The sequence below is a fragment of the Lampetra planeri genome, chromosome 81 (genome assembly GCF_965212315.1).
Source record: "Lampetra planeri chromosome 81, kcLamPlan1.2.h2, whole genome shotgun sequence".
In the NCBI taxonomy this organism is placed as follows: Eukaryota; Metazoa; Chordata; class Hyperoartia; order Petromyzontiformes; family Petromyzontidae; genus Lampetra; species Lampetra planeri.
This window is the reverse complement of record NC_136185.1, coordinates 1,818,330-1,942,844: the sequence shown is the minus strand read 5'-3', so window position 1 is coordinate 1,942,844 and position 124,515 is coordinate 1,818,330. Positions and strand designations below refer to the sequence as shown.

General features: G+C 48.8%; 4 protein-coding genes and 1 long non-coding RNA gene across 9 annotated transcripts; 1 reads left to right on the top strand and 4 right to left on the bottom strand.

The window, feature by feature from the left end:
• Positions 1 to 14,867: 14,867 nt before the first annotated feature.
• LOC144738340 (uncharacterized) lies at positions 14,868 to 42,198 on the bottom strand. Its single transcript, XM_078621386.1, has 3 exons — positions 41,395 to 42,198; positions 38,402 to 39,285; positions 14,868 to 17,349 (listed from the first exon to the last, which is right to left on the bottom strand). Exons 2-3 carry the CDS (start codon positions 39,209 to 39,211, stop codon positions 16,054 to 16,056), a joined length of 2,106 nt encoding a protein of 701 aa, XP_078477512.1. The 5' UTR covers positions 39,212 to 39,285; positions 41,395 to 42,198; the 3' UTR covers positions 14,868 to 16,053.
• On the bottom strand, positions 19,333 to 21,766 carry LOC144738341 (uncharacterized). Its single transcript, XR_013589219.1, has 2 exons — positions 20,429 to 21,766; positions 19,333 to 19,449 (listed from the first exon to the last, which is right to left on the bottom strand). It is a non-coding gene; the product is annotated as an uncharacterized LOC144738341 (long non-coding RNA).
• Positions 42,199 to 42,636: 438 nt separating the features above from the next.
• Positions 42,637 to 48,981, top strand: LOC144738325 (uncharacterized). Of its 5 annotated transcripts, none has more exons than XM_078621349.1 (4): positions 42,647 to 42,727; positions 44,563 to 44,677; positions 44,727 to 44,835; positions 46,510 to 48,981. In XM_078621349.1, exons 3-4 carry the CDS (start codon positions 44,789 to 44,791, stop codon positions 47,723 to 47,725), a joined length of 1,263 nt encoding a protein of 420 aa, XP_078477475.1. In that variant the 5' UTR covers positions 42,647 to 42,727; positions 44,563 to 44,677; positions 44,727 to 44,788; the 3' UTR covers positions 47,726 to 48,981. The 5 variants fall into 5 exon arrangements, with proteins under 5 accessions (XP_078477477.1, XP_078477475.1, XP_078477478.1 ...); XM_078621350.1 differs by having other exon boundaries at positions 42,657 to 42,727; positions 44,563 to 44,627; positions 44,770 to 44,835; XM_078621352.1 differs by lacking the exon at positions 44,727 to 44,835 and having other exon boundaries at positions 42,656 to 42,727; positions 44,563 to 44,627.
• A 6,140-nt stretch (positions 48,982 to 55,121) lies between these two features.
• Positions 55,122 to 94,838, bottom strand: LOC144738298 (uncharacterized). The gene is made up of 4 exons (XM_078621304.1): positions 93,992 to 94,838; positions 82,751 to 82,839; positions 78,954 to 80,556; positions 55,122 to 57,779 (listed from the first exon to the last, which is right to left on the bottom strand). The coding sequence occupies exons 1-4, from the start codon at positions 94,829 to 94,831 to the stop codon at positions 56,340 to 56,342; spliced, it is 3,972 nt and encodes a 1,323-aa protein (XP_078477430.1). The 5' UTR covers positions 94,832 to 94,838; the 3' UTR covers positions 55,122 to 56,339.
• Positions 94,839 to 109,952: 15,114 nt separating this feature from the next.
• On the bottom strand, positions 109,953 to 112,825 carry LOC144738335 (uncharacterized). The gene is made up of 2 exons (XM_078621379.1): positions 112,740 to 112,825; positions 109,953 to 111,751 (listed from the first exon to the last, which is right to left on the bottom strand). Exon 2 carries the CDS (start codon positions 111,721 to 111,723, stop codon positions 110,728 to 110,730), a length of 996 nt encoding a protein of 331 aa, XP_078477505.1. The 5' UTR covers positions 111,724 to 111,751; positions 112,740 to 112,825; the 3' UTR covers positions 109,953 to 110,727.
• Between the last annotated feature and the right edge of the window lie 11,690 nt (positions 112,826 to 124,515).

The following is a 124,515-nucleotide window of genomic DNA, read 5'->3' as shown; positions in this document are numbered from 1 at the left end:
CGTTTGTGATGGTTTTGAATGCGGGGTCGCGGCCAGCTGTCATTCCGCAGGGCACCGTGCTGGCTCACGCGGCGCGGGTCCCTGTGGATGATGGGTTGGTTGCGCAGGTGGGCTCGAGCCCCGCGCGGAACGTTGAGCCAAGGGAAGACCTTGAGTGGGTCCATTCGCTATGCGCCGCCTCGGACGATTTGTCGGCGGCGCAGTTGGGTGCGCTGCGCGAGTTGCTCATAGAATTCTCTGATGTGTTCAGTAAACATAAGTATGACATTGGGTGCACGGATTTGTTGCACCACCACATTGAAACGGGCGATGCGGCGCCGGTCAAGCTAAATCCCTTCCGACTGAGTCCCGTGGAGAAGGAACACGTTCAGTCGGCTGTTAACGAAATGCTAGAAGCCGATATTATTTCGCCCTCCTCTAGCCCGTGGGGAGCGCCTATTGTGCTGGTTAAGAAGCAGGACGGGTCCCTGCGATTCTGCGTTGATTTCCGTCGCCTGAATAAGATCTCTGTGGCTGACGCGTATCCGCTCCCCAGGGTGGATGAGTCCCTCGATGCATTGTCTGGTGCGCGATATTTTTCGACTCTTGATTTGTTATCGGGGTTTTGGCAGTTGCCGCTCGACGAAGAGTCGAAACCTAAGACAGCATTTCGGACTCCAGGGGGGCTGTTCCAGTTTAACCGGTTACCCATGGGACTTCACTCCTCTCCAGCGACGTTTCAGCGACTTATGGAGTTGGTTTTGTCGGGCTTACAGTGGGATACATGCTTGATTTATATGGACGATGTCATTGTTTTCAGTAAAACGTTTGAAGAACACCTCCAGCGATTGAGAGGGGTGTTCTTGCGAATGCGATCGGCTAAGCTGAAATTTAAACCGGCCAAATGTCACCTCCTTCGGAAGTCGGTTAGATACTTGGGTCACATTGTCGATTCTTCGGGGATCTCCACCGATCCCGCGAAGACGGATTGTGTCGGTTCGTGGCCGACACCTACGTCCGTTTCCGACGTGCGTAGTTTCATCGGGTTTGCTTCTTATTATCGGCGGTTCGTTGAGCACTTCGCCACTATTGCAAAACCCTTGCACGCTCTAACGGCGAAGGGAGTGAAGTTCAAATGGGGACCGGAGGAGGAGGCCGCGTTTCGCTCCCTCCGGGACGCCTTGGTGGGTGCCCCACCCTTGTGTTATCCCGATTTTGCGAGGCCCTTTTTGCTGGACACGGATGCTAGCAACACGGGCATTGGGGGGGTGCTATCCCAAGTCGTTGGGGGTGTCGAAAGAGTTGTCGCCTACGGTAGTAGGGTGTTGTCTCCGGCGGAGCAGCGCTACTGCGTCACCCGTCGCGAGCTGCTTGCCATTGTCTTTTTTGTGCAGCAGTTTAGGCCATATCTCTATGGTCGTCACTTTACGGTCCGAACGGACCACGCGGCGCTACAGTATTCATTGAGGGTCGCCCAACCCTCGGGCCAGTTGTCGCGTTGGTTGGAAGTCCTCCAGGACTATCAGTTTACGACTACGTACTGTAAGGGGTTGCGACACACAAATGCCGATTGCTTGTCGCGGTTGTTGCCTTGTGATGAATGCGCGTGTTTGTCGGGATCGGCGCGCTGTAAACCGACGCTTGCGGGGGAGATGGGGGCACTGGCTGCGACAGCGGGCGCACCGATCGTGGATGATTCCACTGCCTCTCAGGGTCGGGACTCGCTGCTCTCGTTGTCGCTCAGCGAATGGGGCCGTCTCCAGATGGCGGACAGCTCGCTGCTAGCATTGCGCCGCAAGGTTGGGGGTCCCGAGGGGGACCAGGAGCGTACCGGCTCCTATGTACTTGAGCAGGGCATGTTATTGAGATGGGACAGTTTGTCCCGGCGGAACGCACTCGTGGTGCCTTCCGCTGTGAGGGGGAGGGTTGTCTTGGCGGCACACGAACGCCTCTTGCACTTGGGAGTTAACAAGACGCTTGCCCTGCTTCAGCGTGACTATTACTGGCCGGGAATGGGAAGTGATGTGGTAAATATTCTGAAGGGGTGCGTTGAGTGCGCCAGGCGTAAACCACCGCCCGTGGCAGCTAATCCACCGCTGCAATCTATTCAGGTCTCGCGTACCAACGAGCTCGTTGCACTCGATATTTTGGGGCCCTTCCCAGTCACGCCAAGAGGGGATAAATATTTGTTAGTGGGGGTCGAATACTTTACCCGATGGCCTATGGCGTGGCCTCTCGCTAACCAGTCGGCAGCGGCTGTGACGGACGCCTTCGTCCAGGGCTATGTCCTGGACAAGGGGGCTCCCGAACGCCTGCTGACCGACCAAGGTAAAAAATTTTCGAGTAAATTGTTGCAAGAGGTGTGCGATCTGTTGGGTACCAAGAAGGTGCGTACCTCCCCGTACCACCCGCAGACAGATGGGATGGTGGAGAGACTCCACAAAACTTTGACTTCCATGCTGTGCCAGCAGGTGTGCGAGGCACATGTAGATTGGGACCTGCAGGTCCCGGGAGTCCTTGCCGCGTATAGAATGGCCCCCCATGCAGCTACGGGGTTTTCCCCATTCTATTTGATGTACGGTCGGGAAGCTGACCCGCCAATGGAAACGCAACTTGGCCTGTCCGCTCCACGAACTAATTCTAAATTGGCAGAACATATTAAGTTTAATATTCACAAGCTGACAGAGGCGAGGGAGGCCGCACGGCTTAATTCGCGGGCTCGCCAAATTGCTAATGAACGGTTGCGGGCACGGAAGGTGTCCATGCACGAATGGAAACCAGGTGACAGGGCCTGGCTGCATTGCCCTCAGGCACCCTTGGCTACGTCGCCTAAATTGTTGAGACCGTGGAGGGGACCCGTGGAGGTCGTGCGCGTTGCACGGCCCCAGTGCGTTCAGATAAAGTGGGGAAAGCGCCGTTGGTACGTTCACCCCTCCCGACTGAAACCGTTCTCGCCTCCATATGCCCTCCCCTTGTGTCGTGATGGCCGGGCGTGTGACGTGACCGGCGACCCAGAGGGGGAAATGTCTCTGCCTGATCCACACGTATTTTCGCCTGATCTGCTCCCAGGTGTCTCGGAACTGACAGCTGCCGATCACCGGCGGCCGGATCTCCGCGGCGGGGCCGGCCCTTTCAGGCCCGTTCCTCGCCGTCTGGAGCAGCCGGAACCGCCGGACGGTCGTCAGTGTCCCGTCCCATACGACGGACCAGCCAGACGGACTCGCGCCAGGTCGTGCTACTTTGCGTGACCTGCCTCGTGAGGAGTCGGGGCAGTTGGAGCGCCTCGTCACTGCGTGTAGTCGCAGGGACGTGGGGCGCGTTCGTTTTTTGGAATTTGTTTGTATTGTGTTATTGTTGGCTTTTCGTGTTCATTGTCAATCTGTACATAGTTGTTGTTGTTGTTGTTGTTGTTATGTTACGGGGCACACTGGGGGGTTACAGGGTTTTTTTTGTTTGGTTGTCGTCTTATCGTTGCGGTTGGTTGTTGTTAGCAGCCGGGCCGGCTGCGAGCTATGTGGGAGGGGGTGATGTAGTGGTGATACGCGCTGGGTGTATACGTTGTGTGCCAGCGCGTATGTACGGGTGTGTGTGTGGTGACGCGCGCTGACGGGGAGGAGCAGGCGTCAGTGCGCGGGTGGGGGTAGTGCTGCTGATTGGCTGTGTGCCGGTGATGCGCTGAGAGGGAGTGATCGGGGGGCAGCGCGGTGTGATTGGTCGGGGAGTGGAAACACGTGCTGGGGGGAAAACGGATCGTAGAGATAGCGCGTGGTGATTGGGTAACTGAGGAGCGGTGCCGACGTTGAGGTCCGCATCCGCTCCGTCTCCCGGGAGGAAGAGATATATAAGGTGATGCACAGAGGAGTAGAGGGCAGAAGTGGAACCATCTAAGAATGAAGACGAAGGTGCAGAGATAGAGCCCGGAGAGGAGAGTAATGGAGAGTAGAGGAGAGTAAGGTATAAGTGTGTAGCCAGAGAGAGAGAAAGGTCTACACGAGCTGAGTAATGTATAGTGTGTAGCCAGAGAGAGAGAGAAAGGTCTACACGAGCTGAGCGATGTATAGTGTGTGGCCAGAGAGAGAGAAAGGTCTACACGAGCCGAGTATGCATACGGTGTAGCCAGAGAGAGAGAAAGGTCTACACGAGCCGAGTATGCATACGGTGTAGCCAGAGAGAGATGTAAAGTCTACACGAGACGAGTAAAGAGTGTAGCAGAGGCGTAAGGTCTACACGCGACGAGTGAAGAGTGTAGCAGAGGCGCAGAGTCTACACGAGACGAGAGAAGAGTGTAGCCGAGGCGCGGAGTCTACACGAGGCACAGAGAGTCAGCAGCACAGAATCTACGAGAGTCAAGAGAAGCGTAGGGCGGAGAGAAGAGGTCACGAGTTGTACCGTTGTATGGTGACCGCATTGTGAAGAAGAGAGGCCACGCGTTGTATCGTTACAAGTCAAGATTTAATAAAAGAAGTGTGTTCCCGTCAAGGAGTTTCCTGCCGTCATTTTCCAATACTTCATCTGCATACGCCCCCATCAAGAAAACGGCTCCTACCATCACAAAAACTGTCGCCATCTGGCCTGAGGGTGCCACCCAGCAGCTGCAGGACTGCTTTGATAGGACCAACTGGGGGGTCTTCGAACATCAGGACCTGGAGGTGTTCACATATAGTGTATTGTGCTACATTAAAAACTGCATAGACACTGTCACTGTGGACAAACGCGTTCGGGTCTACCCCAACCAGAAGCCCTGGATGACCCGGGAGGTCCAGCAACTGCTGAAGGAGAGGAACATCGCCTTCAACTCCGGAGACAAAGCTCTCTACAGCCCAGCCCGAGCTAACCTGAAGAGAGGCATCCGCGAGGCCAAAGCAGACTACAGGAGGAGGATTGAGGAATGCCTGGACAGTAACGACAGCAGGCAGGTGTGGCAGGGAGTCCAGCACCTCACCAACTACAGGGCCAACCTCGGAGCTGCTGATGGTGACACCGCTCTGGCAGAGGAGTTGAACCTCTTCTTTGCCCGCTTTGAGGTGACACCACAAGGGACAGCATCACCAAACCTCACGGTCTACAGCAGCTTAAACCTCACAGTAGAGGAGCATGAGGTGAGGCGCACGCTGCGGGCCGTCAACCCGAGGAAGGCTGCGGGACCTGATGGCGCCCCGGGACGTGTGCTGAGGGACTGTGCTGACGAGCTGGCTGTAGTCTTCACAAGGATTTTCAACCTGTCTCTGGAACAGTCCACTGTACCACCCTGCCTAAAGTCCTCCACCATAGTCCCCCTGCCCAAAAAAACCCACATTTCCAGCTACAACGACTACCGGCCAGTAGCACTCACGCCAGTGGTGATGAAGAGCTTTGAAAAACTGGTCCGGAGTCACATCATAGGAAGTTTTCCCAGAAACCTTGACCCCCACCAGTTTGCCTACAGAGCGAACCGATCCACGGAGGACACCGTGGCCACAGCACTACATGCTGCACTGTCACACCTGGAGCAGCAGGGGAGCTATGTGCGGATGCTCTTCGTGGATTACAGTTCTGCGTTCAACACCATCCTCCCACACAAACTGGTGGAAAAACTGGGCGACCTGGGGATTCCACATTCCACCTGCATGTGGATACATAGTTTCCTCTCGGGCCGCAGACAGAGGGTCAGAGTGGGCCGTCATACATCCACAGCCCTGAGCCTCAGTACCGGCTCCCCCCAGGGCTGTGTACTGAGCCCCCTGCTCTACTCCCTCTACACACATGACTGTGCCGCCGTCCACCATAGCAACACCATTGTGAAGTTTGCTGATGACACCACAGTGGTGGGGCTCATCTCTGGGGGGGATGAGTCTGCCTACAGGGACGAGGTGGAGCGGCTGACAGCATACTGCAGGGGCAACAACCTGCTCCTTAACACCGCAAAGACCAAGGAGCTCATAATAGACTACAGGAGAAAGAAAACGGACACTCCACCACTAATCATCAGCGGGGACTGTGTGGAGAGGGTGGCAGACTTCTGCTTCCTGGGAGTCCACATTAGGGAGGGCCTGACCTGGAGCGCCAACAGCACTGAGTTTCTGAAAAAGGCTCAGCAGAGACTTTACTTCCTGAGAATCCTCAGGAATAATAACATCACACAGAAACTGCTGGTGTCCTTCTACCGAGCCTCCATCGAGAGCATTCTTACATACTGCATCTGTGTATGGTACACCAGCTGCACAGTGGCTCAGAGGAAAGCGCTCCAGAGGGTCATCAACACAGCCCAAAAGATCGCCGGCTGCCATCTCCCCACACTGGAAGAACTACACAGTTCACGTTGCATCAAAAAAGCACAGATCATTCTAAAGGACTCTTCACACCCTGGACACTCACTGTTTGAGCTGTTGCCATCAGGCAGACGATTCAGATCAGTCAAAACAAGGACAAACAGATTCAAACAGAGCTTTTATCCTACAGCGATCACCACACTCAAGAATGCTAATTAATTATTAAGTAATAGTGTTTACAATTGAATGTGAAATAGAGATGTGCAATGACAAAATGTAACCTTATGTGGGTATGTGGGTATACTTGGGCTGTTTTTATATATAGTATAAATTGATTATCTTTCATTTAATTTTATTTTTATTTTCTTGTTTTATTTAATTTAAATTTATGAATGATGCGCTGACTGGTGAGCATTTTAAATTTCGTTGTACTGGTGACAATGACAATAAACGATCTATCTATCTATACACGGGCCATCCACTGGTTCCAAACCATGGGACGAGGTTGGTAATAATCGGAAGGTTTGCAAGAAAATAAGTTTCGCTGAAGCCCCCGTATCGACAATGACTCGAACTTGAACCCCTTGAACAAGCGCCATCACATCCAACGAACCCGGCGTGGCTCCCAAAACACGATGAGCCAACGCACCCCATACAGCATTTACTTGTGTATCATACGAAGGGGAATAAACCGTGTTGTGGAGTCGCGGATGGGTGAGGTGTAGGATACGGCCGTGTATTGCATGTGTCGCGACTCGCCTGATAATCCTGCGCTGGGTAGAATCCGCGATTGTAGGCTCCAGATGAACGCGGGAAGACGCCTCAATGTCTCCAGCAGTCCCGCGTGAAGTGTCCTTGACGCCCGCACTCGTAGCACCGCAGCGGACCGCCACGTCCGCCAGTATCCAAGCGGCGGTGTGTGTGACGTGAGAGGACGACTCGTAGCTCCTTCGCCATCTGCAACAGTTTCTCCTGGGCCAAGGAATCAAGGGCAGCCTCGTCCATTGCCGGGTAAGCTGCTTGGCCAAGGGTCAATAGCGCACTGCGATATACGAGGGGAGATTCCCCCACTGCCCGTCGCCTCAACTGAAACTTGCGCTTGGCGACCGATCGCGGTTCGTAAATGTCCTGCATTACCGCGAATATCCCAGACAAGGACAAGCGAACCCTCCGAGGGAGGCCGTAGAACGTCGCCAGCGCATCGTCGTCCAGGGCCGTTGGCAGGGCCCCTAGCGCTTGAGCTTCCGTCCACCCGAGCGACTCATACGCTGCCCGAAATCGTCGTTTAAACGCCGTCCAGTCGCCGACTGTAACCTCGAAGCGTTCCACGTGCAGTCGGCGTGGCGTGCTCGAAGGCAGCGATTCTGGCTCCTCCACAGCGTCCAGCTGTGCACCTGGCGCATCGGGAGATCCAGCCGCGCCGCCGACCCCCGCAGATGTAACGAGGTCATGCGGCCGCTGATCCAATCCCGTCGGCGCCTCCCGTATCGACTGCATGAACCGTTCAAAGTCTTGCGTGAGCGCCGCCATCCGGACCTCCCACGCTGCCATCGTAGCTCTCCATACGTGCGGCGGGCTCGGTTCCTCTTCGTCGTTCGGGTCGCCCTCGTCACGCGGCGGCGCCTCATCTATTGCGTCCCCCGGAGAAGCGGGAGCCTCCACTCCCGATGGAGGTATCACGTCCGTATCGCTGCTGTCGGCCGACGAGGCTGCTGGCAAGTTCTTCTTCGTAACTTTCTTTGACATGTCGGCGTAGTTCTTTAATCACTTCTGACGCCAGTTGTAGAACTCGTACTCCGGTTGTCTTTCTCGTTCCGTTTATTCGCACTTTAGAGTTCACACCTTCTCCTCATCACCGCTCCATGTCTCCTCGTTCGCTCAGTTACACTATCCGCCATCAACGACACTCTATGTCTCTCCGTTCGCTCTCCTGCTCTCCCAAGGTCCGTTACTCCGCTGCTACCCTGTTCTGTATTCCTCCGATGCACTGCTACCACTGCTACCGCACTCTGCGTTCTCTCTCTCCACTGCTACCGTACTCTGTCCTATCTCTATCCACTGTTACCGTACTCTATCCTATCTCTATCCACTGTTACCGTACTCTATCCTATCTCTATCCACTGTTATCGTACTCTATCCTATCTCTATCCACTGTTACCGTACTCTATCCTATCTCTATCCACTGTTACCGTACTCTATCCTATCTCTATCCACTACTACCGTTATCGTATCTTCTCTACTCACTGCTGCTCCGTCTCTCTCCCTGGCACCAACCGCTCCAGCTCCAATCCCAATCAAGACTCCCGTCTCTCCGTTACGCTATCCTCTTATCCCCACACCAATCAGTCCCAATCAATTATCTCACCCCCCCCCCCCCGCTTCGTCACTCGCCCCCAGGCCCCCAGCCTCACGTGGCCTTGTTATTCCCGCCAGAGCGGCGCCGGTCATAAACTACTCACCCTCCTAACCAATCAACGGCCTGCATCCTCGGTTACCCCTAACACCTGTCGCCCATCTTAACGACGTCTCCCTCACGCCCGACAACAACAACCCCGTCCTCAAATACCCCCCACTGTACACTGCTCGCTTGCATAGCAACAGAACAACAGAACGCGTGGCGCGTCATATTTCAAGTCCTACATATGTATTGTGCTGAATCGGACTTGGACCTTGTGTTTGTTCAGGATTTTGGAGGTCTTTTTTGTGACCCCCGCAATGTAGGGTAAGTTTATGGTTTTGAAAGGCTCCACAAGAGGATCCTTCTTCATGGTTGGAGTGATGGCTTTGCGGATTGTGTAGTCGGAGTAACTATTAGCCTTGAGAGCTATGTGTACGTGCTTGAGTTCACAGGCAATGTATTCCTGGTCGGAGATGCATTGGGCTTCATGGTGTAGAGTCTTGATGAGGGAATTCTTCTGGGATGGATGGTGGTGGGAATCCAGTTTTAGGTAAGCATCCGTATGGGTAGCTTTCCTGTAGACAGAGTGGCTCATTGAACCATCAGGTCTCCTTTTAATTAGGACATCCAAAAAGGGTAGCTTGTCATCTTTTCCGACTTCCATGGTGAATCTGATGGCTGAGTGTATGGAATTGATGTGGTCGAGGAATTGGTCTAGAGCAAGCCGGCCATGTGGCCAGATGACAAAAGTGTCATCCACGTACCTCTTCCATAAGGTCGGGCGTAGAGAGGCAGAGAGCCCATTGGGGTGCTCTCTGTTTGTTTGTAAAAAGTTTAATTCCAGGTGAAGTATGTATTGCTTAAGCAGTGTCTCACCAGGGGGGGTACCTCAGTATTCAGTCCTTGATAAACCAAGTCTTCAATGATTGAGATGGTGTCAGGTACAGGAACTTTGGTGAATAAGGAAACCACATCAAAACTGACAAGCAGGTCGTCTGGGGACAGGGAAATACCCTTGATTGTCGATACCAGGTGGGTAGAGTTTAGTACCACAGAGGTGTTTTTTCCAGTGAAAGGCCGCAGGATTTCAGACAAAAAACGAACCAGTTTGTAGGTGGGGGAGTTGATAGTAACACAATTGGACGAAAGGGTGTATCTTCTTTATGAATTTTTGGTAAGCCATATAATCTTGGTGGCCTGACCACAAGTTTCAACGAGAACTGTTTGGTTTGATCAATTAATGTGGTTGAATCATAAATAATTTTGTTGGTTTTGATGACGAATAGTTCTTGAATTTTGTTGTGTAGCGTATACCCAGTTACTTAATGTTAATAGCTCAGCTTATTGGAGAGTATATTGAGCACATTGATTATATTGATGTAGTTTATATTTAGTTTTTTCACACAGGTGTATATGGTAGTAGGGTATTTGCAGTTGTTTAGAAACTCCTCCTTCTTTGTTGCCCACACAATGCACGATCTTGATACGCGGTGGTTTGGCTGCTGCAGCTTCTTACGATTAAAATTTCCCTCCCTTTATAACTGCTAATCCTACTTCCTCCCTTTATCACTGCTAATCCAACATAATACACTAGCATAATATGAATTTGAGACCCCCCCCACCACCTACACAATCCACAAGGAGTGACTAATCCCATATCTGCATTTTCCATCAATATGCTTAATTCCGGTGTTGATATGTTAACTCCTTTGTCAAGGTGCTCTCCTCCCCCCGACCCAGCTAAGATATACGCTGCCAAGCTTGGCGGTGTTCATTGGGACACTGTCTTTCCGACAACTCTGTTTCTTCACCTGATGACGGCTGCTTGTTTTGTGGCTGAAACGTCGTGAGAATTTTTATTTTATTATGTTTTATTATTTTATCATTTCCCTTCTACGTGACTTTACCGAAAGGACCAAGAAGATGAATCCCTGCAGTCACGAAAGCTTTAAATCGAAATAATAAGTTGCCAAACATTACAATAATAATTTTGCGTGCAGATAACAACTCCGCTTCATTGTTTACTATTACGAAACAAATACGTTGGCAAATATTACATTCATAATGTTTGTGTGCAGATAACTCAGGTTCATTGTTTACTATTGAAGAGGAGTCGATAATGGTTTGAAGCACTTCTTTAATTCACCAATGCACAGCTACACTCTTTCCACAACCCACCTCGAACACCCGTCCCACAGCGCCCTTTAACGCATCTCCAATACACAATCCCATCTGTCACGCCTTGGTCCGGGTGACGTCGTGTTTGCGTGGTGCGTGTGCGTGGCTCGCAGATCCCCTACACTATTATCAAATACGTTGGCAAAGATTACAATAATAATGTTTGTGTGCAGAAAACGTATTTTTCATTACTAGATTGCTAAATATTCCCTTTTTTTGCTGTTTTTTTTTACGCTGCGATGGTGTACTGCCAGTCTGTGCTGTGGACCGCTGCATGCTCATTAATTAACGTCAGTGCACTGGCACTCTATTATCTACACTACTAGTTTGCCTTTTGGCCATTATGAGTGTATGCCAGTCTATAATCTGGTGCCTGCTTCTTTACCACACTCAGTGTACTGCCAGCCTTTCATGTCGACTGTATCTTGCTTTTTCAGCTGCTGCCCGTATTTCCAGCTTTTAATGTCGACTGTAGCAATGCTTATGCCATTGAGTCGGCGACCTGCCAGTCTATAATCAAGACTGTAGCCTGCTTCTCAACTTACCTGTGCGTACTGCTGCTCTTTAATTTACACTTATTTCAGCTTATTTCTTCTATGCATTTCCATTGTTTCCATTGGTCACGTCACGCTATTTACTGATACGTACTGCTTCGAGGCTGATAGCTGTGCCATCATTGGGAATTGCTGTGCACGTCGATGTGTGTGTGTGTGTGGGTCCATGTGTGTGTGTGTAAGTCCATGTGTGTCTTACACACACAAGTCCATGTGTGTCTTAGTCGATATGTGTGTGTGTGTAAGTACATATGTGTTTGGGTCCGGCAAAACAACCCCCTACCTCCTCGTGGTGCCGGACGGGCAACTCTGTCGTGGACAGTGCTGTGGGGGGAGGGCCAATGATCATTGGCCCTCTCCCCTCATGGCGTCTGTGACCACTACAGTGGCTAAACGGGGGCTCTGGACGGGTGCGAGGGGCTGGTAACCCCTCCACCTTCAATTCATTGCCACGAAACTACGAATTAAACAAAAATATGTAACTAAAAAGCTTGTGCCGGAGGCCCTGGGGGGACAGGTGTCAATGACGTCTCCCGGCCAAACCCCAATTGGCGGAGCCAGGAGATTGAATCTTCACCCTTGAAGCTCCTCCAGAAACAACGAAAAGCCACTACGGATGGCCACGTGGAATGTTCGAACGCTCACTGAGTAGGAGAGGCTGCCACTCCTTTGTCGGGAGCTGGACCGGTACCGCCTAGATCTCTGTGGCATTCAGGAGGTCCGGTGGACCGGGTCTGGCTCCTGCCACCATGAGGGGTGGACAGTCCTCTACTCGGGGCAGGAGACTGCCAAACAACAGGGTGTGGCTCTTCTTCTGAACAAAATAATTAAGGGGGCGTGGGAGTGTGGCGGTGAGGTGTGGGAAGCTTTAAGCCCCAGCCTACTTTGGGCTTGCCTTCCCATCAACCGGAGGCGAGGAGTGGTGGTCGTGGTTACTTATGCCCCCACCGAAAACGAACATCCGTGGAGGGATGCAGGCAAAGCCGATGAGTCGGATGCCTTCTATGATCTCCTGTCACAGGTGCTGGTTAAAGTGGTCACTCGGGACAGAGTCATCTTGTTGGGTGACTTCAATGCCCGAGTTGGTCATGATGCTGGCACCTGGTCTGGAGTGATTGGAAGGCATGGGCCAGACCAGCTCAATAACAACGGTAGGAGGCTGCTAGATTTTTGTGCAGCCCATGGGTTGGTAATTACCAACACGCTGTTCCGGCATCGGCGCATCCAGACAACATCAGTGATGCATGCCGGGTCCCAGCAAGAACATCTGCTGGACTACATAGTGACGGACCAGCGGATGCGAGCCCATGTCCTTGACACCAGGACCTACCGTGGAGCTGATTTGCCCATCTGTAAGATGCGCCTGCCATTCTTCCACTCGGGTGGTGGGTGTACACCCAGGACCCCATTCCAACCTAAATTGGCCTGGTCTCAGTTAGCTAATGAAAATTGCAAGCGAGAATTTCATCATCGCTTGCAGCTGAGGGTAAATGGGCGAGGTTTAGGACTGTGACTCATGCAGCTGCAATGGCTGCTTTGGGTACGCGGTCCAGACCTCCCCAGAGACCCTGGCTGACAAAGGAGGTGTTCAGGAAAGTTGAGAAAAAGCGACAGGCCCACTCTCATCGGCTACAGCACCCGACATCAGAGAATGAGGAGGCTTACCACAGCCTTCGCTCGGAGGTTCAGAGAGTCGTAAGGCGCTGCAAGGATAGGTGGTGGTCGTGGGTTTCTGAGGAGATGGAGTCTGCCTCAGTTGCTACAGGGGCACCTCACTACTCAGTGTGCCGGGTAAGGTCCTGGCATCGATTATTCAACATCGCTTTGCTAGGCACGCTGAGGAGAGGCTTGCGGAGCCCCAATGCGGTTTCAGGAAAGGGCAGTCCTGCACAGATGCCATATTTTCTGTCCGTCTGCTACAGCAGAAGTGTAGAGAATTTCAACAAGACCTACATCTCTGTTTTATTGACCTGGTCAAGGCCTATGATACCATCAGTAGGCCTGGGCTCTCGGTTGTTCTTCATGCTTTCAGAGTCCCTAATCCTCTGCTCACGATCATTAAGGACCCTCATGATGGTGAGTGGGCCTGGGTTAAACTACGTGGCCGGGAGTCAGAGCATTTCCCTGTACACCTTGGGGTGCGACAGGGATGTCCTCTGGCTCCCACATTATTTAACATCTATTTTGACCACGTAGTTCGTGAAGCCTTCAATAGCTGTACCGGGGGAATCTCCATTTGGTACAGATATAATGGGAGGCTGATCGATGCCCGGGTGCGATCAAGGGATGGCTCCCTATTGGTCAACCACGTTATGTATGCCGATGATTTGGTAATAGCTGTTCATTCAGAGGAGGAGTTGGAGACGCTGCTGCTGAGACTGGAGCGAGCCACTAAGAGGTGGGGACTTACCATCAGCCCCACCAAACCTAAGCACCTGCCTGGGTATTTTGTACTATCGGACACTCCACCCCCACAACGTGGACCCCCATAATGGAGCATCTTCGCCGGTTGGAAACATTTAGGCTGGCCGGCCTACAATCCATCCTGGGTTTAACCAGGCTGGATTGTGTGAGCTCACACATCCTTGAAAGATCTGGGCAAAGTACCATCGGTGAGCTCCTCCGGCAGCCAAGGCTGCGTTGGCTGGGTCATGTAGCCCGCATGCCTAGCCACCGCATGCCTAAACAGCTTTTGTTCGGCCGGATCGAGGGAGTAAACGGGCGTGGCACAGGCTAAAGAAGAGATGGAGTGATGTGGTACAGGAGGACGTGGAGCTGAGTGGACTTGCCGATGACTGGTACCAGCGGTGTCAAAATTTGCCTCTGTGGAGGAGGCTCGTGAAGGACGCTAATGGGCAGTTGGAGGCAGTTGCCCTCCAGCAACAACGGAGGGCGGAGGAGAGACGCTCACAACGAGCGGAGCGCCGGATGGCTAAAACACAGCAAGTTGGCACAGTAGGGGGCACAGGTGGTGCATCAGCCAATCATCTCGGTCATCTCAGTCAGTCGACCCGTGGCACCTGGGTCTGCCCCGTGACATCTTGCCAGCGGGCGTTCGACACTTCACGTGGCCTCAAGGTGCACATGGCCTGGCACAAGCGTCGTGGTGACGTCACCGCCACTTAGTGGCGAATGGCGGTTGTTGTTGTTTGCCTCAATGTGTGTGAGGTCACGTATGTCTGTGTGTACATTGATATGTGTAACTCCATGTGTGTGTCTAAAGTCGCTGTGTGTGCGTGCCTCCATGTTAGTCAGTGTAAGTACAGTTACTTGCGTGTCTGTAGGTCCAAGTGTGCGTGTTAGTCCATGTGTGCACTTTATTCACTTGGTCAAGGCCTATGATACCATCAGTAGGCCTGGGCTCTGGGTTGTTGTTCGTGCTTTCAGAGTCCCTGACCCACTTACTTTCCATTGTGAATACAGACACATTTGCTCAAAAATAGTACGCGCGCCCGACGCTTTCATTTAGTCAGTTACAACAAGAGTACATGAAACATATATAATGCAAAGTACTTGAACAGAAAATTTATTTATTACTTTTTAGTACATTTCATAAAAGCGTGTTAAAAAAAAGTTTAAATTTTTTTATTTTATCCGTTGTTTATCCACCAGCTTTCTTTCATTTTTAATTAAACGCATCGGAGTTTTGACGTTTATCCTTGTTCTGTGTGTTATTAGATGATGTGGTGCAGAGAAATGCACAGCGAGGCCGATACAGGTCCCATTAGGTTCCTTATTTTAAAGAAAACTACGAATTGTTCTCGAGAGGAAGATGGTACCTACACTTCTAAGCTGACAGTTCGTGTCGCACAAACATCTGCAGTCACATGAATACAAGGGCATTGCTCATATTCATACTACACAATCGATCTGTCCAGACATCCCATATTCTATACGTGACCCCGATACACGCAACTTGTTACATCGAGACTCACAATCGGTTGATGGGTAATCATTCGTTCATAATGCTAAGATTTACAGAATCTGAGGAACCAGAAGTATATTTTCCGAGCAAACCACATTGAGCAGAGATTTGTTTTAAGGGCGACTCGGACCAGTAAGTAACATCAAAGCATTCCACCCAATTACAGATAAAACAAAGACATGTAATAAAAGTAATTACGTTGTAAAACAGCATTCACACCTAAACGTTGGTGATTTTAAAAGAGAGTCAGTTTGAATGAGGACAGAAGATGGCCGGATGGAGATTCCAAGAGACGAAACTTCTTAGGTGGTTCCCAAGGCTTTGAGGTAGCTACGTTAAATGAAAGGTAACCTCTGAGTGGATGACGCCAAAAGCTGCACGTATTGTTGTAATGAGAGATGAGTGTAAATAAGGTGACCTCATTGGGAATTCTTTCAGACCTTTCCAGACCCCACTTCAAATGTGCTGGGCCCTCAATCTGCTTTGTCCAAAAACTTCGAAGATAAATTTGCCCCTTGAGAGCCTGAACAGACTTTAAACACAAGTGTGGCAGCGAGCACCGATGAAGGCCGGCACGGTACACGAGGGGGTGGGTGGCCAGGACCATGCCCGTCCGCCTTTGTCTTCCCAGTGGTGTTTAGGCACCACACCAGGTACTAACTTGAGGATGAGTTGACCTAGGGGAGGCCCAGGACCAATTCAGATAATTGTCACCGATGTCGACCGTGAAAGGGAATCAAACTCGGGTTCCCGCGCTCGTAAGACAGCACACTAACGACTGCACGATCCCTCCGCCAAAAACTCCACCCACACCTCCACATCCACAACCTTCTGGGGGTCGCCTCGCCCTCCCTCAGAGTCCGAATGCTCCTCCTGCTTGACGCTGCCTCCATTCACCTGGAGGTCGGGGCCTGGAGTTGAGTCTTCATCTTCACATTCCACCTTCACTTCTTCACATTCCATCTTCACATTTTCACATTCCACCTTCACCTCTTCACATTCCACCTTCACTTCTTTACATTCCATCTTCACCTTTTCACATTCCCCCTTCACTTCTTCCCATTCAACCTTCACTGCTGGCCACGTTGCTAAACTCGGGTTGTCTTTTGGGTCTTGTTGCATGCGAGATGGGCTCGATTCCACCTCCTTCTCCACATGGATCTTCTCATGCCTATTTCGGTTGTCTAACCGTGTGAATAACTTCCCACACTCAGTGCACTTGAAGGGCTTCTCACCTGTGTGTGTCATCTGGTGCATTTGGAGATGTGATAACTGTCTAAATGTCTTCTCACACAATGTGCACTTGAAGGGCTTCTCGCCTGTGTGTTGTCTCTGGTGAATGGTAAGACATCTTGAGCGTGTAAATGCTTTACCACACACAGTGCACTTGAAGGGCTTCTCGCCTGTGTGTTGTCTCTGGTGAATGGTAAGACATCTTGAGCGTGTAAATGCTTTCCAACACACAGTGCACTTGAAGGGCTTCTCGCCTGTGTGTTGTCTCTTGTGAACGTTAAGAGATCCTGAACATGTAAACGCTTTTCCACACACAGTGCACTTGAAGGGCTTCTCGCCTGTGTGTTGTCTCTTGTGAACGTTAAGAGATCCTGAACATGTAAACGCTTTTCCACACACAGTGCACTTGAAGGGCTTCTCGCCTGTGTGTTGTCTCTGGTGAACGTTAAGAGATCCTGAACATGTAAACGCTTTTCCACACACAGTGCACTTGAAGAGCTTCTCGCCAGTGTGTGTTATCTGGTGAATTTGGAGATGTGATGACTGTCTAAATGTCTTCTCACACAAAGTGCACTTGAAGGGCTTATCACTTGAGTGTGTTTTCTGATGTTGAAACAAAATTCCTGAAGTTGCAAATGCCTTTCCACACACAGTGCATTTGAAGGGTTTTTCGGCTGCGTGTGTTTTCTGGTGAGCATTAAGAGATCCTGACCGTGGAAACGCTTTACCACAGACAGTGCACTTAAAGGGCTTCTCTCCTGTGTGTTGTCTCTGGTGAGTTCTAAGTAGTGGTAAACGTCGAAATACCTTCTCGCATATAGTACACTTGAAGGTCTTCTTGGCCATGTGTAATTTGTGGTTGAAATGAATGTGTCCAGTGTGGCTCATGTCGTATGGACACTGCTCGCATTGATTCCTTCTACCACTGGGCTGTCTTGAGTCTCTGCTTCATGTCATTCAACCTACACATTACACACAAAATATATATAACCAATATACATGACACACATTATAGAACACCTCCACATTATACACATCTACACCTTACACAATATACACACGCGTTACATACTGACACACAGTACACCCAGGGGACATGAGATGCACACATTACACACAATATACACAGATTATACACGCACACGTAGTATTATTCACGATGTACTTACAAAAAAATCAGCAGACTACCTGCTGGATCTCCTCACTGTTTCGAAGAACAAATGTGACCTAAGGTCTTTGCTCATTTACCAGCTTCACATTCCTTATTGCCGTACAAATACTGGAGGAAGGGCATTTTATATTGATGCCCCCAGGGTCTGGAATGCTATGGCCAATAAACTGCAACTTGGATCACTACCTGTGAGATCTTCACTCAAAACTGCTCTAGAGGAGATGTACACCCCTAGCTGCCACTGCTATTCAGAATGGCCTGAAATCAAATGTATCATTCCGGATGACCGCTACAAAGTATGATCTTGAGTTTTGATTATAGTGTGCTGATCTGTAAAGGTGTATTGAAATTTTTAAATTCTGCTACTGATACTCCTGCTGTTATGGAGTGACTAATGCAGCAAACTATGGCTGTAAAGTTTGGTCGTACATGTTATGTATATCGTTTATTGTTAAATTTGATTCAGTTCCTATGATCACTGTTACATTGTTTTTGTAGCTTTAGTTTGGTGATTTTAAAAACGTTTTGGTTTAGCCATGTTTGTTTGTTGTAGCACAGAGTTAGGCTGATAACTTTAATCTAAATTGTCTTATGCTATTGTTTGACTTGCATCCCACTGGGATTTTTGCACACAGCGTTGAAATAGTGTTTTTTCTTGAAGACTTTGCTGTTTTTTCCAGGATTTTTCTGTTGCATGTAGTCACTTTAAGATGTTTCTTGTTCATGTTTTTGTTTTGTTGCGGTTGCACCCATAGCTCACAGGGTTATACCTAATAAATGAAACTAAACTAAATGAAACACCCAGCCGAACAGACACTTAGGCATGCGGTGGCTGGGAATGCGGGCGACATAACCCAGCCAATGCACTCACTTGCCAGGAGAGCTCACAGATTTTTTTTAAACCATTAAATACTTTTATCAAACCAGGTAAAGCGCACTGAGCAATAGATCTCTTTTTCAGAAATGACCTGGCCACAAATGATAGATTTCGATTTAAAGCTTTCGTGACTGCAGGGATTCATCTTCTTTACCGAAAGAACCAAGAACACAAATGATAGCTCAACGAAGTGGCTTATCATCACGTGGACATTTTTAGCAGCCAAATATTCTAAAAGTATATTTCTAAATGTCAGGGTCCGGATTGAACCTATGAAGTCCTGTATACCAGGCGATGTAGTTAACATCTCACCATTGTGGCACCACTGATGGGACTTTGTCCAGATCTTGCAATGATCCCTGAACAACTTACACAAACCAGTGTGGTTAAACCCAGGATGGATCGTAGACAGGCTAGCCTGAATATTACAAACTGGTGCAGATGTTCAGTTAGAGGGGGCTCCACATTTTGCAAGGGAGGGCATGACTGTATCCGAGAAGACCTAAAGCTTCGTGTGGAGCGACAGGCGAGGTAGCTTCCACGCAGAATTATGCAGTCGCTTAAATGAAAATGCTGTCCGACTGATTCAGAGTGAGACCTCTGTCGTCAAACCGGTGCTGGACATAAGCACACTGCCCAGGTATGGGAAACTCTCCAACCTCTCATCAACTGTTACACCACCAATGGGGAGCTGAGGGGGTGGAGTCTTTGATGACACAAAATACCCAGGCAGGTGCTTAGTTTTGGTGGGGCTGATGGTAAGACCCCACCTCTTTGTGACACACTCCAGGTTCAGGAGCAGCGCCTCCAACTCCTCCTCTGAGTGAGCAGCAATCACCAGATCATCAGCAAACATAAGGGGCCGTCCATAAATGACGTCACACACCTAGGGGGGGAGGGGGGTCAGACATTTGTGATGATGTGTGACGAGAGGGGGAGGGGGGGGGTTGAGAAATCTCACGTCACATCAAAATGCGCAACTTTAAATGAATATAAACATAACATGTGTTATAACACAATTTTTTTTTTTCATTATTAACTATTTGATTATTTAAATTTACTAAGGTCACCTTTTATTTATTCCATGAAGGAGCATTTTGCTTCTCCATGGTAGAATGGAGAAGCATACATTTTGTAAATTTTTTGAATGATTGTTATTAAAACTAAATATTTTAATGATTCTACCAGGGCTTTCATTCTGCGGAATGAATGTGATTGTTATAATTGTACTCTCCATTTTGCTTCGTTCTATTATAATATAATTTCAATATATTCTGAATATTGGCAGTTTTATTTAAAGTTTAATATTTTCAAGTACATTTTATGAGAAATTTTACGCGAAATTTCAGCTTTCCAACGGCTCCTTTTTAATAAATGTTTTCTCCTACAACATCAGAGTGCAGCGCCACATTAAATACGCACTACAGTGACAATAGTTAAAAGTGATTTGAAGCATGTTTTTTTAAAAAATGGAAATATTGTTTTGGGGGACGTCATATTTGAGGGGGGTCTGACTTTTTGTGATGCCATGTGACGAGGGGGGGGGGGTCAAAAATCGGCCAAAATCGCGTGACGTCATTTATGGACAGCCCCTAATATGGTTGACCAATAAAGAGCCATCCCTCGACTGCACCCGGGCATCGATCACATGGAGTACACCCAGTAGCAATACATACATATTACACACAAAATATATATACACATACACACAACAATAAACTATTTGACACTGTTGTGACATCACCACGTGCTTGTGCCAGGCACTGTGCACTTTAAGGCCATGTGAATTGTTGAACACCTGCTGGCTGGTCACAATACAGACCCAGATACAATGGGGTGACTGAGATAATTGGCAGATGCATCACCTGTGTCCTCTACTGTGCCAGCTCGATGTGTTTTAGCCACCCGGCGCTCCTCTCATTTGTAGAGAGCGTCGCTCCTCTGCCCTCCGTTGTTGCTGGAGGGCAACTGCCTCCAACTGTCCAGTAGCGTCCTTCACGAGCCTCCTCCTCATCCAGAGGCCGATCTTGACACCGCTGGTACCAGTCGTGAGCAAATTCACTGAGCTCCACATCCTCTTGTATCACATCACTCATACATCGTCCTGTATAATATCTCATCTTTAGCCCATGACACACCCGTTTAGGCTCCTGTATATAACTTAACAAAAGCTGCTTGGGCATGCAGTGGCTGAGCATACGGGGCACATGACCCAGCTGACGCAGCCTCGCCTGTTGGAGGAGTTCACCGATGGGACTGTCCAGATCTTTCAAGGATTTGCGAGCTCCTCACATAAAGGAGCCTGCTTCAATCTAGGCGAGATCGAAGGCAGCAGCGGTAGTAACGTGGGCAGCAGTAGCAGCTGTTGAAAGTTATCACTTATGGCCTACAAGAACCTTGATCCGTCCCTGCAGCAACCACCACTACTACGAGCACTAAAACCACAACCAAAACAACAACCACAACTTCGACCACGACAACTACGACCACCACGACAACCACAACTACAACCACCAACAAAACTACGACCACCAAAATTACGACCACCACAACCACTACAACAACCACAACCACCACAACCACCACAACCACTACAACCAGCACCACCACAACCACCACCACAACAACCACCACGACCACCACAACCACCACGACCACCACAACCACCACAACCACGACAACTACGACCACCACAACTACGACCACAACAACTACGACCACAACAACTAGGACCACCACAACTACAACCACCACCACCACAACTACCACAAAAACTACGACCACGACAACCACCACAACAACCACGACCACCACAACTATGACCACCACAACTACAAACACCACAACCACCACCAAAACTACGACCACCACAACCACCACAACTACGACCACAACAACTACGACCACCACAACTACGACCACCACAACCACCACAACTACGACCACCACAACTACGACCACCACAACCACCACAACTACGACCACAGCTACGACCACAACAACTACGACCACTACAACTACGACCACCACAACTACGACCACAACAACACAACCACCACAACCACATCCACGACCACCACAACCACAACACAACCACCACAACACAACCACCACCACATCCACGACCACCACAACCACCACCACAACACAACCACCACAACAACTACGATGTCAACACCTCTGCTCAGAGACCGACGGAGTCGACTCACCAGCGTCACTTCCTGGTTCAGAGGTCGTCTCGTGACGTGATCGAGCGCGAGACGGACTCAGAGTGAGGGGCGGGGGATGAGTGGGGCGGGGGGAAGAGGAGCGGGGGGGTAGAGGGGCGGGGGGTAGAAGAGCGGGGGGGAGAGGGGCGGGGGGGAAGATGGGGAGGGGTGGAGGGTAGAGGGGCGGGGGGTATCAAGCGCGTGCATTGTGTGGGCAACAAAGAAGGAGTTTCTAAAGAACTGCAAATGCCCTACTACCATATAATACACCTGTGTGAAAAAACTAAAATATGAACTACATCAATATATCTTCTTGGTTCTTTCGGTAAAGTCACGTAGATTGGGAATAATAATAAAAAAATAATAAAAACCATAATAAAAGAATATAATAAAATAGATTATTATTTTATATTATACTAGCGGAAGTACCCGGCTTTGCCCGGGTGAAAAATATATTTCTTAAAAACCTTACATATATATACACAGATACTAAGGTATTGTCAAAGCCCGGTGGGCTGTTTGTACATTTCTCCACCAACAAATATATAAGAGGCTTTCACAAGTCCAAAAAGTTGTAGAAAGTGTGGGGTAAATAGTTGATGTCAAAAGGTTTCCGAAAATTGTGGTCTCCCCCCCCCCCCTAAAAAAATATCTTTACCCCTCGTAGGTATATATACTAACCTTACATACAACAGAGGAAGTGGTATCTATTGACTCTGTAGTAGTATCTACTGAGCCAGTAGTAGCTACTGACTGTGTAGTAGTATTTAGTGACTGTAATAACTACTGACCATAGTAGTATTTACTGGGCCTACAGTAGTATCTACCGACTATATACTCGTAACGACTAACTGTATAGTATCTGCTGACTCTATGGTTGTATCCACTGACTATAGTAGAAACTACAAAATCTATAGCAGTATCTACTCACTCTATAATAGTATCTACTGACTCTAGTAGCTACTCACCGTAGCAGTATGTACTGACTGTATAGTAGTATATACTGACTGTAGCAGTATTGACTGACTGTAGTGGTATATACTGACTGTTTTAGTATTTACTATAGCGGTATCTACCAACTCGATAGCAGTATCTACTATCACTACAGCAGTGTATACCGACTGAGGTCGTACCTGCTATCACTACAGCAGTGCATACTGCTGTGTTGGTACCTGCTATGATTACAGCAGTGCATACTGCTGTGTTGGTACCTGCTATGATTACAGCAGTGCATACTGCTGTGGTGGTATCTGCTATGATGAGAGGAGTACATATTGTGGTGGTGGTACCTGGTATGATAATAGCAGTGCATATTGACTGTACTCATCATTCACCCTCACCATTCACCACTCACAACTCACCCTTACCACTCATCCTCACCACTCACCACTCCCACTCACTATTCACCATTCACCCTCACAACTCACCACTCACCAACCTCTCTCACCAATCTCCCTCACCACTCACCCTCACCACTCACCCTCACCACTCACCCTCACCACTCACCAATCACCACTCACCCTCACCACTCACTCTCACCACTAACCCTCACCACTAACCCTCACCACTCTCACTCACCACTCTCCCTCACCACTCACCACTCACTCTCACCATTCACCCTCACCATTCAGCCTCACCACTCACCCTCACCACTCACCCTCACCACTCACCGTCACAACCACCACTCACCCTCACCACTCAACTTCACCCTCACTACTCACCATTCATCCTCACCAATCACCACTGACCAATCACCACTCACCACTCTCCACTAACCCTCACCACTCACCCTCAAAACTAACCACTCTCTCACCATTCACCCTCACCACTCAGCACTCACCCTCACCACTCACCCTCACCACTCACCCCTCACCACTCACCCATCACCACTCACAACCACCACTCACCCTCACCACTCACCCTGACCACTCACCACTCATCCTCACCAATCACACCCTCACCAATCACCACTCACCCGCACTGCTCACCCTCACCACTCACGCTCACCCTCACCACTCACCCCTCACTAATCACCACTCATAACCGCCACTCACCCTCACCACTCACCACTCACCCTCAACACTCACCCTCACCGCTCACCGTCACCACTCACCCTCACTACTCACCACTCATCCTCACCAATCACACCCTCAACAATCACCACTCACCCTCACCACTCACCCTCGCCACTCACTCTCACCACTCACCCTCACAACAACCACTCACCCTCACCGCTCAGCACTCACCCTCACTACTCACCCTCACCACTCACCACTAATCCTCACCAATCACCACTCACCCTCACCACTTGCCACTCACCCTCATCACTCACCCTCACCACTCACCCTCACAACAACCACTCACCCTCACTACTCATCCTCACCAATCGCACCCTCACCAATCACCACTCACCCTCACTGCTCACCCTCACCGCTCACCACTCAACCTCACCCTCACCACTCACGCTCACCCTCACCACTCACCTCTCACTAATCACCACTCACAACTGCCACTCACCCTCCCCACTCACCCTCACCACTCACCCTCACCAATCACTACTCACCCTCACCACTCACCCTCACCATTCACCCTCACCACTCACCCTCACCATTCACCCTCACCACTTTCCCTCACCACTCTCCCTCACCACTCACCCTCACCACTCACCAGTCACGCTCACCACTCACCCTCACTACTCACCATTCACCCTCAACACTCACCCTCACCGCTCACCACTCACCCTCAATACTCACCCTCACCACTAACCCTCACCACTCTCACTCACCACTCTCCCTCACCACTCACCACTCACTCTCACCATTCACCCTCACCATTCAGCCTCACCACTCACCCTCACCACTCACCCTCACCACTCACCGTCACAACCACCACTCACCCTCACCACTCAACTTCACCCTCACTACTCACCATTCATCCTCACCAATCACCACTGACCAATCACCACTCACCACTCTCCACTAACCCTCACCACTCACCCTCAAAACTAACCACTCTCTCACCATTCACCCTCACCACTCAGCACTCACCCTCACCACTCACCCTCACCACTCACCCCTCACCACTCACCACTCACCCATCACCACTCACAACCGCCACTCACCACTCACCCTGACCACTCACCACTCATCCTCACCAATCACACCCTCACCAATCCCCACTCACCCGCACTGCTCACCCTCACCACTCACGCTCACCCTCACCACTCCCCCCTCACTAATCACCACTCATAACCGCCACTCACCCTCACCACTCACCACTCACCCTCAACACTCACCCTCACCACTCACCGTCACCACTCACCCTCACTACTCACCACTCATCCTCACCAATCACACCCTCAACAATCACCACTCACCCTCACCACTCACCCTCACCACTCACTCTCACCACTCACCCTCACAACAACCACTCACCCTCACCGCTCAGCACTCACCCTCACTACTCACCCTCACCACTCACCACTAATCCTCACCAATCACACCCTCACCAATCACTACTCACCCTCACCACTTGCCACTCACCCTCATCACTCACCCTCACCACTCACCCTCACAACAACCACTCACCCTCACTACTCATCCTCACCAATCGCACCCTCACCAATCACCACTCACCCTCACTGCTCACCCTCACCGCTCACCACTCAACCTCACCCTCACCACTCACGCTCACCCTCACCACTCACCTCTCACTAATCACCACTCACAACTGCCACTCACCCTCCCCACTCACCCTCACCACTCACCCTCACCAATCACCACTCACCCTCACCACTCACCCTCACCATTCACCCTCACCACTCACCCTCACCATTCACCCTCACCACTTTCCCTCACCACTCTCCCTCACCACTCACCCTCACCAGTCACGCTCACCACTCACCCTCACTACTCACGATTCACCCTCAACACTCACCCTCACCGCTCACCACTCGCCCTCAACACTCACCCTCACCGCTCACCACTCACCCTGACCACTCACCACTCATCCTCACCAATCACATCCTCACCAATCACCACTCACCCTCACTGCTCACCCTCACCAATCACCACTCACCCTCACTGCTCACCCTCACCACTCACCACTCAACCTCACCCTCACCCTCACCACTCACCCTCACCAATCACCACTCACCCTCACCACTCACCCTCACCATTCACCCTCACCACTCACCCTCACCATTCACCCTCACCACTTTCCCTCACCACTCTCCCTCACCACTCACCCTCACCACTCACCAGTCACGCTCACCACTCACCCTCACTACTCACCACTCACCCTCAACACTCACCCTCACCGCTCACCACTCACCCTCAACACTCACCCTCACCGCTCACCACTCACCCTGACCACTCACCACTCATCCTCACCAATCACATCCTCACCAATCACCACTCACCCTCACTGCTCACCCTCACCAATCACCACTCACCCTCACTGCTCACCCTCACCGCTCACCACTCAACCTCACCCTCACCGCTCACCCTCACCACTCACCTCTCACTAATCACCATTCACAACTGCCACTCACCCTCCCCACTCACCCTCACCACTCACCCTCACCAATCACCACTCACCCTCACCACTCTCCCTCACCACTCACCCTCACCACTCACCAGTCACGCTCACCACTCACCCTCACTACTCACCACTCACCCTCAACACTCACCCTCACCGCTCACCACTCACCCTCAACACTCACCCTCACCGCTCACCACTCACCCTGACCACTCACCACTCATCCTCACCAATCACTTCCTCACCAATCACCACTCACCCTCACTGCTCACCCTCACCGCTCACCCTCACCACTCACCCTCACCACTCACGCTCACCCTCACCACTCACCCCTCACTAATCACGACTCACAACCGCCACTCACCCTCACCACTAACCCTCACCACTCACCCTCACCACTCACTAATCACCTCTCACAACCGTCACTCACCCTCACCACTCACTCTTACCACTCACCCTCACCACGCACCCTCACAACAACCACTCAACCTCACAACAACCACTCACCCTCACTACTCACCCTCACCACTCATCCTCACCAATCACACCCTCACCAATCACCACTCACCCTCACTGCTCACCACTCAACCTCACCACTCACGCTCACCCTCACCCCTCACTAATCACCACTAACAACCGCCACTCACCCTCCCCACTCACCCTCACCACTCACCCTCACCAATCACCACTCACCCTCACCACTCACTACTCTCCCTCACCACTCTCCCTCACCACTCTCCCTCACCACTCTCCCTCACCACTCTCCCTCACCAGTCACGCTCACCACTCACCACTCACGCTCACCACTCACCCTCACTACTCACCCTAACCACTCACCACTCACCCTCAACACTCACCCTCACCGCTCACCACTCACCCTCACCACTCACCCTGACCACTCACCACTCATCCTCACCAATCACACCCTCACCAATCACCACTCACCCTCACTGCTCACCCTCACTGCTCACCCTCACCACTCACCCTAACCACTCACGCTCACCCTCACCCCTCACTAATCACCACTCACAACCACCACTCACCACTCACCACTCACCCTCACCACTCACCCTCACTACTCACCACTCATCCTCACCAATCACACCCTCAACAATCACCACTCACCCTCACCACTCACGCTCAACACTCACCCTCACCACTCATGCTCACCACTAACCCTCACCACTCACCCCTCACTAATCACCACTAACAACCGCCACTCACCCTCCCCACTCACCCTCACCAATCACCACTCACCCTCACCACTCACCCACACCACCACCACTCTCCCCCTCACCACTCTCCCCCTCACCACTCTCCCCCTCACCACTCTCCCCCTCACCACTCTCCCCCTCACCACTCTCCCCCTCACCACTCTCCCCCTCACCACTCTCCCCCTCACCACATGTTAAGGGCGATCCTAAAGGAATCTACAACCTTCGATTATTCCTTTGCGCGATTCAAAGAATCGATTCCTGGCGCATAGGAGGTTTCCATTTTTAATTACAGAGTTTTATTTTCATTCGTATGTTATGTTTTAAAGTTTTCAGGAGTTTTTAATTATATTTTAGCCCCGGTCAACGCCGGATATTTCCCATTCGTAGCAGTTTATATCAACTCTATAACCAACTTATATTAAACGGAAATAAGGCGATTCTAAATTAATCTACAACCGTCGATTCCTTTTCGCGATTCAGAGAATCGATTCTTGGCGCGGTCGGGTTTAGAATTTTAATTACACAGTTGTATTTTCATTGATATGTTATGTTTTAAAGTTTTCAGAAGATTTTAAATGTATTTTTCCCCCGGGCAACGCTGGGTATATCGAGTTTATACCACAAAGTCGTCGCCTGACAGAGTTGCGTGTCGAGGCCTAGTACCGTGCAGAGCCTCCGGCCTCGCCTAGATTGCCCACCCGGCTGAGGCTAGGTGCTGGGGCCGTTAACCCCCCCCCCCCCCCGCGCTACAATAATACTGTCTAATCGCTATAATTTTATTATCTACCGACCCTATAATAGTAATTGCACACATTGGGGTGGAAGGGGAGTGAAGAGGTCGTGAAACTTTGATGAATTTACCTCAGAGTCGCGTGTTAATGCGTGCGCATATTTTTAACGGGAATTAAAAATGGCGTCCACCCCGCAGCGAAGTTGTTGCTACCCATTGCCAGGGGCAACCGCCGTGGTCCGCGCTGGTTGGCGATATTAAATAAATAAATAAAGCGTTAACTAAATAAATAAATAGAAATCGCACTAAATCGATAATCGGGCCGATTTAAAGTTTAGAGACGAAAAATCGGAAATGCCTAAGTTTACCGCGGGCCGGGGGCGTGCCCACCTGCAAAATTTAATCTCGGCGAACCCCACGGTCCGAGAGCTACATCCCCCGCAAGGGAGCGTACGCAGACGGACGGACAGACAGATAGACAAAAAATGAATTATATAGGTTAGATTATTTTATTATCCGTATGGGTAGCCCTATATTATTTTATTATGTTTTATTTTATTTTATTATTTCCATTCTACGTGACTTTACCGAAAGAACCAAGAAGATGAATCCCTGCAGTCACGAAAGCTTTAAATCGAAATTTACATCAATATAATCAATGTGAATCTTAATTTGGAGCTTTCGTGACTGCAGGGATTACTCTTTGGTTGTTTCGGTAAAGTCACGTATAAAGATAAAATGATAAATTAAATAATAGCATACTACGACGTTTCGATTGCAACACAAGCAATCATCATCAAGTATAAAATAAATAGCAACAAAAATCTAACTAGAAAACTGTAGACAGACATATAAGCAGACAGATATCACAAATCTACACAGAGAGAGAACACGTATCGGCACAAAGAGAGAGATCGTCTCTGTGACGAGGCCTTAAAAAGAGAGAGGGTGGGCGGGGGCGGAGAGAGGGAAATTTTTATTCTTTTATACCTGATGATGATTGCTTGTGTTGCAATCGAAACGTCGTAGTATGCTATTATTTAATTTATTATTTTATCTTTATACGTGACTTTACCGAAAGAACCAAAGAGTAATCCCTGCAGTCACGAAAGCTCCAAATTAAGATTGAACCACTTCTACGGGGAAGTTTTAAGCTTATCTTTTTTCTCTCTCTCTGGGTTTTTTTTCTCTCTCTCTCTCTGCCTGTGTCCTCTCTTTGGAATTTTCACACTTCAATTCTAACTTAGCAATCTTTGAAATACGTAATCAACCAGGCTATGCGTTAATTGTGTGTTGACCGACTCTCTGTTTTGCATTACATTACATTTAGATCATTTGCTAGGTTATTTAATTTTAGTGTGTCTCTCTCCCGTTCACCTAATTTTCAAGCTTGCGTACCGTACCACACGTCGTCGTACTCATTGACATGCTAATTTTTTCTTTGCCCCCTCCCTCTCTCAGCCCCCGCCCACCCTCTCTCTATTTAAGGCCTCGTCACAGAGACGATCTCTCTCTTTGTGCCGATACGTGTTCTCTCTCTCTCTGTGTCTTTGTGATGTCTGTCTGCTTGTATGTCTGTCTATAGTTTTCTAGTTAGGTTTTTGTTGCTATTTCTTTTATACCTGATGATGATTGCTTGTGTTGCAATCGAAACGTCATAGTATGCTATTATTTAATTTATTATGTTATCTTTATACGTGACTTTACCGAAAGAACCAAAGAATAATCAATGTGCTTAATATACTTTCCTATAAGCTGAGCTATTAACATTAAGTAACTGGGTATACACTACACTATATAATATGCCTCCAGCTAAACTTTTTTCTTACATCACACGGATATACCCCGTACTATACACTGCCAGAACATTGAATTATACACTGCGTTACTATACACCACCTTAGACTATACATTGTAATATTACACTATGTATTATTCTACACACCCTACTGTATACAACACTGCTGTATATTCACTATACAATTACGATAATATATATTACCTTATACATTATATTAGACATTACACTGTTATACTATTTATTATTCTACAATCTGCTATACACCATCTCATTGATCGTCGCGTGAAAGGTACCAAGAGGAAGCAACGAAATATGTCAATGGGAGAGTGGGAGTAGGAGACTTGCAGCAGAGCAAAGACTCCATTTCGTGAGGAGAAAACGTGAACACAATCAGTTAAGACCCGAAATGGTTTATCACGTCCTTCCAATGATTGCTGAGCCAGAGTCCATCTTCTCGGGTTGAAATGGTCTCTGTGTTTATATATGTGGATGGCCTCATGAACGAATCTCTCATGGTAGCCGGATGGCCTTCAGAGAGCCTCCGTCTTGGAGAAGTCAATGTCATGTGAGCCCACTGAATTATAACAATGGTCTGCCACGGCTGAGGTGTTCGTTCTACCGTGTTTCAAGTCTGCTTTATGTTCACGGATGCGGTCCGAGACATGTCGTTTCGTTTCTCCAATGTAACTGCTACCACAGAGGCAACTTAGTTTGTAGATGCCAGGGTACTGTATGTCTGGAACCACATCTTTTACAGAAGGGACCAGATCACGGATTTTATGTACTGTGTTGAATCGGACCTGGATCTTGTGTTTGTTCAAGATTTTGGAGGTCTTTTTGTGACCCCCGCAATGTAGGGTAAGTTGATGGTTTTGAAAGGCTCCTCAAGAGGATCCTTCTTCATGGTTGGAGTGATGGCTTTGCAGATTGTGTAGTTGGAGTAACCATTAGCCTTGAGAGCTAGGTGTACGTGCTTGAGTTCACAGGCAATGTGTTCATGGTCGGAGATGCATTGGGCTTTATGGTGTAGAGTCTTGATGAGAAAATTATTCTGGGATGGATGGTGGTGGGAATCCGGTTTTAGGTAAGCATCCGTATGGGTAGCTTTCCTGTAGACAGAGTGGCTCATTCAACCATCAGGTCTCCTCTTAACTAGGACATCCAAAAAGGGTAGCTTGCGATCTTTTTCGACTTCCATGGTGAATCTGATGGCTGGGTGTATGGAATTGATGTGGTCGAGGAATGTGTCTAGAGCAAGCCGGCCATGTGGCCAGATGACAAAAGTGTCATCCACGTACCTCTTCCATAAAGATCGAGCGTCGAGAGGCAGTCTGGATGGCGTCAGTCTCAAATTTCTCCATGAAAACGTTGGCTACAACCGGAGATAGAGGGGAGCCCATTCATTCCAGGTGAAGTATGCATTGCTTAAGCAGTATCTCACCATGGGGGGTACCTCCGTATTCAATCCTTGATGAACCAAGTCTTCAATGATTGCGATGGTGTCAGGTACAGGAACTTTGGTGAATAAGGAAACCACATCAAAACTGACAAGAAGTTCGTCTGGGGACAGGGAAATACCCTTGATTGTCGATACCAGGTGGGTAGAGTTTAGTACCACAGAGGTGGTTTTTCCAGTGAAAGGCCGCAGGATTTCAGACAAAAAACGATCTAGTTTGTAGGTGGGGGAGTTGATAGTAACACAATTGGACGAAATGGTGTATCTTCTTTATGTATTTTTGGTAGGCCATATAATCTTGGTGGCCTGACCACAAGTTTCAACGAGAACTGTTTGGTTTGATCAATTAATGTGGTTGAATCAGAAATGATTTTGTTGGTTTTGATGACGAGGCTGTTGGTGGGGTCTCTTTTTATTTTTTGTATAGCTGCCATCGATGAATAGTTCTTGAATTTTGTTGTGTAGCGTATACCCAGTTACTTAATGTTAATAGCTCAGCTTATTGGAGAGTATATTGAGCACATTTATTATATTGATGTAGTTATTATTTCGTTTTTTCACACAGGTGTATTATATGGTAGTAGGGTATTTGCAGTTCTTTAGAAACTCCTCCTTCTTTGTTGTCCACACAATGCACGATCTTGATACGCGGTGGTTTGGCTGCTGCAGCTTCTTACGATTAAAATTTCCCTCCCTTTATTACTGCTAATCCTACTTCCTCCCTTTATCACTGCTAATCCTACATAATACACTAGCATAATATGAATTTGAGACCCCCCCCCACCACCTACACAATCCACAAGGAGTGACTAATCCCATATCTGAATTTTCCATCAATATGCTTAATTCCAGTGTTGATATGTAAACTCCTTTGTCAAGGCGCTCTCCTCCCCCCGACCCAGCTTAAATATACGCTGCCAAGCTTGGCGGTGTTCATTGGGACACTGTCTTTCCGACAGCTCTGTTTCTTCACCTGATGACGGCTGCTTGTGTTGTGGCTGAAACGTCGTGAGAATTTTTATTGTATTATGTTTTATTATTTTATTATTTCACGAAAGCTTTAAATCGAAATAATAAGTTGCCAAACATTACAATAATAATTTTGCGTGCAGATAACAACTCCGCTTCATTGTTTACTATTACGAAACAAATACGTTGGCAAATATTACATTCATAATGTTTGTGTGCAGATAACTCAGGTTCATTGTTTACTATTGAGGAGGAGTCGATAATGGTTTGAAGCACTTCTTTAATTCACCAATGCACAGCTACACTCGTTCCACAACCCACCTCGAACACCCGTCCCACAGCGCCCTTTAACGCATCTTCAATACACACTCCCATCTGGCACGTCTTGGTCCGGGTGACGCCGTGTTTGCGTGGTGCGTGTGCGTGAGGGTGGCTCGCAGATCCCCTACACTATTATCAAATACGTTGGCAAAGATTACAATAATAATGTTTGTGTGCAAAAAACGTATTTTTCATTACTAGATTGCTAAATATTCCCTTTTTTTGCTGTTTTTTTTACGCTGCGATGGTGTACTGCCAGTCTGTGCTGTGGACCGCTGCATGCTCATTAATTAACGTCAGTGCACTGGCACTCTATTATCTACACTGCTAGTTTGCCTTTTGGCCATTATGAGTGTATGCCAGTCTATAATCTGGTGCCTGCTTCTTTACCACACTCAGTGTACTGCCAGCCTTTCATGTCGACTGTATCTTGCTTTTTCAGCTGCTGCCCGTATTTCCAGCTTTTAATGTCGACTGTAGCAATGCTTATGCCATTGAGTCGGCGACCTGCCAGTCTATAATCAAGACTGTAGCCTGCTTCTCAACTTACCTGTGCGTACTGCTGCTCTTTAATTTACACTTATTTCAGCTTATTTCTTCTATGCATTTCCATTGTTTTCATTGGTCACGTCACGCTATTTACTGATACGTACTGCTTCGAGGCTGATAGCTGTGCCATCATTGGGGATTGTTGTGCACGTCGATGTGTGTGTGTGGGTCCATGTGTGTGTGTGTAAGTCCATGTGTGTCTTACACACACAAGTCAATGTGTGTCTTAGTCGATATGTGTGTGTGTGTAAGTACATGTGTTTGGGTCCGGCAAAACAACCCCCTACCTCCTCGTGGTGCCGGACGGGCAACTCTGTCGTGGACAGTGCTGTGGGGGGAGGGCCAATGCCCATTGGCCTCTCCCCTCATGGCGTCTGTGACCACCACAGTGGCTAAACGGGGGCTCTGGACGGGTGCGAGGGACTGGTAACCCCTCCACCTTCAATTCATTGCCACTAAACTACGAATTAAACAAAAATATGTAACTAATAAGCTTGTGCCGGAGGCCCCGGGGGGACAGGCGTCTATGACGTCTCCCGGCCAAACCCCAATTGGCGGAGCTAGGAGATTGAATATTCACCCTTGAGGCTCCTCCAGAAACAACGAAAAGCCAATACAGATGGCCACGTGGAATGTTCGAACGCTCACTGAGGAGGAGTGGCTGCCACTCCTTTGTCGGGAGCTGGACCGGTACCGCCTGGATCTCTGTGGCATTCAGGAGGTCCGGTGGACCGGGTCTGGCTCTTGCCACCATGAGGGGTGGACAGTCCTCTACTCGGGGCAGGAGACTGCCAAACAACAGGGTGTGGCTCTTCTTCTGAACAAAATAATTAAGGGGGCGTGGGAGTGTGGCGGTGAGGTGTGGGCTCGCCTTCCTATCAACCGGAGGCGAGGAGTGGTGGTCGTGGTTACTTATGCCCCCACCGAAAACGAACATCCGTGGAGGGATGCAGGCAAAGCCGATGAGTCGGATGCCTTCTATGATCTCCTGTCACAGGTGCTGGCTAAAGTGGTCACTCGGGACAGAGTCATCTTGTTGGGTGACTTCAATGCCCGAGTTGGTCGTGATGCTGGCACCTAGTCTGGAGTGATTGGAAGGCATGGGCCAGATCAGCTCAATAACAACGGTAGGAGGCTGCTAGATTTTTGTGCAGCCCATGGGCTGGTAATTACCAACACGCTGTTCCGGCATCGGCGCATCCAGACAACATCAGTGATGCATGCCGGGTCCCAGCAAGAACATCTGCTGGACTACATAGTGACGGACCAGCGGATGCGAGCCCATGTCCTTGACACCAGGACCTACCGTGGAGCTGATTTGCCCATCTGTAAGATGCGCCTGCTATTCTTCCACTCCGGTGGTCGGTGTACACCCAGGACCCCATTCCAACCTAAAATGGCCTGGTCTCAGTTAGCTAATGAAAATTGCAAGCGATAATTTCATCATCGCTTGCAGCTGGGGTTGGCATCGTCCCCCACTCCTCCTGATGTCGAGGGTAAATGGGTGAGGTTTAGGATTGTGACTCATGCAGCTGCAATGGCTGCTTTGGGTACGCGGTCCAGACCTCCCCAGAGACCCTGGCTGACAGAGGAGGTGTTCAGGATAGTTGAGAAAAAGCGACAGGCCCACTCTCATCGGCTACAGCATCCGACGCCAGAGAATGAGGAGGCTGACCGCAGCCTTCGCTCGGAGGTTCAGAGTCATAAGGCGCTGCCAGGATAGGTGGTGGTCGCGGGTTGCTGAGGAGATGGAGTCTGCCTCAGTGGCTACAGGGGCACCTCACTAATCAGTGTGCCGGGTAAGGTCCTGGCAAGGATTATTCAACATCGCCTTACTAGGCACGCTGAGGAGAGGCTTGCGGAGCCCCAATGCGGTTTCAGGAAAGGGCAGTACTGCACAGATGCCATATTTTCTGTCCATCTGCTACAGCAGAAGTATAGAGAATTTCAACAAGACCTACATCTCTGTTTTATTGACCTGGTCAAGGCCTATGATACCATCAGTAGGCCTGGGCTCTCTGTTGTTCATGCTTTCAGTCCCTAACCCTCTGCTCACGATCATTAAGGACCCTCATGATGGTGAGCGTGACTGGGTTCAACTACGTGGCCGGGAGTCAGAGCATTTCCCTGTACACCTTGGGGTGCGACGGGGATGTCCTCTGGCTCCCACATTATTTAACATCTATTTTGACCACGTAGTTCGTGAAGCCTTCAATAGCTGTACCGAGGGAATCTCCATTTGGTACAGATATAATGGGAGGCTGATCAATGCCCGGGTGCGATCAAGGGATGGCTCCCTATTGGTCAACCACGTTATGTATGCCGATGATTTGGTAATTGCTGCTCATTCAGAGGAGGAGTTGAAGACGCTGCTGCTGAGACTGGAGCGAGCCACTAAGAGGTGGGGCCTTACCATCAGCCCCACCAAACCTAAGCACCTGCCTGAGTATTTTGTACTATCGGACACTCCACCCCCACAACGTGGACCCCCATAATGGAGCATCATCGCCGGTTGGAAACATTTAGGCTGGCCGGCCTACGATCCATCCTGGGTTTAACCAGGCTGGATTGTGCGAGGAGCTCACACATCCTTGAAAGATCTGGGAAAAGTCCCATCGGTGAGCTCCTCCGGCAGCCAAGGCTGCGTTGGCTGGGTCATGTTGCCTGCATGCCCAGCCACCACATGCCTAAACAGCTTTTGTTCGGCCGGATCGAGGGGGCTAAACGGGCGCGGCACAGGCTAGAGAAGAGATGGAGTGATGTGGTACAGGAGGACGTGGAGCTGAGTGGACTTGCCGATGACTGGTACCAGCGGTGTCAAGATCGGCCTCTGTGGAGGAGGCTCGTGAAGGACGCTAATGGGCAGTTGGAGGCAGTTGCCCTCCAGCAACAACGGAGGGCGGAGGAGAGACGCTCACGAGCTGAGCGCCGGATGGCTAAAACACAGCAAGTTGGCACAGTAGGGGGCACAGGTGGTGCATCAGCCAATCATCTCGGTCATCTCAGTCAGTCGACCCGTGGCACCTGGGTCTGCCCCGTGACCTCTTGCCAGCAGGCGTTCGACACTTCACGTGGCCTCAAGGTGCACATGGCCTCAAGGTGCACATGGCCTGGCACAAGCGTCGTGGTGACATCACCGCCACTTAGTGGTGAATGGCGGTTGTTGTTGTTTGCGTCAATGTGTGTGTGAGGTAACGTATGTCTGTGTGTACATTGATATGTGTAACTCCATGTGTGTGTGTCTAAAGTCGCTGTGTGTGCGTGCCTCCATGTTAGTCAGTGTAAGTACATTTATTTGCGTGTCTGTAGGTCCATGTGTGCGTGTTAGTCCTTGTGTGCACTTTATTCACTTGGTCAAGGCCTTTGATACCATCAGTAGGCCTGGGCTCTGGGTTGTTGTTTGTGCTTTCAGAGTCCCTGACCCACTTACTTTCCATTGTGAATACAGACACATTTGCTCAAAAATAGTACGCGCGCCCCACGCTTTCATTTAGTCAGTTACAACAAGAGTACATGAAACATATATATAATGCAATGTACTTGAACAGAAAATGTATATATTACTTTTTAGTACATTTCATAAAAGCGTGTTAAAAAAGTAACATTTTTTTTCATTTTATCCGTTGTTTATCCACCAGCTTTCTTTCATTTTTATTAAACGCATCAGAGTTTTGACGTTTATCCTTTTTTTGTGTGTTATTAGACGATGTGGTGTAGAGAAATGCACAGCGAGGCAGAGACAGGTCCCATTAGGTTCCTTATTTTAAAGAAAACTACGAATTGTTCTCGAGAGGAAGATGGTACCTACACTTCTAAGCTGACAGTTCGTGTCGCACAAACATCTGCAGTCACATGAATACAAGGGCATTGCTCATATTCATAGTACACAATCGATCTGTCCAGACATCCCATATTCTATACGTGACCCCGATACACGCAACTTGTTACATCGAGACTCACAGTCGGTTGATGGGTAATCATTCGTTCATAATGCTAAGATTTACAGAATCTGAGGAACCAGAAGTATATTTGCCGAGCAAACCCCATTGAGCAGAGATTTGTTTTAAGGGCGACTCGGGCCAGTAAGTAACATCAAAGCATTCCACCCAATTACAGATAAAACAAATAAATGTAATAATAGTAATTACGTTGTAAAATAGCATTCACACCTAAACGTTGGTAATTTTAAAAGAGAGTCAGTTTGAATGACAGAAGATGGCCGGATGGAGATTCCAAGAGACGAAACTTCTTAGGTGGTTCCCAAGGCTTTGGGGTAGCTACGTTAAATGAAAGGTAACCTCTGAGTGGATGACGCCGACAGCTGCACGTATTGTTGTAATGAGAAATGCCTGTAAATAAGGTGACCTCATTGGGAATTCTTTCAGACCTTTCCAGACCCACTTCAAACGTGCTGGGCCCTCAATCTGCTTTGTCCAAAAACTTCGATGATAAATTTGCCCCTTGAGAGCCTGAACAGACTTTTAAGACAAGTGTGGCAGCGAGCACCGATGAAGGCCGGCACGGTACACGAGGGGGTGGGTGGCCAGGACCATGCCCGTCCACCTTTGTCTTCCCAGTGGTGTTTAGGCACCACACCAGGTACTCATTTGAGGATGAGTTGACCTAGGGGAGGCCCAGGACCAATTCAGATAATTGTCACCGATGTAGACCGTGAAAGGGAATCAAACTCGGGTTCCCGCGCTCGTAAGACAGCACACTAACGACTGCACGATCCCTCCGCCAAAAACTCCACCCACACCTCCACATCCACAACCTTCTGGGGGTCACCTCGCCCTCCCTCAGAGTCCGAATGCTCCTCCTGCTTGACGCTGCCTCCATTCACCTGGAGGTCGGGGCCTGGAGTTGAGTCTTCATCTTCACATTCCACCTTCACTTCTTCACATTCCATCTTCACATTTTCACATTCCACCTTCACCTCTTCACATTCCCCCTTCACTTCTTCCCATTCAACCTTCACTGCTGGCCACGTTGCTAAACTCGGGTTGTCTTTTGGGTCTTGTTGCATGCGAGATGGGCTCGATTCCACCTCCTTCTCCACATGGATCTTCTCATGCCTATTTCGGTTGTCTAACCGTGTGAATAACTTCCCACACACAGTGCACTTGAAAGGCTTCTCACCTGTGTGTTGTCTCTGGTGAATGGTAAGACATCTTGAGCGTGTAAATGCTTTACCACACACAGTGCACTTGAAGGGCTTCTCGCCTGTGTGTTGTCTCTGGTGAATGGTAAGACATCTTGAGCGTGTAAATGCTTTCCAACACACAGTGCACTTGAAGGGCTTCTCGCCTGTGTGTTGTCTCTGGTGAACATTAAGAGATCCTGAACATGTAAACGCTTTACCGCACACAGTGCACTTGAAGGGCTTCTCGCCTGTGTGTTGTCTCTGGTGAACGTTAAGAGATCCTGAACATGTAAACGCTTTACCACAAACAGTGCACTTGAAGGGCTTCTCGCCAGTGTGTTTTATCTGGTGAATTTGGAGATGTGATGCCTGTCTAAATGTCTTCTCACACAAAGTGCACTTGAAGGGCTTATCACTTGAGTGTGTTTTCTGATGTTGAAACAAAATTCCTGAAGTTGCAAATGCCTTTCCACACACAGTGCATTTGAAGGGTTTTTCGGCTGCGTGTGTTTTCTGGTGAGCATTAAGAGATCCTGACCGTGGAAACGCTTTACCACAGACAGTGCACTTAAAGGGCTTCTCTCCTGTGTGTTGTCTCTGGTGAGTTCTAAGTAGTGGTAAACGTCGAAATACCTTCTCGCATATAGTACACTTGAAGGTCTTCTTGGCCATGTGTAATTTGTGGTTGAAATGAATGTGTCCAGTGTGGCTCATGTCGTATGGACACTGCTCGCATTGATTCCTTCTACCACTGGGCTGTCTTGAGTCTCTGCTTCATGTCATTCAACCTACACATTACACACAAAATATATATAACCAATATACATGACACACATTATAGAACACCTCCACATTATACACATCTACACCTTACACAATATACACACGCGTTACATACTGACACACAGTACACCCAGGGGACATGAGATGCACACATTACACACAATATACACAGATTATACACGCACACGTAGTATTATTCACGATGTACTTACAAAAAAATCAGCGGACTACCTGCTGGATCTCCTCACTGTTTCGAAGAACAAATGTGACCTAAGGTCTTTGCTCATTTACCAGCTTCACATTCCTTATTGCCGTACAAATACTGGAGGAAGGGCCTTTTCTATTATTTTTCTATAAATATGTCAATGGGAGAGTGGTGAAAGGAGACTTGCAGCGGAGCAAAGAATCCATTCCCTGTGGAGAATACAAGATATATAGTCAATGCCAGTGAGTGGACTGCGGTCTGAAAGTCACCGTAAACGTGAACAAAATCAGTTAAGATACGAAATGGTTTATTACGTCCTTCCAATGATTGCTGAGCCAGAATCCATCTTCTCGGTTGAAAATGTCTCTGTGTGTATGTGTGGATCGCCTCATGAAGGAATCTCTCATGGTAGCCAGATGGCTTGCAGAGAACCTCTGTCTTGGAGAAGTCAATGTCATGTGAGCCCACTGAATTGTAACAGTGATCTGCCACGGCTGAGGTGTTTGTCCTACCATGTTTCAGGTCTGCTTTATGTTCACGGATGCGGTCCGAGACATGTCGTTTGGTTTCTCCAATGTAACTGCTACCACAGAGGCAACTTAGTTTGTAGACGCCAGGGTACTGTATGTCTGGAACCACATCTTTTACAGACGGGACCAGATCACGGATTTTATGTACTGTGTTGAATCGGACCTGGATCTTGTGTATAATCAGGATTTTGGAGATGTGGTTCCAGACATTGTATTCTCCACAGGGAATGGATTCTTTGCTCCGCTGCAAGTCTCCTTTCACCACTCTCCCATTGACATATTTCGTTGCTTCCTTTTAGTATCTTTCACGCGATGGTCAATGGTATAGTGTATAGCAGATATAAATAGTATAAAATTGTAATGTTTAATGCAATATATAAGGTAATATACAGTATCGTAATTGTGTAGTGAATATACAGCAGTGTGGTATACAGTAGGGTGGGTAGAATAATACTTATGGCAATATTAAAGTCGAAGATATAGAGTGGTGTATAGTAATACAATATATAATTTAATGCTGGGTTTGTCTATGGTAGTATATAGTACGGGGTAGACCCATGTGATGTAAGAGAAAAAAGTTTAGCTGGAAGCATATTATATTTTTTGCGACATAGAATTGTAATGTCTTACTTCCTGTTAGTAGCTCCGCTTATTGGAGAGTATATTTAGTATACTGATGATACTATGTAGTTTATACTTTAGTTTTTTAAGTGGTTGTTTAGTAACTGCAGCTACATACTATTAACATTCCTTCCCTTTGTTAATGCTACCCCCATCCCCTCCCTTTGATGCTGCTAATCCTGCATAATGCACGGGCTTAATATGACTTTGAAACCCCCCGCCCACCTTCTACGCATTTCCCATAAATATGCTAAATTCCTCTTGATATGCAAATTCTTCTGTCAAGGCACTCTTCTTCCCACCTCCCCCCTCAAACCCAGCTTAAATATACGCTCCGAACTAGGTGGTGCTTCATTCTTCACCTGAGGACGGCTGCTTGCGTTGTGGCCGAAACGTCGTGAGAATTATTTTATTATGTTTTATTTTTATTATTTTATTACTTCCCTTCTACGTGACTTTACCAAAAGAACCAAGAAGATGGGCTCCTAACATGGTTGAGCAATAAGGAGCCATCCCTCGACTGCACCCGGGCATCGATCACATGCAGTACACCCAGGAGCAATACATACATATTACACAGAAAACATATATACATATACACACAACAATAAACTATTTGACACTGTTGTGACATCACCACGTGCTTGTGCCAGGCACTGTGCACTTTAAGGCCATGTGAATTGTTGAACACCTGCTGGCTGGTCACAAGACAGACCCAGATACAATGGGTTGACTGAGATAATTGGCAGATGCATCACCTGTGTCCTCTACTGTGCCAGCTCGATGTGTTTTAGCCACCCGGCGCTCCTCTCATTTGTAAAGAGCGTCGCTCCTCTGCCCTCCGTTGTTGCTGGAGGGCGACTGCCTCCAACTGTCCAGTAGCGTCCTTCACGAGCCTCTTCCTCCAGAGGCCGATCTTGACACCGCTGGTACCAGTCGTGAACAAGTTAACTCAGCTCCACATCCTCCTGTATCACATCACTCACACATCGTCCTGTATAATATCACCTCATCTTTAGCCCATGACACACCCGTTTAGGCTCCTGTATATAACTTAACAAAAGCTGCTTGGGCATGCAATGGCTGGGCATACGGGGCACATGACCCAGCCGACGCAGCCTCGCCTGTTGGAGGAGTTCACCGATGGGACTGTCCAGATCTTTCAAGGATTTGCGAGCTCCTCACATAAAGCAGCCTGCTTCAATCTAGGCGAGATCGAAGGCAGCGGCGGTAGTAACGTGGGCATCAGTAGCAGCTGTTGAAAGTTATCACTTAGGGCCTACAAGAACCTTGATCCGTCCCTGCAGCAACCACCACTACTACGAGCACTAAAACCACAACCAAAACAACAACTACGACCACAACTACGACGACCGCAACTACAACCACCACAACTACGACCACAACAACTACGACCACAACAACTATGACCAACACAACCACCACAACTATGACCACCACATAACAACCACCACCACCACAACCACCACCACAACACAACCACAACATAACCACCACAATCACCACCACCACAACTACGATGTCAGCACCTCTGCTCAGAGACTCACAGAGTCGACTCCCCGACGTCACTTCCTGGTTCAGGGGTGGTCTCGTGACGTCAACAAGCACGTGACGCTCCCCCGCCCCTTTCCCCCCCCCGCCCCTTTTCTTCCCCCCCCCCGCCCCTTTTCTTCCCCCCCCCGCCCCTTTTCTTCCCCACCCCGCCCCTTTTCTTCCCCCCCCCGCCCCTTTTCCCCCCCGCCCCTTCCCCCCCCCCCGCCCCTTTTTTCCCCCCGCCCCTTTTTTCCCCTCCGCCCCTTTCCCCCCCCCCGCCCCTTTCCCCCCCCCGCCCCCTTCCCCCCCCCGCCCCTTCCCCCCCGCCCCTTTCCCCCTCGCCCCTTTTCCCCCCCGCCCCTTTTCCCCCCCCCCCGCCCCTTTCCCCCCCCCGCCCCTTTCCCCCCCCCCGCCCCTTTCCCCCCCCCCCCGCCCCTTCCCCCCCCCCCGCGCGTTTCGCGGTCGATGACGTCACGAGACGACCCGTGAACCAGGAAGTGACGTCATGGAGTCGACTCCGTTGATCTATGAGCAGAGGTGCTGACATCGTAGTTTTGGTGGCGCTTGTGTTGTGGTGGCGCTTGTGTTGTGGTGGCGCTTGTGTTGTGGTGGCGCTTGTGTTGTGGTGGCGCTTGTGTTGTGGTGGCGCTTGTGTTGTGGTGGCGCTTGTGTTGTGGTGGCGCTTGTGTTGTGGTGGCGCTTGTGTTGTGGTGGCGCTTGTGTTGTGGTGGCGCTTGTGTTGTGGTGGCGCTTGTGTTGTGGTGGCGCTTGTGTTGTGGTGGCGCTTGTGTTGTGGTGGCGCTTGTGTTGTGGTGGCGCTTGTGTTGTGGTGGCGCTTGTGTTGTGGTGGCGCTTGTGTTGTGGTGGCGCTTGTGTTGTGGTGGCGCTTGTGTGGTGGTGGTGGTTATGTTGTGATGGTGGTAGTGGTGGTTGTGTGGTGGTGGTTGTGTTGTGGTGGTGGTTGTGTTGTGATGGTGGTTGTGTTGTGGTGGTTGTGTGGTGGTGGTTGTGTTGTGGTTATGTTGTGATGGTGGTGGTGGTAGTGGTGGTTGTGTGGTGGTGTTGTGTTGTGGTGGTTGTGTTGTGGTGGAAGTGTTGTGGTGGTAGTGGTGGTTGTTGTGGTTGTTTTGTGGTGCTGTTGTGGTCATTGTATTCTTGTGGTTGTGTTGTGGTGCTTATGGTAATGGTTGTTGTGTTGTGGTGGTGGTAGTGGTGGTTTTGTTGTGGTGGTATTGGTTGTGGTTTTTGTATTTGTAGTGGTGGTCGTGTTGTGGTGGTATTGGTTGTGGGGGTTGTGGTGTTGATATGGTTGTTGTAGTTGTGCTACACATCTCATTTGTAACAAATGATGGCTCAACGAAAGTGGCTTATCACCTGGAATTGTATAGCACCCACAAACTTTAAAATGTTAACTACCTCGCCTTGTATGCAGGAGGTCGTGGGTTCGATCCCGACCCTGATGCCTGCTGTATATTTGGAGTTTTCACGTCACTCATCATCACTACGGTGGCTAGGATATGTTAACTATTTCGCCTGGTATGCAGGAGGTCGTGGATTCGATCCCAACCCTGATGCCTTCTTAATTTTTGGAGTTTGCGGTGTCTCTCTCTCTCCGTGGTCCCGTGGATGTTTTCTCTGGGTTCTCCGGTTCTCCCCCCCTCTACATTTAGAAACAGGCATTGAGATTATTTAGATGATTTGCCCGCTGTAATTGTCCACGTGATACGCCACTTTTTATCTATAATTTGTGATAGCCAGGTCGCTTATACATCGGTGAGCTTCGCCTGGTAGGATTGGGATGGCTTAGTTTTATCTGTATGTGTGTGGGTGATTTGTTTATCTTTATTGTACTGTGCGCTAATATCGTGTTTTTTGTATTGTGTTGTAACATTCTTACCCCGTGCCCATACTGGACATCTGTGAAGAAGTGATTTACATCTCATCAGATTGCTCCTGCAGTATAAATACAACATTCTGATTCTGTTGTGATTGTTGTGGTGCTTGTGGTTGTTATTGTGGTGCTGGTTGCTGTGGTTGTCGGTAGTTGTAGTGGTTGTGGTGGTTGCGGTTGTTGTGGTGGTTGTAGTAGTTGTGTTGTGGTATTAGTGGTTGTCGTGGTGGTTGCTGTGGTTGTCGGTAGTTGTAGTGGTTGTGGTGGTTGCGGTTGTTGTGGTGGTTGTGGTAGTTGTGTTGTGGTATTAGTGGTTGTTGTGGTTGTTTTGGTGGTTGTCTACCCAGCTGAAGCCTCGCCGTCCAGGCTGTGACAGCGACTCGCTAGAGCGTGGGGCTTCTCCGCCGCTCTTCACTGATGGCGATTCTCTCTCTCTGTCTCATTTGTCCTCGGTCTGGCTCATTGCTTCACCTCACTGAAGGGACGACACTCGGCCGAGTCCTTCGCTACGTTCCTGTCCCTTCGCTGTGTCGTCGTTCTACACTGGTCCGTCTATAAATCATCCGCCCTGGTTGCCACGCGATGTTGTGCCAAACCTTCAATATGTAACTTGGATTTACGTTGTACAGTTGTTTTTCCCTTAACTTACGTCAGCGGTTCATGTCTGGCCTACTACTTCTCTGTGCAGGGCTGGCTATTTACTTTGGATGAATTATCCTCGTTCACTTTGTCTCAAGCCTGCTGTACCTCACCGGTGAGATCCTCACTTTCAGGACTATCCTTGACAAATCTTTGCAACAGTGGGGGGCAGTGTTGCCGCTGCGTTTGTTATAATTCACTTGGGTAGTTTGCAGGCAACTACATTTTCAGCATACAGATGCTATTTCAATTGCATTTGGGTTTTTTTTGCATGTATTTTTTTTAATGGACGGAAACCCGTTAAAACAGGGGCAGAATATGCAAACTCTGCGCAGAAAGGTTCGGGCAGAAAGGTTCAGGCAGAAGAGTAATTCCTGTGTGAAGCCCATTGAGCTAAAAAGTTCCTTTTCAAGGGAAACTCGGTCGACAGACAACATCAAAACATTACACATTAGCACCCACTCACTTAATCACTGACTCACCTACTCACCCACTCACCCATTCACTTACCCACCCACCCACTCATCCACCCACCCACTCATCCACCCACTCATTCACCTGCTCACTCACTCACCCACCCACTTGCCCGAACAATTTGTTAAGGCTATACGGGGGGGGCGGGGGGGGGGGCTTTGTCATTGTGTATATATTATTTCTAATGTGTATGTATATCTGCTGTGTGTACTACATGTGTAATGCGTATTGTGTGTAATGTGTATATATCTGCTGGGTGTACTGCGTGTGAGTGTAAAATGTGTGTATTGTGTTAGTATGTCTGCTTTGTGTACTGCATGTGAGTGTATAATATCTGTAGAATATGTGTAATGTGTGTTCATATGCTTGGTGTACAAGTTTCTGTACTTGGGCAGCATGATTTTGACCAGCTCCGGTTTGCAAATCGAGGTCTCAAGCCAAGTCAATTGAGTGGCATTATCTTTTCATCAGCTGCACAACGCTGTGTGGAAGCTACCTGGTCTTTCACTCCATACATAGTTTGAGGTCTTTTTGGCCACAGTTATGCCCTCCCTTATCTATGGTTGCAAAACGGGGAGCCCTCTAACTGAACATCTTGTGACAGTTTGTAATTTTCAGGCTAGCCTGCCTATGATCCATCCTGGGTTTAACCACAATGATTCATGTGAGGGGTTCAGGGATCATTGAAAGATCTGGACACAGTCGCATCAGTTTTGGTGAGATGTTAACTACATTGTCTGGTATACAGAAGGTTGTAGATTCAATACCTGCCTTGATACCTATATATTTGAAGTTGGTTTTGTTGTCCCCGTGGTCAAGTGGATTTTTATCCGGTCCTACAGTTTTTCCATCCACATTTAGAAACGTGCGTTTAAAGTTTTTGGCTGCTATACATTTCCACATGATGGTAAGCCGCTTCGTTGAGATATTATTTATGGCCAGGTCGCTTGTTAAAAAAAGCTACGTATCTCAGCGGATCTTACCTGGTAAAATATTAATAGTTTGTAGTTTTAAAAAGTAATAATTGAACTCCTCCGGAAAGCGAGTCTGCATTGGCTGCGTCATGTAGCCCGCATGCCCAGCCACCGCATGCCCCCAAGCAGCTTATGTTTGGCTGGATGTACTGCATCTAAGTGTATATTGTCTGTGTATATTGTGTTTAATGTGTGTATATATCTGCTGGGTGTACTGTGTGTGGGTGTGTAATGCATATGCATATTGTGTATATTGCGTGTAATGTGTAGGTGTTGTATAATGTGTATGTATCATGTATATTTCGTGTAATGTGTGTGTATATATTGTGTGTAATGTGTAGGTTGAATGACATGGAGCAGAGATGCAAGAGACAGCCCGGTGCTAGAAGGCACCAATGCGAGCAGTTTCCATACGGCACGGACCACACTGGACACATGAATCTGCACCAGAATTTACACATGGCCAAGAAGCCCTTCAAGTGCACTCTATGTGAGAAGACATTTAAACGGTCATCACACCTTAAAATTCACCAGAGAACACACACAGGCGAGAAGCCTTTTAAATGCACTGTGTGTGGAAAGGCATTTGCTGATTCAGGAAATATTTTGCAACATCAGAGGACACACTCAAGCGATAAGCCCTTCAAGTGCACTTTGTGTGAGAAGACATTTAGACAGTCATCACAACTTAAAATTCACCAGAGAACGCACACAGACGTGAAGCCCTTCAAGTGCACTGTGTGTCAGAAGGCATTTCGACGGTTATCCCAACTTCAAAGTCACCAGAGAACACACACAGGCGAGAAGACTTTCAAGTGCACTGTGTGTGGAAAGGCATTTGCAGATTCAGGAAATGTTTCACAACATCAGAGAACACACTCACGTGATAAGCCCTTGAAGTGCACTTCATGTGAGAAGGCATTTAAACGGTCATCACATCTTAAAATTCACCAGAGAACACACACAGGCGAGAAGCCCTTCAAGTGCACTGTGTGTGGTAAAACGTTTACACAGTCAAGATCTCTTAACGTTCACCAGAGACAACACACAAGCGAGATGCCCTTTAAGTGCACGGTGTGTGGGAAGACATTTGCAGGGTCAGACAACCGAAATAGGCATGAGAAGATCCACAAGAAGATGGAGGTGGAATCGAAAAGTGAAAGTGCTGTATTGAGCCCATTTTGCATGCAACAAGAAGCAGAAGATAACCCCAGTTTAGCAACGTGGCCAGCAGTGAAGGTGGAACATGAAGAAGTGAAGTGGGAATGTGAAGAATTGAAGGCGGAATGTGGAGAGGTGAAGTTGGAATGTGAAGATGTTAAGGTGGAATGTGAAGAAGTGAAGATGAAATGTGAAGAAGTGAACGCAAATTATGAAGATGACTCAACTCCAGGACCCGACCTCCAGATGGATGGAGGCAGCGTGAAGCAGGAGGAGAATTTGGACTCTGAGGGAGGGCGAGATGACCCCCAGGAGTTTGTGGATGTAGAGGTGTGGGAGCAGTTTTTGGGGGAGTTTTACTCCCGTCCATGGTCAACATCGGCTATGATTATCTGACTCGGTCCTGGACCTCCTCTAGGTCAACTCAGCCTTAAATAAGTACCTGTTGCGGAGTGTAAACTTTTCCACCGGGGAGACAAAGGTGGTCAGGTGTGGTGCTGGCCACCTACCTCCTTGTGTACTGTGCCGGCCTTCATAGGTGCTCGCTTACAGCATTTGCTTGAAAAGTCTGTTTAGGCTATGAAGGACATATTTTTCTTCGAAGTTTTTGGACAAAGCAGAGTAGGATGGCCCTGCACGTGTGGAGTTTGGGAAGGTCTTTAACCAGGAGCAGGACACAAATAATTCCCATAGCAGTCACCTTATTCACAGGTGTTTCCAGTGACAACTATGCATGCAGCTGTCAGCGTCATCCAACCAGTAATGAATTTTTAAATCCTTTATATTAAGTTCACTTGCTTGCACGCTTACGACCGTGCAAATCTTTCGGTCGTTTTTTAACCCACTTCCCGTGATCCAATTGAGCTGACATTTTGCACACAGACTCGTTGTGCGTGACAATTTATTTTCGTGAAAATTTTTTTCCAAAATTTTCCACTTTTTAGGAATTTTTTTTTCATATTTAATTTAAAATACCAATGTGATAAAAATGAAACTCTTACTCAAGAAAAACAGAAATGAATAATAAAATAAAACCGATGCCACGCATATAAAGGATTTATAGTGAAAAACTTTGTTTTTACGGGTTCATTTTTTATTTAATGTAGATGCCGCAAAGTCTTTGAAACCAGCTAAGAAGTTTCGTCTTTTGGCATCTCCATTCAGCCATCTTAGATCCTCATTCAAATTCTCTTAATTAAAATCACTAATGTTGAGGTGTGAATATAAGTTTACAACATAATTGCTATTATTATGTTTCTTTGTTTTAACTGCAATTGTGTGGAATGCTTTGATGTCTGCCAGGCTGAGTCGCCCTTGAAAAACATTTTCTGCTCAATGAACTTTTCTTGGGAAATACACTTCTGGTTCTTATGATTTCGTAAATTTGATGGCTTTAAAAAAATATCTAGCATCATGAACGGATGATTATGCATTAACCGATTGTGAGTCTATAACAATGTGCGTGTATAAGGGTCACGTTTAGAATATGGGATCTTTGGTACAGATCGATGGTGTGGTATGAATATGAGCAATGCCTTCTTGTATTCATGTGACTGCGGATGTTTGTGGGACGCAAAGTGTCAGCTTAGATGTATCATCTGCATCTCAAACAAATAATTGTTTCTCTGAAATAAATAACCCAATGGAACCCATCATTGATTTAAAGGTTGCATGCATCTAAACACCACTCTTAAGTAAAAGTTCAACAGAAAGGAAAGCGTACAGCAATCCCAAACACTCTCGAGTTGAGTTATATTGGTTTTGCGGTTTCGCGCAAATTCTATTGAGGTGCCAAGTTTGGCGATCGCTCACGACTATGGCTCGACCGTTCGTGGTTGACAGCGAGATTCCTGTACAGAATGCGTAACGACTGCACTGCTCGCGATGATGCTGCTGCTGCCGTGGAAAAACACGTGGCGCCATCTTGTCGCCCTGTCTCCCAAGCGTCCCATCGTTAGTTGGTCCTATGTCGCGTGTTGTTCCCAGCCACCAGTGAGGTTCGGCCGCCTGTGATATTTCTTCCTGTACGTGTCCAGTAAGTGTACACTGCAGGAAAATACGTGTCCGGTTTTGTGTATATGTGCACTCTTTTGTGTATGTACACTGCTGTGTATGGATATTAGTGTATGCCCACTCGTGTGTGCTATAACACTGTGAACTCTACCACTATTAGCTATAACCTATACACTAACACACTATCAACGAGTTACACCATGAATAGATCCACCATAAACAAAGGTGTGGGATTACAATCTCATTAGAATGATTAGAATCCCATTGCTGTCGTATTAGAATCACACTACTCGTATGTGTAGTGGTGTAAACTCACACGGATACGAGATTCTCTGTAAGGACTTGCCAGTTTATTGACTATTACACTTACGTACAGAATCACCGGATCACACCAGAGGTAGGTACTTGGTCCTTCCCGTGGACCGTCCTGGTACCCGCTTAACTCCTCGGCCTATCCTGACCCCCACTAAATCCCACTCCGACTCCGGGCAAGGGTCTTGGTGCCGAGCGGCGTGTCTTCCGTTCCCTCGAGTCTTCCGTTCTCTCGGCTCCCCACAACGACCCCGACCCTCTCCCCAGCTCTTTCCTGCTGATGCCCTCACTTCCACTACTCTACATCAATCCCCCCCCCCCCCCATAAAAACAGCCGTCTCGGCTGATAACACAACTTTAGGCCTGGCAAACAACCCGCAACGCCAGCACCCCGCAATTTGTAATTATGACCAACAAGAGAAGGAGGTCCGGAGTGCCAAGGGGGAGGTGATGTCTGAGATGGGGAACAACACTGAAGACAGGCAGGATGGCGGGGCGGGAAGGCCCCCTCCCCAGGGCGGCTGGCGAAACGATGTCAGCGATTGCTGGTGGCCGGCCGGACGGCCTCTGGCAGTCAGCGAAACCGAGCGGCCCTGGAGCGCGTGTGCGCTGCAGGTCCGCTACCATGGGCGGCATCCAGTATCGGGTGTGGCGAGGCATCTGCTGATGCAGGTCCCGTTGTCGTGGGCCCCATGCACGGGACAGCAGGACCGACTTGGAGAGGTTCTGAGGGCGTACAGGCAGGTGGATTATTCTGCATAGCGTCCTGGGCCGGGCGACCCGGCTCGTGGGACGCATCACAAACCGGCCGCTCCGTGAGTGGGGATGGACTAACTGAACGAGGTGGCACATACCTCTTTAACCTAGAGGGGTGGACTATCCATTGGCGGTGACCGTATCGAATGCGCACACACTGTGGCCTGCGGGCCTCCATGATGTCAACGGGACCTTGCCAAGGGCAGTGAAACATAGGTGATGTACCGACGGGCACTTGCGGGCAATAGAACCAAGCCTTGTCCCCTGTGACCCATGGAACCCCTGAAGCCTGATGCCTTGGTAGGCGTTCGTTAGCCGCTTGGCGACTGGCCGAATTGTTAATGGCCGCCTGTCGAGCATCGTGCAGTCTGTTGAGCGTGGCTCTCATTAACGCCGGCACGGCGGATTTCTTAAGAGGCGGCTGCAGACCCAATTGCACCTGCATAGGGGGCTTCGATTCTCTCCTGTACATCAGGTAAAAGGGTGAAACCCCGTTGAGGCATGAGGAGCCAGCCTATACGCGGCAAGGACGCCCAGAATCAGCAAGTCCCAGTCTGACTGAGACTCGTTGACATGGTGGCACAGCATGGACGTGAGAGTGCGGTTGAGACACTCAACCATCCCGTCGGTCTGAGGGTGGTAGGGCGAGGTTCAAACCTTCTTGGTGCCCAGGAGATCACAGACCTCTTTGAGCAGCCTTGAAGAAAAATTTCCACCTTGGTCGGTCAACAGCCACTCTGATAGATGTGGCCGATTGGTCTGGCAAGGGCCACGCCATGGGCCAACGTGTAAGGTATTCGACCCACACCAGAAGATACCTATGGCCCCTTCCGGAAGTTGGAAAGGGTCCCAAAATATCGAGGGCCACCAGTTCGTTAACGCGCGAAACTTGGATGGACTAGTGGGGGTCGGTCCCGCGCAACTGGGGTCTTCCGGCACGCACAGTCATGACTTCCTTTTACAAATAGGGAAACGTCCCCTTCCATGCCTGGCCAATAGTGGTCGTGCTTGAGGGTCAACATGTTTTGTGGACCCCCAGGTGCATCAACTTTTCATGAACCAACCTAGTTAATCTCCCTCATAGAACAACAGGAACCACCAGACAATATTTATCGAGCTCAGGGTCCCTGCGCATGAGTAGGCCGTCGTGTAGGGCAATTGGCGGAGTGGTCGGCTGAGAGGGGGTTTGGCCGTCAGGCCTAACCCGGTGTCGCAGCTTGAGCAGAGAGGTATCCTGCATCCGCAAGCGTGACCACTCCTCTCTTAGGATTCCTAAGCCGAAGTTGATGGGCAGGACCTCGGTCGTCCTAACCAAACTGTGCCCCGACGCTACTCGTATCCCTACAGCGACTCGATCCCGTTGAGCACACACACCCCCCTCTCCTGAGGCTGCCTAGAGAGGCCATCGGCATTTCCGTGCTGAGTACCCTTCCTGTGCATGACCTCGAATGAGTACTCTTGGAGCACTTTGAGCCACCGGGACAGCTGGCCCGAAGGCTGATAAATGTGCAATGAATATTGTAGTTCCGCATGGTCAGTACGAATGGTAAAGCGTCGACCGTATAAGTAGGGTCTATACAGTGGCACAAAAAAAACAATGGCCAACAGCTCTCTGTGGGTGACGCAATACCGCTGCTCGGTGGGTGACAATACTCGACTCCCAAATGCCACGACTCGCTCAACACCATCCACCACTTGGGCCAACACCGCCCCTATGGCCGTGTCGCTGGCGTCGGTGTCGAGCACAGACGGCCGTGAGAAGTCTGGATATCCCAAGGCGGGCACATCTGTCAGGGATGGCCGGAGCGCGACAAAGGCCTCTTCCTTCTCCGTGCCTCAGCGAAACTTGTCCCTTTGCGGTGAGCGCGTGGAGAGGCTTTGTGACTGTCGCAAAGTTGCGCACAAAGCGACGGTAGTAAGATGCGAAGCCAACAAAGCTTCGAACCTCAGCGACAGATGTAGGGGTCGGCCACGTATGGACGCACAACGTTTTCTCTGGGTCCGTGGCCACACCTGACGCGCTAACAATATGGCCTAGATACTTAACGGAGGGGTGCAGCAAATGGCATTTCTGGGGTTTGAATTTCAACCCAGCAGCACACACTTTTGTGAAGACTGATTCCAGCTGCAGCAAGTGTTCATCAAATGTATGGCTGAAAACAATGACGTCGTCTAAATAAATCAAACAAGATTCCCACTGGAGACCTGCCAAAACCATCTCCATAAGACGTTGGAACGTGGCAGGGGCCACATGGGGGCCCGTAGGAAGCCTATTAAAATGGAACAACCCCTGAGGTGTGCGGAACGCGGTTTTGGGTTTGGATGCCTCGTCCAATGGCAATTGCCAAAAGCCCGAAAGCAAATCCAGGGTCTAAAAGAACCGCACGCCTGAGAGGACATCAAGCGAATCCATCCGAGGCAGGGGATAGGCATCTGCCACGGAAAGCTTGTTTAACTTACGGAAATCAACGCAGAAACGAGACTCCCATCCCGTTTCTTGACCAGAACGATAGGGGCTCCCCACGGGCTATTGGAAGGGGAGATAATGTCCACCGCCAACATGTCATCCACGGCTGAGTGGACATGCTCCTTCTCCCTTGGGCTAAAGCAATGGGCATTTAAGCAAATGGGTGCCACATTCTCCATCTCTATGTGATGTTCTAGCAAGGACGTGCGGCCGATGTCGAATTTGCCGTGACTAAACACGTCGGTGAATTTGTTGATGAGTGTTCGAAGCTGGCGCCGCTCTGGGGACAGGAGAACGTTTTCATGACAGAGTGCATCCACCCAGGACGTGTCGTATTTTCCCTCAGGCAGCACAGCCACTGCCCACCCCCCCTCCAACGTGGCCTTGACCGGTGGGAGGGCCGGGGACGCGTTTGCCACAATGGTGCCCGCCGGGACTGTTACCTGCGAGGGCCCCGCATTGAGAATTTGTAGGAATGGCTCTTGATTTTCTGCCACAACCATAAGGGCACCCAACAAGGGAGGGTGTTTGTGAGAAATAGTTGGAGGGCGTTAAGAGGATGCCTGCCTCCAGAGTCAGAAATTGTAAGTTCCCGCGCAGCCTCAAGGGTATGAGCATCTGTGATCACGGCGGAATAGTCAAGGAATCCCTAGTGAAAGCACGGACACTAGTGACACTATACTTAATTTGGAGCTTTCGTGACTGCAGGAATTACTCTTTGGTTCTTTCGGTAAAGTCACATATAAAGAGAAAATAATAAATTAAATACTAGCATACGACGTTTCAATTGCAACACAAGCAATCATCATCAGGTATAAATGAAATAGAAACACAAATCTAGCATACTTAGAAATGTAATGTAATACAACAGAGAGTCGGATAACATAACAGTCATCACCTTACCTGGTTGATTACGTTCTTCCTGAGAAGGCTAAATTTGAGAGAGAGATAAAACACAGAACCAGAGACATATAGACAGACATATAAGTAGAGACATATCACAGAGATACATAGAGAGAGACATACATAGGCACACAGAGAAACCACGTCTCTGTGTCGAGGCCTTAAATAGAGAGAGGGAGCGGGGGCGGAGAGAGAGGGAGGGGTTAGAGAAATTAGCATGTCAATGAGTGGCACGCTGCAGAGGGAGATGGACAACAGCCGAGACACACAGAGAGAGCAAAACATAAGAACGACAAAACGAGTGGAGACAGAGAAAGTACACTAAATAAAATAAACCTAGCAAAATTTCGAAATATAATGCAATGCAACACAGAGGGTCGGTCATCACACAATTAACGCATAGCCTGGTGGAATATTAGTTTTCTACACACAAACATTTTTATTGTAATATTTGCCAACTTATTTGTTTCATAATAGTAAACAATAAACCTGAGATCTTAGCGAAAGATTAAATAAAATTGTACTTCACATTGCCGTGGTGAGGCCTAGTCCCATGCAGAGCCCGCGGCCTCGCCTAGATTGCCAAGCCGGAGGAGGTGACACATTGCCAGGCTGGGGGCTGGGCCGCTCTCCCCACCCGCGCTGCAATAATGCCATCTAAGCGCTCTAATATTAATATCTACGGACTTTATAGCAGTAACTGCACGCATTGGGGTGGGGGGAACATATGACTGTGAAGAATGAACCTCAGTGTTGTGTGTATATTTTTAAGCATTGTAAACGCGAATGAAATTTTTATCGATCGTGTGTGCGTTGCTCGGGGCGCAATTGCGTGCTTTGTCCCGCAGCGGGCGGCAAAACTACATAAATAAATAACGAAATATCGCACAAAATCGCTAATTAAACTAATTTTATGGTGACGGATGTGAAAAATGAATAGTGTCTGCCAACCGCAGGGCTTACGGCGTGGTACCGGGCAAATTTTTTTCGTAAACCCCACTGTTAGAGAGACAAATCCCTCGCAAGCGCGTGAACACACAGACAGACAAAAAATGAATTTATATATAAGCGCACTACTTTAACTGTGATGAACGCTGCACTTTGTCGTTTTCATGCAGGGGGCGCTGTAAACCTACGCGCCTCCTGCATGAACGACGGAGGCGCAGGGACAGACGTTCGATCACGTTGGAATTGATCTGCAGACGGCGGTGTTCTCGCACGGCCAGCTCTGTGTTGCCTCATCTCAATCCCGCGATCCCAACCAGGTGAAAGTCCGCATCGAACCGAATCCCCGGCAAGGCCATCTACTTAACGACGAGAGAAAATTCACACGAAATGTCGTTTTCAATGAATAAGCTTTTAATGAAGAAATACAATTATCTAATTCAAAACATAATACAATTAAAAGTTGTTTCATTTTAAAACTTCAAAACGGAGCATCGGGAGCTTGCGTGAATGCGTCGTCCGTGGACAATGTTTTTCGTGACTTTCCTGGCCCAAGGCCGTAAATGGTTGTGAGGGGCACCGCAGGCGGTCAGGCTTGCTTCAACCCCATGGTTGTGAACATCCAGACGTTAATCAGCAAGGACCATTTCCCGTCCTAATTCGACAAAATCTACGTCAACACGTAATACAAAATTTTAATTCGTGTTGTAGAGAATGTATCTCCACTACGTGTAACTTTTGAGTGGTATGCCTTGTAACTGATGAATGATCCGAGTGTGCTCCCTATTTCAAAGACAATGAGTTGCTCCAGAGGCAGATGCTTCCTGAAAAAACAAAAGTACCCTTTGACCTGTATCACAAGAACAATGAGTCTCACCTGAGTGATCTGTACAGGTTACTTGCAAAACACACACTTGGTCCTAACATCACTTATTCAATGTTTGACCCTTATAGACAAAATGTTACATGTACGCACACCATCATACAAGTATTCATTCTAAATTATTGACAGGCATATTAACAAAATTGAATTATATTCAAAATTGAATTACTGCACTGAAATATACTGCATTAGGTTACACCCTATTAACAAGTATCTATTTTAAATGATACCACCGTCTGCTTAACAGTGTATGTACAACATACTATTGTGTCATTCAATACGAGTCGGCCATTGCATGCTGGTGTCTGGGTCAAAATTGATCAAATTCTAAACATTACAAACTCCACAACTGAGATGCCACATCAACCATCGCCCCCTAATGACAGGCTCTTGTCCACATGCAGGCCGGTGCAGGGCCACCACCTTGTCCCACACAGGGGCAGCTGCTACTTGGGGATGCTCTTCGAGTGGTTGAGACGAGATACGATACAAAACTCTGAATTGCCGGGGCGATTAAGCAAACACCATATAAATACAATTGATAACATAGTGAATGCTTGGGAGCTTATTGGCTCTCGCTCCTGGTTAGAGATCTACCCAACACACAGGTCCATACAGACTTGCCGCTCTTACTCTGCAAGTTGAACCTAAGAATTGAGTGTTCAACTTCATTCTTGTCATTAAAAGCCCGTCACAAAGGTGCGTCCTATTGGAGCGACATCGTCACTGGCTTACACATCTACCGGGTCTCCATTTGACTTTGTATTGTCTCGGAGGAAGTCCACCCACACCTCCACTTCCACAAACTGCTGGGAGTTGCCTCGCTCTGCCTCACAGTCAGAATTCTCCTCCTGCTTCACGTTGCCTCCATCGATGTGAAGGTCCGATTTTGGAGTTGAATCTTCATCTTCACATTTTACCTTCACTTCTTCGCTCTTCACCATCACTTCTTCACTCTTCACCATCACTTCTTCACGTTTCACCTCGATACCTTTAAAAGCGTCCAAGCTGGAATTGTATTCCGGTTCTTGTTTCACGAGGGATGGGCTCATTGCGGCACTTTGACTTTCGCAAGCTGATTTCAGACTCCACTCCTTGTGGATCTTCTGATGCTTGTGTGTTCTCTGGTGGTTTTCATGATGAGCTGAACGTGCAAACGCTTTCCCACACACACTGCACTTGAAGGGTTTCTCTCCCGTGTGTGTTATCTGGTGTCTTTCAAGAGCAGATGACTGTGCAAACGCCTTCCCACACACACTGCACTTGAAGGGTTTCTCTCCCATGTGTGTTCTCTGGTGTTTTTTAAAAACAGATGTACATGCAAACGCCTTCCCACACACACTGCACTTGAAGGGTTTCTCTCCCGTGTGTGTTCTCTGGTGTGCTACAAGAGTAGATAAACGTGCAAACGCCTTCCCACACACACTGCACTTGAAGGGTTTCTCTCCTGTGTGTGTTCTCTGGTGTCTTTCAAGAGTAGATAACTGTGCAAACGCCTTCCCACACACAGTACACTTGAAGGGTTTTTCTCCCGTGTGTGTTCTCTGGTGTATTACAAGATTAGATGAATTTAAAAACGCCTTCCCACACACAGTGCACTTGAAGGGTTTCTCTCCCGTGTGTGTTCTCTGGTGTACTTGAAGAAATTGTTTAAGTGCAAACGCCTTCCCGCACAGAGTGCACCTGAAGGGTTTTTCTCCCGTGTGTGTTTTCTGGTGTGTTACAAGAGTAGATGAATTTGAAAACGCCTTCCCACACACACTGCACTTGAAGGGTTTCTCTCCCGTGTGTGTTCTCTGGTGTACTTTAAGAATTTGTTTAAGTGCAAACGCCTTCCCGCACAGAGTGCACCTGAAGGGTTTCTCTCCCGTGTGTGTTTTCTGGTGTGTTACAAGAGTAGATGAATTTGAAAACGCCTTCCCACACACACTGCACTTGAAGGGTTTCTCTCCCGTGTGTGTTCTCTGGTGTATTACAAGAATAGATGAATATTCAAACGCTTTCCCACACACACTGCACTTGAAGGGTTTCTCTCCTGTGTGAGTTCTCTGGTGCCTTGTCAAATGTGCAGGACGATCCGTGCTGTTGGCACGCAGGTCGCATTGTTGCCTTTTTGCACCGAGCCACGCCGAGTGCCTTTGCTCCATCAGACCAAGTCTGCAGAGGAAGCGTTAGCTGCAGACAGAAAAAAAGTTATATCCACGTCAGTATCGATGCACAGAGGAATGCATATTTACACAGTAACACATGACTTAGAAGTCAACACTTATTCATATATTCATGATATAGTGAAAAAGATTCCCAAATTCATCACACGGGCTGTTTTGGCACACAATGAGAGGGCGAATGGTCATAAACATGCCAGGAAGCCCTGGAATCTTCAAAATGAATGTTAAACCTAAAACTCCGAGCACACAATTTTGGCTGTCTAGCTACAAAAGGAATACAGTAATCCCTTGCCACTTCGCGGTTCAAGTTTCGCGGCCTCAGTGCATCGCGGATTTTTCAGACAAGGCACGTGATTGGTTCCCGGCGCGAGATCGACGAATGAGAGCACGAGTGGATGTACAGTATCCCGTGAGCTGATTGGCTGCGCATCATCGCATCCTCTCCCAGCTTATTCCCTTGTTGTATCTCGCCACTCTCGTTCATACTGTCAACTGTGTCTCGCGTATCCTAGTGTTGTGTTCGAAATTAACTGGTGAGTGTAGAACACCATAATACGTATCGTATGAGAGAGAGAGTGAATGTATAATATTAAGGTTTTATAATTAAATAGATTTAAGTAAAATATATATAAAGTATAAATATATTTCGATTTAAATCAGACTTACGCGCACCGAACTAGATCAGTTAGAAAAGACACTCTACAAATCACACTTATCTTTGAGTGCAACAATGTCCACATCGGATTGGGAACATGTAGAAAAAATGACTGCCTCTTCAGCTGCTGCTATGTCGACTAAATGTAAGGACAACTTGACTTCCAAATTCAACCGCCTCTCAAACAAGAAACCGGACCCACACATTGAAAAGCTAGATGTTAACAAAGTCGTAATTAATCACAGTAACAGTTCTATTTCTGAAGGTCTGAAATCCATTTTAGCTAAAGGACTAAACTTTGCAGTCACACCTAGACACATACCAGTTAATGATATAATTGCTCGAGTAGATGTAGCTCTCAAGGGCCTGAGTCACATCGCTGCAGACGTAGCAAGATCTGAAATCTCTGCAACCCTCAAAAACGCTAAGATGCCAGCTAGTGTGATGCCGCCGCCACGTAGCCGTTCAGCAGGCGCCTCATCTACGACCTCGCCACCACCAAGCGACGGAGCCGACCCCACGTCCCCCTCACCTCACCTCACATGAACACACCCGCACGCACTTTCCCCCACCCATAGAGCTGGAAGGGGAGGTCACCTGATCGACCGGTTTTTATCCGAGAAGCCCTTATCGGGATTGACTTTCACGGTTTCCGGCGACCAAGGAATTGGACGACCTCCCCCGACGCTACGTTGCACCGCGGCGCTGCGACCGGCCTTAAGATGGTATGGTCGCGGCAAGGGGCATTCGGCCACCGCGGTTGAAACGCATCCCCCACACACACCGCCCACGTATCGACGAGGCAAGCAGGGGAGGGACGGGACGGCATGATTAGCAGGACTGCAGGGGCTCTTGCGCGTAGTCGCTGATGGTTGGGATAATTACGCTTGAGCGCGCAGGCACCATTGTTAGGGAAGGTAAAGGATTAAGCTGAGAGTATGAATAATCAGGAGAGCGGAGGCACGCGGGGAGCCCGTGCACAAATTCCCACGGCGGGCCTTTGTGATGGACGTCGCCGCATAATCTGCAATAATAAAGGCATGCGTGAGAAAGGGATTAATTAGAATTTATGCCGAGCACGCAGCACATTGATTAGCATATGCGCCGCGCATGAGCGGAGAGTATTCGGGGAGTCCGGGAGAGAGGATAAAAGGGATCGTAGCAAGGTAGAGAGATCTCACTTCTCTTCAAGAGGCCCGCGTGCAAGTCGGCTCCCAGCTCTGCCCTCCGGACGTCCGCGTGACGTGTCCAGACGAGCATCGAGGAAAAGCCACAGGACGCCGAATACTTCGAACCGTGAGTAGCAAGGTGAAAGGGTATCGTAAGCCGATAAATAGGGAATAGGTCCAGGGGTAGGAGAATAGGCCAGCCTCGTCAATTCATACTGACTCAACCAGTTCCAGGTAGCAAACAATAAATCATTAATAGCGAATCGTGGCCTCGTGTGATCTCGGTGAGCAGTGTGAACGTGTGTGGTACTGTGCACACAGCGGCTCGCCTCGTGGGAGCGCTGCGCAGAGCGGCGCGAGAGTGGGTGTCGCGTCTGTGCAGGTGTGTGCGCTCGTAGTGTGGGGGAAGGGGTCGGTGCGTCCGCAGGTCCCTGCTCCGTCTATCGCCGCAGGGACTCGCGCAGTGTGAGGGCAGCGTCATTCGCCCTCCGACCCCCATTTAATAGTGCGTGATTCGTGGAGAAACAACGCAGCGTTTACAGGTGAACGAGAGCGTGCGGCGAGCTATGCCTCTCACACGGGCTCGCGGAGGGACGGACCAGGGAGGGAGCCGTCAGGCGATGAGCCCAGCGACGGCAGCAGCTGCTCGCAGAGTAGCGAGGGGTCGGTGAACGGCAGAGCCCCGGCCATAGGCACGGATCAGGGAGGGACTTCGGGGACCCGCGGCCCCAACACTAGCAACATCAGCAAAGATGAGCGTTTTGAATTAGCTCAATTAAAAAAGAGGGATGACATTGTTATCCTCTCAGCTGACAAAGGCAATACCACTGTCATCATGGACAAAACAGAATACAACAACAAAATCCAAGAACTACTCAACGATGGCAGCTATACAAAAATAAAAAGAGACCCCACCAACAGCCTTGTCTCAAAAACCAAGCAAATAATTTCTGATTCAACCGCATTAATTGATCAGACCAAACAGTTCTCGTTGAAACCTTCTGCAGCCAGGCCACCAAGATTATACGGCTTGCCAAAGATAGATAAAGAAGATACACCTCTTCGCCCCATTGTCTCTACTATCAACTCCCCCACCTATAAATTGGCTCGATTTTTTGTCTGAAATCCTACGGCCTTTCACTGGAAAAACCACCTCTGCGGTACTAAACTCTACTGACCTGGAATCGACAATCAAGGGGATTGCCCTGTCCCCAGACGACCTGCTTGTCAGTTTTGATGTGGTTTCCTTATTCACCAAGGTTCCTGTACCTGACACCATCGCAATCATTGAAGACTTGGTTCATCAAGGACTGAATGCTGGGGTACCCCCCCCTGGTGAGACACTGCTTAACCAATACATACTTCACCTGGAATGGAACTTTCTACAAGCAAACTGAGGGCACCCCAATGGGCTCCCCCCTATCTCCGGTTGTAGCCAACATCTTCATGGAGAAATTTGAGACTGACGCCATCCAGACTGCCACTCTACGCCCGACCTTATGGAAGAGATACGTAGACGACACTTTTGTCATCTGGCCACATGGCCGGCCTGCTCTAGACCAATTTCTTGACCACATCAATTCCATACACCCAGCCATCAGATTCACCATGGAAGTCGAAAAAGATGGCAAGCTACCCTTTATGGATGTCCTAATTAAAAGGAGACCTGATGGTTCAATGAGCCACTCTGTCTACAGGAAAGCCACCCATACGGATGCTTACCTAAAACCGGATTCCCACCACCATCCATCCCAAAATAATTCCCTCATCAAGACTCTATACCATAGAGCCCAATGCATCTCCGACCAGGAACACATTGTCAGTGAACTCAAACACGTACGCCAAGCTCTTAAGGCTAATGGTTACTCCGACTACACAATCCGCAAAGCCATCACTCCAACCATCAAGAAGCATCCTGTTGAGGAGCCTTTCAAGACCATCACCTTACCCTACATTGCTGGGGTCACAAAAAAGATCTCCAAAATCCTGATTAAACACAAGATCCAGGTCCGATTCAACACAGTACATAAAATCCGTGATCTGGTCCCGTCTGTAAAAGATGTGGTTCCAGACATACAGTACCCTGGCGTCTACAAACTAAGTTGCCTCTGTGGTAGCAGTTACATTGGGGAAACCAAACGACATGTCTCGGACAGCATCCGTGAACATAAAGCAGACCTGAAACACGGTAGGACAAACACCTCAGCCGTGGCAGATCACTGTTACAACTCAGTGGGCTCACATGACATTGACTTCTCCAAGACAGAGGTTCTCTGCAAGCCATCTGGCTATCATGAGAGATTCGTTCATGAGGCGATCCACATATACAAACACAGAGACAATTTCAACCGAGAAGATGGATTCTGGCTTAGCAATCATTGGAAGGACGTAATAAACCATTTCGGATCTTAACTGATTGTGTTCACGTTTACGGTGACTTTCAGACCGCGTTCCACTCACTGGCATTGTATTGTCCGCAGGGAATGGATTCTTTGCTCCGCTGCCAATTTTTCCCCCCACGACTCACCCATTGACACGACAGTCAATGGTACAGTGTATAATAACAAATAGTATAACATTTATATGCTTAATACAATGTACAAAGTAATATATAGTATCGTAATTGTATAGTAAACATATAGCAGTGTGATACACATTAGGGTGGGTAGAATAATACATAGTGTTATATTAAAATGTATAAGATATAGGGTGGTTTATAGCAATACAGTATATAATTTAATGTTGGGTTTATCTATGGCAGTATATAGTACGGTGTATGCTCGTGTGATGTAAGAGAATAAAGTTTAGATGGAAGCATATTATAATTTTTACGACGTAGAATTGTAATGTATTACTTGCTGTTAGTAACTCAGCTTATTGTAGAGTATAGTAAGTATACTGATGGTGCTATGCAGGTTATACTCTAGTTTTTTATGTAGTTTATACTTTAGTTTTCTACGTGGTTGTTTAGTAACTGCAGCTACATACTATTAACATTCCTTTCCTTTGTTAATGCTACTCCCTGCACCCTCCCTTGGTGCTGCTGATCCTGCATAATGCATGGGCATAATATGACTTTGAAACCCCCCCGCCCACCTCCTACGCATTTCCAATGAATATGCTAAATTCCTCTTGATATGCACATTCTTTTTGTTAAGGCGCTCTTCTACCTCCAACCCAGCTTATATATAAGCTCCTAGCTTGGCAGTGTCTCATTCTTCACCTGAAGACGGCTGCTTGCGTTGTAGCCGAAACGTCGTGAGAGTTATTTTATGTTTTATTTTCATTATTTTATTACTTCCCTTCTACGTGACTTTACCGAAAGAACCAAGAAGAAGTATAAATATACATATTTTAAACATTCTGGTACCCACACACACATATACGGAAATTCCTAGGGGGGCCAATCCTACTTCGCGGATTTTCACTTATCGAGGGGGGTTCCGGTCCCCATTAACCGCGATAAACGAGGGATCACTGTATTTATGAAAGTTAAATTTAGCTGACATAGCAAAAGGTGTTGAAAAGAATACTATTTGTGTTATGCAAAAATGCATAAATTAATGTTCAATCGCAACTTAGAGGTGTGAAGCCAGCCAGGCTCACGATGTCCTTGAATGCTGGAATGAACAGATCTGACTTCAGCTGCATGTGTGTGCTGTGTTAACTTCTTGACTGTTTCCATTCTTATAAAGTTCCAGAGGAAAACAAAAACAAACTATTGTTGTGATACAGCATAACCTCCGTGTTCAATAGAGTTAATAGACTTAACTGCAAACACAAACTTTACACTGTCACACACTGGCATGGTTAAGAGGTGTGTCTAGACCCATGCCTAGCCACCTTCATACACTCACTATTAATGCTTCCTGACTCCACAAAGTAATTCAATGAGGATTAATCAACATCACCGAGGCTGGGTGTCTCTCTCGCTCCCCGTGGTTAGATGTTAACTACCTCTCCTGGCATACAGGAAGTCGTGGGGTCATCCCAACCCTGACGCCTGCTGTATATTTTTAGTTTGTGTGTCTTTCTCTCTTCCCGTGGTCGCGTGGATTTCCCTCTGGATCCGCCGGTTGTCCCCACTCCACATGCAGAAAGTGAACACCGCCACGTGTCCAGAGTGAACACCGCCACGCGTCCAGAGTGAACACCGCCACGCGTCCAGAGTGAACACCGCCACGTGTCCAGAGTGAACACCGCCACACGTCTAGAGTGAACACCGCCACGCGTCTAGAGTGAACACCGCCACGTGTCTAGAGTGAACACCGCCACGTGTCCAGAGTGAACACCACCACGCGTCCAGAGTGAACACCGCCACGCGTCCAGAGTGAACACTGCCACGCGTCCAGAGTGAACACCGCCACGCTGTTGACAAGCCTCACCTTGTTATTGTTGTTGTGGGCAGGTCGCTTCTGAAAACAAGAGTGGTACAGCAGCTCAAGCGGGCGTGGCCTGGTATAAAATGAAAAAAAAAACTGCGAATATTTTAAATAAAACAAAGTTACAAAGTAGCGAGCCAGGTGAAGAGAAATTAAAACTTAAGCAAGATACTCTTTTGTTCTTTCGGTAAAGTCACGTAGAATAAATAAATAAATAAAATTATAGTTTCAGTTTCATTTATTTGGTATAGCCCCGTGAGCCATTCGGCTCTTGAATCGGATGCAACCGCAACAAACAAAAACATGAACGAGAAAACATCTTAAAGTGACTATGTGACTGTGCAAACATAAAATCCAGGGAAAAACAGCAAAATATTCCACAAAAAGCACCGTACACCAACGCTGTGTGCAAATAGCATACGACGTTTCAATTGCAACACAAGCAATCATCATCAGGTACAAATGAAAGAGAAAAAAACCTAGTAAACTTAGAAATGTAATGCAACACAACACAGAGAGTCGGCTAACATAAGTCAACACCCCAACAGGTTGATTACGTTCTTCCAAAGATTTCTCAATTTGAGAAAGACAAAACACAGACACTGAGACACAGAGACACATAGACAGACACATAAGCAGAGAGAGATGACAGAAAGACACAGAGAGAGAGAGACACACACATAGACACACAGAGAGAGATGACATAGAGACACAGAGAGACACACACACAGAGACACACAGAGAGATGACACAGACACACAGAGAGAGACACACACAGAGACATGACAGACACAGAGAGAGACACACACACACACACAGAGACACACAGAGAACATCGGGGGGGACCAAATCTTGCAGGGAGTCTGGGGTCCCCCCCCAGAAAAATATCTAAATTTGAAAACTCATTTCCTGCCATTTCCTCCCTAAAATATTTGTAAAAGTTCACTAACACATGGGATAGAATTTTTTTCTTTTATACAATAATGTCTAATAGTGTATTGTATTACATTGCTGTTTTTTCTTTTTTACCTTTTCTTGTTTCATAGTATGTAATGGCAGAGATTATGGATTCATAAAGTACAACGCAATCATATAAACAGAAATCTATGCATTGTTATATGAAGACAAGTCCAGATTTCGTGGCCAAGGTTTAGCAAATTGTTCTTTTTATTAACAGAGCATCGCAATTATTATTTACAAATATTTTACAGAAATATATTGGAGGGGCATATTTGATTATTATAATTATTATAACATATTATGATTATTATAACATGTTATAATTATTATAACATATTATACTTATTATAACATTATAATTAATATATAGTATATTTATTATAACATTATAATTACGGCCTTGTGTCAATGAGAGATTTGGAATGTAATGCAACACAGAGTCGGTCAACACACCAACTAACGTACTCTTAGGTTGTTTCGGTAAAGTCACCATGTAGGTAGAAAATTAAATTAAAATTAATAAAAGTAAAAATAGAAATAAAATCATAAAAAATCACGCCTCACTTGATGCAGCAAATCTGGCTGTGACGGTCCCACCTGATGACGGAGACTTGTGTTGCCTCCGAAACGTCGTGATTTTTTATTTTATATTTTATTTCTATTGTTACTTTTATTAATTTTTATTTAATTTTTCACCTACATGGTGACTTTACCGAAAAAACCTAAGAGTATGAATCACTGCAGTCACGAAAGCTTCAAATCTAGAGTTAACACAACTAACGCATCGCCTGGCTGATCGCGTTCTTCCACAGGTTGCTAAACTATCTTCTTGGTTCTTTCGGTAAAGTCACGTGGAATGGAAATAATAAAAATATAAAAAATAAGACAATTTTTTTTATTTCCATTCCACGTGATATAAAACATAATGAAATGTTATGTTTTATTTGTATTATTTTGTTTTATGTTTATTATTTTATTATTTCCATTCTACGTGATGACTTTACCGAAAGAACCAAGCAGATGAATCACTGCAGTCACGAAAGCTTTAAATCGAAATTGCTAAACGAAGCGAAAGAATTGAAGCGAACGCGATCAGGCGAGGGCAGGAGGCAAGGCCCCGGGTTGTAAAGTTTCAATCTGGACATCGCTTCCATGCTCGCTGCTACTCAAATAACATCCCTACGAGAGAGAGAGGCTCTACCTCGGTAAACAACAACCACAACCACCACAACAACAACCACCACCACCACAACAATCACCACAACCGCGATGAGAATTTCTCACCTCGGATTTCAGTTCCCGCGCGGAGCGGAAACTTTCCGTTACCTCGTGACGTCACGCGGAAGCAGCAGGTGACATGACGTCACTAGCGAGGTACACCTCCCTCTGGCGTTTCACGCCGATGAGGTCATGCTTAGTGGTGACGTCACAGAGCGGGGTTGGAGTTTAAGTTGATTTAGATTCATTTTCCATCGCTCCCTCCCTTGAACAGAGACCCCTTGGGTGTGTGAGCTCAGCTCAACAACGTGGACATTGTTGTGTGTACACACTGTGTGTACACTGTGTGTGTGTGTACACTGTGTGTGTGAGCTGGACCGGTACCGCCTGGATCTCTGTGGCATTCAGGAGGTCCGGAGGACCGGTTCTGGCTCCTGCCACCATGAGGGGTGGACAGTCCTCTACTCGGGGCAGGAGACTGCCAAACAACAGGGTGTGGCTCTTCTTCTGAACAAAAGAATGAAGGGGGCGTGGGAGCGTGGCGGTGAGGTGTGGGAAGCTGTAAGCCCCAGGATACTTTGGACTCGCCTTCCCATCAACCAGAGGCGAGGAGTGGTGGTCGTGGTTACTTATGCCCCCACCGAAGACGAACATCCGTGGAGGGATGCAGGCAAGGCCGATGAGTCAGACGCTTTCTATGACCTCCTGTCACAGGTGCTGGCTAAAGTGGCCACTCGGGACAGAGTCATCTTGTTGGGTGACTTCAATGCCCGAGTTGGTCATGATGCTGGCACCTGGTCTGGAGTGATTGGAAGGCATGGGCCAGATCAGCTCAATAATAACGGTAGGAGGCTGCTAGATTTTTGTGCAGCCCATGGGCTTGTAATTACCAACACGCTCTTCCAGCATTGGCGCATCCACACAACATCATGGATACATGCCGGGTCCAAGCAAGAACATCTGCTGGACTACATAGTGACGGACCAGCGGATGAGAGCCTATGTCCTTGACACCAGGACCTACCGTGGAGCTGATCTGCCCTCTGACCATCGACTAGTCATCTGTAAGATGCGCCTGCCATTCTTCCACTCCGGTGGTGGGTGTACACCCAGGATCCCATTCCAACCAAAAGTGGCCTGGTCTCACTTAGCTGATGAAAGTTGCAAGCGAGAATTTCATCATTGCTTGCAGCTGGGGTTGGCATCGTCCCCCACTCCACCTGATGTCGAGGGTAAATGGGCGAGGTTTAAGACTGTGACTCATGCAGCTGCAATGGCTGCTTTGGGTTCGGAGAGCCGTAAGGCGCTGTCAGGATGGGTGGTGGTCGCGGGTTGCTGAGGAGATGGAGTCTGCCTCAGTGGCCCGCGATCACAAATCACTATTTAACTCCATCAAAAAAGTAACCTGCAGCGCCACACCTATTACCATCATTAGAGGAACAAACGGTGATCCAATCTCCGACCCCCAGGAACAGGTTTGCAGATTTGCTGAGCATTTCTGTGAGGTCCTGGGGGAGGGAAAACCTCTCAGCCAGGAAAACATCATGGCACAGAGTGGGGATAACCCTGCTGAGGCTGCGGTGCCTCAATTATTGGAAGAGGTCACCCCCTGTGAGTGGCTGGCTGAGGTGCCAGCTGTTGAGGAAGTACTGAGGGCGATCCGGAGTCTGAGACCAGGGAAGGCACCGGGCAGAGATGATCTCCCAAGCGAAATGCTGAGGGAGGGTGGCGTTTGTGCACAGACTGCCCTCTATGACATCATAACAACAGTCTGGACCACTGGACGGGTTCCGCAGGACTGGAAGGATGCCCTGGTGGTCCCCCTCTTTAAGAAGGGGGACCGTACCGACTGTACTCCTCAGTGTGCCGGGTAAGGTCCTGGCAAGGATTATTCAACATCGCCTTGCTTGCTAGGCACGCTGAGGAGAGGCTTGCGGAGCCCCAATGCAGTTTCAGGAAAGGGCGGTCCTGCACAGATGCCATATTTTCTGTCCGTCTGCTACAGCAGAGGTGTAGGGAATTCCAAAAAGACCTACATCTCTGCTTTATTGACCTGGTCAAGGCCTATGATACCATCAGTAGGACTGGGCTCTGGGTTGTTCTTCGTGCTTTCGGAGTCCCTGACCCTCTGCTCATGATCATTAAGGACCTTCATGATGGTGAGCGGGCCCGGGTAAAACTACGTGGCCGGGAGTCGGAGCCTTTCCCTGTACACCTTGGGGTGCGACAGGGATGTCCTCTGGCTCCCACATTATTTAACATCTATTTCGACTGCGTAGTTCGTGATGCCTTCAATAGCTGTACCGGGGGAATTTCCATTTGGTACAGATATAATGGGAGGCTGATCGACGCCCGGGTGCGATCAAGGGATGGCTCCCTATTGGTCAACCACGTTATGTATGCCGATGATTTGGTAATAGCTGCTCATTCAGAAGAAGAGTTGGAGACGCTGCTGCTGAGACTGGAGTGTGCCACTAAGAGGTGGGGCCTTACCATCAGCCCCACCAAAACTAAGCACCTGCCTGGTGTTGTATATGTTGGGTTTGAAAATTTTGATGTGTTGTATGCGTGCGTGGGTGAAATTATTATGTTGTATGTGTGGGTTATGAATATTCAGTGAAAATAATAATAATCAATTGAAATTTGGCCAAATGTGTAATTATCCGGAAATATGTTAATTGAGGTAATTATGCACATTTAATTATGCCAATTCGAGAGGTAATCGTAGTAATTATGCGAGTGGGTGGAATTATGATGATGCAAGTCGTTATGATAACCAGACCCCGCCTCGGTGACGAGGGTGGGTTATCGATCGGAATAAGGCAATTAATCGTATGCAGTTATGCAGGTGTGGTGTAAGTATGCAAGATTAACTTAGATTAACTCGGCATCGTTGTCTAGGTTCGTCTCATTCTCGCTTATCTTTAGGTCCCCGGTTCACCCCGTTATCGCTTTAACATTTATTGAGTATGTGTTAGTGTGTTTATTAAGGTCACCAAGTTCAGATCTCAACGCAGAAGCAGATTTTATGCATAGACTTCAGGAAAGAATCACACAACCACTTCTGTATTAATCAATTTATTACTAATTCAACCTCAACTATGATATAGTATGCGAACTCTCAATCCCGGAACGTCAACACGGCATCAATACAGTATCATCAATGATTGTCTGATTTCACTTGACAACGGCACATAGATCCCGCGTAACGCGATGGTTGTTAGTGAGAGAGAGAGTCGTTAAAACATGCAAATACTATGCTAAGAAAACCTTAACGTTAATGAATGATTATACTTGAAAGATTATACGGCGATAAAAACACAATCAAGACAGTTATTATTCTTAAAGGCACCAATCTCAACAGATACATCGGCAGGTTATCTGACAACAGAATGGCTCGGAGTAAGGCCTGCGACGGCGCTCCTTTTCCGAAGATCGTTATCTTATACAGAGTTTACTAATTGGGGACCAGATCACCTGTTAAGGATCTGGTGGGCCACCACTCCCCACGTGAGCGTTGCTCGGCGGAAGGAGGTGCCAAGAATCAATTCGTATTGATGGATCTGTTGGGAATTTAAGCGATTAAGAGTACAGTCCACTAAATATTAAAGATAAAAATTACGAATACTCTTATAAATGACGGATGGCCATCACTCGGTCTCGAGTTTTTCTTCACAGCCACGGATGGCTTATGGGTTCGAGTGGGTTTGAGTGGTAAGAGTTGTCTTCAATAGTCAGTGTTCGGAGTCGGTTCTTTATGTCAAGCAGACGCCTGGTGGTCGTGTGGTGAGGGGGCGGTGCGCGTCATACGTATTAGTCGCTCCTCTGTCACCGTGGTGAATTGGTTGGATGCCTGTTGATACGCTGTCGTAGTTCGGAACCCGGTCGGTAGGTGGCGCCCACAGCTCGCTCGCAGCGTCGTCGCCAAACCGCGATTCTCGCGGCAGCAGGGAAACCGACTCGGCAGAGGTTGAGCTGTCAAGCGGGTCTTGCCCGCCTGCAGAGGAGATGGGGAGCCGCTTGAGTCGAGCCCCGAGAGCCGGCTGAACTCGGCTGAGTCCCAGAAGCTGAAGAGTCGAGCCGACCCTTGGTCGCAGCTCGCCCTTGAGTCGACCCGCTCGGTCGAGCTGAAGATGAGTCGAGCCGACCCGCTGGTCGAGCTCGGCTGGTGAGTTGACCCTTCTGGTCGAACTCGGCTGGTGAGTTGACCCTTCTGGTCGAACTCGGCTGATGAGTCGAGCCGACCCTTCCGGTCGAGCTCGCTCATGAGTCGACCCGTTGGTCGCACTCGTGATGAGTTGACTCTTCTAGTCGAACTGGTTTCCAATGCTCAGAGTCCTTTCTTTTATGCCGAAAAATCCCTTTGGACCCTGCCCACAAGGCGGGGTTTCTTTTGATTTACTGTGTCAGGATCTGTCCGTGTGTAGGTGTGTTCATGTGTGTGTCCGTACGTCCGTGTGTCCTTGTGTGCATCACCCACGGCATATTCCGTGGTCATATTCCCTCCATAAAATCCACGAGCAAACAATCAGGTGTTACAAATTGCCTCGAGGTCGTCTCTCTGTCTGGGTGCGATTTATCTCTTGGTTGGCCTTCTTCATGAACCAAAACACAGACGTTACAAATCGTCTCACAGGCATCTTTGTCCTCTTTGTCCGTGTTGCACCACCTGGAGGGAGGGGCACACTCCCCCCCGACCCTCGCTGACGCATGAAGAAATGATTAAAAGTTTTAACATTTGTCCCTTACCATTTCCCAGTTATGATTCTGTATTTAACCTAAGGTCTGTCATTTCCCATCGTGGTGCTTGACTCAAGTGGAGGTGTTTCCCCGAGCGTATACACACTCATATCCCGCGCTGCGGGGATACAAAGACGGCCGGGATCTCCCTTTCTCTCCGACCCTGGATTTAACATCGCTCTTTTATTATGTATTTTATTTCGACCTGGTGGTGATTCATCCCGTTATGCTTCGGGTCGAGCCTACCCTGTTGTTAAATTCCGACTTTAACAGTGACTTTAATAGCAATACAGAATAATTGAGCTTTTTGACTTAACTAGGCAAACACGAACTTCTGGTAACCCCCGCAGCCTCGCTGTTCAGCTGAGCCTGCAACCTTGAGAGTAACACAACACCCTATTCTCGTCTCACTGTGGTCATCCAACCTTCTGCTCTGGGAGTGTGATTAATTTCAGGACAAGGCCCCCTCACGTTCAGACGCGCAGGTTGTTTAAATCATCCCCCTCTCCTGTGTACACAACCTTGAGCTGAGCTTATCTTGGCTCTTTCAGCTGCAGAGAACAAGGCGTGTTTCTCCTCCCTGTGTGCACGTGTTCCAATTAGCTCGAAATCCCTAACACACAATCAGTGATGACCCCCGGCCTTCTGTGGCCGTGATCCAGACAAAGGCGCCTCTGCTTCCTTCATTGCCTTGAGTCGACACTGCTCCATTATTCGCCCATGTGCTGAGGTCATAGATGGTTGGGCTTTTTGCTTTAACTGTCTGGCTGACTCTCCCACTGTCTCTGCCCTTGCAGGTGACACGTGCCCGTTTATCAGGCCTTATCTATCCCTGAAGCAAGGTTGCAATTCTGCCATCTTAGCCCTCCTCCCGTTCATTACTACAACACCTGGTGTTTTGCAGTTTGCTGTGCTTTGGTGTTTTCATTCATTATATATCAATGATGGAAGAAGGCTAGAATACAACACTGGGTATTTTGTACCATCGGACACTCCACCCCCACAACTCCCAATTGGTGATGGGGCAGTTGTGGAGAGAGTGGAGAGTTTCCCATACCTGGGCAGTGTGCTTATGACCGGCTCCAGTTTATCAGCAGAGGTCTCACTCCGAATCAGTCGAGCTGCAATATATTTTCATCGGTTGCGTAACGCTGTGTGGAAGCTACCTGGTCTGTCGCTCCGCACGAAGCTTCAGGTCTTTTCGGCCACGGTCATTCCCTCCCTTCTCTACGCTTGCGAAACGTGGACCCCCCTAGTGGAGCATCTTCGCCGGTTGGAAACATTTAGGCTGGCCTGCCTACGATCCATCCTGGGTTTAACCAGGCTGGATTGTGTGAGGAGCTCACAAGTCCTTGAAAGATCTGGGCAAAGTCCCATCAGTGAGCTCCTCCGGCAGGCAAGGCTGCGTTGGCTGGGTCATGTAGCCCGCATGCCCAGCCACCGCATGCCTAAACAGCTTTTGTTCGGCCGGATCGAGGGGGCTAAACGGGCGCGGCACGGGCTAGAGAAGAAATGGAGTGATGTGGTACAGGAGGCCGTGGAGCTGAGTGGACTTGCCGATGACTGGTACCAGCGGTGTCAAGATCGGCCTCAGTGGAGGAGGCTCGTGAAGGACGCTACTGGGCAGTTGGAGGCAGTCGCCCTCCAACAACAACGGAGGGCGGAGGAGTGACGCTCACAACAACGAGCGGAGCGCCGGGTGGCTAAAGCACAGCAAGTTGGTACAGTAGGGGGCACAGGTGGTGCATCAGCCAGTCATCTCGGTTATCTCGGTCAGTCGACCCGTGGCACCTGGGTCTGCCCCGTGACCTCCTGCCAGCGGGCGTTCGACACTTCACGTGGCCTCAAGGTGCACATGGCCTGGCACAAGCGTCGTGGTGACGTCACCGCCACTTAGTGGCGAATGGTGGTTGTTGTTGTTGTTGTGTGTACACTGTGTGTGTGTCTGTACACACACTGTGTGTGTACACACTGTGTGTGTACATTGTGTGTGTACATTGTGTGTGTACATGGTGTGTGTGTTTAGTACACACTGTGAGGGGCACAGTCATCTCTGTCGACCAATGGCATCTTTTCACCAATTTATTATTTTCCAACTTTTTAACTTTATTAATTATTGTATATATTATTGTTCGTTTTCTATCTGCGTTACTTTACCAAAAGAACCAATACTATGGTAGGGCATTCTCTGTTTATTGCAGAGGTTCAAGGTTCAAATCCGACAGGCACACCTGGCTACCCCAGTAACATTCGCAAAAATATGCGCAATCTGCTTAACGGCAGATGTAAAACAAAGCGTTGTGTCATTCACAATACACAGGTCACTGCATGTTGGTGTCACGGGTCAACATTGGGGTAATGCCAAACATTATCCAGAAACTACACCATGGAGATGGCGCGTCAATGATCGCCCCCTACCGACAGACTCGTGTCCACGTGCAGGCCGGTGCAGGGCCACCACCTTGTGCCACACAGGGGCAGCTGCCACTTAGGGGGCACCTTTAGATTGTTTGAGATGAGATTCGATACGAAACACCGAGTTGCTGAGGCAATTAGGCAAGCGACTTATGAGTGGAAATATGATGTTGGTAACGTAGTGAATGCTTGAGAGCTTCATTGTCTCTCACTCCTGCCGACAGATTTACCCAGCCTACTGCTCTACAGATACCATCCGCTCCTACCAGAGGTCGCAAACGGGTTTTGATTCCTTACCCGTACCCGTACTCAGCCGCACCAGGGTCGCAAATGGGTACCCGTACCCGGGTACCCGTTCCCTACCCGTACCCTACCCGAAATGAGTGACAAACGGTGACTGACCAGTGACTCACGGCCTACCCGTACCTGGCCGGGTACGGGTAGCCGGGTATCGGGTAGGGTACGTGTATCGGGTACCCGGTTGCGACCTCTGGCTCTTACTCTGCAGGGACAGCTACGCATGGTTCGAAATAAGTTGTAGATACACACAGACTCACGCAGAGACCTATAGATTAGCACGTTTGGCTATGTATGGTGTGAAAGAAGTTCCAGATACACAGAAACTCGGAGCAAGTTTGAGTCGCGTGTAGTCGTGGGCCGTGGAAGTTGAACAGGCGCGTGTTGCTACTGACAGTAGTTGAATATGGTTGGATAGACGCAGATAGAGACAACAACCGCCATTCGCAACTAAAGGGTGGTGACGTCACCACAACATTTGTGCCAGACCATGTGCACCTTGAGGCCACGCAAAGTGTCAAACGCCCACCGGCAGATCACGGGGCAGACCCAGGTGCCACGGGTCGACTGAGATGACTGGCTGATGCACCACCTGTGCCCCCTACTGTGCCAACTTGCTGTGCTTTAGCTACCCGGCGCTCAGCTCGTTGTTGTGAGCGTCGCTCCTCCACCCTCCGTTGTTGTTGGAGGGTGACTGCCTTGAGATGAACTGTGTAGACTCGTCCTAAGCCATCAGATTCACCGTCAGCAGCACGCCGCTTCCAATGTTTTAGCAGTCCATGTATAGTAGGAGGGAACTTAATGGTAGAGCAGGTTGGCAGCAAATGGGTCACTTGGGCACAAAACCAAGAACGCCATCAGGGTGGTATCTAGTGGAGCCAGGGCCTGTTGTTGGGCATTTCCTTTGGTGACGTAGATGCGTTGACCATTTTGGAGGTGAAGTGCCAAATGGACGACTGTGGGGGAACGGTCATGGATGGGGAAGCCAAGAATTCTGCAAATGGCCTCATTGTTGCTGATGTATCTTGCTTGGAAAAAAGGTTAAGCTCATGCACACTTTGCCCCTCTCTTTTGATAGGCAAAGACAGGCATGTCAGAGCATTTGTTGATGTATTGGCAAACATAATTGATGGCTTTTTTTAGAATAGCAGAATTTCACGGTAAAGTGGGCCTGGAAGATCTTGCACAGAAGAGGGCAGTAGGGAAAGATCCACCGGTTGTGAACCTTCATTAGCGAGTTAGTGGCAGGTCTGAGCATTGTTTTAAATCCACCATGCTCAGTATTTCTGTGACGATATCGAGGATAGCCATCATGGGCCGACTGAGTGTCTTGCAAGTAGTTCCGTGGATACCTCTTGGTACACCTGTGGTCTTGCATACATGGCGCGTTTGGCTAGAACTGGGCACATGGGCTATGGACCATTTGGTTGCAGACCGCATAGAAAAAGGGCAGGGTCTTGATGGGGGTGAGATAGCTCAGCACTGATAAATGTGTTAATGTGACTTGCATGAATTGTTTCCCTCATCCATAGCGAAATGTGAGCATGAGGTGGACGATTTTGCCACCCAATGGTGTGCAAGTTACTGCTTGTCTATACAAACAAGCCACCTTCGTTGGTCATAATAAGCATCATGAGGTCATAAACTTTGAATTTTAGACCCTCGCTAAGATGTCATGTCTGTCTGGTGGCTTTTGGATTGGATAAAGGTAAACCTGCAACTCCTTTCATTTGGGATTGGAAGTGAAGGTGATGAAGAGATGGGGAGTGGCATATTGGCTGATGTACATCATGGCATCCCGAGTCTTCTCATGCATGTATCTTGGTGGAGCTGTGAAGGATGAAGGCAAAATAACTAATCAGCCCACATTGTGACAGTTTGCATCTCCTTCGGAATTGATGGCGTCCCAGAGATGAGCATACTGTTCACACGCAGGCGGGTTTGATTCAGTAGAATGTAAAAGAAGGCGCTCACTCTCAATGTTGGCATACTCATTGACAACATACTGGTGAAAGAGGTTGGCGCACCACAATGTGGTGTCCTCCTCTGTCCATGATAACGAAGGAATAGAAGTTTTTTAGAGGAGACAGTTTCGTGAGGATGTCTTTGTCCTGCAGATTTGTAATTGGAGAAATCTTGACCTGGTACCCATCTTGGCCTTGCGACAAGAAAATGTGTTATTGTCGGGCATCGTATGCTCTGTTAGTGTCAAGAAATTGTGCGATGGTGTTTTCTTGGTATGGAAGAACAATGTCTCTCTCACAATGTTCCTCACCCACCGTAAGAAAGCAAGGTCAACAATATTTGGGGCATTGAACCTCCCTGCGTGCTCCCCGCTTTGGTGGAAAGTAAAGGTGCGGTACGGAAAAATGTAAATGGGTGATGTCCCCACGAATGTAACAAAACGATAGACGAAATGCAATGGGCTGTAGCTAAGAAAATCCAACGTATTTAGCAGTATAACATTAATCGGCATCGCAGTACTACGTATCAGTAAATAGCGTGACGTGTGCAATCGAAACAATAGAAATGCATTGAAGAAATAAGATGAAATAAGCTTACATTAAAGAGCAGCAGTACGCATAGGTAAGTTGAGAAGTAGGCTACAGTCGAGATTATAGACTGCCAGTACGCCGACTCAATGACACAAGCATTGCTACAGTCGACTTGAAAGGCTGGCAATATGGTCAGCAGCTGATAAAGCAGGATACAGTCGACATGAAAGGCTGGCAATACACCGAGTGAGGTAAAGAAGCAGGCAACAGATTATAGACTGGCATACACTCAATGCCCAAAAGCAAAATTAGCAGTGTAGATAATAGTTTAACATGTAGGCTGTCGCGACCAATATTATTTATTACAAACATTTTTGGGTTAGATCGCGTTATTATTTATGTATCGTAATCCTCCACCACCCGACACGAAAAGTGTCACGTTGACAAAAGACAAAAAGTTCACTACTTTAGACCACCGATGTGTTGAAGAGTGAATCCACAACATTAAAAGTTTTGAGTAGTACGACGTTTCGCTGGTAATCACATCCAGCATCATCGGGCAATTCGCCAGAATGGTGCCAGTGCACCGACGTGAATTAACGAGCAGGCAGCAGCACGGACTGGCAGTACACCATCTCAGCTTCATAGAAACACAGCTAAACAAGAACATACTTAGCAACCAAATAGTGCAATATTAGTTTTCTACACACAAACATTTTTATTGTAATATTTGCCAACTTATTTGTTTCATAATAGTAAACATTAAACCTGAGTTCTTAGCGAAAGATTAAATAAAATTGTACCTCACATTGCCGTGGTGAGGCCTAGTCCCGTGCAGAGCCCGCGGCCTCGCCTAGATTGCCAAGCCGGAGGAGGTGACACATTGCCAGGCTGGGGGCTGGGCCGCTCTCCCCACTCGCGCTGCAATAATGCCATCTAAGCGCTCTAAAATTAATATCTACGGACTTTATAGCAGTAACTGCACGCATTGGGGTGGGGGGGGGACACATAAGACTGTGAAGAATGAACCTCAGCGTTGTGTGTCTATTTTTTAAGCATTGTTAACGCGAATGAAATTTTTATCGATCGTGTGTTGCTCGGGGCGCAATTGCGTGCTTTGTCCCGCAGCGGGCGGCAAAACTACATAAATAACGAAATATCGCACAAAATCGCTAATTAAACTAATTTAATGGTGACGGATGTGAAAAATGAATAGTGTTTGCCAACCGCAAGGCTTACGGCGTGGTACCGGGCAAATTTTTTTCGTAAACCCCACTGTTAGAGAGACAAATCCCTCGCAAGCGCGTGAACACACAGACAGACAAAAAATGAATTTATATATAAGCGCACTACTTTAACTGTGATGAACGCTGCACTTTCTGTCGTTTTCATGCAGGGGGCGCTGTAAACCTACGCGCCCCCTGCATGAACGACGGAGGCGCAGGGACAGACGTTCGATCACGTTGGAATTGATCTGCAGACGGCGGTCTTCTCGCACGGCCAGCTCTGTGTCGCCTCATCTCAATCCCGCGATCCCAACCAGGTGAAAGTCCGCATCGAACCGAATCCCCGGTAAGGCCATCTACTTAACGACTAGAGAAAATTCACACAAAATGTCGTTTTCAATGAAGTCTTCCAGATGGAAAATGATATCAGCTTTTAATTAAGAAATACAATTATCAAATGCAAAACAATATACAATTCAAAGTTGTTTCATAGTAAAACTTCAAAAGGGAGCATCGGGTGCTTGCGTGAATGCGTCGTTCGTGGACAATTTTTTTCGTGACTTTCCTGGCCCAAGGCCGTAAATGGTTGCGAGAGGCACCGCAGGCGGTCAGGCTTGCTTCAACCCATGGTTGTGAACATCCAGACGTTAATCAGGAAGGACCATTTCTCGACCTAATTCGATAAAATCTACGTCAACACGAAATACAAAATTATAATTCGTGTTGTTGAGAATGTATCTCCTCTATGTGTAACTTTTGAGTGGTATGCCTTGTAACAGATGAATGATCCGAGTGTGCTCCCTATTTCAAAGACAATGAGTTGCTCCAGAGGGAGATGCTTCCTGAAAACACAAAAATACCCTTTGACCAGTATCACAAGAACAATGAGTCTCACCTGAGTTATCTGTACAGGTTACTCCAAAAACACACTTTGTCCTAACATCACTTATTCAATGTTTGACCCTTATAGACAAAAGGTTACATGTACGAACCCAATCAGACAAGTATTCATTCTAAATTATTGACAGGCATATTAACAAAATTGAATTACTGCACTGAAATATACTGCATTAGGTTACATCCTATTAACAAGAAGCTAATTAAAAAAATACGCACCGTCTGCTTAACAGTGTATGTACAACATACTAATGCACCATTCAAAATGAGTCGCCATTGCATGCTGGAATCTGGGTAAAAATGTAGCAAATTCTAAACATTACCTACAAACTCCACAACTGAGATGCCGCATCAACCATCGCCCCCTACTGACAGGCTCTTGTCCACATGCAGGCCGGTGCAGGGCTACCACCTTGTGCCACACAGGAGCAGCTACTACCTGGGGATGCTCTTCGAGTGTTTGAAACGAGATATGATACAAAACTCCGAGTTGCCGAGGCGATTAAGCAAGCACCATATAAATGCAATTGAAAACATAGCGAATGCTTGGGAGCTTATTGGCTCTCGCTCCTGGTTAGAGATCTACCCAACACACAGGTCCACACAGACTTGCCGCTCTTACTCTGCAAGTTGAACCTAGGAATTGAGTGTTCAACTTCACATTCTTGTCATTAAAAGCCTGTGACAAAGGTGCATCTATTGGAGCAACATCGTCACTGGCTTACACATCTACCGGGTCTCCATTTGACTTTGTATTGTCTCGGAGAAAGTCCACCCACACCTCCACTTCCACAAACTGCTGGGAGTTGCCTCGCTCTGCCTCACAGTCAGAATTCTCCTCCTGCTTCACATTGCCTCCATCGATGTGAAGGTCCGATTTTGGAGTTGACTCTTCATCTTCACATTTTACCTTCACTTCTTCACTCTTCACCATCACTTCTTCACATTTCACCTCTTCACATTTCAACTCGATACCCTTAAAAGGGTCCAAGATGGGATTTTCTTCCGGTTCTTGTTTGATGAGGGATGGGCTCATTGCGGCACTTTGACTTTCACAAGCTGATTTCAGACTCCACTCCTTGTGGATTTTCTGATGCTTGTGTGTTCTCTGGTGTCTTTGAACCTGTGATGACTGTGCAAACGCCTTCCCGCACACACTGCACTTGAAGGGTTTCTCTCCCGTGTGTGTTCTCTGGTGTGCTACAATATGAGATGAACGTGCAAATGCCTTCCCACACACACTGCACTTGAAGGGTTTCTCTCCCGTGTGTATTCTCTTGTGTGCTACAAGATGAGATGGAAGTAAAAACGCCTTCCCACACACACTGCACTTGAAGAGTTTCTCTCCCGTGTGTGTTCTCTGGTGTGCTACAAGATGAGATGAATGTGTAAACGCCTTTCCACACACACTGCACCTGAAGGGTCTCTCTCCCGTGTGTGTTCTCTGGTGTACATGAAGAGTTGATGAATCTGAAAATGCCTTTCCACACACAGTGCACTTGAAGGGTTTCTCTCCTGTGTGTGTTCTCTGGTGTATCACAAGAGTAGATGAATGTGAAAATGCCTTCCCACACACACTGCACTTGAAGGGTTTCTCTCCTGTGTGTGTTCTCTGGTGTATTACAAGAGTAGATGAATGTGAAAATGCCTTCCCACACACACTGCACTTGAAGGGTTTCTCCCCTGTGTGTGTTCTCTGGTGTATTACAAGAGTAGATGAATGTGAAAATGCCTTCCCACACACAGTGCAGTTGAAGGGTTTCTCTCCCGTGTGTGTTTTCTGATGTACATGCAGAGAACAAGAATCTGAAAACGGCTTCCCGCACCAAGTACACTTGAAGGGTTTCTCTCCTGTGCGAGTTCTCTGGTGTTTTTTAAGAGTAGATGAACGTGTAAACGCCTTTCCACACACACTGCACCTGAATCGTTTCTCTCCCGTGTGTGTTCTCTGGTGGACATGAAGAGAAGATGAAAATGAAAACGTCTTCCCGCACGGAGTGCACTTGAAGGGTTTCTCTCCCGTGTGTGTTCTCTGGTGTACTTGAAGAGAAAAGGAATCTGAAAACATCTTCCTGCACCGAGTGCACTTGAAGGGTTTATCTCCTGTGTGAGTTCTCTGGTGTTTTTTAAGAGTAGATGAATGTGCAAACGCCATCCCACACACACTGCACTTGAAGGGTCTCTCTCCCGTGTGTGTTCTCTGGTGCTGTGTCAAATGTCCAGGATGATCCGTACTGAATGCACACCGGTCGCATTGATGCCTTTTTGCACCGAGCCGCGACGAGTGCCTTTGCTCCATCAGACCAATTCTGCAGAGGAAGCAACAGCTGCAGTCAGAAAAAAAGTTATATTCACGTCAGTATCGATGCACAGAGGAATGCATATTTACACAGTAACACATGACTTATAAGTTGACACTTATTCATATATTCATGATATAGTGAAAAAGTTTCCCAAATTCATCACACGGGCTGTTATGGCACACAATGAGAGGGCAAATGATTATAACCATGCCTGGAAGCCCTCGTATCTTCAAAATGAATGTTAACCCAAAACTCCGAGCACACAATTTCGGCTGTCTGGCTTCAAAATGAATGTTTATGAAAGCTAAATTCAGCTGACATAGCAAAGGGTGTTGAAAATAATACTATTTGTGTTCTGCACAAATGCATAAATTAATGTTCAATCGCAACTTAGAGGTGTGAAGCCAGGCACAGATGTCCTTGATTGCTGTGATGAACAGTCCCGACTTTAGCTGCACGTGTGCGGTGATAAAATCCAGACTCTAACCTTACAAAGACTTCCAGAGGAAAACAAAAATAAACTACTGTTTTGATATAACGTCCGTGCTCAATAGAGTTAATAGACTTTACTGCAAATACAAACTTCATACTGTCGCATATTCAGAGGCGGAGTCAGGATTTTCAGGTGGGGGGGGGGGGGGGTAACACCTCCAGCAATGAAAAATGATAGTTGTTAGTAAGTAAGGAGTTGTTAGTAAGGAGTTGTTAGTAACTAAGGACTTGTCCCTTGCTTTTTATTCGACGCGTGTGATTGGCATCGCGCTCACTGAAGGTGTTGATGTCTTCAGGGAAGTCGTGTACTGTAGACGCAACTGCGCACAATTTTGCGAGTCGCTTGTAACTGCTTTGCCGTTACTTATTGCCAATTATGGACATGGACTGTTGTCCTCTTAGAGTCCCTGGCACGTAATAACATGCCACACGGTGGCGGTGGGGGTCGCAAAATGCTGATTTATATACATAAAAAAAGGGAAATTTGTGAATGTGTCTGTTATAAATGTTTAGCATACTTCCCGACATGCAACAAACTTAAAAAATGGCATGTGGATAGCTTCCAGACTGTACACAATGCATGCTTGCTGACATCACCCCCCCCCCCAAACACTCCACGTAGGCCGTGTTTTAATCCAAGACAAGAATCCAAGTCCCGGGAAAAGCCGGGTAGTGAAGCTAGTTACTAATAAACCCCAATGATCGTTGGGGGGGGCACGTGCCACCCCACCCCCACTGGCTGAAGCACTGTCACACACTGGCATGGTTCACAGGTGGTGGTGTGTCCAGACCAACGCCTGGCCACCTTCACCTGCTCAGTATTAATGCTTCCTCACTCCACCAAGTAATTCATTGAGGATCAACCAACACAGCCGAGGCTGCGTGTCTCTCTCTCTCTCTCCCAGTGGTCGCGTTGATTTCCTTCCCAATCCCCGGGTTTCCCCTCCACATGTCTAGAGTGAACACCGCCACGCGTCTAGAGTGAACACCGCCACGCGTCCAGAGTGAACACCGCCACGCGTGCAGAGTGAACACCGCCACGCGTCCAGAGTGAACACCGCCACGCGTCCAGAGTGAACACCGCCACGCGTCCAGAGTGAACACCGCCACGCGTCTAGAGTGAACACCGCCACGCGTCTAGAGTGAACACCACCACGCGTCTAGAGTGAACACCGCCACGCGTCTAGAGTGAACACCGCCACGCGTCTAGAGTGAACACCGCCACGAGTCTAGAGTGAACACCGCCACGCGTCTAGAGTGAACACCGCCACGCGTCTAGAGTGAACACCGCCACGCGTCAAGAGTGAACACCGCCACGCGTCCAGAGTGAACACCGCCACGCGTCCAGAGTGAACACCGCCACGCGTCTAGAGTGAACACCGCCACGCGTCTAGAGTGAACACCGCCACGCGTCTAGAGTGAACACCGCCACGCGTCTAGAGTGAACACCGCCACGCGTCTAGAGTGAACACCGCCACGCGTCTAGAGTGAACACCGCCACGCGTCTAGAGTGAACACCGCCACGCGTCTAGAGTGAACACCGCCACGCGTCTAGAGTGAACACCGCCACGCGTCTAGAGTGAACACCGCCACGCGTCTAGAGTGAACACCGCCACGCGTCTAGAGTGAACACCGCCACGCGTCAAGAGTGAACACCACCACGCGTCCAGAGTGAACACCGCCACGCGTCCAGAGTGAACACCGCCACGCTGTTGACAAGCCTCACCTTGTTATTGTTGTTGTGGGCAGGTCGCTTGTGAAAACAAGAGCGGTACAGCAGCTCAAGCGGGCTTGGCCTGGTAAAAATAAAAACTGTGTGAATATTTAAAGTAAAACAAAGTTACAAAGTGGGGAGCCGGGTGAAGACAAATTCAACTTAAGCGAGATATAATTGTTTTTTTATTCTTCTATCTGGCAAGAAAATTGACACCTTTTTTACGAGGAGTCATGTTTGCATAGACCACAATACCTGCAGTCGGAACGCAAACAAAAAACATAACTCTAAGCGACAGAATTGAAGCAAACGCGATCAGGCGAGGGCAGGAGGCAAGGCCCAGCGTTGTAAAGTTCCAACTTGCACATCGCTTCCATCCTCACTACTACTCAATTGACATCCCTACGAGAGAGAGAGCGAGGCTCTACCTCGGTACACACCAACCACAACAACAACCACCACCACAAGCACCACCACCACAAGCACCACCACCACAAGCACCACCACCACAAGCACCACCACCACAAGCACCACCACCACAACCACCACCACCACAACCACCACGACCACCACCACTACAACCACCGCCACCACTACAACCACCACCACCACGACAACCACCACCACGACAACCACCACCACCACTACAACCACCACCACTACAACCACCACCACAAGCACCACCACCACAACTACCACCACAACTACCAACACAACCCACAACCACCACCACCACAACTACCACCACGACCACAACTACCACCACAACAACCACCACCACAACAACCACCATAACCACCACAACCGCGATGAGAATTTCTCACCTCGGATTTCAGTTCACGGGCGGAGCGGCAACTTCCTGGTCCCTAGCAACGTCACGCGGCAGCAGGTGACATGACGTCACTTGCGGGGTACACCTCCCCCTGGCGTTTGATGCCGATGAGGTCACGCTGAGCGGTGACGCCAGAGAGCGGGTTCAGAGTTCAAGTTTGTTGACAGAAAGGGAGCAGCAGTGTCGAAACGGCCTCAAACGAGTCCCCGGTGCGGTGTGTCAACATCGCTAGCACTGGGGAGACAAAGGCGGCCGGGCGTGGTGCTGGCCACCCACCCCCTCGTGTGCCGTGACGACCTCCATGGGTGCTGCTCGCTATGAGCAGCACTTTGTAGATGTTGTGGTTTGGCTCTCCAGCACACCGCTGGCGACATTTCACGATGACATTTTCACGTCCATGAAAAGATAATCGCCATACTAACCTAGGCCGTTTTTTGGCAAAATCGATTAAAACATTTTTTAGCTTTTTTTTGCAACGAAAAGTGCATTCCTTGGTTGTGTTTCGCCTGAGTAGCCCATATATTACGTTAAAAAGTGGGAAATGTCATGCATGAAATTTTCGTATATAAAAAAGATCATCGGCATACTGTGCCGTTTTTAGGCTCAATAAGCCCAACGTTCACAGCTTTATTTTAGGACGAAAGTTAATTCCTCTATTGTATTTACCCTTAGTATGCCATGTGTTAGATTAAAAGTGGAACATTTCACGATGAAATGTTCACATCCCAAACAGGAAATCGCCATACGAACCTCTGCCGTTTTTGGCTAAAATTGAACGAATTTTTACAGCTGTATTTTTTAACAAAAAGTGCATTCCTCGGTTGCGTTTAGCCTGAGTAGTCTATATATTACATTAAAAGTGAGAAATTTCACCATGAAATTTGAAGTAAAAACATCAAATCGGCATACTTTACCAATGCCGTTCTTGGCCAACATTTTCTAAATTTTCATAGCTAGATTTTCCAAGAAAAAGTGAATTCCTCCATTTTGTTAAGCATTCGTATCTATATATATATAAAATCGCGAATCTGTCTGTCTGTGTGTGTGTCTGTCTGTGTCGCCGGACCATACGCAGTTTCATTGGACGAAATGTGAGGGATTTGCGAGACACGATTGGTCCGTTTGGTTTTCCTAGCGCTGCGATTGGCCCGTTGGACGACCGGCGCGGCCCACGGCGGTTGCCCCTGGCAACGGCCAGCGACGCCTTCGCTGCGGGGTGCACGCCATTTTGAATTCCCGTTAAAAATATGCGCACGCATTAACACGCGACTCTGAGGTAAATTCATCAAAGTTTCACGTCCTCCTCACTCCCCCCCCACCCCAATGTGTGCAATTACTATTATAGGGTCGGTAGATAATAAAATTATAGCGATTAGACAGTATTATTATAGCGCGGGGGGGGGGGGGTAACGGCCCCAGTACCCAGCCTCAGCTGGGTAGGCAATCTAGGCGAGGCCGGAGGCTCTGCACGGTACTAGGCCTCGACACCCCACCCGTGTCAAGCGACGTCTTTGTGGTATAAACTCGATATACCCGGCGTTGCCCGGGGGGAAAATACATTTAAAATCTTCTGAAAACTTTAAAACATTACATACCAATGAAAATACAACTGTGTAATTACTTTTAAACCCGACGCGCCAAGAATCGATTATCTGAATCGCGCAAAGGAATCGAAGGTTGTAGATTCCTTTAGATTCGGACGATTCCCGTTTACTATAAGTTGGTTAAAGTCGATATAAACTGCTACGAACGGGAAATATCCGGCGTTGACCGGGGCAAAAATGTAATTAAAAACTCCTGAAAACATTACAACATAACATACCAATGAAAATGAAACTCTATCATTCAAAATGTAAACCCCCAACATGCCAGGAATCGATTCTTTGAATCGCACAAAGGACTAATCGAAGGTTGTAAATTACTTTAGGATCGCGCTTCCTATTTAATATAAGTTGGTTATAGAGTTGATATGAACTGCTACGAATGGGAAATATCCGGCGTTGACTGGGGCAAAAATATAATGGTGAGGGTGTGATTGGTGAGGATGAGTAGTGAGGGTGAGTGGTGAGGGTGAGTGGTGAGGGTGAGTGGCGGTTGTGAGTGGCGATTGTGAGTGGTGATTAGTGAGTGGTGAGGGGAGGTTGAGTGGTGAGGGTGAGTGGTGAGGGTGAGTGTTGAGGGTGAGTGGTGAGTGGTGATTGGTGAGGGTGTGATTGGTGAGGATGAGTGGTGAGGGAGAGTGATGAGGGAGAGTGGTGAGGGTGAATGGTGAGGGTGAGTGGTGAGAGTGAGTGTTGAGGGTGAGTGGTGAGTGGTGATTGGTGAGGGTGTGATTGGTGAGGATGAGTGGTGAGGGAGAGTGGTGAGGGAGAGTGGTGAGGGTGAATGGTGAGGGCGAGTGGTGAGGGGTGAGGGTGAGTGTTGAGGGTGAGTGGTGATTGGTGAGGGTGTGATTGGTGAGGATGAGTGGTGAGGGAGAGTGGTGAGGGAGAGTGGTGAGGGTGAATGGTGAGGGTGAGTGGTGAGTGGTGAGGGTGTGTATATATGTAAGGTTATTAAGAAATATATTTTTCACCCGGGCAACGCCGGGTACTTCTGCTAGTGCTCTATATTACTTTAAAAGTGGGAAATTTCACGATTAAATTTTCACGTCCCAAAAATAAAATCGGCATACTTATGCCGGTTTTAACCAAAATAAGCAAAATTTTCATAGCTTTCTTTTTCAAAAAAAAGTTAATTCATCAATTGTATTTACCCTTAGTATGCTATGTATTAGATTAAAAGTGGAACATTTTATGATTAAATGTGCACGTCCCAATATAGAAAATCGGCATACTAACCTATGCCGTTTTTGGCCAATAATGGACAAATATTTGCAACTTCATTTTTCAACAAAAGTGCAATCCTCGGGTGTGCTTAGCCTTAGTATCCTATATATTACGATACAAGGTGGGAAATTTCACGCCGGGTACTTCCCGCGAGTATTCTTATATGAGCACACAACTTCATCCGTGATGAACCCTGCACTTTCCTTCGTTTTCATGCAGGAGGCGCTGCAAACCTACTCGCCCCCTACATGAACGACGGAGGAGTAGGGACAGACGTTCGATCGCGTTGGAATCGATCTGCACACGGCGGTCTTCTGGCACGGCCAGCTCTGTGTCGCCTTATCTCCAACCCGCGATCCCAACCAGGTGAAAGTCTGCATCGAACCGAACCCCGGTAAGGCCATTTACCTCACGACTAGAGAAATTTCACACGAAATGTTGCTTTCAATGAAGTCTTCCAGATGTAAAATGACATAAGCTTTAATGAAGAAATACAATTATCTAATTAAAAACAATACAATTCAAAGTTGTTTCATTTTAAAACTTCTAAACGGAGCATCGGGTGCTTGCGTGGATGTGTCGTTCGTGTGAATTTTTTTCGTGACTTTCCTGGCTCAAGGCCGTAAATGGTTGTGAGGGGCACCGCAGGCGGTCAGGCTTGCTTCAACCCATGGTTTTCAACATCCAGACGTTAATCGTCTAGAGTGAACACCGCCACGCGTCTAGAGTGAACACCGCCACGCGTCTAGAGTGAACACCGCCACGCGTCTAGAGTGAACACCGCCACGCGTCTAGAGTGAACACCGCCACGCGTCAAGAGTGAACACCGCCACGCGTCCAGAGTGAACACCGCCACGCGTCTAGAGTGAACACCGCCACGCGTCTAGAGTGAACACCGCCACGCGTCTAGAGTGAACACCGCCACGCGTCTAGAGTGAACACCGCCACGCGTCTAGAGTGAACACCGCCACGCGTCTAGAGTGAACACCGCCACGCGTCTAGAGTGAACACCGCCACGCGTCTAGAGTGAACACCGCCACGAGTCTAGAGTGAACACCGCCACGCGTCTAGAGTGAACACCGCCACGCGTCTAGAGTGAACACCGCCACGCGTCTAGAGTGAACACCGCCACGCGTCAAGAGTGAACACCACCACGCGTCCAGAGTTAACACCGCCACGCGTCCAGAGTGAACACCGCCACGCTGTTGACAAGCCTCACCTTGTTATTGTTGTTGTGGGCAGGTCGCTTGTGAAAACAAGAGCGGTACAGCAGCTCAAGCGGGCTTGGCCTGGTAAAAATAAAAACTGTGTGAATATTTAAAGTAAAACAAAGTTACAAAGTGGGGAGCCGGGTGAAGACAAATTCAACTTAAGCGAGATATAATTGTTTTTTTATTCTTCTATCTGGCAAGAAAATTGACACCTTTTTTACGAGGAGTCATGTTTGCATAGACCACAATACCTGCAGTCGGAACGCAAACAAAAAACATAACTCTAAGCGACAGAATTGAAGCAAACGCGATCAGGCGAGGGCAGGAGGCAAGGCCCAGCGTTGTAAAGTTCCAACTTGCACATCGCTTCCATCCTCACTACTACTCAATTGACATCCCTACGAGAGAGAGAGCGAGGCTCTACCTCGGTACACACCAACCACAACAACAACCACCACCACAAGCACCACCACCACAAGCACCACCACCACAAGCACCACCACCACAAGCACCACCACCACAAGCACCACCACCACAAGCACCACCACCACAAGCACCACCACCACAACCACCACCACCACAACCACCACGACCACCACCACTACAACCACCGCCACCACTACAACCACCACCACCACGACAACCACCACCACCACGACAACCACCACCACCACTACAACCACCACCACTACAACCACCACCACAAGCACCACCACCACAACTACCACCACAACTACCAACACAACCCACAACCACCACCACCACAACTACCACCACGACCACAACTACCACCACAACAACCACCACCACAACAACCACCATAACCACCACAACCGCGATGAGAATTTCTCACCTCGGATTTCAGTTCACGGGCGGAGCGGCAACTTCCTGGTCCCTAGCAACGTCACGCGGCAGCAGGTGACATGACGTCACTTGCGGGGTACACCTCCCCCTGGCGTTTGATGCCGATGAGGTCACGCTGAGCGGTGACGTCAGAGAGCGGGTTCAGAGTTCAAGTTTGTTGACAGAAAGGGAGCAGCAGTGTCGAAACGGCCTCAAACGAGTCCCCGGTGCGGTGTGTCAACATCGCTAGCACTGGGGAGACAAAGGCGGCCGGGCGTGGTGCTGGCCACCCACCCCCTCGTGTGCCGTGACGACCTCCATGGGTGCTGCTCGCTATGAGCAGCACTTTGTAGATGTTGTGGTTTGGCTCTCCAGCACACCGCTGGCGACATTTCACGATGACATTTTCACGTCCATGAAAAGATAATCGCCATACTAACCTAGGCCGTTTTTTGGCAAAATCGATTAAAACATTTTTTAGCTTTTTTTTGCAACGAAAAGTGCATTCCTTGGTTGTGTTTCGCCTGAGTAGCCCATATATTACGTTAAAAAGTGGGAAATGTCATGCATGAAATTTTCGTATATAAAAAAGATCATCGGCATACTGTGCCGTTTTTAGGCTCAATAAGCCCAACGTTCACAGCTTTATTTTAGGACGAAAGTTAATTCCTCTATTGTATTTACCCTTAGTATGCCATGTGTTAGATTAAAAGTGGAACATTTCACGATGAAATGTTCACATCCCAAACAGGAAATCGCCATACGAACCTCTGCCGTTTTTGGCTAAAATTGAACGAATTTTTACAGCTGTATTTTTTAACAAAAAGTGCATTCCTCGGTTGCGTTTAGCCTGAGTAGTCTATATATTACATTAAAAGTGAGAAATTTCACCATGAAATTTGAAGTAAAAACATCAAATCGGCATACTTTACCAATGCCGTTCTTGGCCAACATTTTCTAAATTTTCATAGCTAGATTTTCCAAGAAAAAGTGAATTCCTCCATTTTGTTAAGCATTCGTATCTATATATATATAAAATCGCGAATCTGTCTGTCTGTGTGTGTGTCTGTCTGTGTCGCCGGACCATACGCAGTTTCATTGGACGAAATGTGAGGGATTTGCGAGACACGATTGGTCCGTTTGGTTTTCCTAGCGCTGCGATTGGCCCGTTGGACGACCGGCGCGGCCCACGGCGGTTGCCCCTGGCAACGGCCAGCGACGCCTTCGCTGCGGGGTGCACGCCATTTTGAATTCCCGTTAAAAATATGCGCACGCATTAACACGCGACTCTGAGGTAAATTCATCAAAGTTTCACGTCCTCCTCACTCCCCCCCCACCCCAATGTGTGCAATTACTATTATAGGGTCGGTAGATAATAAAATTATAGCGATTAGACAGTATTATTGTAGCGCGGGGGGGGGGGGGGGGTAACGGCCCCAGTACCCAGCCTCAGCTGGGTAGGCAATCTAGGCGAGGCCGGAGGCTCTGCACGGTACTAGGCCTCGACACCCCACCCGTGTCAAGCGACGTCTTTGTGGTATAAACTCGATATACCCGGCGTTGCCCGGGGGGAAAATACATTTAAAATCTTCTGAAAACTTTAAAACATTACATACCAATGAAAATACAACTGTGTAATTACTTTTAAACCCGACGCGCCAAGAATCGATTCTCTGAATCGCGCAAAGGAATCGAATGTTGTAGATTCCTTTAGATTCGGACGATTCCCGTTTACTATAAGTTGGTTAAAGTCGATATAAACTGCTACGAACGGGAAATATCCGGCGTTGACCGGGGCAAAAATGTAATTAAAAACTCCTGAAAACATTACAACATAACATACCAATGAAAATGAAACTCTATCATTCAAAATGTAAACCCCCAACATGCCAGGAATCGATTCTTTGAATCGCACAAAGGACTAATCGAAGGTTGTAAATTACTTTAGGATCGCGCTTCCTATTTAATATAAGTTGGTTATAGAGTTGATATGAACTGCTACGAATGGGAAATATCCGGCGTTGACTGGGGCAAAAATATAATGGTGAGGGTGTGATTGGTGAGGATGAGTAGTGAGGGTGAGTGGTGAGGGTGAGTGGTGAGGGTGAGTGGCGGTTGTGAGTGGCGATTGTGAGTGGTGATTAGTGAGTGGTGAGGGGAGGTTGAGTGGTGAGGGTGAGTGGTGAGGGTGAGTGTTGAGGGTGAGTGGTGAGTGGTGATTGGTGAGGGTGTGATTGGTGAGGATGAGTGGTGAGGGAGAGTGATGAGGGAGAGTGGTGAGGGTGAATGGTGAGGGTGAGTGGTGAGGGTGAGTGTTGAGGGTGAGTGGTGAGTGGTGATTGGTGAGGGTGTGATTGGTGAGGATGAGTGGTGAGGGAGAGTGGTGAGGGAGAGTGGTGAGGGTGAATGGTGAGGGCGAGTGGTGAGTGGTGAGGGTGAGTGTTGAGGGTGAGTGGTGATTGGTGAGGGTGTGATTGGTGAGGATGAGTGGTGAGGGAGAGTGGTGAGGGAGAGTGGTGAGGGTGAATGGTGAGGGTGAGTGGTGAGTGGTGAGGGTGTGTATATATGTAAAGTTATTAAGAAATATATTTTTCACCCGGGCAACGCCGGGTACTTCTGCTAGTGCTCTATATTACTTTAAAAGTGGGAAATTTCACGATTAAATTTTCACGTCCCAAAAATAAAATCGGCATACTTATGCCGGTTTTAACCAAAATAAGCAAAATTTTCATAGCTTTCTTTTTCAAAAAAAAGTTAATTCATCAATTGTATTTACCCTTAGTATGCTATGTATTAGATTAAAAGTGGAACATTTTATGATTAAATGTGCACGTCCCAATATAGAAAATCGGCATACTAACCTATGCCGTTTTTGGCCAATAATGGACAAATATTTGCAACTTCATTTTTCAACAAAAGTGCAATCCTCGGGTGTGCTTAGCCTTAGTATCCTATATATTACGATACAAGGTGGGAAATTTCACGCCGGGTACTTCCCGCGAGTATTCTTATATGAGCACACAACTTCATCCGTGATGAACCCTGCACTTTCCTTCGTTTTCATGCAGGAGGCGCTGCAAACCTACTCGCCCCCTACATGAACGACGGAGGAGTAGGGACAGACGTTCGATCGCGTTGGAATCGATCTGCACACGGCGGTCTTCTGGCACGGCCAGCTCTGTGTCGCCTTATCTCCAACCCGCGATCCCAACCAGGTGAAAGTCTGCATCGAACCGAACCCCGGTAAGGCCATTTACCTCACGACTAGAGAAATTTCACACGAAATGTTGCTTTCAATGAAGTCTTCCAGATGTAAAATGACATAAGCTTTAATGAAGAAATACAATTATCTAATTAAAAACAATACAATTCAAAGTTGTTTCATTTTAAAACTTCTAAACGGAGCATCGGGTGCTTGCGTGGATGTGTCGTTCGTGTGAATTTTTTTCGTGACTTTCCTGGCTCAAGGCCGTAAATGGTTGTGAGGGGCACCGCAGGCGGTCAGGCTTGCTTCAACCCATGGTTGTCAACATCCAGACGTTAATCGGCAAGGACCATTTCTCGTCCTAATTCGACAAAATCTACGTCAACACGTAATACAAAATTATAATTCGTGTTGTTGAGAATGTATCTCCTCTACGTGTAACTTTTGAGTGGTATGCCTTGTAACTGATGAATGATCCGAGTGTGCTCCCTATTTCAAAGACAATGAGTTGCTCCAGAGGGAGATGCTTCCTGAAAACACAAAAGTACCCTTTGACCTGTATCACAAGAACAATGAGTCTCACCTGAGTGATCTGTACAGGTTACTTGCAAAACACACACTTTGTCCTAACATCACTTATTCAATGTTTGACCCTTATAGACAAAAGGTTACATGTACGAACCCAATCAGACAAGTATTCATTCTAAATTATTGACAGGCATATTAACACAATTTAATTACTGCACTGAAATATACTGCATTAGGTTACATCCTATTAACAAGAAGCTAATTAAAAAAATACGCACCGTCTGCTTAACAGTGTATGTACAACGTACTAATGCACCATTCAAAACGAGTCGGCCATTGCATGCTGGCATCTGGGTCAAAATGTAGCAAATTCTAAAAACATTATCTACAAACTCCACAACTGAGATGCCACATCAACCATCGCCCCCTACTGACAGGCTCTTGTCCACATGCAGGCTGGTGCACGGCCACCACCTTGTGACACATAGGGGCAGCTGCTACCTGGGGATGCTCTTCGAGAGTTTGAGACGAGAAACTATCTAGAACTCATTCTAGATTTGAAGCTTTCTGACTGCAAGGATTCATATTCTTAGGTTTTTTCGGTAAAGTCACGTAGGTAAAACATTAAAATTAATGAAAGTAAAATAAAATAAAAATCACGACGTTTCGGAGGCAACACAAGTCTCCGTCATCAGGTGGGAAAGTCACAGCCAGATTTGCTGCATCAAGTGAGGCAATGATTCAAGATGTAATCCCTTAAAAGCAAGTTGAGGTGGGAGGAGAGGGGGGGGGGAGCTCATCAGAATGTGGTAGCCAATGAATGGAACGTATCGGGAGGGAGGGGGGCGGGGCTGAAAGACGGCACGACGTGCCACGTAGAACGCATCGGGAGGGGGAGGGGGGACGAGGCCAAAAGAATGTACGACGTGGTACACGAGAGTCGGCAGCGTGGACGTGGTTGTGCGCAAGCAACTACTGCTGCACACGCCAACGCATTGGACAGAGAGGGGGAGGGGAGGCCAAAAGAGAGTGTAGGGTGCAAGTGTACATGGACATGTGTGTGTACAAGCACCTGTTGATACACATGATAGAAAAGAACGAAAATGCCCATGTTTGTACCAGTGCTGGCTGAACAATGAAGAGAGTACTGTTAAACACTGGGGATGTTAACACTCGGTAAAGTAAAGTAAAATAGTGCCTGTCATATAAGATGGTCCAAAAATATGTAATTAAGTCTTTTTTGCATGGTTGATAACATCTTTCCAATGATTACTAAGTTTGTACCCATCATCACCGTTGAAATTATGTCTGTGTTTGTATATGTATAGAACTCCGAGTTGCCGAGGCGATTAAGCAAGCACCATATAAATGCAATTGATAACATAGCGAATGCTTGGGAGCTTATTGGCTCTCGCTCCTGGTTAGAGATCTACCCAACACACAGGTCCACACAGACTGGCCGCTCTTACTCTGCAGGTTGAACCTAGGAATTGAGTGTTCAACTTCATTCTTGTCGTAAAAAGCCTGTCACAAAGGTGCGTCTATTGGAGCGACATCGGTACTGGCTTACACATCTACCGGGTCTCCATTTGACTTTGTATTGTCTCGGAGGAAGTCCACCCACACCTCCACTTCCACAAACTGCTGGGAGTTGCCTCGCTCTGCCTCACTGTCAGAATTCTCCTCCTGCTTCACGTTGCCTCCATCGATGTGAAGGTCCGATTTTGGAGTTGAATATTCATCTTCACATTTTACCTTCACTTCTTCGCATTTCACCATCACTTCTTCACTCTTCACCATCACTTCTTCACGTTTCACCTCGATACCTTTAAAAGCGTCCAAGCTGGAATTGTCTTCCGATTCTTGTTTGATGAGGGATGGGCTCATTGCGGCACTTTGACTTTCGCAAGCTGATTTCAGACTCCACTCCTTGTGGATCTTCTGATGCTTGTGTGTTCTCTGGTGTCTTTGAAGATTTGATGACTGTGCAAATGCCTTCCCACACACACTGCACTTGAAGGGATTCTCTCCCGTGTGTGTTCTCTGGTGTGTTAGAAGAGTAGATGACTGTGCAAACGCCTTCCCACACACCCTGCACTTAAAGGGTTTCTCTTCCGTGTGTGTTCTCTGGTGTACTTGAAGATATTTTTTACGTGCAAATGCCGTCCCGCACAGAGTGCACCTGAAGGGTTTCTCTCCCGTGTGTGTTCTCTGGTGTATTTCAAGATGAGATGAAAATAAAAACGCCTTCCCACACACACTGCACTTGAAGGGTTTCTCTCCCGTGTGTGTTCTCTGGTGTACTTCAAGAGTATGTTTAAGTGCAAACGCCTTCCCGCACAGAGTGCATCTGAAGGGTTTCTCTCCCGTGTGTGTTCTCTGGTGTGCTACAAGATGAGATGAAATTAAAAACGCCTTCCCACACACACTGCACCTGAAGGGTTTCTCTCCCGTGTGTGTTCTCTGGTGTATTACAAGATTAGATAACTGTGCAAACGCCTTCCCACACACACTGCACTTGAAGGGTTTCTCTCCTGTGTGAGTTCTCTGGTGCCTTGTCAAATGTCCAGGATGATCCGTGCTGAATGCACACCGGTCGCATTGATGCCTTTTTGCACCAAGCCGCGCCGAGTGCCTTTGCTCCATCAGACCAATTCTGCAGAGGAAGCGACAGCTGCAGTCAGAAAAAAAGTTATATCCACGTCAGTATCGATGCACAGAGGAATGCATATTTACACAGTAACACATGACTTATAAGTCGACACTTATTCATATATTCATGATATAGTGAAAAAGTTTCCCAAATTCATCACAGGGGCTGTTCTGGCACACAATGAGAGGGTGAATGGTCATAAACATGCCTGGAAGCCCTCGTATCTTCAAAATGAATGTTAACCCAAAACTCCGAGCACACAATTTTGGCTGTCTAGCTACAAAAGGAATATTTATGAAAGCTAAATTTAGCTGACATAGCAAAAGGTGTTGAAAATAATACTATTTGTGTTATGCAAAAATGCATAAATTAATGTTCAATCGCAACTTAGAGGTGTGAAGCCAGCCAGGCTCACGATGTCCTTGAACGCTGGAATGAACAGATCTGACTTCAGCTGCATGTGTGTGCTGTGTTAACTTCTTGACTGTTTCCATTCTTATAAAGTTCCAGAGGAAAACTAAAACAAACTATTGTTGTGATACAGCATAACCTCGGTGTTCAATAGAGTTAATAGACTTAACTGCAAACACAAACTTTACACTGTCACACACTGGCATGGTTAAGAGGTATGTCTAGACCCATGCCTAGCCACCTTCATCCACTCACTATTAATGCTTCCTGACTCCACAAAGTAATTCAATGAGGATTAATCAACATCGCCGAGGCTGCGTGTCTCTCTTGCTCCCCGTGGAGAGATGTTAACTACCTCTCCTGGCATACAGGAAGTCGTGGATTCATCCCAACAAATGACGCCTGCTGTATATTTAGTTTGTGTGTCTTTCTCTCTCCCCGTGGTCGCGTGGATTTCCCTCCGGATCCCCCGGTTGTCCCCACTCCACATGCAGAGAGTGAACAACGCCACGTGTCCAGAGTGAACACCGCCACGCGTCCAGAGTGAACACCGCCACGCGTCCAGAGTGAACACCGCCACGCTGTTGACAAGCCTCACCTTGTTGTTGTTGTTGTTGTGGGCAGGTCGCTTCTGAAAACAAGAGCGGTACAGCAGCTCAAGCGGGCGTGGCCTGGTAAAAAATGAAAAAAAAAGTGTGAATATTTCAACTAAAACAAAGTTACAAAGTAGCGAGCCAGGTGAAGAGAAATGAAAACTTAAGCAAGATACTCTTTGGTTCTTTCGGTAAAGTCACGTAGAATAAATAAATAAATTACATAATAGTTTCAGTTTCATTTATTTGGTATAGCCCCGTGAGCCATTCGGCTCTTGAATCGGATGCAACCGCAAAAAACAAAAACATGAACGAGAAAACATCTTAAAGTGACTATGTGACTGTGCAAACATGAAAATCCAGGGGAAAACAGCAAAATATTCCACAAAAAGCACCTAAAACCAACGCTGTGTGCAAATAGCATACGACGTTTCGATTGCAACACAAGCAATCATCATCAGGTACAAATGAAAGAGAAAAAAAACCTAGTAAACTTAGAAATGTAATGCAATACAACACAGAGAGTCAGCTAACATAACAGTCAACACCCCACCTGGTTGATAACGTTCTTCCAAAGATTGCTCAATTTGAGAGAGAGAGAAAACACAGACACGGAGACACATAGACAGACACATAAGCACAGAGAGATGACACAAAGACACAGAGAGAGAGAGAGACACACACATAGACACACAGAGAGAGATGACACAGAGACACACAGAGAGAGACACACATACAGTGATGGAAAAAAGTATTTGATCCCCTGCTGATTTTGTACGTTTGCCCACTGACAAAGAAATGATCAGTCTATAATTTTAATGGTAGGTTTATTTGAACAGTGAGAGACAGAATAACAACAACAAAAAATCCAGAAAAACGCATGTCAAAAATGGTATAAATTGATTTGCATTTTATTGAGGGAAATAAGTATTTGACCCCCTCTCAATCAGAATGATTTCTGGCTCCCAGGTGTTTTGTATACAGGTGAAGTATTGGAAAATGACGGCAGGAAACTCCTTGACGGGAACACACTTCTTTTATTAAATCTTGACTTGTAACAATACAACGCGTGGCCTCTCTTCTTCACAATGCGCTTCTCTTGACTCTGGATTCTGTGCTGCCGGCTCTCTGTGCCTCGTGTAGACTCCGCGCCTCGGCTACACTCCTCTCTCGCCTCGTGTAGACTCTGCGCCTCTGCTACACTCTCCACTCGCCTCGTGTAGACTTTGCATCTCTCTCGCTGGCTACACCGTATGCATACTCGGCTCGTGTAGACCTTCCTCTCTCGCTGGCTACACCGTATGCATACTCGGCTCGTGTAGACCTTCCTCTCTCGCTGGCTACACCGTATGCATACTCGGCTCGTGCAGACCGTTCTCTCTCGCTGGCTACACACTATACATCACTCAGCTCGTGTAGACCGTTCTCTCTCGCTGGCTACACACTATACATTACTCAGCTCGTGTAGACCGCTCTCTCTCGCTGGCTACACACTATACATTACTCAGCTCGTGTAGACCGTTCTATCTCGCTGGCTACACACTATACATTACTCAGCTCGTGTAGACCGTTCTATCTCGCTGGCTACACACTATACATTACTCAGCTCGTGTAGACCGTTCTATCTCGCTGGCTACACACTACACATTACTCTCCATTACTCTCCTCTACTCTCCATTACTCTCCTCTACTGGCTCTATCTCTGCACCTTCGTCTTCATTCTTAGATGGTTCCACTTCTGCCCCCTGCTCCTCTGTGCATCACCTTATATACCCCTTCTTCCCGGGAGACGGAGCGGATGCGGACCTCAACGTCGGCACCGCTCCTCAGTTACCCAATCCACACGCGCTATCCCTACGATCCGGTTCCGCTCAGCGCGTGTTTCCACTCCCCGACCAATCACACCGCGCTGCTACCCGATCACTCCCTCTGGGCGCGTCACCGGCACACAGCCAATCAGCAGCACTACCCCCACCCGCGCACTGACGCCTGCTCCTCCCCGTCAGCGCGCGTCACCACACACACACCCGTACATACGCGCTGGCACACGACATATACACCCAGCGCGTATCACCACTACATCACCCCCTCCCACATAGCTCGCAGCCGGCCCGGCTGCTAACAACAACCAACCGCGATGATAAAACGACAACCAACAAAAAAAAACCCCGTAACCCCCCGAGTGTGCCCCGTAACATAACACAACAACAACAACGACAAGAATAACTATGTACAGATTGACAATGAACACGAAAAGTCAACAATAACACGATACGAGCAAATTCGAAACGAACGCGCCCCACGTCCCTGCGACTACACGCAGTGACGAGGCGCTCCAACTGCCCCGACTCCTCACGAGGCAGGTCATGCAAAGTAGCACGACCTGGCGCGAGTCCGTCTGGCTGGTCCATCATATGGGGCGGGACACTGACGACCGTCCGGCGGTTCCGGTTGCTCCAGACGGCGCGGAACGGGCCTGAAGGGGCCGGCCCCGCCGCGGAGATCCGGCCGCCGGTGATCGGCAGCTGTCAGTTCCGAGACACCTGGGAGCAGATCAGGCGAAAATACGTGTGGATCAGGCAGAGACATTTCCCCCTCTGGGTCGCCGGTCACGTCACACGCCCGGCCATCACGACACACGGGGAGGCCATATGGAGGCGAGAACGGTTTCAGTCGGGAGGGGTGAACGTACCAACGGCGCTTTCCCCACTTTATCTGAACGCACTGGGGCCGTGCAACGCGCACGACCTCCACGGGTCCCCTCCACGGTCTCAACAATTTAGGCGACGTAGCCAAGGGTGCCTGAGGGCAATGCAGCCAGGCCCTGTCACCTGGTTTCCATTCGTGCATGGACACCTTCCGTGCCCGCAACCGTTCATTAGCAATTTGGCGAGCCCGCGAATTAAGCCGTGCGGCCTCCCTCGCCTCTGTCAGCTTATGAATATTAAACTTAATATGTTCTGCCAAATTAGAATTAGTTCGTGGAGCGGACAGGCCAAGTTGCGTTTCTATTGGCGGGTCAGCTTCCCGACCGTACATCAAATAGAATGGGGAAAACCCCGTAGCTGCATGGGGGGCCATTCTATACGCGGCAAGGACTCCCGGGACCTGCAGGTCCCAATCTACATGTGCCTCGCACACCTGCTGGCACAGCATGGAAGTCAAGGTTTTGTGGAGTCTCTCCACCATCCCGTCAGTCTGCGGGTGGTACGGGGAGGTACGCACCTTCTTGGTACCCAACAGATCGCACACCTCTTGCAACAATTTACTCGAAAAATTTTTACCTTGGTCGGTCAGCAGGCGTTCGGGAGCCCCCTTGTCCAGGACATAGCCCTGGACGAAGGCATCCGTCACAGCCGCTGCCGACTGGTTAGCGAGAGGCCACGCCATAGGCCATCGGGTAAAGTATTCGACCCCCACTAACAAATATTTATTCCCTCTCGGCGTGACTGGGAAGGGCCCCAAAATATCGAGTGCAACGAGCTCGTTGGTACGCGAGACCTGAATAGATTGCAGCGGTGGATTAGCTGCCACGGCCGGTGGTTTACGCCTGGCGCACTCAACGCACCCCTTCAGAATATGCACCACATCACTTCCCATTCCCGGCCAGTAATAGTCACGCTGAAGCAGGGCAAGCGTCTTGTTAACTCCCAAGTGCAAGAGGCGTTCGTGTGCCGCCAAGACAACCCTCCCCCTCACAGCGGAAGGCACCACGAGTGCGTTCCGCCGGGACAAACTGTCCCATTTCAATAACACTCCCTGCTCAAGTACATAGGAGCCGGTACGCTCCTGGTCCCCCTCGGGACCCCCAACCTTGCGGCGCAATGCTAGCAGCGAGCTGTCCGCCATCTGGAGGCGGCCCCATTCGCTGAGCGACAGCGAGAGCAGCGAGTCCCGACCCTGAGAGGCAGTGGAATCATCCCTGATCGGTGCGCCCGCTGTCGCAGCCAGTGCCCCCATCTCCCCCGCAAGCGTCGGTTTACAGCGCGCCGATCCCGACAAACACGCGCATTCATCACAAGGCAACAACCGCGACAAGCAATCGGCATTCGTGTGTCGCAACCCCTTACGGTACGTAGTCGTAAACTGATAGTCCTGGAGGACTTCCAACCAACGCGACAACTGGCCCGAGGGCTGGGCGACCCTCAATGAATACTGTAGCGCCGCGTGGTCCGTTCGGACTGTAAAGTGACGGCCATAAAGATATGGCCTAAACTGCTGCACAAAAAAAACAATGGCAAGCAGCTCGCGACGGGTGACACAGTAGCGCTGCTCCGCCGGAGACAACACCCTACTACCGTAGGCGACAACTCTTTCGACACCCCCAACGACTTGGGATAGCACCCCCCCAATGCCCGTGTTGCTAGCATCCGTGTCCAGCAAAAAGGGACTGGCAAAATCGGGATAACACAAGGGTGGGGCACCCACCAAGGCGTCCCGGAGGGAGCGAAACGCGGCCTCCTCCTCCGGTCCCCATTTGAACTTCACTCCCTTCGCCGTTAGAGCGTGCAAGGGTTTTGCAATAGTGGCGAAGTGCTCAACGAACCGCCGATAATAAGAAGCAAACCCGATGAAACTACGCACGTCGGAAACGGACGTAGGTGTCGGCCACGAACCGACACAATCCGTCTTCGCGGGATCGGTGGAGATCCCCGAAGAATCGACAATGTGACCCAAGTATCTAACCGACTTCCGAAGGAGGTGACATTTGGCCGGTTTAAATTTCAGCTTAGCCGATCGCATTCGCAAGAACACCCCTCTCAATCGCTGGAGGTGTTCTTCAAACGTTTTACTGAAAACAATGACATCGTCCATATAAATCAAGCATGTATCCCACTGCAAGCCCGACAAAACCAACTCCATAAGTCGCTGAAACGTCGCTGGAGAGGAGTGAAGTCCCCTGGGTAACCGGTTAAACTGGAACAGCCCCCCTGGAGTCCGAAATGCTGTCTTAGGTTTCGACTCTTCGTCGAGCGGCAACTGCCAAAACCCCGATAACAAATCAAGAGTCGAAAAATATCGCGCACCAGACAATGCATCGAGGGACTCATCCATCCTGGGGAGCGGATACGCGTCAGCCACAGAGATCTTATTCAGGCGATGGAAATCAACGCAGAATCGCAGGGACCCGTCCTGCTTCTTAACCAGCACAATAGGCGCTCCCCACGGGCTAGAGGAGGGCGAAATAATATCGGCTTCTAGCATTTCGTTAACAGCCGACTGAACATGTTCCTTCTCCACGGGACTCAGTCGGAAGGGATTTAGCTTGACCGGCGCCGCATCGCCCGTTTCAATGTGGTGGTGCAACAAATCTGTGCACCCAATGTCATACTCATGTTTACTGAACACATCAGAGAATTCTATGAGCAACTCGCGCAGCGCACCCAACTGCGCCGCCGACAAATCGTCCGAGGCGGCGCATAGCGAATGGACCCACTCAAGGTCTTCCCCTGGCTCAACGTTCCGCGCGGGGCTCGAGCCCACCTGCGCAACCAACCCATCATCCACAGGGACCCGCGCCGCGTGAGCCAGCACGGTGCCCTGTGGAATGACAGCCGGCCGCGACCCCGCGTTCAAAACCATCACAAACGGATCCCTGTCAGCCCGCACCAAAGTGTGAGCCACCGATAAATCAAGACCCCCGACAGCCTTGTTAGAAGGACCCAAAAGCATACTTTGTTCCGAAGCCTCCCTCACCCATGGTTTCCGCAACCGGAGGGGAATCAACATCTGTGAACCCGGGGGCACATGCACGGTCTGTGTCGCCACCGCTTGTATCGTAGCGCACGCCGTCCGAATGTCAGTAGGGCTCGTCAAAAATGCAATCCGGCGACCCGATGGCAGTTCAATGCATCGTTGATCGATAAGAATTTTAATGGGCATTTTAGCCAAAAAATCAGTGCCCAAAAGACACGGAACCGCCAAAGAAGACGAAACGAAAACGGGTCCCGACAATTTGATATTTCCAATGCAAATGGACGCCCTAATCTGACCGATAATGCCCAACGATCCCCCATTAGCGGCGTAAAATGGCACATCCACTGGAAGCAGCGGACGACATTGGACTGGGAGAATATCATAAATGAGGTCCGATATAATAGTTGCCGATGCCCCCGTGTCCACTAACACCCTAATCTCGACCCCATCAATAGATCCCGTAACAACGGACGAACCCGCCGAAGCAGCCACAATTCTATGCCCCAATTCCGCCCATTCGATGTCTCCCTGGTCCCGGCCGAACCCCCCTCGCCGAACCGAATCCCCGAACCTTAACCGGCCCTCCTCCGCCGCAACGCGGCGTCCCATGTGTGCCGAATAAACAGGCCGAGCGTGTGAGGTGCCGCGACTTGCCGGGGATTGTAGAGATGACTTGGGATCTCGGTCGTCGTCCAGCCGAGCACCCATGGCGCGCTGACGCGGAGCGCGGCACCCGGACGCCACGTGGCCCCGGAGGCCGCAGTTATAGCACGTGACGAGGGTCGGAGTAGATCTTGGATGCTCCGACTTTCGGCCCGATCGCAGAGGCGACCGAGCCCCCGGCCTCCAGTCCCCTGGTCGTCCCGTGGCGAACGCCTCCTCTCGTGGGCTGACGACTTGGGGTTCGGTGACCACCGAACCCGGAGCTGCGACGACAGCAGCGTTGCAACCAACTCCTTGTTTCCGTTGTAGGGCCTCGTGCGCTTGAATACTCGTGGCGACTCTCAAAGAAGAAATATCAATCTCGTCAGCTGTGTTGATAGGGACCCCCAGGTCCTGCGCCAACTTAAGCAGCTGCTCCAAAACCATCGCGTCTTGGCCCTCCTCGTCCATCCGAGGGAACGCAGCATCAGCAAGAGCCAGCAACGCCGTGCGATAGGCCAGCGCGGTCTCCGTGGCCGCTTTCCGTCTTGCGTAGAAATGATGGCGGCACGCCGAGGGAGGTCCGTAGACCCTGGCCAACAAACCCAGCGCATCCTTCAGCGTGGAGCGGTCCGACTTCCGTGCAGACCTGAAGGCCGCGAGCGCGTCGTCGTCCAGCAGGGCAGGCAACGCCCGCAGCGCCGTAGCATCGGACCACGCTGACATCTCTTGATGCGCCAAAAACCTTCGCTGAAATTTGCCCCAGTCTCCGCCTTCCGCCTTGAAGGCTGACAACGTGGGCAGACGCTGCTGAAAAATGAAGTCATCCGCCTCGTGGTTCCTCTCCGCCTCTCCGTCGGTGTGTAAGATGGCGGCTCCAGCGGCAGACGTAAAATGGCGGACCCCCTCGCGCGCTGATGACGTCGATGCGCGCGCTTGGGAACCCACCACCACGTGGCGCTCGCCGTTCCCGCCAAAAGTAGGCCCAGGCGCAATGGCGGGAATCCCCCATTCGTTTTGGCGGGAATCTGCGGGGCGACCTTGTAAAATGTCCCCCACCGTCCCCGCTCCTCCCGACGAGCTGATCTCCGCCAAGATGGACGCGGCGGCGAGCAGCAGCTCCGCCAGTCGGGAGTGCGCCTCACGAAGCACGGCCTCGGTCCCCGGTCGCTCGGCCGGCGCCGTCGACGGATCCTGTAGCGTGGGCAAGTCTTCCTCCTCGCCCCCCGCCACCAGCGGCCCCGAGTCGTCCAGGTTTTCCTCGCGGTCAATCCCGTGGGTCCTACGGGTCTTCCTTGTCTCCATGCTTGGAAGCCCGTTTCACTTCTGACGCCAGATGAAGTATTGGAAAATGACGGCAGGAAACTCCTTGACGGGAACACACTTCTTTTATTAAATCTTGACTTGTAACAATACAACGCGTGGCCTCTCTTCTTCACAATGCGCTTCTCTTGACTCTGGATTCTGTGCTGCCGGCTCTCTGTGCCTCGTGTAGACTCCGCGCCTCGGCTACACTCCTCTCTCGCCTCGTGTAGACTCTGCGCCTCTGCTACACTCTCCACTCGCCTCGTGTAGACTTTGCATCTCTCTCGCTGGCTACACCGTATGCATACTCGGCTCGTGTAGACCTTCCTCTCTCGCTGGCTACACCGTATGCATACTCGGCTCGTGCAGACCGTTCTCTCTCGCTGGCTACACACTATACATCACTCAGCTCGTGTAGACCGTTCTCTCTCGCTGGCTACACACTATACATTACTCAGCTCGTGTAGACCGCTCTCTCTCGCTGGCTACACACTATACATTACTCAGCTCGTGTAGACCGTTCTATCTCGCTGGCTACACACTATACATTACTCAGCTCGTGTAGACCGTTCTATCTCGCTGGCTACACACTACACATTACTCTCCATTACTCTCCTCTACTCTCCATTACTCTCCTCTACTGGCTCTATCTCTGCACCTTCGTCTTCATTCTTAGATGGTTCCACTTCTGCCCCCTGCTCCTCTGTGCATCACCTTATATACCCCTTCTTCCCGGGAGACGGAGCGGATGCGGACCTCAACGTCGGCACCGCTCCTCAGTTACCCAATCCACACGCGCTATCCCTACGATCCGGTTCCGCTCAGCGCGTGTTTCCACTCCCCGACCAATCACACCGCGCTGCTACCCGATCACTCCCTCTGGGCGCGTCACCGGCACACAGCCAATCAGCAGCACTACCCCCACCCGCGCACTGACGCCTGCTCCTCCCCGTCAGCGCGCGTCACCACACACACACCCGTACATACGCGCTGGCACACGACATATACACCCAGCGCGTATCACCACTACACAGGTAACGAGCTGAGATTAGGAGCACACTCTTAAAGGGAGTGCTCCTAATATCAGCTTGTTACCTGTATAAAAGACACTTGTTCACAGAAGCAATCAATCAATCATATTCCAAACTCTCCACCATGGCCAAGACCAAAGAGCTCTCCAAGGATGTCAGGGACAAGATTGTAGACCTACACAAGGCTGGAATGGGCTACAAGACCATCGCCAAGCAGCTTGGCGATAAGGTGACAACAGTTGGTGCGATTATTCGCAAATGGAAGAAACACAAAAGAACTGTCAATCTCACTCGGCCTGGGGCTCCATGCAAGATCTCACCTCGTGGAGTTGCAATGATAATGAGAACGGTGAGGAATCAGCCCAGAACTACACGGGAGGATTTTGTCAATGATCTCAAGGCAGCTGAGACTATAGTCACCAAGAAAACAGTTGGTAACACACTACGCCGTGAAGGACTGAAATTCTGCAGCGCCCGCAAGGTCCCCCTGCTCAAGAAAGCACATTTACATGTCCATGTGAAGTTTGCCAATGAACATCTGAATGATTCAGAGGACAACTGGGTGAAAGTGTTGTGGTCAGATGAGACCAAAATGGAGCTCTTTGGCATCAACTCAACTCGCTGTGTTTGGAAGAGGAATGCTACCTATGGCCCCAAGAACACCATCCCCACCGTCAAACATGGAGGTGGAAACATTATGCTTTGGGGGTGTTTTTCTGCTAAAGGGACAGGACAACTTCACCGCATCAAAGGAACGATGGACGGGGCCATGTACTGTCAAATCTTGGGTGGGAACCTCCTTCCCTCAGCCAGGGCATTGAAAATAGGTCGTGGATGGGTATTCCAGCATGACAATGACCCAAAACACACGGCCAAGGCAACAAAGGAGTGGCTCAAGAAGAAGCACATTAAGGTCTTGGAGTGGCCTAGCGCAAATCTGTCTGTCTGTCTGTGTGTCTGTCTGTCTGTGTGTCGCCGGACCATACGCAGTTTCATTGGACGAAATGTGAGGGATTTGCGAGACACGATTGGTCCGTTTGGTTTTCCTAGCGCTGCGATTGGCCCATTGGCCGACCGGCGCGGCCCACGGCGGTTGCCCCTGGCAACGGCCAGCGACGCCTTCGCTGCGGGGTGGACGCCATTTTGAATTCCCGTTAAAAATATGCGCACGCATTAACACGCGACTCTGAGGTAAATTCATCAAAGTTTCACGTCCTCCTCACTCCCCCCCCCACCCCAATGTGTGCAATTACCATTATAGGGTCGGTAGATAATAAAATTATAGCGATTAGACAGTATTATTGTAGCGCGGGGGGGGGGGGGGTAACAGCCCCAGTACCCAGCCTCAGCTGGGTAGGCAATCTAGGCGAGGCCGGAGGCTCTGCACGGTACTAGGCCTCGACACCCCACCCGTGTCAAGCGACGACTTTGTGGTATAAACTCGATATACCCGGCGTTGCCCGGGGGGAAAATACATTTAAAATCTTCTGAAAACTTTAAAACATTACATACCAATGAAAATACAACTGTGTAATTACTTTTAAACCCGACGCGCCAAGAATCGATTCTCTGAATCGCGCAAAGGAATCGAAGGTTGTAGATTCCTTTAGATTCGGACGATTCCCGTTTACTATAAGTTGGTTAAAGTCGATATAAACTGCTACGAACGGGAAATATCCGGCGTTGACCGGGGCAAAAATGTAATTAAAAACTCCTGAAAACATTACAACATAACATACCAATGAAAATGAAACTCTATCATTCAAAATGTAAACCCCCAACATGCCAGGAATCGATTCTTTGAATCGCACAAAGGACTAATCGAAGGTTGTAAATTACTTTAGGATCGCGCTTCCTATTTAATATAAGTTGGTTATAGAGTTGATATAAACTGCTACGAATGGGAAATATCCGGCGTTGACTGGGGCAAAAATATAATGGTGAGGGTGTGATTGGTAAGGATGAGTAGTGAGGGTGAGTGGTGAGGGTGAGTGGCGGTTGTGAGTGGCGATTGTGAGTGGTGATTAGTGAGTGGTGAGGGGAGGTTGAGTAGTGAGGGTGAGTGGTGAGGGTGAGTGGTGAGGGTGAGTGTTGAGGGTGAGTGGTGATTGGTGAGGGTGTGATTGGTGAGGATGAGTGGTGAGGGAGAGTGGTGAGGGAGAGTGGTGAGGGTGAATGGTGAGGGTGAGTGGTGAGGGTGAGTGTTGAGGGTGAGTGGTGAGTGGTGATTGGTGAGGGTGTGATTGGTGAGGATGAGTGGTGAGGGAGAGTGGTGAGGGAGAGTGGTGAGGGTGAATGGTGAGGGTGAGTGGTGAGTGGTGAGGGTGAGTGTTGAGGGTGAGTGGTGAGTGGTGATTGGTGAGGGTGTGATTGGTGAGGATGAGTGGTGAGGGAGAGTGGTGAGGGAGAGTGGTGAGGGTGAATGGTGAGGGTGAGTGGTGAGTGGTGAGGGTGAGTGTTGAGGGTGAGTGGTGATTGGTGAGGGTGTGATTGGTGAGGATGAGTGGTGAGGGAGAGTGGTGAGGGAGAGTGGTGAGGGTGTGATTGGTGAGGATGAGTGGTGAGGGAGAGTGGTGAGGGTGAATGATGAGGGTGAGTGGTGAGGGTGAGTGTTGAGGGTGAGTGGTGATTGGTGAGGGTGTGATTGGTGAGGATGAGTGGTGAGGGAGAGTGGTGAGGGAGAGTGGTGAGGGTGAATGGTGAGGGTGAGTGGTGAGGGTGTGTATATATGTAAGGTTATTAAGAAATATATTTTTCACCCGGGCAACGCCGGGTACTTCTGCTAGTGCTCTATATTACTTTAAAAGTGGGAAATTTCACGATTAAATTTTCACGTCCCAAAAATAAAATCGGCATTCTTATGCCGGTTTTAACCAAAATAAGCAAAATTTTCATAGCTTTCTTTTTCAAAAAAAAGTTCATTCATCAATTGTATTTACCCTTAGTATGCTATGTATTAGATTAAAAGTGGAACATTTTATGATTAAATGTGCACGTCCCAATATAGAAAATCGGCATACTAACCTATGCCGTTTTTGGCCAATAATGGACAAATATTTGCAACTTCATTTCTCAACAAAAGTGCAATCCTCGGGTGTGCTTAGCCTTAGTATCCTATATATTACGATACAAGGTGGGAAATTTCACGCCGGGTACTTCCCGCGAGTACTCTTATATGAGCACACAACTTCATCCGTGATGAACCCTGCACTTTCCTTCGTTTTCATGCAGGAGGCGCTGCAAACCTACTCGCCCCCTACATGAACGACGGAGGAGTAGGGACAGACGTTCGATCGCGTTGGAATCGATCTGCACACGGCGGTCTTCTGGCACGGCCAGCTCTGTGTTGCCTTATCTCCACCCCGCGATCCCAACCAGGTGAAAGTCCGCATCGAACCGAACCCCGGTAAGGCCATTTACCTCACGACTAGAGAAATTTCACACGAAATGTTGCTTTCAATGAAGTCTTCCAGATGTAAAATGACATAAGCTTTAATGAAGAAATACAATTATCTAATTCAAAAATAATACAATTCAAAGTTGTTTCATTTTAAAACTTCTAAACGGAGCATCGGGTGCTTGCGTGGATGTGTCGTTCGTGTGAATTTTTTTCGTGACTTTCCTGGCTCAAGGCCGTAAATGGTTGTGAGGGGCACCGCAGGCGGTCAGGCTTGCTTCAACCCATGGTTGTCAACATCCAGACGTTAATCGGCAAGGACCATTTCTCGTCCTAATTCGACAAAATCTACGTCAACACGTAATACAAAATTATAATTCGTGTTGTTGAGAATGTATCTCCTCTACGTGTAACTTTTGAGTGGTATGCCTTGTAACTGATGAATGATCCGAGTGTGCTCCCTATTTCAAAGACAATGAGTTGCTCCAGAGGGAGATGCTTCCTGAAAACACAAAAGTACCCTTTGACCTGTATCACAAGAACAATGAGTCTCACCTGAGTGATCTGTACAGGTTACTTGCAAAACACACACTTTGTCCTAACATCACTTATTCAATGTTTGACCCTTATAGACAAAAGGTTACATGTACGAACCCAATCAGACAAGTATTCATTCTAAATTATTGACAGGCATATTAACACAATTTAATTACTGCACTGAAATATACTGCATTAGGTTACATCCTATTATCAAGAAGCTAATTAAAAAAATACGCACCGTCTGCTTAACAGAAATTTCACACGAAATGTTGCTTTCAATGAAGTCTTCCAGATGTAAAATGACATAAGCTTTAATGAAGAAATACAATTATCTAATTAAAAACAATACAATTCAAAGTTGTTTCATTTTAAAACTTCTAAACGGAGCATCGGGTGCTTGCGTGGATGTGTCGTTCGTGTGAATTTTTTTCGTGACTTTCCTGGCTCAAGGCCGTAAATGGTTGTGAGGGGCACCGCAGGCGGTCAGGCTTGCTTCAACCCATGGTTGTCAACATCCAGACGTTAATCGGAAAGGACCATTTCTCGTCCTAATTCGACAAAATCTACGTCAACACGTAATACAAAATTATAATTCGTGTTGTTGAGAATGTATCTCCTCTACGTGTAACTTTTGAGTGGTATGCCTTGTAACTGATGAATGATCCGAGTGTGCTCCCTATTTCAAAGACAATGAGTTGCTCCAGAGGGAGATGCTTCCTGAAAACACAAAAGTACCCTTTGACCTGTATCACAAGAACAATGAGTCTCACCTGAGTGATCTGTACAGGTTACTTGCAAAACACACACTTTGTCCTAACATCACTTATTCAATGTTTGACCCTTATAGACAAAAGGTTACATGTACGAACCCAATCAGACAAGTATTCATTCTAAATTATTGACAGGCATATTAACAAAATTTAATTACTGAAATATACTGCATTAGGTTACATCCTATTAACAAAGCTAATTAAAAAAATACGCACCGTCTGCTTAACAGTGTATGTACAACGTACTAATGCACCATTTAAAACGAGTCGGCCATTGCATGCTGGCATCTGGGTCAAAATGTAGCAAATTCTTAAAACATTATCTACAAACTCCACAACTGAGATGCCACATCAACCATCGCCCCCTACTGACAGGCTCTTGTCCACATGCAGGCTGGTGCACGGCCACCACCTTGTGCCACACAGGGGCAGCTGCTACCTGGGAATGCTCTTCGAGTATTTGAGACGAGAAACGAAATAGAACTCATTCTAGATTTGAAGCTTTCGTGACTGCAAGGATTCATATTCTTAGGTTTTTTTTAGTAAAGTCACGTAGGCAAAACATTAAAATTAATGAAAGTAAAATAAAATAAAAATCACGACGTTTCGGAGGCAACACAAGTCTCCGTCATCAGGTGGGACCGTCACAGCCAGATTTGCTGCATCAAGTGAGGCAATGATTCAAGATGTAATCCCTTAAAAGCAAGTTGAGGGGGGAGGAAAAGGGGGGAGCTCATCAGAATGTGGTAGCCAATGAATGGAATGTATCGGGAGGGAGGGGGGCGGGGCTGAAAGACGGCACGACGTGCCACATAGAACGCATCGGGAGGGGGAGGGGGGGCGAGGCCAAAATAATGCACGACGTGGTACACGAGAGTCGGCAGCGTGGACGTGGTTGTGCGCAAGCAACTACTGCTGCACACGCCAACGCATTGGACAGAGAGGGGGAGGGGAGGCCAAAAGAGAGTGTGGGGTGCAAGTGTACGTGGACATGTGTGTGTACAAGCACCTGTTGATACACATGATAGAAAAGAACGAAAATGCCCATGTTTATACCAGTGCTGGCTGAACAATGAAGAGAGTACTGTTAAACACTGGGGATGTTAACACTCGGTAAAGTAAAGTAAAATAGTGCCTGTCAGATAAGATGGTCCAAAAATGTGTAATTAAGTCTTTTTTGCGTGGTTGATAACATCTTTCCAATGATTACTAAGTTTGTACCCATCATCACGGTTGAAATTATGTCTGTGTTTGTATATGTATAGAACTCCGAGTTGCCGAGGCGATTAAGCAAGCACCATATAAATGCAATTGATAACATAGCGAATGCTTGGGAGCTTATTGGCTCTCGCTCCTGGTTAGAGATCTACCCAACACACAGGTCCACACAGACTGGCCGCTCTTACTCTGCAGGTTGAACCTAGGAATTGAGTGTTCAACTTCATTCTTGTCGTAAAAAGCCTGTCACAAAGGTGCGTCTATTGGAGCGACATCGTCACTGGCTTACACATCTACCGGGTCTCCATTTGACTTTGTATTGTCTCGGAGGAAGTCCACCCACACCTCCACTTCCACAAACTGCTGGGAGTTGCCTCGCTCTGCTTCACAGTAAGAATTCTCCTCCTGCTTCACGTTGCCTCCATCGATGTGAAGGTCCGATTTTGGAGTTGAATCTTCATCTTCACATTTTACCTTCACTTCTTCGCATTTCATCATCACTTCTTCACTCTTCACCATCACTTCTTCACGTTTCACCTCGATACCTTTAAAAGCGTCCAAGCTGGAATTGTCTTCCGATTCTTGTTTGATGAGGGGTGGGCTCATTGCGGCACTTTGACTTTCGCAAGCTGATTTCAGACTCCACTCCTTGTGGATCTTCTGATGCTTGTGTGTTCTCTGGTGTCTTTGAAGATTTGATGACTGTGCAAACGCCTTCCCACACACACTGCACTTAAAGGGTTTCTCTCCCGTGTGTGTTCTCTGGTGTACTTGAAGATATTCTTTACGTGCAAATGCCGTCCTGCACAGAGTGCACCTGAAGGGTTTCTCTCCCGTGTGTGTTTTCTGGTGTATTTCAAGATGAGATGAAAATAAAAACGCCTTCCCACACACACTGCACTTGAAGGGTTTCTCTCCCGTGTGTGTTCTCTGGTGTACTTCAAGAGTATGTTTAAGTGCAAACGCCTTCCCGCACAGAGTGCATCTGAAGGGTTTCTCTCCCGTGTGTGTTCTCTGATGTGCTACAAGATGAGATGAAATTAAAAACGCCTTCCCACACACACTGCACCTGAAGGGTTTCTCTCCCGTGTGTGTTCTCTGGTGTATTACAAGATTAGATAACTGTGCAAACGCCTTCCCACACACACTGCACTTGAAGGGTTTCTCTCCTGTGTGAGTTCTCTGGTGCCTTGTCAAATGTCCAGGATGATCCGTGCTGAATGCACACCGGTCGCGTTGATGCCTTTTTGCACCGAGCCGCGCCGAGTGCCTTTGCTCCATCAGACCAATTCTGCAGAGGAAGCGACAGCTGCAGTCAGAAAAAAAGTTATATCCACGTCAGTATCGATGCACAGAGGAATGCATATTTACATAGTAACACATGACTTATAAGTCGACACTTATTCATATATTCATGATATAGTGAAAAAGTTTCCCAAATTCATCACAGGGGCTGTTCTGGCACACAATGAGAGGGTGAATGGTCATAAACATGCCTGGAAGCCCTCGTATCTTCAAAATGAATGTTAACCCAAAACTCCGAGCACACAATTTTAGGCTGTCTAGCTACAAAAGGAATATTTATGAAAGCTAAATTTAGCTGACATAGCAAAAGGTGTTGAAAATAATACTATTTGTGTTATGCAAAAATGCATAAATTAATGTTCAATCGCAACTTAGAGGTGTGAAGCCAGCCAGGCTCACGATGTCCTTGCACGCTGGAATGAACAGATCTGACTTCAGCTGCATGTGTGTGCTGTGTTAACTTCTTGACTGTTTCCATTCTTATAAAGTTCCAGAGGAAAACAAAAACAAACTATTGTTGTGATACAGCATAACCTCGGTGTTCAATAGAGTTAATAGACTTAACTGCAAACACAAACTTTACACTGTCACACACTGGCATGGTTAAGAGGTATGTCTAGACCCATGCCTAGCCACCTTCATCCACTCACTATTAATGCTTCCTGACTCCACAAAGTAATTCAATGAGGATTAATCAACATCGCCGAGGCTGCGTGTCTCTCTTGCTCCCCGTGGAGAGATGTTAACTACCTCTCCTGGCATACAGGAAGTCGTGGATTCATCACAACCATGACGCCTGCTGTATATTTAGTTTGTGTGTCTTTCTCTCTTCCCGTGGTCGCGTGGATTTCCCTCCGGATCCCCCGGTTGTCCCCACTCCACATGCAGAGAGTGAACAACGCCACGTGTCCAGAGTGAACACCGCCACGCGTCCAGAGTGAACACCGCCACGCATCCAGAGTGAACACCGCCACGCTGTTGACAAGCCTCACCTTGTTGTTGTTGTTGTGGGCAGGTCGCTTCTGAAAACAAGAGCGGTACAGCAGCTCAAGCGGGCGTGGCCTGGTAAAAAATGAAAAAAAAAGTGTGACTATTTCAACTAAAACAAAGTTACAAAGTAGCGAGCCAGGTGAAGAGAAATTAAAACTTAAGCAAGATACTCTTTGGTTCTTTCGGTAAAGTCACGTAGAATAAATAAATAAATTACATAATAGTTTCAGTTTCATTTATTTGGTATAGCCCCGTGAGCCATTCGGCTCTTGAATCGGATGCAACCGCAAAAAACAAAAACATGAACGAGAAAACATCTTAAAGTGACTATGTGACTGTGCAAACATGAAAATCCAGGGAAAACAGCAAAATATTCCACAAAAAGCACCTAAAACCAACGCTGTGTGCAAATAGCATACGACGTTTCGATTGCAACACAAGCAATCATCATCAGGTACAAATGAAAGAGAAAAAAAACCTAGTAATCTTAGAAATGTAATGCAATACAACACAGAGAGTCAGCTAACATAACAGTCAACACCCCACCTGGTTGATAACGTTCTTCCAAAGATTGCTCAATTTGAGAGAGAGACAAAACACAGACACGGAGACACATAGACAGACACATAAGCACAGAGAGATGACACAAAGACACAGAGAGAGAGAGAGAGACACACACATAGACACACAGAGAGAGATGACACAGAGACACACAGAGAGAGACACACACATACAGTGAGGGAAAAAAGTATTTGATCCCCTGCTGATTTTGTACGTTTGCCCACTGACAAAGAAACGATTAGTCTATAATTTTAATGGTAGGTTTATTTGAACAGTGAGAGACAGAATAACAACAACAAAAAATCCAGAAAAACGCATGTCAAAAATGGTATGAATTGATTTGCATTTTTTCTAGATTTGAAGCTTTCGTGACTGCAAGGAATCATCTTCTTAGGTTTTTTCGGTAAAGTCACGTAGAAAGTAAAATAAAATAAAAACAAAAATCACGACGTTTCGGAGGCAACACAAGTCTCCGTCATCAGGCGGGACCGTCACAGTCAGATTAGCTGTATCAAGTGAGGCAATGATTCAAGATGTAATCCCTTAAAAGCGAGTTGAGGGGGGAGGGAGAGGGAGGGGGGAGCTCATCAGACTATGGTAGCCAATGAAAGGAACGTATCGGGAGGGAGGGGGGGCGAGGCCACAAGGGTGGGCGATGGACGTGGAAGCGCTTGTGCGCAAGCGGCCAATTACTGCACACGCCAACACAATGGAGCGATTGTGCGCAAGCGACCAGCCACTGCACCCGCCAACACAATGGGCAGAGAGGAGGAGGGGAGGTCTAATACACATGTAGTACTCTTATGACTCGTTCACACCGGAGTTGGAGGCACACTTGTTTATTTAACACCACACGTTGTGACATACACACTGAGGGGGTATCGGCCCCCTCACCCGTCTATCTGAGGACACACCTCTAGGCTAAACCTAGCCTGCCTCAGAGTCCTCCTCTCGTGGACTAGGGGAGGCTATCTTGGCCCGACACTGGTCAGTCGGGCCCGGTACTCAGAGTCCAGACCAACCCTGGCTCTGGCTCTGGCACCACGCCACTGACTCGAGCCTGCGCGGTCCTGACAAGGACGGCGTAGCAGGGGGAGACCAGGGCTCTATCTGGGACGTCTTCCGTCTTCTCTTCTTAGCTAACCAAACTCTCCCTAGCCCCCCGATACATTTCCCTTTTATACCTGAGGGGTGGAGCCCCGGGGGATCGTAACGTCCGAAGCGCGGACGTCGTAGAGGGCACCTGCCCGTGCACTGACGTAGCCCCGCCCACTGTGCTAGTTTCCCGTTGGATCCCATACATATCAGCTCGACACATATTCCCTCCGTAAGACCCCTACATCACCCCCCCCCTGTACAGCTCGCAGCCGTCCCGGCTGCAACATCGACAATAAAAGTTTATTCAGCCCTCGATACCCCAGCGTGTGCCTCATTTTTTTTTTTTTTGAACAATAACGCAACGAGCATAACACCAGGAAGAAAGAAAAAAAAATAATCCGACGAACCCCCCCCCGCGAATAAATACGAAAACCGTAGGACGAGCGTATATACACGTGTATCTTTACCTGGAGTCCCCCTCCAGCCCCCCCACAGACGACGCACAACACACACAACACACACAACACACACAACACACACAACACAATAATCGTACAACGCAGCGCGGCACGTGCCGGGAACACAGCACGGACGCCCCACACCGTGAGCACAACATGCGAATGTACACCGGAAGAGAAAGCACAAAAGACCCAAAAAAAAAATTTTTTTTTTCTTCTCTCTTTTTTTTTCACAAGAGTCTGCGCATTTTTGCGCGCGTTCTCGCCGCCGGCCCGTCACACGGGACAGGCGCGGCCGGCAGGTCGTCGGCCGGCAGGTCGTTGGCCGGCAGGTGTTCGTCACAGAGCGAGTCTGTTGCCGACGTCGCAAGACCCTCAGCATCCCCTGCGGGGGTCGTCGGGCGTGAGCCCGTCACTCCCGGTGCGCCTGGGGGTGGGACAGCCGGCAGCACGTTAGGCGGGAGCAACGGAGAAGACCCCTCTGAGTCGGACGCCCCCCCACATGCTTGGCCACGCGCGTGTGTAGTGGGATCTCGCACCGCAACGAAGGGTTTTAGCCTGGCAGGGTGTACAAACCACCGGCGCCTCCCCCATTGAATGCGCACGCACTGAGGTCTCAGGACCTCAACCACCTCGACGGGACCCCGCCACGGTCGCAGCAGTTTAGAGGAGGACGCGAGCGGTACCTGGGGACAGTGCAACCACGCCCTGTCCCCCGGCTTCCACTGTATTACATGCGCGCGACCCATTCTGAGGCGCTCATTAGCCCTCTGCCGCCTGGCAGAATTTTGCATGGCAGCATCCCGAGCCTCCGTTAATTTTTCCAGGTTGAATTTAACGTGTTCGGCCAATTGAGTCTCTCCGTGCGGCGCCGGGATCTGCAGTTGGGCCTGAACAGGTGGCTCCGGCTCGCGGCCGTACATAAGGAAAAAGGGGGAAAATCCCGTCGCAGTATGGGGGGCCAACCGGTATGCTGACAGGACCCCCTGAATTTTCAAATCCCAATCCGTCTGTGAGTCAGAAACGTGCTGCGACAGCATCGACGTGATGGTACGATGCAACCGCTCGACCATCCCGTCGGTTTGTGGGTGATATGGAGAGGTGCGAATCTTTTTAGTGCCAAGGATGTCACAGACCTGTTTGAGCAATTTGCTTGAAAAATTTTTACCCTGGTCAGTCAGCAGCCTCTCGGGAGCACCTTTGTCAAGGACGTATCCCTGGACAAAGGCCTCCACGATGGCTGCCGCCGACTGGTTGGCCAGGGGCCAGGCCATAGGCCAGCGCGTGAAATATTCAACCCCGGTTAGCAAATACCTATTTCCCCTAGGGGTGGCGGGGAACGGTCCTAGAATGTCCAGCGCGACGAGTTCGTTCACCCGGGAAACCCTGATAGATTGCAGGGGCGGGTTCGACTCCTTCGCTGGTGGTTTGCGCTGCGCACATCTAGGGCACGATGCTAGCAGATCCCCGACATCCCTTGTCATGCCCGGCCAAAAGAAATCAAGTTGGAGCAAGGCCAGGGTCTTTTGGGTACCCAGGTGGAGGAGGCGCTCGTGAGCGGCCCACACCACCCTACCCCGTAACCCCGAAGGGACCACTAGCCGGTGGCGATGGGATTTCCCGTCCCAATGCATTAACAACCCACCGAGCATTTCCCATGCGTCGGCATCACCCCTCCCCCGCCCCCGGTCCCCGACGCGGCGGCGCAACGCAAGGAGGGAAGTATCTTCCATTTGCAACCGGCCCCATTCCGTAGCAGGCAACCCCAACAGGGAATCAGAACCCTGTTGTGCGATAGAATTAGTCATTGATGCTGCATCATCAGCAGCCGCCAAGACCGGGACAGGCAATTCAGCAGGATGCCTGCACCGACCCGACCCCAGGAGGCATGCGCATTCGGGGGTGGTCGGCATGCGTGACAGGGCGTCCGCGTTGGTGTGGCGAACGCCCTTACGGTACGTGGTCTGAAAATCAAAATCCTGGAGAACCTCCAGCCATCGAGACAATTGTCCCGATGGTTGTTGGACTCGCAGGGCGTACTGTAGCGCTGCATGGTCTGTACGGACGGTGAAACACTGTCCGTACAGATACGGCCGGTACTGCTGGATGAAGTAGACAATTGCCAGCAGTTCCCGACGCGTGACACAATATCGTTGCTCCGCCGGAGACAACACTCGGCTACCGTACGCGACCACCCGTTCGACGCCCTCGACCACCTGGGACAGCACGCCCCCAATACCCGTGTTGCTCGCGTCAGTATCGAGCACAAAGGGTTTTGAGAAATCAGGATAAACCAGGGGAGGGGCATTAACCAGAGCGTCCCGAAGTGAGCGAAACGCAGCCTCCTCCTCCTGTCCCCAATGGAAACGGACCCCCTTTGACGTCAAAGCGTGCAGGGGTTTAGCAATGGTGGCAAAGTCCGCGACAAAACGTCGGTAGTATGACGCGAAACCCACAAAGCTCCTGACCTCTCCCACCGAGGTGGGAGTCGGCCAGGAGCTGACGCACTGCGTTTTGGCGGGATCGGTAGCAATACCCGAGCGCCCTACGATGTGCCCCAAATAACGTACCGATTCGCGCAACAAATGACACTTTTGGGGTTTAAATTTCAAATTAGCAGCCCGCATTTTGAGGAAAACGGCCCGCAACCTCTGGAGATGCTCGTCGAATGTTCTGCTAAAGACGATAACGTCGTCCAAATAGATTAAACACGAATCCCACTGCAATCCAGCCAAAACCAATTCCATCAATCGCTGGAAAGTCGCCGGCGCCGAGTGTAATCCCATCGGCAACCGGTTAAATTGGAAGAGACCATGTGGCGTACGGAAAGCGGTTTTAGGCTTAGATTCATCATCCAGAGGAAGCTGCCAGAATCCCGAAAGCAAATCCAATGTGGAGAAGAATCGCGCCCCCGCCAAGGCGTCGAGTGATTCATCAATACGGGGAAGCGGGTATGCGTCAGCAACGGAAATTTTGTTGAGGCGGCGAAAATCGACGCAAAACCGCAACGATCCATCCTGTTTCTTTACCAGAACGATCGGTGCTCCCCACGGGCTGGTAGAGGGAGAAATGATATCGGCGGCTAACATGTCATCAACAGCCGATTTGACATGTTCCTTCTCGGCGGGACTCAGCCGGAAGGGATTTTGGCGTATGGGCGCGCTGTCACCAGTATCAATATGGTGACGCAGCAATTGGGTGCAGCCCAGATCGAATTTGTTTTGACTAAACACATCGGCGAATTCGCGCAACAGTGTCCTAAGTTTTTGACGCTCTACATCCGACAGGTCCGTCGATCCCGCACAAAGCGCCTCAAGCCACCCTTCATCGGTGTCCGAATGTGGAGTCGGCAGAGTGGCAGCATGCACGTGATTTGCGACAGACTCCTCACAGGGCACCGGCGTTGCGTGAGCAAGCACGGTCCCCTGGGGAATTACCACGGCCTGCGACCCCACATTGAGGACCGCGATGAAGGGGTCCCCGTCCCCCCTCACAATGGTCTGAGCGGGAATCAAATGCGGCCCGCTAACCCCAGCCCTAGATGGGCCGAGCAGGACACCCTGGTCCCCAAGACCCTTAGCGAAGGGCCTACGAAGCTTCAGGGGTACCAACATTTGTGCCCCTGGCGGCACGCGAACCGTCTGAACTACAAACGCGGGTACCGTCGCGAGCGCCGAACGATCCGTAGTAGGGGAAGGCAAAAACGCCATCCGCCGTCCCGACGGGAGTTCAATGCAACCCTGATTAATCATGATCCGAATCGGCATTTTGCCCAAGAAATCCGTCCCCAGCAGGCACGGAACCGCCAGCGAGGAGGACACAAAAATAGGGCCGGACAATTTAATATCACCGATCGAAATTTGCGCGCGAATCTGCCCCATGATACCCAGTGAGCCCCCGTTAGCAGCGTAGAATGGCACATTAACCGGTAGCAAGGGACGACTTTGGACAGGGAGAATGTTGTATATTAGTTCCGAAATGATGGTTGCCGACGCACCTGTATCGACGAGGATACGCACTTCGATCCCGTCAATATACCCTACTACGGCCGACGAGCCCGACGGCGCAGCTAGAACGCGATGGGCCAACACGGACCACTGGGCTGGTTCGAATTTGGTCCCCATAGTGGTTCGTGTTGGCCCCATGGCGTGCAATGTTGGCCCCCCGTTCGTTGCGGTGTGTACATGTGTAACGGGTGTGTGCTTTGGCCAAACATGTGGGGTGCCGCGACTCGCCGGGTCATGTCGGTGGAGCTTGGGAGGAGGAGGAGGGCCGGCGTCCCGGCGAGGCGTCGTCCCCCGCTGTCGAGGAGAACGGCACCCCAAGGCGACGTGGCCCCGGACGCCGCAGTTATAGCAGCGCGGGAGCGCAGGTGGTGAAGACGGGCGGTCGGGGCGGGTCGGGCCATCCCGGTCCGCCCGCGCTCCCATCCGTTGCTGCTGTCGGAAGTCGGCGGCGTAGACCTCCTCCGTCGGTGAGGTGACGGCAGCCACCGTACGGCCGGCAGCTGCCCTGCTGGCCTTCCTTCGCTGCGACAGGAGGTTGGCGTGGAGGAGGCGCGCCGCTTGGAGGGAACCCATCTCCACGTCCTCCTGCGCGACGATGGCGACGTCCAGGTCGTCCGCCAGCAGAAGGATCTTCTCGGTGACCATGGCGTCGACGCCTTGGTCATCCATACGAGGGAAGGCCGTCTTTGCGAGCGCCAGAAGGCTGGTACGGTAGGCGAGGGGCGACTCCTTCGCACCCCGCTGGCGGTCGTAGAATCGCTGCCTACACTCGGCCGATGGTCCGTAAACCCCAGCCAGCAATTGCAGCGCCATCTGAAGAGTAGAGCGCTTGTCCCTCGATGCGGACGTAAGAGCGGCGAGGGCGTCGCCGTCCAGGAGCGCCGGTAGTGCGCAGAGGGCTTCGTCGTCTGACCACCCCGCCATCTCTTGATGCGCGAGGAAGCGCCGCTGAAATCCCCCCCAGTCGCCCTCCTCAGCCACGAACTCCTTCAGCGGGGGTAGTCTTTGGTGTAGTGCCGCGACCGCCGTGGAGGACCGCACTTTGATGTCCCCGCGACTCGGCCGAGCGTCAGCACGAACGGCAGCTGTAATCGCCTGTCGCGCAGATAGTGACGCTCCGTCCGAAGGCGGTGACGCGGCAGCTCCAGCGGAGTCGATGTGCGATGGCGGGACTTTCAAAAGTGCCGACGTTAGAAATGGCACCTTCTACAAACAGAATGAGGGTACCCCTATGGGCTCCCCTTTGTCACCAGTTATAGCCAACATATTCATGGAAAAGTTTGAATCAGACGCCATCCAGACATCCACCCTGCGTCCTTCCCTGTGGAAGAGATATGTGGATGACACTTTCGTCATCTGGCCACATGGCCTCCCAGCATTGAACCACTTCTTGGACCACATCAATTCTAGACACCCATCCATCAGATTCACCATGGAAGTGGAGAAAGACGGTAAACTACCATTCTTGGATATTCTGTTTGAGAGGAGTCCTGACGGTTCCTTGGGACATTCTGTCTACAGAAAAGCCACCCACACAGACTCCTACTTGAAACCGGATTCCCACCACCACCCATCCCAAAAGAACTCTCTCATCAAAACGCTATACCACAGAGCACATGGCATTTCTGACAAACACCACCTGACCGGTGAATTAAGACATGTACATCGGGCCCTCAGGATGAACGGATACTCTGACCGTACTATCCGCCAAGCTGTCTCTCCCACCACACAGAAACAGCCACATGAAACTCCGACCAAAACCATCACGTTACCATACATAGCTGGCGTGACCAAAAAGATCTCCAAAATTCTAAACAAACATAAGATCCAAGTCCGATTCAGTACAGTGCATAAAATCCGTGATCTGATTCCATCCGTGAAGGATGTCGTTCCTGACTTACAGTATCCTGGAGTCTACAAATTGAGTTGCATTTGTGGTGATTGCTACATTGGAGAAACGAAACGTCATGTTTCTGATCGTGTCCGCGAGCACAAGTCAGATCTGAAACACGGCAGAACTGATTCTTCTGCCGTGGCCGATCATTGCTACAACTCGGTGGGCTCTCATGAAATTGTCTTTTCCGAGACCAAGGTTCTCTGCAAACCTCCCGGCTACCATCAAAGGTTTGTACACGAAGCCATACAAATATACAAACACAGACATAATTTCAACCGTGATGATGGGTACAAACTTAGTAATCATTGGAAAGATGTTATCAACCACGCAAAAAAGACTTAATCACAAATTTTTTTTTTGGACCATCTTATCTGACAGGCACTATTTTACTGTACTTTACCGAGTGTTAACATCCCCAGTTATTTTAACAGTACTCTCTTCATTGTTCAGCCAGCATTGGTATAAACATGGGCATTTTCGTTCTTTTGTCTATCATGTGTATCAGACCCCCCCTCCCCCTCTCTCTCCATTGTGTTGGCGTGTGCAGTAATTGGCCGCTTGCGCACAAGCGCTTCCACGTCCGTCCCCCACCCTTTTGGCCTCGCCCCCCCCCGCCCCCCCCTCCCTCCCGATACGTTCCATTCATTGGCTACCATAGTCTGATGAGCTCCCCCTAAGTTTGTACCCATCATCATTTTCGTTCTTTTGTCTATCATGTGTATTAGACCTCCCCTCCTCCTCTCTGCCCATTGTGTTGGCGGGTGCAGTGGCTGGTCGCTTGCGCACAATCGCTCCATTGTGTTGGCGTGTGCAGTAATTGGCCGCTTGCGCACAAGCGCTTCCACGTCCATCGCCCACCCTTTTGGCCTCGCCCCCCCTCCCTCCCGATACGTTCCTTTCATTGGCTACCATAGTCTGATGAGCTCCCCCCTCCCTCTCCCTCCCCCCTCAACTCGCTTTTAAGGGATTACATCTTGAATCATTGCCTCACTTGATACAGCTAATCTGACTGTGACGGTCCCGCCTGATGACGGAGACTTGTGTTGCCTCCGAAACGTCGTGATTTTTGTTTTTATTTTATTTTACTTTCTACGTGACTTTACCGAAAAAAACCTAAGAAGATGATTTGCATTTTATTGAGGGAAATAAGTATTTGACCCCCTCTCAATCAGAATGATTTCTGGCTCCCAGGTGTTTTGTATACAGGTAACGAGCTGAGATTAGGAGCACACTCTTAAAGGGAGTGCTCCTAATATCAGCTTGTTACCTATATAAAAGACACCTGTTCACAGAAGCAATTAATCAATCAGATTCCAAACTCTCCACCATGGCCAAGACCAAAGAGCTATCCAAGGATGTCAGGGACAAGATTGTAGACCTACACAAGGCTGGAATGGGCTACAAGACCATCGCCATGCAGCTTGGCGATAAGGTGACAACAGTTGGTGCGATTATTCGCAAATGGAAGAAACACAAAAGAACTGTCAATCTCACTCGGCCTGGGGCTCCATGCAAGATCTCACCTCGTGGAGTTGCAATGATCATGAGAACGGTGAGGAATCAGCCAAGAACTACACGGGAGGATCTTGTCAATGATCTCAAGGCAGCTGAGACTATAGTCACCAAGAAAACAGTTGGTAACACACTACGCCGTGAAGGACTGAAATCCTGCAGCGCCCGCAAGGTCCCCCTGCTCAAGAAAGCACATTTACATGCCCATCTGAAGTTTGCCAATGAACATCTGAATGATTCAGAGGACAACTGGGTGAAAGTGTTGTGGTCAGATGAGACCAAAATGGAGCTCTTTGGCATCAACTCAACTCGCCGCGTTTGGAAGAGGAATGCTGCCTATCACCCCAAGAACACCATCACCACCGTCAAACATGGAGATGGAAAAATTATGCTTTGGGGGTGTTTTTCTGCTGAAGGGACAGGGCAACTTCACCGCATCAAAGGGACGATGGACGGGGCCATGTACTGTCAAATCTTGGGTGAGAACCTCCTTCCCTCAGCCAGGGCATTGAAAATAGGTCGTGGATGGGTATTCCAGCATGACAATGACCCAAAACACACGGCCAAGGCAACAAAGGAGTGGCTCAAGAAGAAGCACATTAAGGTCCTGGAGTGGCCTAGCCAGTCTCCAGACCTTAATCCCATAGAAAATCTGTGGAGGGAGCTGAAGGTTCGAGTTGCCAAACGTCAGCCTCGAAACCTTAATGACTTGGAGAAGATCTGCAAAAAGGAGTGGGACAAAATCCCTCCTGAAATGTGTGCAAACCTGGTGGCCAACTACAAGAAACGTCTGAACTCTGTGATTGCCAACAAGGGTTTTGCCACCAAGTACTAAGTCATGTTTTGCAGAGGGGTCAACTACTTATTTCCCTCATTAAAATGCAAATAAATGTATAAAATTTTTGACATGCGTTTTTTTCTGGATTGTTTTGTTGTTACTCTGTCTCTCACTGTTCAAATTAGCCTACCATTAAAATTATAGACTGATCATTTCTTTGTCAGTGGGCAAACGTACAAAATCAGCAGGGAATCAAATACTTTTTTCCCTCACTGTAGGTACGTTTCTGGTGATTTGTTGTATTTGGTATACGTTTCACTCCTGTCGCGCGTGTGAGTGTTTATGTATCGTTTGTCGTTCTAACTTGTCTTAGCCCCCGTGCCCCTTACTGGATATTTGCTACAAATATAACTCCGTAGCTAGTGCAGTATAAATAAAGATTCTGATTGTGATGTTTAACAGAGTGACTGAATCCGCAATAATGAAACCGGCGTGGTACTGATGTTGCTGCTGCGTTCCTGGGCGCCGCGGCGATCTAGCTCGCCTGCTGTGCAGGAGGTTGTTGGTCCGATCCCGACCCTGACATCACATAGCAAAGGAGACGTTAACTACCTCGCCTGGTGTGCAGGAGTTCGTGGGTTTGATCCCGACCCTGACGCCACGGTGGCTATGAGATGTTAACTACCTCGCCTCGTATGCAGGAGGTCTCGTAAACAAAACGTGTACAATTCGTTACTAACCGCAGTACCACCAGTGTGTTGGAGCGCTAAACCCAATACTGCAACATTTACAATTTGAGTAACCCGTGACGTTTCGCTGGTAATTACATCCGGCATCATTGGGCGTTTTTTTTGCCAGAATTGTTAACGACACATCGACATATCATGGTACCTTTTCTGCCAGTATCACACTTTGATACTGACAAAAGGTATCCCATGAAATAGCTTCCCACACAACGAACTATATATGTTCTGATAGTGGCATTGTCTTTGTACTGTTCGCCTTTTGGCGTTCGCTGGTCTGAAACTGTTAGTGAGACTAGGCCATAAATAAGCTGCTGTCTCTGGTGTAGGCCAATCAGTTGCAATATTCTAATTAGCCAGAGTGCACCGCTGACTTGCAGAAGTGATGCTGGGTCCACAATCCTTCAATCAATGCTTCCAGATCTGAAGCCATCCTGATTGGCACCAGACAGTATCTCCCCAGTCCGAGCTTCCTTTTATGAATCAATCAATGAAATGTCAAGTCTGTTCATATATCTTAATGAGATGATTGATTTGGAGCAGTAATTAATTTAATCACCTGTAACTAGAGTATGAGGCCAAGTTCCATTGTAAAGACATGGATACCTTATGCATGGAAAGGTCAAATACACAATATCACCAGATTCAATTTCGATTTAAAGCTTTCGTGACTGCAGGGATTCATCTTCTTGGTTCTTGAGTTGTAGCCGAAACGTCGTGAGAA

Coding starts and splice junctions, on each gene's coding strand:
- LOC144738340 (XM_078621386.1), bottom strand. CDS start 39,211: ATGAGCCACACTGGACACATTCATTTCAACCACAAATTACACATGGCC. Junction 17,350..38,401: donor AGATCCATGTGGAGAAGGAG/GTGGAATCGAGC, acceptor ATGGCCAAGAAG/ACCTTCAAGTGTACTATATG.
- LOC144738325 (XM_078621348.1), top strand. CDS start 42,696: ATGGAGTCGACTCCGTTGATCTATGAGCAGAG. Junction 42,728..44,769: donor CCGTTGATCTATGAGCAGAG/GTGCTGACATCG, acceptor TTCTCTGTGCAG/GGCTGGCTATTTACTTTGGA. Junction 44,836..46,509: donor AAGCCTGCTGTACCTCACCG/GTGAGATCCTCA, acceptor TGTAATGTGTAG/GTTGAATGACATGGAGCAGA.
- LOC144738298 (XM_078621304.1), bottom strand. CDS start 94,831: ATGGAGCAAAGGCACTCGGCGCGGCTTGGTGCAAAAAGGCATCAATGC. Junction 80,557..82,750: donor CCCACAACAACAATAACAAG/GTGAGGCTTGTC, acceptor TTCTGACTGCAG/CTGTTGCTTCCTCTGCAGAA. Junction 57,780..78,953: donor ATGGAGACCCGGTAGATGTG/TAAGCCAGTGAC, acceptor GTCTGCAGCTAA/CGCTTCCTCTGCAGACTTGG.
- LOC144738335 (XM_078621379.1), bottom strand. CDS start 111,723: ATGGAGCAAAGGCACTCGGCGCGGCTCGGTGCAAAAAGGCATCAACGC.